This window comes from Natrix helvetica, assembly GCF_964273705.1.
Source record: "Natrix helvetica genome assembly, chromosome: 2".
Taxonomy (NCBI): Eukaryota; Metazoa; Chordata; class Lepidosauria; order Squamata; family Natricidae; genus Natrix; species Natrix helvetica.
The window spans coordinates 155,754,529-155,876,424 of NC_138552.1; the positions used below are offsets into that span (position 1 = coordinate 155,754,529).

General features: G+C 41.4%; 1 protein-coding gene across 1 annotated transcript; it reads right to left on the reverse strand.

Annotated features, from left to right (window-relative positions):
- Window positions 1-38,841: 38,841 nt before the first annotated feature.
- Window positions 38,842-121,536, reverse strand: TPO (thyroid peroxidase; the record flags this gene model as incomplete). Its single annotated transcript, XM_081943880.1, has 10 exons — window positions 38,842-39,046; window positions 40,600-40,837; window positions 43,704-43,874; window positions 45,834-46,092; window positions 63,058-63,570; window positions 68,976-69,182; window positions 71,402-71,531; window positions 86,340-86,472; window positions 89,431-89,588; window positions 121,496-121,536. The coding sequence occupies 10 exons, from the start codon at window positions 121,534-121,536 to the stop codon at window positions 38,842-38,844; spliced, it is 2,055 nt and encodes a 684-aa protein (XP_081800006.1).
- Window positions 121,537-121,896: the final 360 nt, after the last annotated feature.

Genomic DNA, 121,896 nt, shown 5'->3' on the forward strand with positions numbered 1-121,896 from the left:
GTCAGGTGCTTGAAAGTAAAACTGATAATCTCCCAAGAAACTATGCATATGTCTGAAAGGCTGAACAAGATATATTTTCAGGTTTTTTTTCCTCCCTTCCTTCCACACTCGGTCCCCTGGGGGGTCTCTTAGCTGTGCTGTTTGGGACACGCTTGACTTGCTCTCTCTCCAAAATGGAGGAGATCCCACGACAGGTGCTTTGCTAAATAGACTTAAGAAAATCAGGTTTTTCTACAAAAAGGGTCTTTTCTTAAATAAATCTACTTACCCCCACATGAGAACCAGCCACAAAAATAAATTATACTCCTTAGTTACACTCCTAGCCTGATTGTTTCTCTCTTCAGTTATTATTCCACAGAACAAATCTATCTGCCATCCAACATACAATTCAGTTCAACGTGGTCCCTTTGTTCTGTTCTGGGAACACAAATAACATTAAAAAACACCTTATATTCCATTTTCTATTTTATGATGAGACTTATTTTTGCCATAAGAATCCAAACAATGACTGAAAGAAAAGAGATTAGTTAGTTTTAATGCAAATTGGCTTACTCTGGGTTTTTCTTTCTTTCTTGTGGACTTGATTGAATTTTGAATTTGTCAAATAGATTCTCCTTGCTGTAACGGGAAATTTATCAGGTTGCAAATTACTTCTTAAAGGCTGGATTCTTTCATAAGCCACCCAAAGCCATTTATACAATATTTTATAATCTAGTCAGAGCAGTTAAATTGCTAAATAAATCAATAAACAGCATATTTGATTGAGTAAGATTACAAGAAAAAAAACCTTTAGGTTCTTATGCTGCCTCAGTTGTTATAGCCCAGAAATGTTTGCTTAAAAACAGTCTTAGGTTATATTTTTAATTGGACAGAGCAGGTATATACAGCATTGCACTGTAAAAAAAATTAGGATACAGAAGGCTAATAATATATTTAGAGTCAAGCCAAAGCTTAATAAATGTCCCTAATAGTGAATTAGACTGTAGGTTGGTTAGGCTCCTAGTTTATTCAGATTTCATTCTCTGTCTCTATTTTTTTAAATGTAGACTAATTGATACCTGCTTCCCCATCAGACTTCATGTACAATATCTCATGAAAAGTTTATTTTTTTGTGTAGCATGTACATTATATGATGTCGTTGCATGCATGTTTCCTAAAATCCATCTTTGGGATGCACCTCTCCCTAATGTATAGTTTTGCAAGCATTTTTCCTTAATGTGGTGAGATGAATGTGGTGAGGACTTACCTTGGCACTTTTGTGATAAATGGTGACCAATATGTGCAAAGTTCACACAGTGCATATTTTGACGTCTAAGTGATTTTAGTTTATTTATCATCCCCGGAAGTATACAGGTGATAAATTTGCATCACTATGCAATCCAAACTATTTCTCTCATATTGCTACTTCCCAATTTAGTATAACTGAAACGGACCCCTTTTCATGATATCTGCAAGCAACCCAAAATAGGTTTTAAAGTAGTTGGGGGAGATATAGGTTGACCATCTGTCCAGAACTGGCATTCATAACCAAATAAGTGCTTTAGTTAATTGAGTAAGAAAATAAGAAAAGAAACCTCATTCCATCTTTCCTAGAGCTTCAGAAAAAACAGCCCTTATTAAATAAGCACCAGCAGGAAAACTCATAACAATATGCTTTCAAATATATAAGAAGGCAAGGGGGGGGGGGAAGTTAGCTGGTGAAATAGATAAAAGCTGAATGCTCCAGGACCACAAATAAAAAATTATTTGGCTCCAGTGTTCTTGCTTATTTATAGCAAGCACACTGCCTTCATCAAAATGGGCAGTTTGAATTTATCTGAGATTAGCTTCACACTCTACAAATTCATAAGCCACTAAAATATCTCTGGGGATACAAAGTTAGTTCTCATCGTGTGACATTGGGTAGACTTTAAGATTAGTTGCTCTCCCTTTCTCGTTCCTTCCATCCTTCCTTAGACAGAAAGCACAATTGTTAGTTCAAAATGATTAATTGCAAGAACCTGAGGTGTTAATAAATTTGTATTGCCTCATGGGACGTTAGCATTTTATCATGGAAAGAATACAGAGAGTATCTTTTTGCTATTCTTTTTGAAAGTGTACCACAGTATGAAGTAGTAAATGCGAGGAGAAACCAATTGTAACACGGTGAGGCCTTGCCTCTTTTTGGAGTTACAGGACATAGAACAGGAAATGCTGAGACATACATATACATCTTGGGTGTATTGTGAAACCAAATCTGTCACAAGAGGAAAAAAGACAAAATCAATGATCCTTCTGTTACTTGACAGTTTTGCTTTTTGTTTTAAACTCTGCATCCAGATGAGTGACTCCTCAGTCCAACTCACCTTGCAGGGTTTGTGGGAAAATGAGGAGGAAGTTTTGTTAGATACATTCACTGCCTTGAGTTCTTTGTAAAAATAATAAAGGCACGACGTAAATAAAGTAAATAAATTAAAATTTATTAATGAGAATGATGTTGATAGATAATTTCTATCTTTCAGTTAGACTTATATACAAGTTCACAATGCTTTACAGCCTTCTCTAAGCGGTTTACAGAGTCAGCATATTGCCCCCAACAATTTTGGGTCCTCATTTTACCAACCTCGGAAGGATGGAAGACTGAGTCAACCTTGAACCTTGTGAGATTTGAACAGCCAAATTGCAGGCAGCCGGCAGGCAGCAGAAGCTTGCAGTACTGCACTCTAACCATTGCACCATCATGGCTTTAGTTCTGAATAACACACCCCATGGACAGTTTGGAGGCCTCCTGCACTCACTTGAGCTTCTTCTAAAAAAAAACAAACCCAGGAAGGTACTGTGGCCAGAGGTCTTTCCCCAGATTCATCCAATGTAAACTATTTCCTGGAACAGCACTCCCTTCATATGGTCACTTATCATTTAGTCCCCTTGTGTGCGGGCCTTTGCAGTATGTGTAGGTGGCGTGTCCTTGAAGACCAATTGGCAATTACAGTTATAACTATATATCTCAGCACACCAGTGTAACAGGCTTCATTACCAGTAAGATCCCAGTTGCAGTGTAAGGTTGTGACTGATAAAGCCGTTCAGGCATGTGCAAAACTGTCATTCTCCCACTGTTTCTGCTTGTCCAGAACATTTTGCTCTGACAAAATGGACACACTTCTATCTTTACAGCAGCGACATCTGATGTGATCTAGGCTGTGTGACTTCTCTGTTGTGGCAATAGCATCCATTATGGAGGTTTGAGTTATCCTGACCCTGCCATCCTTTAAAGAGGCATGAATAGAATAGAATAACAGAGTTGGAAGGGACCGTGGAAGTCTTCTAGTCCAATTCCCTGCTTAGGCAGGAAACCCTATAGAATAGAATAGCAGAGTTAGAAGGGATCTTAGAGGTCTTCTAGTTCAACCCCCTGCTTAGGCAGGAAATCCTACACTATTTCACACAAATGGTTATGCAATCACTTCTTAAAAACATCCAGTGTTGTGGAATTCACAACTTCTAGAGGCAAGTTGTTCCACTGATTAATTGTTCTAACTGTCAGAAATTTCTCCTCAGTTCTAAGTTGCTTCTCTCCTTGATTAGTTTCCACCCATTGCTTCTTGTCCTGCCTCCTGGTGCTTTGGAGAATAGCTTGACTCCTCTTCTTTGTGGCAACCCCTGAAATATTGGAACACTGCTATCATATCTCCCCTAGTCCTTCTTTTCATTAGACATACCCAGTTTCTGCAACCATTTTTCATATGTTTTAGCCTCCAGTCCCCTAATCATCTTTGTTGCTCTTCTCTGCACTCTTTCTAGAGTCTCCACATCTTTTTTACATCATGGTGACCAAAATTTGGTGCAGTATTTCAAGTGTGGCCTTACCAAGGCATTATAAAGTGGTATTAATGCTTCACGTGATCTTGATTCTATCTATGAAGACCTGTACTTTCCCCCCAAGTAATAGGCTAGGGAACTCTACATTGCTGTTGGGAATTTTAGCAACAGACATGTTTGTTAATCTCTGGAGTGGTGTTTGCATTGTATTGATCTTTATTTTGTGTACCATTCAGAAATGCTACCAGTTAGGTAACCTGGAACTTTGATTTAATAAAGAATTATTTCTTTTCATTTGAGGAGCAACACCAACTAATGAAATATAAGTATAACGGCAACAAAGCCCTTAACCAGAGTATCCCTGTCTGAATAGCCTAACATTTCACACACCCACACACACACACACAAAATAATTTAAGGCTGCTGCTCACATTATTTGCCTCTTCGGCCTAAACTAAGCATGTTGCTAACCAGGAAATTCATGCTTATGCATCGGGTTATGTGCATGTATATTTGCATGTTTTTAAAAAAGTAAAATATGGTTCAGGGCCATCATCAAACACATGGTTGAACACTTTGCTCCACCATGGTTCCAACCCAAGAGCTATGTGCTCTTGGCGTATCCACTAGATTCCAGATGGTTGAATGATTATATTATTAAGCTGTGATATAAGTGTTGTCAAATAAGCAGCTGAAGATAATTAGTGGCAATGTTAGCAGGATATATAAGCATATGGGCAATGTTGCAGAGTTGACAAAAATGCTACATATAGCCGAGGACAGTGATATGACCTGGAAAGGAATGCTACAAATAAATATAAATATATCCGTGGAATAGGGCATCTGCTCTGTTGGTAGCAACCTTGGTAGGAAGTGTATAATCTGGAACAGCATGTGTTGTGTCCGCAGCACCATGGCAACTGCGGGATGTCAATCAACACCAGCGGTTTACCAGGATTGGCTAAGACACGCAGGTGTTGTCAGTCAGAGTTGGCTGTGTTTTGATTGGTTGCCAGTTTGACAGCTCCACTATAAATAGCTGTCAAACCAGAGTTGCTTGTTCTGTTCTGTCATTAGTTGCTGTTTGAATTAAACATGTGTGTTACTGCGTAGTTCGCCTCAGTCATTATTCCTTCAGCTGAGTACAGAATAGCATATACATTAGATGAAGTATGCTTGTATGTCAAAGTAACACAGGTACAGATGCAATAGAAAACCACTGCACTATATTTTCCCAGGAACATCCTCAATGGCTGAAAATGCCTATATAATATCTATGGAGATTCTCAGTCATCCAGGTCATGGTTGTCCCAAAAGTGCTTTTTCAAGAGGCAACTGGTCTTTCTGTTTTTTTAAATAGACATTGTGCTTCTCATCCAAGAAGAGCTGAAGAAGCTTCTTGGATGAAAAGCGAAATGTCTTCAAAGCAAAACCAGTAAGTCCAGTAGCCTCTTGAAAAAGCACCGTTGGGACTGCCTATCTAATGGTTCTCAGTCCTGGTGGACTTAGACAAGCAGAGGTTGCGAAGAACATCAAAAGAATAATTGTCAACCTGTAGTATGAGATACTACAGATTAGGAGGAGAAAGAAGGGATGGGGAAGAAGAAGATGAAGATGGAGGAGAGGAGCAGATCTAATAATGATGCAAGTGCAGAAGCCATGTTTAGACATACCAGGTTGCTTAGAGTAAACAAGAAAATAGAGCATACTAGCATACTATAGATTTACAATGACTAGCTTTAACCCGAGAAATGAAATATACTAAACTATATGGAATCTTTTAAGAAAATGATTCTCTTTACCAGATACAGTTCTTTGTTGTAAACCACAAGCACTATAATGGAATGAAACTGATATAAGCTATTAGTTCCCTTAATCTTTAAACACTCACTTAGCTACACTGAGTGCATTAAACTCTAATGACTTTGCAATTCTTTTGCTTTTTGTTCTGACATTTCTATCTCTGTTGAAACTTCCTGCAGGAAGAGAGATAATGGAAGATCTCTTGGCACTTTGAAAGGCAATTTTCTTAACAGGAGATGTACATCTAAATTTGGTTTATGACAGTGATAGATTAAAACACAACATTATTGAGTGTGGTGTCATAATTGCCATTTCAAAATAAATGAAGAAAGATTATTGTTGTTATGGAATCCTTTGTTGAACTAAGGGTACAGAGGTTTGGCATGCATAATGTATCGCTGGATCATTTATTTATTCTGTTGTTTTGATTCAAGTCACCTTTTTGCTTTCTATTACCGAGCTCAGGCTGATAATTCCACAATACTTTGCAACAATTCACATGCAAAGTAAACTGCAGGAAGGACTAGGATGATCCTTGAGGAAAAAGTAAACAGAGGCTACTGTTAATTTCTCATTTAAATTTGGCTTCAATAAACAGCATACCAAAACACCTTGCATTACTCTGCTGAACCCTTAACTGTAATGTTTATAATAACTTGGCCAATCAATTAGTTAGTGAAGCAATAGCAATAGCATTTAGACTTATAGAGCATTTTACACTGCTGTACAGCCCTTTCTAAGCAGTTTTAAAGCATATAGCCCCCAACAATCTGGGCCCTCATTTTACCCACCTCAGAAGGATGGAAGGCTGAATCAACCTTGAACCTAGTGGGATTTGAACTGCCAAATTGCAGATAGGTATCTGGCAGGCAGCATATGTACTGCACTCTAACCGCTGAACCACTGAGGCTCTTAGATCTACTGGGTTTCCCTGAAAATAAGACAGGGTCTTATTTTCTTTTGACCCCTGAAATAAGCGCTTGGCCTTATTTTCAGGGAGGTCTTATTATTTTTGAGGGGCAGGAGACGGCGAAAATGGTCACTTCATGGCTGCTGCAATGTTTCAATATTTTCAGGTGAGGTCTTATTATTTTTGAGGTGCAGGAGGCGGCAACCATGGTCGCCTCATGGTTGCTTTGCATTGCAATATTTTTGGGGAGGGCTTATTTTAGCACATGCGCTCAAAAGCCCAATTCGGATTATTATCTGGGGAGGTCTTATTTTGGGGGAAACAGGGTAGTACAACCTTTTGCAAAGCAAACCCAAAATATGTAGTGGCAATTCTATGTGTTTGTCATAAATTTCATGGCTTTGGTCAAAGCAAGTTGATAGCGTGAACCAAAATGATCATTTTCTTCCTCTTTCAACTTCCATTCCTGATATGGCTCCGAATTGTTTTGTGATAAGATTTTACTCAATTGCTCTTTTACCTCAGATAATAGAATGCACTCATGAAACACCCTGGGCATGATTAATCATTTTTAATCTGGAAATGAGATGACATCTTCTATTTTGGGAAATGATTCCTTAGACCATTTTGGGGGGGAAAGGTTTAGTCCTGAAATTTAAGCCCATTTATATTAATATTCTAGCACGTCTTTCTGGAAATACCACCTGTTAGGAAGTGGGAACGTGCTAATATTTTCATACCCTGCATCTGTCTGGACATGAAATTAGGAACATGAAGTGGATTTGTGGTGTGATCCATTTTTTGGATCTCTCAAACATTTTTTATACTTGAGTGCCATTCTTCTGGTACAATTCACATGCACAAACCAACAATATCCCATAAAGTGGAACATAACATGCATCGGCAAGATGAGACAGCTACTTAAAGTATACCACAACCTGATCACCTATAAGACAGTGGGAAACAGCAGGTGGTTAGGTAAGAGAACATCTGTGTAAGGCTGAAGTATAATCCACATGTTTGAAAAAAGAAACAGGAGGTGAGTGTTTTGGGTGAAATCACATTGCCTACTTCATAGAAGGAGGCAATCAGTGGTGGTATTCAGCTGGTTCAGACTGGTTCAGGTGAAATGGTAGCCGAAATTTTGAGTAACTTGGAGAATTGGCAAATACCACCTCTGGCTGGCCCCGTCCTCCTGTCCCCGTTGTTCCTTTTCCTATATTCCCTTGTCTTTTTTAGCTCAGCTGATTTGTGCGGCAGAGTGGATTGCTCAGCTCAGCTCACCAGCACTGACATTGAGGGCGGTCTTTGAGTGCTGTGCATGCACACATGGGCGCACAAAGTACACTCTCATAGAACCGGTAAGAAGAGATTTGGAATTCCACCACTGGAGGCAATGTGAAGAAGGTTTGTATATCAAATACACTGAAGATATCAGTGTCTGCCTGGTATGGCAATATTTTGTTTTTCTATCATTTTTTCTTTACTGGAAACACACACACGAAGTTGAAATAGGTGTATCCTGTACTTTTGACTGAAAAGTCAGGAGACATTAACAAAACCTGCTAGTACATATAAGGTAGTCCTTGGCTTACAACAGTTCATTTAGTGATCATTACAGTGGCTCTGAAAAAAGTGACCGATCACCATCTTCCACACTTAACATTGCAGCATTCCCATGATCCCGTGATCAATATTCCGATTCTTGGCAACTGATTCATATTAATGAAGATTATGGGGTCCCAGGGTCAAATGATCAACTTTTGTGATCCTCTGACAAGCAAAGTCAATGGGAAATACAGATTCACTTAACAATCGGGTTACTAACTTAAAAACTGCAATGATTCACTTAACAACGGTGACAAGAAAGGTTGTAAAATGGGCCAGAACTCACTTAACAAATGTCTCACTTAGCAACTCAAATCTGGGGCTCAATTGCGGGCATAAATCAAGTAGTACCTCTATTTGATTTCTTAATTCTGGGGGTTTTGACCTTTTTTGCAGATTCCTCTCACTTTGAATATATTCATATATATGAGTTTCTTTATATTCTCATACTCCCAAATATGAGGCTGGACTCCAGCATAAGTCCAAAAATTTGGAAGACAAAACCTCTGATCTTGGTGACCAACCCAGATTGGATCCTGCAACATTGTCCCGGGGTATGTATATTCTCCTTAATTCTTAATGATGATATTGTTTTGGCCCACCAGGGGCCAGTGGATCTGGCAGCAGATTTGGATAGTAAGGAGGTTGGGGAGGAAGAGGGGCCAGTCCTGGAGTTTGGGGAAGGCTCTAATGAAGGCTCTGTGTCAGAGTCAGAGATGGGGCCAGGGTCGTCTGACAGATATCAGCTGCCTTCAGAGTCAGACATCAGTGGGGCAGAAGAACAGCTGGAGCCTGTTCCCAGTGTGCGCATGCACAGAGTTGCCAGATGAAGCTAAGGAACAAGAGGCAACTTGGGAGTAAAGCCACAGGTGGACAGTGAATGGCCCCTCCCATAGGAAATAAAGAGGGGCAAAAGTGGAGGGGCGTTTGCAGAAGACAATTAGTTCAATTCATTACAGTGTCCCTGACTTCTTACCAAATATTGTCCACTACAGAGTGGCGTTTGGAAGATATCGGCCTGGTAGCTCTCTAAGCCTGATAAAGGTCTGTAATTGTGAAATCTCTTGAAAGACTGTTGGCCGGAATTCACTTTAAACTAAATAAAAGGGGTCTTATCTGGACAAGGAGTCGGCTTCATGCTTTTGGCAAGCCTAGGAGAGAACAGATGTAGCCCAGCCATGCTGGCTCAGGAATTCTGGGAGTTGAAGTTCCCACCTCTGATATAACCAATGATGCCTATCCTCCCCTGATGAGGACCTTCCAGAGGTATCGGGGCTTCATGCTGGCTAGGAATTTGGGCAATCTCTGATCCACATCTGGGCGCCAGAACGAGTTAATCCCAAAGAAGCATTGCTTATCTTCATCAGAGGTTTGTCTGTCTAGTGGAGCAACACAATGAACCTCAGACAGGCAGAATGCTTAGCAGAAGACATCAAAGCGATGTATTTTGCAGGGCCACAGAAAGATATTTAAATTTGATGGGAATGGAGCAGATGCAAGGTTAAAAGCATTCCCTGCTCCAATTGTCATGTTTGCGCAAAACCCACATCCCAATGTCCCAGCCAGCAACGCTGTGTGTGACAGCTCTTTTCACCTTTAGGTGTGTGAGCTGTCTGAAGTGACTAAAGACATCAAAATCAATTTAGTGCAACGGTATTTAACAAATGTCCCTTTTCTCCTCCAAAGAAAGTGTTTTTCCCAGAAGCATAATATATAGAGATTTCCTCTTTCCAGGCCCATTTAGCAGAATAACAGAGTTGGAAGGGATCTTGGAAGTTTTCTATTCCAACCCCTTATTCAAGAAGGAGACCTTATGCTATTGCAAACAAATGTTGTCCAATCCAAGGGTGTCAAACTCAATTTCATTGAGGGCTGCATCAGGGTTGTGTTTGACCTCAGGGGGGGCTGGGGGCGCACGGCCAGGGTGGCATGGCCAGTTTGACATCACTCATGCTGGGGGCACCTTTGGTGGCCAAGTGCTAAGGCAGGACTTCCCTCAGACCATCCCTCACTCTCATTATAATCTCCCTCCCTCCCTTCTTCCTTTTCTTCTTTTTCTTTTCCTCTTCATTCTCCTTTCTTCTTCCTTCCCCTCTTTCTTTATTTTTCCTTCATTGCTCTCTTCCCATCTTCCCATCTCTTTCTTTGTCTTTCCTCTTCCCCTTCCTCTTTCCTATACCTTCTTGCATGCTCAAATGCAAAAGGGGAAACATTTCTCCTTTTGTTTTGTTTTTAGTTTGTTTTGCTAGCCCTCTGCCAGCTACGATGGAGCTCAGGAGGCCCACGGGCAGCCCCCTGAGCTCTTTTTTCAGCCACAATGGCCTCCTGCAACCCTTGGCCAGCAGAAACTGCACACAGCCTCCTAATCTCTGTTTTCATTGGCAGAGGCACCACTGGCCGGTCCTTTGCTGTTCCCAGGATGACCCCATAGGCCAGATCTAAGCACCCTGTGGACTGGATCTGGTCCACAGGCCTTCAGTTCCACACCCCAGCGAGTCTGTTCTTATAAACATCCTGTGATGCAGCACCCACAATTTCTGGAGTAAATTTGTTCCACTGATTAATTGTTCCAATTGTCAGGAAATTCTTTCTTAGTTCTAAGTTGCTTCTCTCCTTGATTAGTTTCCACCTGTTGCTTCTTGTCCTGCCTTCAGGTGCTTTGGAGAAAAGTGTGTTCCTCCACCCTTCTTTGTGACAGCCCTTTCGATATTGGCACAAGCTAGTGTTTGTGAACTTTGATTAAGTGTATCCTTATTCATCAAGATTTAAGCAAGATGGGAAATGTGCTCCAAATGCCGCTTAAATAAGCTTTAGCTCGATTTGTCAGATGAATAGTGGTACCCAAGAGAGTCTAGCAGGGTTGTAACTTTAAGCCTCTTCCTGAGAAGGTTCTGCTTGTGGAATACTTGATTTTTCTTCTTGCTAGGCTGCCGCTGAGCTTTAAAATCAGAACGTCCAGCATTGTCCACCCAAAATCAAGCCCGCAGCTTGTGGATGACAAGACAATTTCTGAACAGCAACAAGAGAGAGGTGCTTGTGCTGGTTAAGAAACAACTTGTTGAGCCTTCCTAGAATGAAAGCCTGAGCATGTCTGTAATTGGATGAAGTCTTTGCAATAACTTTGGAAAATGCCACTGGAAAGGTGCCGCACAGTTAGAAATTCACCTAAAGGGAACAAAAATACCACATTTTTCACTTTGCCACTTTGTCAATAAAACCTGGACACAATGTCACATTAAGAGCCTCAAAACTCCATTTTCCCTTATATCTTTGTGTGTGTGTGTGTGTGTGTGTGTGTGTGTGTGTGTGTTTCCTGGATGTTTTGTTATTTTATCATCTTCCAAAGAAATGTTTATTTGGAAACTTTGTTTGACGCAGTGCTTGCCCTGCCCACCCACACTCAAAGCTGCAAGCAATATTCTTGTTGCAACAGTTTATTAAAGACGAAAAACGGTGCGTGAAGTTTTCCTCCACTGGGCCACCTTGCCTCCGCGATCCATGCAGATGAAATGGAGCTGGAGGTCTGTATTGTTCTGAACGGAAACGGAGGGATCGAATATGTTCGGCTCCAGCTGCTTATAGATAATTTAAGCCAGGCTCTGCATCCATTTTTAGCACAGTCCTGTGGTTCTGAATGACTTTCACAGAGGCTGCATCAAAAGAGAGAGCTGAATGCAGCATTTGTAGAATGAGATAAGAACAGTAATTACAGGCAAAAACAGAATAAGTTGGTTTTACTTAAAGCACACACACACACACACACACACATTTTACTCCTTAGCAGCTTTTACACTTACACACTTCTCTCTCTCTCTCTCTCTCTCTCTCTCTCTTTTGTACTACTGTACTTGTACCGTAGGATATCAGTAGTCCTGTAACCCCTTCCCACTGGAACGAAAATAAGATGATTAACTTGACAGTTTACTGCACAGAGGGTAGTTCTCAACTTGCAAACATTTGTTTAATGACTGTTTGACCCTTTTTCACATGACAGTTGCAACATCCCACTGGGCAACTGGCATGTATTTATGCCAGTTGCGGGGACGTGATCACCATTTGTAACCTTCCCAGCTGGCTTCCAACAAGCGAAGTCAATGGGGAAAGCCAGATCCACTTAATGACCGTCACATGATTTAAAAAAAACCTCAAAGAAGTAGTGGAAGATTGGAAGATGTGGAGGGACCTGGCCTCTAAATTTGAAAGAATTGGACACAACTGAAAGGATAATGTTATCCTATCAGAGAGTGATGACTATTTTCACCCATGCTTCAAGAATGTGGTTATACCTTATTATATATCCCCCTTAAAGTATAAGGACTCACATGCTGATTTTCCAACTTGAAGGTCACAAATTCTTACGTTGCCGGGCTCTTTCAGATCAACATTTTGCTGGGCAAAATGTGTCTAGGACAACATTTGAATAATGAAGCACCCCAGGTAGTTACTATAGATGTCATTCATCAAGGCCCTGTTTCCGGCTGCAACGGCCTCCTGTAGCTCTCTGCCAGCAAAAACGGAGTTCGGGGAGGCCACGTGCGGCCTTTTTGTGTTCTGTTTTTGCTGGCAGAGGCACTGTGGGCTTGTTCTTCGTTGTTTTCAGGGCGGCCCCCTGGGCCAGATCTAAGCCCGCAGGCTTTGTGTTTGACACCCCTGCTGTTCTAGATCTTAACTATGATCGGCACCATCCTTTACCACTCACTAATTTAGTACTGTAGTTAAATAATATTTGAAGGTTCTCAGTGTTATATTGATTACATCAGTATTAATAAAGGAATCTAGTCCCAAATCCAGCCTTAGCTATAGAAGTCACTGATGACTTTGGACAGTCCTTCTTTCTGCACCCAACCTCTTCTGCAGGGTTTTTTTGTGGAAAAATGGAAGCAAGCACAACACATTTGCTGCCTTGAAGCCACTGGAGGAAAAGGCAGGATATAAATCTTACAAATAAATACATCTAAGTAGATTCATCTGATTACTGTCATTAAGGCATGGTCAGGAGTGGTTCCGGCAGTAACTACTGCTGGTTCACTCGTGTGTGTGCCATATGTGCATGCGTGCTTAATGTGTGCTGTGCGTGCATGCACAGTACAATTAAAATTGTTCCGTGCATGTACAGAACTAAAAAACAAGATGGTGGCACCTATGGTGCCACCCAGAGGACCAGTTCGGGGGCGTGGCAGGCCTGGTTCACTGCTGGTTCCAGTCCGAACCAGTAGGAACCCACCACCAGGGACAGGTATGACAATCGGGGAACTTGGGTGTGATTGGATTCAAGAAGATGTATGACAATGATGCCTTCTCAAGGAAGGCCTGCATAGGTTTTTCTCAGACTCTGCTCCCTTACGCAAGTGGAAGATTTGTAATGAATGTCACTTAGAAGAGAAAATGAGCTGGAGTCAAGTCTGTCTCGAGATGGTTACATTGCTGGCAGTGTCACTGTTCTTTGTAAAACATGAAACCGATCTGAAGAGAGGAGAGGAGAGCCTAAAGCACACTTGAGAATTCACAAGATCACCGTGTCAAATTTCATTTGCTGAATGCTCTCCAGATTGTGGACTTAACATTCAATCTCTTCTTTTCCATTGGAAATGAGGCAGCAATTGCAGACTTTAGATTGCCAAGCCTGACAACCTCTTAGAGTGATAGTTAAGGATTGTTTCTGAGAAACCTTTAGATACTTCAGCACTGCAAAATTAAGGCAAGTTAAAATTAGGAAAGTTGAGCTTTGTTGTTGTTAGTTGCGAAGTTGTGTCCTACCCATTGCGACCCCATGGACAACATTCCTCCAGGCCTTCCTGTCCTTTACCATACCCTGGAGTTCATTTAAGCTCATGCCTACTGCTTCGATGACTCCATCCAGCCACCTCATTCTCTGTTTTCCCCTCCTTCTTTTGCCCTCAACCTTTCTCAGCATGAGGCTCTTCTCCAGTGAGTCCTTCCTTCTCATTAGGTGGCCAAAGTATTTGAGTTTCATCTTCAAGATCTGGACTTCAAAGTTGAGCTCCAATGAGGAAAGTTGATCACTGATATATACATATACATACATACACACATACATACATACACACACATGTATGTATGTATGTATGTATGTATGTATGTATGTATGTATATGTATTTGTGTTACAACCTCTGGTATGCCCAAATATGGGAGGGAGCTCACTACTCCCTCTTTCTGTCCTTCAGCTCATTACAGAGGACCATCCAGGCAGAAAACCATATTTTTATTTTTAATGTTGCCTTTTTATATTTGTGTTGTATTTGTGCTGATAAATAAATGGTTGTAACACAAATACATACCTATTTCCCTGGCCTAGCTGATAAGGAAGAGATCCTGTGGCTTAGTGGCAATTACATCGGCCTAATATGCAATACAGCCCTGGTTCGATTCCCAGTAAGGGTATGGCTAGCTGATGAGAGCTAATTAGTTTGAAATAGATCTATAATAGTCTCCCTTTATTTATTTATTTATCAGCACAAATACAACACAAATATAAAAAGGCAACATTAAAAATAAAAATATGGTTTTCTGCCTGGATGGTCCTCTGTAATGAGCCAAAGGACAGAAAGAGGGAGTAGTGAGCTCCCTCCCATATTTGGCCATACCAGGGGTTGTAACACAAATACATACCTATTTCCCTGGCCTAGCTGATAAGGAAGAGAGCCTGTGGCTTAGTGGCAATTACATTGGCCTAATATGCAATACAGCCCTGGTTCGATTCCCAGTATGGCTAGCTGATGAGAGCTAAATAGCTTGAAATAGATCTATACTAGTCTCCCTTTATTTATTTATCAGCACAAATACAACACACACACACACACATAATATAATTGATCAGTTATAATGAGGCAAAGATAGGCACTATCTCATGTAATTTTTTTGTTTAACAGGACACGTCCATTGTCCAGATCTATAGTAAAGCAAGATTTTGGATCTGACCTAAGACTAACACAGTATTTGGCATATACAGATAGTCCTTGACTTACAACATTCTGTTTAGGGACCATTCAAAGTTATAATGGCACTGAAAATAGTGATTTATGACTGTTTTTCATACTTATGACCGTTGCAGCATCCCCATGGTCATGTGATCAAAATTCAGATGCTTGGCCACTGACTCATATCTATGACGGTTGCAGTGTCCTGGGGACATGTGATCCCATTTTGTGAACTTCTGACAAGCAAAGTCAATGGGGAAGCCAAATTCACTTCACCATGTCACTAACATTAAGGTGACCAACCGTCCTCCTTTAGGGAGGACAGTCCTTCTTTTGTAAGTTCTGTCCTCCCTCGAAAAGTGTCCTCCTACATGTCCTCCTTTTCGATACTTGAAGACTAATCTGTTGCGCGTTATGTGACGTATTTGTATTTGACATGACAATTCGTCAAGACTCGGTATAGTGCGGTATAAGACGCGATTATGAGAGGCATGCGCTCCGCACAGGAGACCTTAAGAGAGAGAGCGCTGCGTGCAAGTGGCTTTGTTTACTTCTTACCGAAACACAACACGGCACGTCGGCAATTGAATGACTCATGGTAATTATTTCTTTCTCAGTGAATATTCAATTATACAGAGGTAAGTACAATTCACGTTTTATTAAACAGTTTTTAATGGTGTTTTTTTTACTTCATCGCAAGTATATTGAACAGATATTGAATCTTGTGTTGAATTTTTATCTAAAGAAATGCTAGACATTAAAATAGACGACAATTGTCTCTTTGAAGAAATTAGAAGACTGAATGTATATTTAATTTCTGAAAAATTAATACAATGGGAAAATCAACATGTTGAAATTGATAAAAGATGGGTGGATATTTTCAGCCATTTCAAAAATGAACATATTCCATGTGAACATTTATTTATACTTGTTCAATTTACGTTGTGCTGCCCTGGAACTAATGCAGCAGTTGAAAGAGTTTTTTTCAATTGGCAATGATTTTTCGACAAGTGAGAAATCGAGATTGAATGTTGATACTCTAGCTGCAGCACTTGCCGTAAAATTCAATATGAAGGATATTTCTTGTTCAGATATTTCCAATATATTGTTAGAAGATGATACATTGACAAAAAATATTAATTCAATGGAAAAGTACTCATTTAAATAATAATTAACAGGCATGTAAGCATAATTACAATATAAAATGTTGCAAATATTTTTATTATGCATATATCACATTTTAGTGTATTATTGTTGCAATGAATAAAATATTTCTTTTATTTACGATATATTTTTTTCCAATTTATTTGTCCTCCTTTTCATTGTAAAAAAGTTGGTCACCTTACTAACATAACTGCAGTGATTCACTTAACAACTGTAACAAGAAAGGTCATAAAATGGGGCAAAATTCACTTAACAAATGCTTAGCAACATAAATGTTGGGCTCAATTGTGGTCGTAAGTCAAGGACTATCTGTACTTTTGGACAGAAGATTAATCAACCGTTTTGGGAAGAAGTGAAATTAATGAATAAGTTACCTTTAGAGGCTCCTTAGAATCTCTACTATCTGCATTTCAATATTTTGGAAGGGTCATTAGACTGTTGGCTTCTTCTATGTAGGACAGGGGTGTCCAAACTTGGGAACTTTAAGACTTGTGGACTTCAACTCCCAGAATTCCCCAGCTTCTTGACTATACTTCTTGACTATAAACATGCTGGCTGGGGAATTCTGGGAGTTGAAGTCCACAAGTCTTAAAGTTCCCAAGTTTGGACACCCCTGATGTAGGATCAGCTAAAGTGTTCAAAGAAATAAAAATGCTCAACAATTCTATAATTTAACCATAATAACTTAATAACAATTTGTATGGAATTTAACAGCGAGTAATAATATATTCACTACGTCCTAAGGATAGGTAGACATGTTGATATAAAGCCTTTGTGAGAACTAACACATTTTGGAAGGTATTAGTGTAGATCTTTTTTTTAAAAAAAATATTTATGAAAAATAAGCTTCATGTAAACATTTCTTGTCGGCCTTAATCTTGTGCACTCAGCACTACTTTATTTATGAAGAGAATTATTTAAGCCTTGAAGATTTGATTTTAATATTATTAACTCTGTGCATCAAAATGAATGAACCGAAAATATTAAAAATAGTTAGTTTTGCCTGGATTATGCTCATGGATTTATTTTCATCATTCTCTCCTAAAGACCAAGTACCTGTACCATAAATTTAAATCTGAAATGACTTCAACTGATTAAATCCTTCCTAATGTTCACAGTCTTAATCTTAACTATGGGAATTTAGTCTACTGTAGACCAGACCAACATGTCTCATAGCTGAAATAAACTCATCCTAGTCACAACCCCCACGCACATATCTAACATGCTGTACTGAAAATATTTATATTATTTTGAGCAATTCGTACATGCATGTTTATAGTCAAGAAGTTCATGAAGTATAAATGTTAAAGGTCAGCTTATAAGCAATACAGACTAAAAGACGTCAGATTGTGATAGACAGAAAAGGAGAAAAGTGAGAGAAGCTATGATGAATGGTAAGAAATCCCTCAGAAAACAGACTCCCTTGCTATATACAGGTAGTCCTCATTTAGTGACCACCAATGGGACCAGCAAGTAACTAAGCAGAGCGAAAGTGAAAATCACATTATCATCACTATGCTTATGATTTTATTTCAACTTTCCTTGCTTTATTGTATCAGAAGATATGACCCCAAATAGCTAGGGGAATCCCAATGGAGGGGAAGAGCAGGGGAGGGCTTCAAAAATTTTAGCAAGGTATTCTCTGCCTGGTTGCTGGGTGGGTGGGGCCATGGTGGGCGTGGCCAAGTTGGCCTCCTGCACCATGGTGGGGGGGGGGCGTTTTTGCCCTCCTGGGCTCCAGAGTCTTTTGTTGAGCCTCCAGGAGGGTGAAAATAAAAATTGTCAAAGAGAGAATTGATGTTTGTGTTTATATTCCTTGGAGAGGAAGGGATTACAAGAGAGTAAGCAGGCACACAACAGGAAAAGGTGCTATTGTCTGTTTACTAGTCTGCTGCAGGCTGTGAGCCAGGAGTTGCTTAGGAGAAAACAAAAGCCTGTAGTGTGACACTCATTAGGGTTTTGTCAATGTCAGGCATCAGTGCCAACTGGCCAGAGAGTTCTAATCAACTAATTAAGGTCACGGAACTGAGCTTATTAACTTGCAGTTAGCGCTTTTTAGGGATGAGCTGCAGTGGGAAGAATAGCAGCCAGGAAGAGATCACTTGTTTAGGCAATGTCTCTGCTTAATTAGGTATTCGGAGGAGGGGGAGGAAAAGATGAGTCTGGGCAGGACACCATAGACTAAATTACTGTAATAGAGAACATGTGATTGAGGGGTGTTCTGCAAAAGTTGGAAAAGTGAGCATTAGTTATAAAGTTACTTTTTAAATATCAGTTATTAATTGTTGCCTTAGGTAGTCTTTAAATGAAATCTTCCTGTATTTGCAACCTGCAGAACAGGCATGTCCAACCCAACATGCCTGTTCTACAACCCACAAGCTGGAGAGCTAGGAATGAGGTCCCACAAGATCAATAAAAGCATAAGAAAACAAAGTTGATTATTTATGCACATTAACTCTATTATATATTTTATTTGAGGCCCAATTCCTTTTTGTTCAATATGGCCCAGCGAAAAGATTGGCAGTCATGCGGTAGAACATTATCCTAGATTGTTTTAAAATTCTTTTTGCAGCTAGAGTTGTCAGATCATGAAAATTTGTACACATACTTTGCAAACACACTTTCACTTTCTCCAGTCCTTTCAGCATTTCTGCATGCTGGCTTATCAGTTGCCATCTGCATTGTTGCAATTATTTATAGAATAATATGTTAAATACCAGAGGTGGAAAGGGCTTTAAAAAAAAAAATCTGGTCTTCTTGTTTTAGCTTCCAGGTACCAAATCCTGTTCCACCTATTTTAGCCTCTCATTGGTGACCAATAACAAGGACTATGCAAAGCCATTTTCTACCCTTATAACAGTTGCCTGTTTTGTCATCTGGATAGCTTTGACAAAGAATTTTAAAAAATTGAATCCGGGCTAATTCAATTGCACTTAAGTAAAAAAATTAATAATAAATAATCTTTCTATTGGGCAATGAGGATTTTTTATTGATTACTTTGGGCACAATCAATGAAGTAGTTTCATTAGTTTTTATCACTTATCATCAACTAAGTCTTCATCTATATGGGATGGATAAGGGAGTATATGCAGGACATAAATATGGTCTTTTGTGAAGTAATGTCAATGGTGGAAATTCATTCCAAATGATGAGATGCAATGAATTATGCTTAATAATTATGCTCAAAATGAATTATGCCTGCTTCCCATAGTGGCCAAACACACGCCTTAACAAGCATGGCTTAAAAGCCATACTGTTATTCCTACTAGAAAAGAATGTTGCAGGATCCAATCTGGGTCAGTCACTCAGACCAGAGGTTTTTTTGACTGAACTTTTGGACTCATGCTGGGATTCATCTTCAGGGAACTTCAGAGAAGTTCCAGCAAGAATCTGAAAGCTCAGAAAACTAAACCTCTGGTCCCAATGATTGACCCGCACTGGATCCTGCAACATTATGCTTGGGACACATACATTACAATAGAATGGAGTGGAGTGGAGTGGAGTGGAGTGGAGTGGAGTGGAGTGGAGTGGAGTAGAGTAGAGTAGAGTAGAGTAGAGTAGAGTAGAGTAGAGTAGAATAGAGTAGAGTAAAGTAGAGTAAAGTAGAGTAGGGTAGGGTAGGATAGGATAGGATAGGATACTTTATTGCCACTTTAAATGTACACTAATCAGCATATATTAAAATGAAAAATCATTACATTCAGTTCTCAAAAGTTAACCTTTCATCTTCATTTGAGAAAAGAATAGGTACAGTTGGGAAATTAGGATAGGAAAAACCTCCTTTGTGTCTGTACCATTTTCACTTAGTGGTTAACTGCAATGCCCAAGGATAGTTAAAATTAGCATTATAGGAAGCTCTAAACCTTTCAGCTGTACAGGGGAAATAATTACAACATTACAGAATATGGTCCTCCAGTCCTTTGATACTAATATTCAAAAAGCTTATTGTCATAGTAGCCACCTTTAAGTACTTGGTTTAGTGAGAGGAAAGCTTCCTTCTCTCTCCCTTTAATAATCACACCCACCTACCCACCCACACACCCAGTAATTTATTGTTTTAGACACTCTTTCTCCTTGGAGTTCTAAAACACTTCTTGCAAAAAAAGGTTCTTTTGTAGACTGACTTAAATATTTAGAATAAATGAATTTAACTTCAATTACCATTAACTTGGTGGAAATCAGAGAATGCCACAAACTAAAGATGCTGAAACCGATTTACTTCAATGAAATATTTTTTTGGGGATCACATGTCTATAGAAAAATGCAAAGCCTTTCTGACCCTGGGACCCACTTGTCTCTATCCTTAAGGTGTTAATAAAGGTCAGCAGAAGGTAAGGCTTTCAGGAGGAACATTTGATTCTGATTGGGTACATCCTTTTGGAGAGGAAAAAATGGCTACACCAAAAAAGACATTTAAATACATACATAAACACAACAGCAGGGATTAAGTTTGACTGGAGTCAAACCTTTGTGGGACTGTCTGAAAATCCTCCTGACATGGTACCCCGAGATGTTTTTATCTCCTGTAACTGGAGTTTGGCTGTTTATCAGTGCAACATTCAAATTATTTTCATTGTCTTCTGGGTGGCTGTTCAGTGAGAACGACGCCAAAATAAACATTTTTATTTTATTAATTTTGTCAAGCATGTATAAGATAACAGATATAAGTATAAACATGATTATGAATACAGGAAATGGATACGAATAAGTGGGGACAGTAGGCACATTAGTGCGCTTATGCACGTCCCCTTACAGACCTCTTAGGAAAGGGGTGAGGTCAACAGTAGGCAGTCTAAGGTTGAAGTTATGGGGGTTTGGGGATGAAACCACAGAGTCAGATAGTGCATTCCAGGCATTGACCACTCTGTTGCTGAAGTTGTATTTTCTGCAATCGAGTTTGGAGTTTAATAGCATTTACACTGAAGTCCTTTATTAAAGTACTAGTCCTCCTGAAGTCAATATGACAAATTGGTTTAATATAGTAAGCCCTTTCTATGACCCACACTCTCCTTTGGACTGAAACTCCACTTTACAGTTGTGCCTGTAAACCCTTTAGAAAGATGGTTAGCTTGTTAAAGACAGTGCTTTTCTTGGAAATAGTTCCAAAAAAGTTAGGCAGTTATATTATTGTGCTCTATCTTAGACTAAAAACCCCAATGTGTTATATCCTTTCCAGTCTGCTTAAATTTATCAAAGAGCAGATTTGGACACTGTCATCTGAGGAGTTGCTTGAGTTATTAGCATTTTAAGAAATAATGGGATAGATACAGGTAGTCCTCGACTTAACACCACAATTGAGCTCAAAGTTTCTGTTACTAAGTGACTAAAAGATGTATTAAGTGACTTTTGCTCCACTTTATGACATGTCTTGCCACAGTTGTTAAGTGAATCATTATAGTTGTTAAGTTAGTGACATCGTTGTTAAATGAATCCCAGCTTCCTCATTGACTTTGCTTGTCAGAATGTTGCAAAAGGTGATCACATGACCCCGGGACACTGCAACCATCATAAATATGTTGTCAAGCATCTGAATTTTGATCACATGACTATGGAGATGCTGCAATGGTTGTAAGTGTGAAAAAAAGTCATGTCACGTTTTTCAGTGTTGTTATAACCATCACTAAATGACCTGTTAGAAATCAAGGACTACCTGTATTTAGTTTAGACCAGGGGTGTCAAACTGGCGGCCTTTGGGCCGAATGCGTCACATGCTGGTCACGCCCGCTCCCGGTTTAGCAAAGGGGAAAAAGTCACAATATGTCACATGACGACAACATGATGCCGCCAGTTTGACACCCGTGCTTTAGAGGATCCTCATGCTGAAATGTAACCTACATACTTGTGAATATTCCTGGAATACAGCCAGTGCAATCTATAGTTGACATGCACACACACACACACATATGTACAATTTTATAGATATGTGTTTTTCTTCCAAAAGTGAGCATGTTCATTTCTTTTCAATACGCAACATACTAATCAATAAATACAAATATGGCTCAATTCAATGTATATATATACACTAGAGAAGGGTTGGACCAAGATCTTTTAATCCAATTACCAAGTCTGCTGTGCTGACTTATAACATATTCTAGCTCCAATTTATACATTCGTATGATTCTAATAGTCACAGACACACATTATGACAAAAGATGGCACCAGAGGGACAAAAATGTTGTTGTGGAAAGGAAAGGAAAACAGGCTGTCTTTCCGACTATGTCAACATTTGTTTTTCATGGAATAAAACCAAAGATTTGATATTATCTTAACCCTTAATCAACCCATATGCTCAGAACAGCTCAAACAGCAGGACAGAATGCGGAAGAAACACTTTGGAAAACTGCTTATTTTTAAATATATTTTTATTATTTTTACATTTAAAACAATGCAGTACCGCAGAGTTGAAGTGACCATATGTTCACATTATACACAATTAGTCTCAACCATTAACTATTAGCCTACTTAGTGCATTATCTATCCTTCTGTCCAATCACAATATATACAGTTTGTTCCAGTCTTGTCACCTTGTCTTATACCAATCATAAAATCTGTTCCAGACTTCAAAATATTCTGATTCCCCTTTATTTTTAAGTTCAAGAGTGAGCCTATCTGCTTCCGCACAGGCCAACACTTTTCTGATTATATCTAGCTCTGATGGTCTATTTTCTTTTTTTCCAATATTGCACAAAGGTTATACACGCCGCAGTTAGTACATGTATAATTAGATAGAATACATTTTTCTTAAACCCCTCTGGTATTATGCCTAGGAGAAAAAATTCTGATTTAAACAAGATTTGGTCTCCCACCATTTGTTCTAACCATCATTGAATCATTTTCCAATAACTTTTGGCCTCATTACATGTCCATCACATATGATAAAAAGTGCCTGGTGTTTTTTTACACTTCCAACAATTTGGGGCCAGATTTTTAAACATTTTGGAGATCCATGCTGGGGGGAGATGCCATCTGTAGAACATCTTATAAAGATTTTCTTTATACGCCATGGCCAATGTTAGTTTCCAATTAAGTACCCAAAGTTTTTCCCACTTAGCCAATTCCACATTATAACCAAAAATTTTCGCCCAGGCGACCATATTTTCTTTGACATGTTCTTCCCCGAGTTTATATTCCAATAAAAATCTATACATCACTTTGATCAACTTGTTTTCTGTCTCTATCAAAAGTTTATCTAACACTGTGTTTAGCAATACCTTCCTCCTTCCTGTCCTGTAGAAACCTTGATTGTATCTGTAAATAAGACCACCATTCTACTTGTACCCCTTGTGATGCCAATTCTAATCTAGTTTTAATCTCCCCCTGGCTTTGGAAAACAGTTGATGTTCAAGCATACTTTTTTCTTTTATCCTTGCTCTGTTTCTCTCCACTTTTGTCTTGGCGGAAGATTTCTATTTCCTTTGAGATAACACATGAATGGAATATTGTGAAGTATTAGCCCATCTGTCACAAAATAGTTTAAAGTCCTGCACAGTATTAAAGGCACACATACCTATGAGCACGTAACCTCTTCAGGTATAAACACTATTGAGATAAATATGATTAAGTGGACAAGAAAGAGAGAGAGACAGAGAGAGAGAGGGAGAAAGAGAGAGAGAGAGAGAGAGAGAGAAAGAGAGAGAGAGAGAGAGAGAGAGAGAGAGAGAGAGAGAGAGAGAGAGAGAGAGAGAGAGACGGAGAAGGAGTGGGAGGGAGAGGGAGCGGGAGAGAGAGTTCAGCTGAAGAGCCAATATAGTTGCCTTGAGTTTCTTAGAAGAATGGGACACATGTGTGAACAATAAAATATAAGAGATCATGTTAAAAGTTGGCTGAAGATGATATGAGTGCTCATTGTGTATATTACTAGTTCCCTTATAAGTTGTAATGCTACTTCACCAAAAAAACTGGAGTTGCCATAAAAAGATATATACAACCTTTTATTTTTATCCTGTTTACAAAGTTTTATATTATTCAGCTTATTTTGCAAGTTCATAAGACAAGGGCAGAGGACCTTGATTGCCCATCTACAATAGTGCCCTAAATAAAGTTACCTATGGTAGCATTTTAGGGTTTATTGATACATATCTTTATTGTCTACACTAAATACAATTCAGTGCATGAATTTCATGCATGAACTATTATGCTATCAGCCTTCACTTGCCAATAACCTTCTGCTATGCATAGTTTACTGACTTCTGAAGTTTTCAGATTGGACATTTCCGAAGTTCCATCTAAACATGCCAGTGATTCAATCTGCAATCCCTCCTCCTATAAATTACATGTTTTATGAGCAATAACCCCCCTCTTAGAAAAGTGAATCTGACATTTTGCCATGTAGAGAATCTAGAATTTGCTCTACTGCAAATCACCGGCTGAGGCCAGATAGCAGATAATAATCACCTTCTCCTAGGGTACGCTACATTTACACATAACTAGCTAGAATTGGTTTCTTATCTTGAGCTTTTATAAATAAGCAGCATGTTGATTGGTGCAGCTCATTTGCTTCTGGTTTACTCCTTTCTGTGCAAAAGCTAAAATAATCTAGACATGAAGTCTGTACAATGGTTCAGATTTAAATAGGTGGTTCAAATGTGGTAAAAAAAATGCATTTAAGAAAATACATTACCCCACCCACAACTTGACTCATATGGCAGTTGTGTGATCCTTGGGAAAAAGTTGTAGATGGGAGCAATTTTTGCAGGCACTGTTTGACCTTTGAACCTTACTAGAAATAAAGAGCGTGAAATCTAAACCCTTATCCTTAAAGATTGCTCCCAAATATATTTGGATTCATAAACAACAATAAATGGGGTTGTATTTGCTTGTTTGGGAGCAATGAACCAGGAACCTGGCATCACATAAACTTTTTTTCCATTTCTGGTTTGTTTTACTCCTACATATACAGACTGAGCTGTTTGTACCAGGAAACCATGATAAACAAACAATCCTAAATTATTATGCAGGGAGAAAGCAAAACCTTTGCAGAATTATGTGTAGCAGTGCTATATTTCTCCCAGTAAAAAGCTCCCCATTAGTCTGGTTGTTGTGCATATTAGGCATTGATCCCCCTTTAATTTTACTTTATGGATTAGAAGTACTGTGACTGTTTGTCATGTCTAGTTGGTTCTAAAATGGTAGCACTTTAGAGTATATAAGGATAAATAGCTGTTGATTGATTGAAACAGAAACATTTAATGAAACACCAACAAATGTATAGCTTGTGGAAAAAATATAAATGAGTCCTAAGGAAGATGGTGTGGTATAACCATTGATTAACAAAGTTTTATTGAGAATTGCACTCATTCATGACTCACAAATAACATACCTGAAGTGAAAATGTCTCTGCAAAAGTGGATAAGAGCAAACACCAAGGAACCAATGAGTAGATAGGCTTCTTGGAACCTCTCTTGATAAGAAGAGAATTGGAGATCACCCACATACAAAAACCTAAGAAAGTGACTTCCCGCTCTCATCATGACTAGAATAAACAATTTTACTATCTCTCCAGCTCTTCTTAATTAACAAAACTCTTCACCTTGTAACTCGACTTTAACTATACATGTATGTGTGCAATAAGCAACATCTTTTTCAATGCAGGTGTCAACAAAAAGTCCAAACAGAGTCCTAATCACATTCATTAACAGATGCAATATTAACCATTACATATCTCAACTCTTAAATATAAGCAAATCTCTGTTTCACTGGAACTAGAAAGTAAAGTGGTTGAATTTTTAAAATTTAAAAGGGAAATACAAATGATGAACCAAGACAATGACCTAGGTAACTTTTTGCTCTTGAATTTGCAAAAGACGCTTATTAAAGCCTCAAAGAACTGGTGGGAATGGGACAAAGAAGAAATGAAAACAACAACATTTGAATGTACTAAAGACTAAGAATATTAGAAGTAAGAGAATGAATATAACACTGATTTATTTGATTCAAGTTAAAACAAGATATGTTGTTACTTCTGGCAACTCTTTATTGACTTTCTGCTGACATGAAAACTAAAGACTTACGGTTTTGTTTATAGAGATGAGAAGAGATGGGATGTGGGAAGAAGAGATAACTGTTGATAACCTCAGAGAGAATCATTTTTTTAATACTGTGATGAATGTTGGAAGTTACTTTTTTATGTATTTCTTTTCTTTTTATTATATTTTCCCTCTTTTTTTCTTTTCCTTTTTACTCCTTTCTAGTCCCTTTTCTTTCTTGAAGTTTAATTTATATTAAATGTTACTATTTTGAATAATATTACAGTAATTAAAAACAGTATTGGGTTCCTGCAAGTTTACTTAAACATTTATTTTAAAAAGAGAAATTTTACACTGAACTTTATATTGAAAAGTCCCTGGATATTGGCTATAATGTACTGGAGATTAGTTTGCTTCTTGCATTCCACATTTTTTTCATGGTCTGTTCTGCTGTTTTGGTGTTCCTAATTTGTTTCTATCATAATGTTGTTTCACTGCGTGATTAGATTATTTTCATGGCATACAGTTTATGCTTTTAAAATACTTTTAGTTGTTAAAGGAACCTTTACTCTTCAGAAAACTCATAGTTATCTGTTCTACACCTTTAAATTATATCAAGAGATAGGATAAATCTATCAAGTAAGATGTGTCTTTGTAGTGCAGACCTTGGAATCGACAAATTTAGTTTACATTTCCATTCACTAAATATATATATTAGGTGGCTTTGAACTGGCCTTCAACTAACTTTCTCATAGACATTTATTTTTTTCTCTGATAGACCTTAAGTTTAGAAAACAATTGTCACTCAACTTTCTATAATCATAAAATACAAAATGTTAAAAACAGTGAAAGTAAGCATTTGTAACTTGTGTGAAATTTCCAAGGACTTTTGTAGTGAAAAAGCTGTGGAGCCATCTTACCTTTACACATTTTGCCATCTTCTGGACCTAAATGCTCATGCATTTAGCCGAAGAGTGACATGAGAGATTGGCTTGGTTGTCACATCCATTAATATCTGCAGTAAAATGTAACAATGTCATTATAAAAAAGAAGTTGAAGTCTTGAAATTTTACCCCAAAATGCCTTGAAGAAGTCCCACCAGAAGGAGTGAGAGCAGTTGAATAGCAACAAGGGCAAGCTTTTCTTTGGCATGTTGCAGAACTATGGAGAAGCAACTACCAGAATTCTTTAATATCGTAGTGGGAATTCTGGAAAGGCGACCCTAACATGTGGAGAAAGCCTTCTGTGGTTTGTAGTAGGGCTCTATAGCCAGCAGTTCCTCTCACCCCTTATGTAATAGTTTCCCCCTAGAGCAGCAATGGCGAACCTTTTTTGGCTCGCGTGCCATAAGTGGGGGGAGTGCAGGGGGATCGTGTACAGGTGTGCCGTACCCATAATGCAATGCACTACCCCCCCCCAGTGTGCATGCGCACACTACAGGTGCTCCCCCCCCATTTTTACATGCTTTTTTCACCCTTCCCAGGCTCCAGAGGCTTTATAGGAGCCTGGGGAGGGCGAAAACAGTCTCCCCCAGGGACCATCCAGAGGCTTCCCTGACGCCTTTGGTGACTTCTGGTTTGCTCGGAGGGTTGTTTTGAGCGCTTCGAAGGCATCAGGGAAGCTCATGAAGCCTCCGGAGGGCCTCTGCGGGGGACGGGGGAGGCTCTTTTCGCCCTCCTCAGGCTCCTATAAAGCCTCTGGAGCCTGGAGAGGGTGACAAATGGCTTCAAAAAAAGGGTGAACTTAGCTGGGCAGCGCGCACATGCGCGTGGACAGCTGACAGGGCAGCGCCTCGCGTGCCCTGACAAATGGCTCCGCGTGCCACCTGTGGCACCCGTGCCATAGGTTCGCCATCACTGCCCTAGAGGCCAGACTTGGACATCTTTTCACAAAATAATTACAACAAAGACTCAATATTTTTTGTTGTATTCTGAGCCATCCAGGATTGTTTGGAGATAGGTAATGCCCAACTGAATACCTAAAATAAATTAAATATTGATTGACATTGGTATGGGAATTATTTACTCCTATCTTCCCCATGAACTTTCCTTTAATTGATTTTTTTCCAATTGCTATTTACTTTTCTTTTATTGTAGGTTGGTTTTGTATTTTATTGCAATGAACTGCCATGAGTCAACCAGTAAATGCCTTTGCCAAGTCAGTAAGAATGGAAAGAACCACTGCTTTTTAGTTGTGTTTTTTTCCTCTAAACTATCAGTAGTGATTCTGGATAAAAATCAAAAGGCCACTTTGCTAATCTGAACAGGTTTAAATCAGTTGGGCCATCTTACTTATAGTTTTTTTTAATGACCCTGTAATCCTTTACTTCTGTGTGGGGTCGGGGTGATTGAATGGAGCTGAGTGTTTACTGGCCAGAGGCCCTTCCTGATGCCTATGTGGAGTTCACAGTAGATATTTTCTCTTTGTGCCTTGATAAACATCTGTCGCTGCCTATGATTGAACTCTCAATCTTCTGAGTGGGAAGCGAGTGTCTTCACCTGTAGGTCACTGTGCTGTTCAACTCATAGTTGATAGGCTCTAAATTACGGATTTAGAAATGCAGATGGTGAAGATCATCTGGAGACTCAGATTATTGGCTGAAGTCAATTTTAGGATGGAGAAGCAGGAATTTTGTGGTTGAGACTGGGAGGTTGGATAGACAGCTGGTGGCTTACAAGAGCAGGAAGCTATACTGTGGTAAAGCTTCACTGAAGATTTCAAGAAGAAGCCACATCAGTTTAGGGTCTTAGTTTTAGATGTCCTATTTTTCTTCAGCATGTCCATATTGTTAATGTTAATTCTGTTTGTGTTATAGGAATCATTCTGCAGACGCTTTATTTTGGTGAACATTTTTGTAATCAAGATAGTATTTCCTATTTTGGGGGGACCCATCTGGGAAATTTCTTAAATGATATGCAGGAAGTTTCAAAGGGGTCCAAGCCTCTTCCTCCCCTCCTCCCTTTCCTCCTTCGAAAAGGAAGTGGTAGAGTAGCTATATTGTTTGTCCTGCAACCTTTCCTTAAGCTTAAGGTTCATCCACATCCAACTGAGATTGATTTCTATTCTGTCCAAAAAAATAACAATGAATTTATGAAATGGAATGGACTTTTCAAAGCAACTAAAGCTTGTGAACTTTTACCTCAGAAGGAGGATTACATTAGACGTTGTGGAGCTTCAGATTTTCAGGACGATTTATTTCAGTTTGGCCAATTCTGGCCCTGGTGTATCTAGTGGCTTATTTGGTATTGAATATTATTCCCTTACATACATATCTTTCTATGTGATTTCTGAATATGAGGGGGGAAAGAGAATATATCCACAGAACAACATTCCAGGACAATGTAACAGAGAAGGGATTGATGGTTTCTCTGAGCTTCCTGTAATTTCAGCGAATATCTGCTCAACTGTTGTTTATTTCTTGATTTGCTTTTTCATCTGCCTGATTGTGTATGGAAGATGGAGAATAGGCTGTGCAGGGAAGAAGTCAAGGCTTCCTACTGTATAAATTAAACTATGATCTTTACTGACAGTCTTTGATGGTTGTTTTTCTTCTTATTTTGTCAAGTCCCATTATGCTGCTTCATTTTCATACAGGAGACACACTGCAGCTTATTTTGGACGTAAACAATGTCTCGGAGTATAAATTACAGATTTATGCAACTTTCCCATTCAGTTTGTTGTCAGAATATTACTCTGCTGAGAGGCAGGGAGAATGATATTATAACACTATTAATGCTTCTGTATTTTGCCTGGCATATTGGTAGATATAATTTAGGGGGATATATACAATGTGAATAAAAGAGAAAGTCGCATCCCCCCCCCCCGATCATCTAAATCCGTAAGCAAACAGATCAAGACACAACAATATCCCATGTGTCACAAATTACATAATGAGGTACTGTATGTGATGCCATTTGCTCCCATTCCTGTCGCGTTATCTGAATCACTTTCTCCTCTCAGAAATGTTGATAAGGCAGCTTAATAGAGAATCTATCGGCTCATGCATGCAAATGAATTCAACATCTATCAAGGTATCTTCCTGAAAGCTGTGGCTTATTAAAGAATAATGCAAAGCTCTGTGGACAAATAAACATGCACAGGACTTTTGCCAAGTAGAGGATAAGGCACCTGGCTAGAAACCAGGAGACTGTGAGTTCTAATCCCGCTGTAGGCAGAAAAGCCAGCTGCCTGATTTTGGGATAGTTCCACTCTCTCACCCAACCTCACAGGGTTTTTGTTGTGGGAAAAATAAAAGGGGGAAGGAGCATTAAGTGTGTTTTCTGCTAGAGTTATTTCTAAAATTAATAAAGGTGGGAGAAAATTAATTTTAAAAAATAAAATTAAATCAAGTATTGAGGAACAAGTATGGTCTGCACTAATAATCTCAGAAGAATATTAGACCAGCACCTCTGGCTTTCTTAAGGAATGGATTGACTTAGCATTATGCAAATTCAAGTCCAACTCCTCCATCTTTGTTATGACCAAAAATCATAACAGAATAAGGTCACAATAATGAACTTGATCCAAACCATCCATGGGATTCTTTCCTCCCTTTAAGGATGGGTAATCCCCACCCCCACCCCATGCATTCAAGGGAATCCTTCTCTCCAACAGAAATCATTCAGACTACATCTTGGCCAGGAAAGCCAGCCTGTAACTGTGTTTTCTGTTATTTTGAGTATGTCTGCTAATTATTTCAAGAAATTTGCCTCTGATTCGACTAGCAGAAGTTAATTTATTGCTTTGGTGTAAACTGCAGATCGTCTGTCTGTCTGTCTCTGTCTCTGTCTCTGTCTCTCTCTGTCTCTGTCTGTCTGTCTGTCTGTCTGTCTGTCTGTCTCTCTCTCTCTGTCTCTCTCTCTCTCTCTCCCTACCCACCCACCCACCCACCCACCCACCCATCATCTAGCTATTTAATCTACCTATCTATTTAATCTATCATCTATCTATCCATTCATTCAAGATATGGGGATCATAAATCTCACCCACTCTGTATTCAAACACCCCACAGCATTTTGTGAGAGATTGATCTTTGAGGAATTGTGATCTTATCAGGTAAATGCCTTGTTCCAGCCAAGTGTAATTGTTTGGGTATTTGACCATCTAAAGCTAATAGGAAAATTCTGTTTGTATTTTTCATACAATGAATTTTAAAAATGTAAGATAGATGCTCTTGTTGTCATCTCCAAAGAAATCTGGCCATCTGCTTTCAAGCTACTGGGCCAAAAACAGTTGCGATGGTAATTCGTTGCAATTTCTGATTCGTTGTACTGGCAACCAGATATTTAGACTGGATTTGGCACTTTTGTCCCCCTCCAGGACCTGGGATAGGCAAATGTGGATGTTTGATGGTCTTAATAATTATTATTGATAGTATTGTCATTTATTATTTTGCCCACCATTTCTTTTCTTTAGGAAGATGGTTAGTGGTAACAGGTCTTACCTGGAAGCTGGATCAAGGTGGGAAGGAAGCTGGGCCTACAGAGATGATCATGGGGTTGAGACTTTTCTTCCACCCACCCAACTGAGCTCCACAACCAGTCTCTGGGTTTCCAGTTTTTCCTCACTTGCTTGAAATCCTTTGACGACACAAACCTTCTATAATTCCATTATTTTATGACTGCAATAGTCTGTAAAATGCTTTAGCTCTTCTTACGAAATGCTAGAGAACTCTGTTTTTAAAAGATAGTTGTTTTTATAAATGCATAGGGTTTGTTTTTAAAGTTTTAGGTAAGTAAAAAAGATCCCCCTCCACTGTACATCATTCAGTACAGAAAGTAACTGCAGAAATAAGCTGACATGGATCCAATCTGGCAATTATCTTTAAGATTATTAATGAGAAATTGGTGGACAAATCTACAAGATTGGAATTCTCCCTCCTTCCAAGGAAACAGCTGAATAAAGTGATCCTTCCCAGCATCACTCTTCCCTGTGGTACCTATGTGTTTGGAATCTACATTAAGTATTGACACATTTCTGAATCTATCTGTAAGTGATGCTCTCTTTCTAATTTAGGGCAAGTGAAGTTTCATTATAATAATGGTGGGGCATATAAAGGCAAATGGACTGTAGTGATATAATCACTTGGGTGAAGCAGGTTGTGGACAAATCCAGCAATTCTACACCTCCTCCCTTTCATATAGCTTCCAATGACAGAACTGTAGCTTTACAATGGGACACTCTTTGTGGACGTTTCTGTGAATGGAATATTTTCCCAATCCCATCTCAGTGAGCATCACAGTGCAACTGTCTACATTAATTAAAAAATGGCATCGTACATATAGACCCAGAGGTGAAAAAAATGTGGCCTGGTGACTGAGACTTATGGAAATTCCACTTTCCAATCACTAGCAATCTTTCACAATTTATTGGTTTTAGGTCATGTTCTGACCTGGGCTTCCCCAGCAACACGAAACTGAGTCCTTGTCCCGATAAACCCCCTTTTTTAAATTTAATTACAGTGAATTCCTCATCAGCAAAGTCCCGGCCTACAGTCTTTCAAGATAGTTCACAATTACCAACCTTTATCAGGCTGATATCTTTCAGACACCGCAATACTTGGCAAGAATGCAGGAATGAACTAATTGTCTCCTGCAAACACCCCTCGCCTTTCGCTCCTCTTTTATTCCCTCTGGGAGGGGCCATTCACCGTCCACCTGTGCCTTTACTCCCAAGTCGACCCTTGTTCCTTAGCTGTTCCCTTCGTCTGGCAACTCTGCGCATGCGCACACTGGGAACAGGCTCCAGCTGTTCCTCTGCCTCACTGATGTCTGACACCAAAGGCAGCTGATAACTGTCTCACGGCCCTGGCCCCATCTCTGCCTCTGATGCAGAACCATCATCAGAGCCTTCCCCAGGACTGGCCCAAATTCCTCCCCAACCTCCTCACTGTCCGAATCTGCTGCCAGCTTTCTGCCACAACAACTCAATTGCTTATTTTAAGCCATATCACTAAACTGCAATGTTAAAATGGAGCTTCTCCATGAACAGCCAGTTTGAGTGAGAACACACCAGCCAGTAGGCATATTTAGAGGAAAAATAGTTTCTGTTAATTCCACCCAAAGAACTTTATAAACCATTCTTTATTCAAACTAAAAACAAAGATAGATACATATTTATAACACACTTTTACAACCATTGCAGCATCCCCATGGTCACATGATCAAAAGTTGGACTGGTCCGTATTTATAATGGCTTCAGTATCCTGAGGTCATTGATCACCTTTTGTGAACTTCTGACCAGCTAAGTCTATGAGGAAGCCAAATTCACTTAGCAACCATGTTATTATCTTAACAACTGCACAGATTCACTTAACAATGGTGGCAGGAGTGATGGTAAAAGGGGGCAAGAGTCCCTTAACAACTGTCTCACTTAGTATCTCTTAGCAACAGAAATTTTGGGCTCCATTGTGGTAGTGAGTTAAGGACTATCTACAATTAAATCTGCCAAAGATTTCTTAAAACTAAATTATATGCTCTCAAACAGACTTCATATGAATCTTATTGCAACCTTTGATTCACATTTGTATTTATTTGTATAGTTTCTCACACTTTTTTGCATCTTTTCATTAACTTTCCTTTACATATGTTCTTATGTTTTGCTTTTGTTCATATAATTTTAAAAATAAAAATATGTACCCTGTTTCCCTGAAAATAAGACCTCCCCAGATAATAAGCCCAATCGGGCTTTTGAGCACATGCGCTAAAATAAGACCTCACCTGAAAATATTGCAACATTGCAGCAGCCATGAAGTGACCATTTTTGCCGTCTCCTGCACCGCAAAAATAATAAGACCTCCCTGAAAATAAGACCAAGCGCTTATTTCGGGGGTCAAAAGAAAATAAGGCCTTTCCTTATTTTTGGGGAAACACAGTAAATAAAAACAAAAGGAATAACATTTAGTAGGGCTATGTTGAAATATTTAATTGTGATGAAAATATCAGGTTTAAAAAAGAGAAGCATCTTGATAGACTGGCAGTTCTGAATTCCATTTCCCTTTGGTGCAGGATATTTTTTTTTGTCTAAGTAGCTTATATCTTTGTTGGCAGGAGTGGGTCACTGAAGATTTTCCAGCTTTTAAGCAATGGATGAAGTCCTCATGTTCCTCTTTGACTGGAGAACCAGGTTGCAATTCTTAAAGTACAAACAGAACATGAGGTGAAAACCAGGCACATGAATGCCCATGGATCAACTTTGGTTGATGGTGATGGCTTTAAATACTGGAATAGAAGCCTTATTCTCCACTCCACTAAATTACTATTCTTATAGACTTTAAGGGGCATTTAACTCATGACGTCAGTTGTGAAAGCCAGATTTTTTGTATAACAGTGCATGCAGTTACATACAAATACATCTTTTGCCAAATTCATACCTTCATATTTTATAAAACCCATAGAGATTTTATTGCACTAACATTATGAAATTCTGCAACAAATGAGAAAAATTAAATGCACAATAATTATTGCAAGTAAACTTAGGAACAGCCTTGTAATATCTTTGTTTTTTCTTTTGCCTTGATGTAATAATTTTCAAGGGTGCCTATTAATCAGCTTATTTGGCTGTTGAAGGAACAATTAATAAATATTTTGTATTGTTTATTCAGGCAACACTGTTTCCATGAATCATAAGCAGCTTTGTGCAGTGGTGGTATTCAGGTGGTTTGGACTGGTTCGGGTGAACCGGTAGTGGCGACCTGTAGGTGGGGCCACCCCATCCACCTGCCCTGGCACTAGGCTGTCCTATTTAGCCAAGTTTATAAGCCATACACATGCATGCAAGCTGCACGCATGAGCAAAGCGTATGCGTGGAAGGCTGCACGCATGTGTGGAAGGTGTGCACTCACATTTTTGGTGCGCGGCGATTTAGTGGTAAAATTAGGTGAAGCCCACCTCTGACTTTGTGGTGGAAAGGAATCAGAGGGGGGTTGCTCCCACTTTGGCCTGGATCAGACAAACCGGTAGTAGCGGTGGCAGGAGGCATGTACAGAAGCATCGTGCCCACGTGTGCTTGAGTGAATCGGTAGCAAAAAATATGGAAACCTACCACTGAACGGAATACAGCCTGCATCACAAACTCTGTTCCTTACATACTTGCTAGTGACAGCAAAACTCACATCCTAAAGGACAGAACTTGCATTGCAGTGTCATAATGCCTGTTTACTTATTTTAGCACCATCATGGTTAGGAACAGAAACCTAGGATAGCCTTTTACAGCAATATATTTGCTGAATACACATATACTGTATAGTACCAAAAACAAAACAATATAGTGAGTTTAAAAGGACTTATTGCAACCTAATAATAATTTCTTTATTGCATATATAACAGGGATTATATATGTATATATATACACACACAGAGACACTGTTGTGGATTACTGTAGTAGCCTTTGTGTTTCCAAAGCTGGGGAAGAAATATTTTTTCTGTTTCCTAATGGTAGATGTAAGTTGACACCACTAACACGTAATCATGACTTAATACATTCAATCTAGCAGTCTTGACCTAACGCCAGCTTTGATGTCTGGAACATTAAATGTGATTTCTTGACTTTCATACTTTCCTCTTAGCTTTTTCACCACTTTTGGTAACCTCCTATGTCAAAGAGAATTCTGGAGAACCTGAAAATTTGCATATATATATGCAAATTTCCGTTCCCATTTTAAGCCCACATTTTGAGCCCACGCTTGAAGATGGCAGGTGAGATCCTGCCGAAACATTGCAAAGACAATCTCAACCTTACACGGGAAAAGACCCGAATACAGCAAAACCAGCATATATATATATATTCCATATATGTGTGTGTTTGTGTTACAGGTTCGAATCCCAGTAAGGGTATGGCTAGCTGATGAGAGCTAAATAGCTCGAAATGGATCTATACTAGTCTCCCTTTATTTTATCAGCACAAATACAACATATATATGTATATAATTTTATTTTGCCACAATTAATGTATTATTAATTGGTGGCACTGTGGTTAAGAATGCAGTATTGCAGGCAAACTCTGCCCACAGTTTGGAATTCAATTCTGACTGGCTCACGTTTGACTCAAGCCTTCCATCCTTCTGAGATTGGTAAAATGAGGACCCGATTGTTAGGGGCAATAGGTTGAGAGAGTGCTGTAAAGCACTATTAAGCAATATGTAAGTCCAAGTGCTGTTGCTATTATGTATCTTTATTTCTTTCCCCTTAATCAATGTCAAACTGACCAACAGCTAGTAATTATTTTGTTATTTACCCACTGCCTAATAAATATAACATCTGATTTTATCTCCCAATGAATCTCCCATCATGATATTTTTTTAAAACAATAGACAGCATTTTTCCAGGTTTAGTACACTTGTTATATATACCCCAAAATACTCTTCCCCATAAGTTTGGGCATTTCTTTTGCAATATGTGTTTTTGTACAGTTTGTATTTTCTTAAACTGTTGAAATACTGTTTTTCTTAATTGCCTCATTCAGTGCTCGCATAATGATACATGATTTTACTTTATGAACGTCTTTTATGCAGACAACTTCTAAAACTGTTCTAAAGAAAGCATTCTTTTTAGTTGTTATTCTAACCATGTAATGTCTAAACTTGGTGCTCACCATTGTCATTTAAATTTGCCTATATTTTTACAAGGAAAAAAAAGCATACAAATATATTATCTTCTAGCTTTATCCTTATAAGCTATTTGCTGCTTTGCATCTTATACCAGAGAATGGATAAGGTCTTTTTTTCTGAGCAAGGCCATAAGGAACTACATTTTTTCCATAAAAGATCTTACAACCTCCAGATAAGGAAATTTATATTTGTTAATATTATTAAGAAATCAACTTTTTATTCACCTTGAACCCTAAAGGTATGTCCGTCGTGCCAGAGTATGTCTCTCAGAGAGATTACTTTGGTTAACACATTGGTAGAAGCAAAGTTTGTTTCATTTAAAGTGAGAACTCTGCTACTCTGCTTTGTAAACCATAGGTATGGCTTAACTTGTGTGAATCCAATTCTGATTTCTCAAATAAGCCATTATTAAACCAATTATGACCTACCATGACTTATAAACCAAACTCTGACTTATTTAGGAAGCCATATCATATTCTGTGTTGCAGCTGGAATAATAACTTCTGGAGGATTGTCATATATAGAGTGCTGTCTACTGCCATTTACCAACTGTCCAGAGTTCTGCATTTCAGATCCAGTAGTCTTTGTTTCTGCTGCAAAATCATGTATATTTAACAGATGCTGAGGATGTTCCAGTAGCAATAACACTTAGACTTATATACCACTTCACAGTGCTTTACAGCCCTCTCTAAGCAGTTTACAGTCAGCCTATTGCCCCCAACAATCTGACTCCTCATTTTACTGACCTCGGATGGATGGAAGGCTGAGTCAATCTTGAGTCTGGTAAGATTTGAACTGCCAAATTGCAGGCAGCCTGCAGTCAGCAGAAGTAGCCTGCAGTACTGCATTGTAACCCAGTGGTGGGACTCAATTTTTTTTTACTACTGGTTCTATCGGCATGGCTTGGTGGCTGTGGCTTGGTGGCTGTGGCAGGAGAAGGATACTATAAAATCTCCATTCCCTCCCCACTTCAGAGGAAGGATACTGCAAAATTCCCATTTCCTCCCGATCAGTTGGGATTCAGGAGGCAGAGAATAGATGGGGGTGGGGCCTGTCAGAGGTGGTATTTACTGGTTCTCGGAACTACTCAAAATTTCTGTTACTGGTTCTCCAGAAGTGGTCAAAACCTGCTGAATGCCTCCTCTGTTCTAACCACTGCACCACCACAGTTCCTGAAGCTGGTTGTCTGCATGAATATACATACAGTATGTTCTCCTTGCCAATATACTCAATCATTGAATTAATTGGATTTGATTCCATTGTATTGCCCCTGATTTCTTTAAATTTGGCAGGTATATAAATGCTGCATTGGCAAACTTTTGAGAGATTCAGCAACATAATTAAAAGGCAATTCTTGATTTTAATCTAATCCTGTTCCATGCCTATATGTGAAAGTAAGTTCAATTTGCTAGGTGTAATTTAGATTCTTAATAAGGAAAGCTTCACAAAAGGTTAATTCTGAGCCAGTAGCATTTGTAGGGTATCCACAGTGTCAGTGCGTGTACATTAAAAAGCGTGGCACTCTGATCAATAACACCACAGCTATTGACACTATTGTGAGCAATATTTCATGCATACTTTCATAATCCTTTCATGCAGTGGTGAAATTCAATTTTTTTTACTACAGGTTCTGTGGGCATGGCTTGGTGAGCATGATGTGGGTTGGTGGGCATGGCAGGGGAAGGATACTGCAAAATCTCCATTCCCACCCCACTGGGGCCAACCAAATTTGCAAGTTCTCCAAACTACTCAAAATTTCTGCTATTGGATCTCCAGAAACTGTCAGAACCAGCTGGATTTTGCCCCTCCTTTCATGCAATGCAAGAAGATCTACTTATAATTGGTGGCAGAAGAAATTAAGATATGTTGCTTCCAACCTTCAAAATATTCCATATTTTTTTTATTTGCAAATATCCCTAACTAAGGGGGCAATATTAAGGCAGCAATCCTGTCTTTTTTCACCTGGAACTATGCCCAGAAATGAAATAGAATGTATTTATTAATAAACACTCATAGATGAATCTATTATTAGTTTTCAAGTTACCTGGTCAAAGGACTTCATGCCAAGGTCCTAAATTAATGCTAGGTAGATTTTCACATGACACAAAATCTTCAGGAAATTTCCCAAGTAGAAAAGGGTCAGGGGTTGCTTCCGTCAAGCCTGTGTTATAACAAATAAGTCTGGATAAAGAATATTTTCCAAGCTCCTGCCTTTGAGCATCGGTAAAAATATTGATGTTCTCCCACCAAAATCTGCACGGAAGGAAGATCCCAATACAATTACAATCTATCAGTGTATATCCCGATTTCATAGAACTACATTTACTGATATTGAAATATGTATTAGGACATGGTTAGAAATGGATTAAAATTTGTGTAGAGAGTAGAGTATTACAAAATAGAATCTCATGAATGACTAAGGATTATACGTTGCATCAAAGGATATGGAATAAAAGTAATGTTATGGATTTAACGGTGTAGTAATAAGAATACAATTGAATGCAATTCTACATCACCATGTGGGGGAAATGCAACTTTGTTCAGGCACAAAAGACGCACAGCACTGAGCATGTCAGCGTTTGTCAAGTTTGCTCCAAAGATATTTTTCTACTGGAAACGATGTGCTTTCAGCGTGAACACCAAGAAGATGTTTGTACTATAATTGTTTGGCTTCCATCAAGAAACAATTCCCCAGTAAAGCAGGCTCCTGGTTCACATGGACAACATTACAGGTAGAATGGAACCTCAGGTCACGAACACTTCTGACCATGACCAAATCAGGTGCTGGCCAAAAAATCCCCAAAATGTTCGACTCTGGTTGTGAACACATGCTCAGGTGGCGATCAAACACAGCTGAGGTGATTTCCCCTGTCAGGCCATTTTTTATGTGCATGCAGTCAGTCTCACTTCCAGTCACAACCAAATTGGATTGTGATCAAAGTCCTGGATCAGATTACGGTCGTGACCGGAGGTTCCACTGTATATCTGTTTCTGACAGGCTTATCCACTGTAGATCTTTGCACCCCCCGCCCATCTTGTTCATGTCAGGGGTATCGTTTAAGGCACTTCCGGGTTGAAAAGATTAGCTAGTGACATCACCATTGCCTAGGGGCTGCCCATGGGGGCTCCTATCATGTCACCACCAAGGAGCTGGAGTGAATGATGGGAGCTCACCCCACCACACAGCAGCACTCGGGTCTTGAACGCAGACTTGCTTACCTCCAACCCATCGATCTTTGCACTGATATTTGAGTATCTGCAAAGAGATTCCTGGTGCTTATTGGCAGAGAATATTAGCTATGTAATGGGATATTGTGTCCTTGGGTTCTATTAGGTATCCTGAGTCCAATTCCTTAAGTCATGGAGGGTTTATTATTCCTCCTTGGCAGAAGCTGTAACTTCCAGTCGCTAACATAATTCATGATGGTGGTGTAATGATGATAGCAATGTGGTGATAGTAATAAGGAAGCAAGGAAGGAAGGGAAGGAGGGAGGAAGGAGGGAGGTGCGAGGAAGGAATGAAGGAGGAAGGAGGGGGAGGAAGTAGGGAAGGAAGGTAGAAGGGTGGGAGAGGGAGGGAAGGGGAGGAAGGAAGAGAGGCGGGAGGGAGGAAGCTAGGAGGGGAGGGAGGGACGAGGGAGAGAGGAGGAAGGGAGGAAGGAAGGAGGGAAGGAGGGGAAGGAAGGAAGGAAGGGCTTCACTGTGCTGAAGATCACCAAACCTATTGAGTCCAGTTATCTAAATGGCTCATCTTGTCTGTTCTGTAAAAGCAAGTATAATCCAATAGTGCAGGTACAATAAACTTACCTATCGCCATCTCTCAATGCTTTCATTTGCTTTCCAATGATACATGCAAACAAGGGACCTGTTCTGACATCAGGGTGAATATTTTCTACTATTCCCCCCAGCCAGACATCAATATTGTCGGGGCTTCTGTAGAGTTCCATAATTCTTTGGACAACGGTTTTATTCTCTATTGCTGTCATCAACTCCTGTTCGGTCCTTAGCCTTGGCAAGTCACAGAATTCTCGCCAGTCATTATAACCTGCAGATATTGCATAGACAATAAGATTCAAACACAGGTCTCTTTTCTAGATATACAAAAGTACTTTAACCATGTGAGCAGTGCATCAGTTCTAAAAGACATGAACCCCTGCCTCCATGAAACAATATTTTTTGTACCAAAAGCTTTCTGTCGAGTGAGAATCCTTGGGACTATATGGATACAACAGTGCCGTTTTCATGGCAATGCGATGCAAGTGATGTGGCCGTACCGTCATTCAATTTTCCTGTCAAGCCTACAGACTGATATATCCTCATGGCTCCCAATCCATGTGTAAACTGAGCTTAGAGCAACAGTGGACTTTTTCTAGTATTAAAAAAAAAAAACCTAGACAAAGTCATTGGCATAAAGAATGTATTTGTCATATTGGAATCCTATCTGCTTGTTCAAAAAATTACATTGGCTATGTGGCCCACCTATCCAATGTAATTTTAGGGCCAAGCATTGAGCAAGTTTGGATTGAAACTAGCCCAAGAATCAGAGAAAAAAAAAAGCTTTGAGAGGGGATTTGAGTTACAGCAGGTCTTGCCAGTTCAAATCCGCAACCCTATGCAAATGAAGCTGTGGGACAGTAAATATTTTGCCTAGTCTTCATCTTACATTGCACCAATACAACCTTCAGACTCCCTCTGATTCATCAGCATTGTGTATAGAGGCATTTTTTCTGCAAAATATGTTTGTGGAAATACTGACGGCTGTGGTGCAAAACTGTAACTGGATTTGTTAATAAGTCCCAGTCCAGCTTGGTCCTGCTTATCATAATGGCAAACCAATCACTAATTTGAGTTAGGGCTTTTCAGGAGTAAGGTGTCAAGCTCACTATTAACAGCTAATCTTCAGGGTCAGAGTATTACAGTAGCTATATTCTATTAATTAAAGCAGAAGAACTTGTATTGAGGTGAATTATATAAAACATTGGAAAGAGGATTGGAAATTGATGGTGACGGATTGAAAAACTAGAGCTCTGAAACCGTGAATGGAATGCTTCATCTGATATTAAAAGTTTTAGTTAAGTAGGAAAATGAATACTATATGAGAGAGAGAACTCTTCCAAGAGCAGATTAGGTCTGTATAGATTTTAGGACATAGTGTATTTTTTGGACTATAAAATGGACCAAGATTTTGAAGAGATAATTTTTTTTTAAAAAAAAGGTTTTTGCCCTCCTCGGCCCCCAGGAGCCCTCTGCAGGCCTCCCAAACCCTCTGCACAGCAAGTTTTTTTTGCAAAAAATGGAACATGCAGAGGGTGTGGGAGGCCTGCAGAGTGTTCCTGGGGGCCGAGGAGGGCAAAACACCCCCGTTTTGTGAAAAACGGGCCATTTTCACTCATTTTTGCCCTCCCCAGCCCCTAGGAGCACTCTGCAGGCCTCCCAAACCCTCTGCACAGCACGTTTTTTGTGAAAAATGGGGTGGGGTTTCAGGAGACCAAAAATGCTGTATTCACTGTATAAGATGCATCCAGATTTTCACCCTCTTTTTGGGGGGAAAAAGGTTCATCTTATACTTTGAAAAATACAGTTTGGTGCATTAGAACGTGTTGGAAAGGAAGAGTAGTACTTGTCTGCAGCTCTTTAAAGTAACCACACTTTTCATGTGTTCACACAGTTACTCTCTGCATCCACCAGGTAAGCTTTAAAGAGTTACAGTCACATGATATACTCGCATACCTTAATTTGGGGGGGGGGGGTGGAATTAAATTTGGAAAGTAAATACAGGTAGTCCTTGACCTACAACCACAATCAAACCCAACATTTCTGTTGTTCAGTGAGACATTTGTTAAGTGAGTTTTGCCCAAATTTATGACCTTTCCTGCCATAGGTGTTAAATGAAACATTGCAGTTGATAAGTTAGAAACCCAGTTGTTAAGTGAATCTGGTTTCCCCATTTGCTTGTCAAAAGGTTGCAAAAAGTGACCACATGACCCTGGGACACAGCAATGACCATAAATATGAACCACTTGATCCTGGGGATGCTACAAAGGTTGTAACTGTGAACAATGGTCATGAGTCACTTTTTTCAGTACCATTGTAACTTTGAATGGTCACTAAATGAACTGCTGTAAGTCGAGGACTACCTGTAATAGGAGTGAATAAAAATCATGCCTTGAAAATCTACTCCTGTGAACCTTGCTTACTCCTTCAATGTGCACAATATACATCATACTGCTAGAAACAATGGATGGAAACTAATGAAGAAGAGAAGCAATCTGGAATTAAAGAGAAACTTCCTAACAGAGAGGACAAATCACCAGTGGAACAGCTGGCCTCCAGAAATCATGGGTGCTCCATCACTGGATGTTTTAAAGAAGAGACTGGACAGTCACTTGTCTGTAATGGTATAGGTCTCCTGCTTGAGCAGGGGGGTGGACTAGAAGACCTCCAAGGTCCCTTCCAGCTCTATTCTGATTCTGGTGTAACTGCCTCAGCCAAGAACTGTAATCTTATGACGTCTTTGCAGCAGATCTATCAGTCACTCTACGGGGAAGTTGGATGGTAAACAAATGTTAAATCTTCCCCATTATGTCCTTTGATTATCTTCTTAATCAAAGAAGGCTGTTCCTCATGAACAGAGGCAGAGAAATGGTCATTTCTTGTACTTTTGGACCACGATTTCTCTGCTATCACTGGCTGCTGGTAGCAAGCATTGTAGCCCCACATACTTGATCCATCCCAAAGTTTGACCACTTCTGCGATAAAGCAAAACCATGAAACTCATTTTACCAACCCCCTCAGGAAAAGAATAGCTTTGAATGATCATAACCGATATTCAGGTCACAGAGGAAATACACATCCTGTTTCATTCTAATGTTGACATAGAACATATTTTTTTTAAAAGCACACCAATATACCTGGGAGCCCATGATCACGCCCCCGTTGTAAATCAAGGGATGATAAATCCAAGGAAGCATTGTTAGACAATACAAAGAGCTTCTTTGTTAATTCTTCATTCAGCAGTTGGTCCTGGACCTGAAGTTTTGCTGCAGTTGTTAGTGTTCCTCTTAGCAAGGGATCCAAACCACCTTCGACCACAAAAATAGGTAGCGTTTATAAGAAGCTAAGTTAGTGGGGATGAGAGCGTACATGTAAGATTTCATCAACTAGCCAAGAAAAATAACTTACCTGTCTTTACAACTATTTTTAAAAATATCATTAGGTCAGTTATACACATTTATGCATAATCTTTTTTTTATAAATTGTATGCTAAGCTCTTGATTTAACAGGATAAAGGGGGGAAAGGCTATGTGTTAAGACCAAAAGTTCACTCCATCCAAATGAATGTATAAAATGGCAATTGGGAATTTATGCCTGCGCAGAAGTGTGCAGTATATGGATAGACTTTGTCCCTTGCATTCAAAGTCTGCTAAGTTAAGTTCCATTAAGCTGAGAATGTAATAGAATAACAGAGTTGGGAGGGACCTTGGAGGTCTTCTAGTCCAACCCCCCCCTAGACAGGAAACCCTACACCACTTCAGACAAATGGTTATCCAACATCTTCTTAAAAACTTCCAGTGTTGGAGCATTCACAACTTCTGGAGGCAAGCTGTTCCACTGATTAATTGTTCTAACTGTCAGGAAATTTCTCCTCAGTTCTAAGTTGCTTCTCTCCTTGATTAGTTTACACCCATTGCTTCTGCCCTCATGTGCTTTGGAGAATAGCTTGACTCCCTCTTTGTAGCAGCCCCCGAGATATTGGAACATTGCTATCATGTCTCCCCTAGTCCTTCTTGTCATTAAAGTAGACATATCTAGTTCCTGCAATTGTTCTTCATATGTTTTAGTCTCCAGTCCCCTAATCATCTTTGTTGTTCTTCTCTGCACTCTTTCTAGAGTCTCCACATCTTTTTTACATCGTGGCGACCAGAACTGAATGCAGTATTCCAAGTGTGGCCTTACCAAGGCATTATAAAGTGGTATTAACACTTCACGTGATCTTGATTCTATCCCTCTGTTGATGCAGCCTAGAACTGCGTTGGCTTTTTTGGCAGCTGCTGCACACGTCTGGCTCCTATTTAAATGGTTGTCCATTAGGATTCCACGATCCCTCTCACAGTTAGTACTATTACTATATAAGGGATGGTGGAGGCACCTATCCCACAGCCTTATACCCAGTGATGGGATTCAGCCAGTTCGCACCACTTTGGGAGAACGGGTTGTTAACTTTCTGAGCAGTTTGGTGAACTGGTTGTTGGAAGAAATCATTAGGGCAGAGAACCGGTTGTTAAGTTATTTGAATCCCACCACTGTTTATGCCACCCTATATGAAGGGTCCTTGGTGCTCTCTGTTCTTGCAGACCTTTCATTACTAGCTAGCATCAACAGTGCTCACTAGTTACCTAGATTGAGTAATGAAACATCTGCAAGAAAACAAGCAAGCTCAGAGGGCATCAAGGACCCTTCATTTCAACTCTGAATTACAAACATTCTTCTTTATCGATCACTATATCTGCCTCTTCAGAAACAAGATATCCACAGTGAAGGCTTTCTGATGTTGCTGAGCTACTATCCACAAAACCTACACCATTACTGGTTGGGTTTGCTGGAAGACATCCAGCATCATCTGGAAGATTTTTTTTTTGTTTCCTATCCCTGCAATGTAAATTGGGATTTAGGTATTGATATCCTGTTTGTAAAAAAATTAGTCTAGACCTTTGGAATAAACAAAAAATTATTGAAATAAATCAGAAAGTATGAGCTTTGATTACATTTCATATACACCTCGCAGTATGTACACACATATCCTTATTCCACCCTGGATTGTAACCCATTTGACAAGCCAAATTTATTCAGAAAGCCAACATAAATGAAAAGGGTGCGTAATTAATTCTACCAGCTAGAAGCAGGAAACCAAAATGTGTCAGCTAATGATTCGGCAGTCAGAACAATGTTGGAATGAAAACAAAACCTTTTCTTTGAAAGGAAATTCAATTAGGAAGAATATTGTAGCGATATTAGTGGATGTAACTGCATGACAGAAGTACCTTCTTTAATGAGTCTCCAGGGAGTGAAAAAAGCCTCATGCAAATAAAGATTAGGAAGTGTTGGGTCTTCCTTATACCGTGGATCGAGCCTCTTCACCAGTGGATGAATTGCAGCGTGAGCAAAGCGAAAGGCTGCGGTCGAAAATATGTTGGTGACTGTGGGATTGATTGTGGGATCATAGCCTTGATATGGACCAATGTATTGTTCGAAAGCATCCAGACCAATGATCTTGGGAATGTAATCCCTCATGGTAATAATCTGAAGGAATAAATGAGAAGGAAAATAAGAAAACCCTGATAGTGTTTTAGGAAGGACAAACTATTATCAAGAAACGTTGGGCTGCTTTTACCCAACTCCCAACATTCCCCAAGAAAGTGACTCCTTGGACAATATCAGGCAGTAGAGATGATTTCATGGCAAGCAAGGCAGCTTTGAATTCCATTGGAAACTCTGGCTTTGAGCAACTGGCTTTCAAGTTTATGGCCACTCACCTGGTTTTTGATGAAAGGCTTCTTTCCTGAATGAAATTGTGGGCAGATTTTATGATAACGTGCTCACAAAATCCATCTGATAAGGCCGTTTACAATTATCCACAGAAAATTCATAGTCATCTAAAGCCTCATATTGGGTTATAGAAATTCTTTAGCACATGCTTTCATAATGCCACAGGTTTATTGATACGTACCAGGCCACCCCCCCAGATCTCATTGTGTGTGCTAGAAGTATGAAGAGACATCATTTTGGCTCAGCCTTTGAGAGAAATCAAGCACATTCTCTATGCAAGTATATGATGGCCTATCATGGTAATAAAGATTTGAGTGATTGATCTATGAAAGTTTCTCCTATGCTGTCAAGAAAACCTTGCATGCAGTCCTTAACTCACAACCATAACAGAACCTGCAATTGCAGTTGTAAGTCATTCCAGTCATTAAGCGGGTCATCACATTGCCACACCTGATTTTTACGACCAGGACGGATGTTTCTGTTGCACCAGCATGATGGTCCTATGATAATTCTGGCCCGGGAATGGGAAAACTCTTCAGATCTGCTACTTGTGTCTTTTCTTAATCCTTAGAAGGCATCAATCAAAGAAATGCTCCTGAACAACAAAGCAATCATGTGCTCCAAACGCTAAACCAATCATGTCCCGCTAAACACTCAATTTAGGAAGGCGTTTTTCAGTCCTGGAGCCAAGATCTAAGTCCATTGCTGATTAATCGAAGGGTTTTTCATTTCAGCAGCCTTAGCAAGGTGTTAATTCAGAATTAGAAACTCTGTAATCTATCTTCTGCCCATACCTGTTCTATTGATGGGGGAGAGATTAAGAAATCAATCTTGTTACAACAGTATACAATGCTGGCTCAGCAGAGGCCAAATTACCTTGCTGGAAGAGCCAACCTTTAAAAAAATTATATTATTGCTGCCTTTATATATTTCTCCTCTCTTCTCATTGCCCTGTGCGAACAGATCACTACAGTTGATAGGATCAACCACACAAGGCACAAAAAATATCCTACTTCCCAGTAGGACTTAGAATATTTCATCTTTGAAAGGCCCAGTAACAACAACTAGTATTTCTGTTTAACCTGTGCAATCTGGAGAAACAAGGACTTAATAACTTGTCAGGAAAACTCCAGTGGTTTTCTTTGTCAAACACAGACAGCTCATTATTGGACTAACCAACTGCTGCAATCCCTGATCAGTGTCCATGATGAAAAGGATTCGGAGTGGCTGCCGTGTAAAATATTTGGGGAATCTCAAGGTAACTAAGCTAATACATCCTTATGTATTTATGCATTTATTTAAAATAACCCTTCAAAGCATCTCCTGACAGGTTACACTTCTGAAAAAGAGAGTGTACTGTATTTAGAAAATAATCCCAGATGGCATGGTGGTGCAGTGGTCAAAATTCAGCAGGCTAATTTTGCTGACTGCCAACAGTTCGATTCTCACCAGCTCAAAGTTGACTCAGCCCTACATCCTTCCGAGGTCGGTAAAATGAGGACCCAGATTGTTGGGGGCAATATGCTGACTCGGCCTGTAAAGCACTGTGAAGCAATATATAAGTCTAGGTGCTATTGCTATTGTGAAGTGCCATTGCCATTAGCCAGGCCAACTGAAAGTCACGTAAGTCTGAGGCTTCCTTTTGCCCTTTTATCAAGCTTTTTAAAAATAAAAAGTTCAGAGAAGACATTTCTAGCTGGGCCTTGCTCTTGCAGCTAGTTTTGTCCCATTAGGGTTTCCACTCTCCGCTCTGCCATCTTTGAATGTGGCTCACATTGTTACACATTTGTAAACAACTCAGCGAGTTGCACTATGACATGGTATATAGCACTATGGGTTAGGGTTAGGGTTAGGATTAGGGTTAGGGTTAGGGTTGCACTATGACATGGTATATACATCTAAGTGCTATTGCTATAACGTCTCTATGAGACCTTCAGAATTGGAACAGCAAGTCTTTCAGCAAACAGGCCCATAAGCGTGATGTGGGTATCTCTTTAAATCAGGATGTTTTCAAAAATCCCATCTGGGCCAGACTGTTCAAACTGAGCTCAACTCTGCCTTACATTACTGCAAAAGAAAAAAAATAACAGCCAGTAGTCTTCATTCAGCCAGCCTTTCTGGCAAGGAATGGTTCGTATTGTACTTCAGAGACACCCAGTCTTATTCGAATAAATAAAAGCCTTTATTTTTGCAATACAAGGGTGACCTAAATTGACTGGAGCCCTCTGAAAGGAAAAGCAAAAAGGCAGAAGATATGGGAGGACTGCCGCAAGTGCTGAGCATCCGCTTCAGTGTGGCTGCCCTTGCAAATGCCTTGGAAAATGAAAAAGGTATTTGGAGAAGAGCAAATGGAAGGTTCTTTTGCCTTTTTCATTATATATGAATTAAATGAGAAACAGTGGAGCCAAGATTAGATCTTTAGCAGGCCGCCTTCCCAATGGAATGGGGAGAGAAGAGAAATGAGCATTTGAGTTTCTTGCAGAAATCACTAAATTGCAAAATGGCAGGATCAGGATAATGATCCAGCAAATGCCTAGATGCTATCTTCTACAGAATTCTACTGGGTATCGACTCTGGAACAAAAATGCTGGCAGGGTTTTTTATTTTAAAATTTTTGCACATGAGTTGGCTCATAAAAATGTCAATTTAAACATGCATTTGGGCCCTTCACTAAGCCACATGGTTGTTATGGCTAAATTCCTGTTCTATAATTTTGAATCCCTCAGGGAGACCTCATAGTTTATACTTGTTGCTTCAACTAGAAAAATTGGATATTCTAGATCAGGGGTCTCCAACCTTGGCAACTTTAAGACTTGTGGACTTCAACTCCCAGAGTTCTGGGCTCCCTGGTCTAGACCATCCATCACAACTAGGAAAAAGTATAAGATCTTCTTCTGCCTCAGTCTTATCAGTCTTATCCCTTCTAGACAGAGTAAAAGCAATATACTTGCCAAACATCTGTGGAGACCTTTACCTGAAGCTCTTGGCAGCTGCTGTGCTCTCTTATTAGCTTGAATGGCTACATGGTGAAGTTTTCCTCAATTAGAGGTCCAATCTTTTCTGACAGATACTTTTGGACAGAAAGAATAGCTTCTTCACTAGTCCTGAGTCAGAGTCCCTCAGTCAGCAACTATGGCCTTCTCCAATGAAGGAACTCCACCTTTAAGTCAACTCTCACAGCAAATCTAACCAGAATGACTAGGACAATTTTCTATCCCAAACAGACAGGAAAGAAACTTTGGGGCTCTTTAGTTGTTTCAGATGCTCACTTTGGTGTTAATCAGTTAGTAAATAGAAACAGCATATAGAAGAGGAAAAAAAACCCTGATAAATGAAATTGCGAATATATTGTGTTCTTACTGCCTTTTCAAGGTTGACCTGCCTCCTCCATTTCTTCCAAGTGTAGTTATGTCACTGCTATCTCTTCCCCTCCCCTCCCCTCCCCTCCCTTCCTCCTCCTCTCCTTGAAGTTATGATGATGCTGAAAATCAAGACTTATGGCTTGTTCTGGAAACTACAGGGATTGTAGCATCTTCGTGTAATGTGATTGCAATTTGGGCAACGGTTGCAACCTCCCATAGTCATAAGACCACAATTTGCAACCTTCATAGTTGAGTTCTGATAAGCAAAGAGAATGGAGAAGCCAGCAGGAAGTCACAAATCATGGTCATGTGATGGCATAATTAAGAGATGACTGCTCTAATTAGTAAGAGTTGCCAGTCCCTCTTGTAAGTGAGGACTACTTGCACTAAATCTATCAGAATCTGCTACCAAAGCACTGAGAATCAGCCAGCATATGTATGCCTTGAGTAAACAGTCATAACAAGAACAGGAGTGACTTCAGAAATAACCTTAAACTGCATGATACAATTTTTACCCTCTGCTTCTTAACTTTAGATTCTCCTAGTACAATGTCATTTCAACAGGATGGAAAGACGTGACCTTGAGAGACCTACATTCGTACTGTCTTTCTTCTTTAATTTCCCCAGTGATGTTATCTATGAATTCACTATGTTTTTATAATGAAGTATTCACAATGTTTTCCAAGCAGGGGGGAAAAATCATTTTCCTTACTCTGTCATCCCACAAAGCAGCTAAATCTGTTCTTGCAATTTGTATAAATATTCTGTATTATGATTCAAAAAAAGTTAGTATTTATTTCTCAGCTTCCCTCTTTGCGCTATTAGGATGCTATCCTTTCACTTACTTTCCTCCAAGTTGTAGGGGAATATAGTTGCAGGAGTTCAATAAGAAAGTGTCACATTCATAGTTGTTATTTTCAACTCTAGAAGCTGCTAGATGCTAGTTAAGTACCCATAGCACACTTATTATTTATTTATTTATTTTACTGTGCTTCTAGACCGCCCCCTCTCCCAAAAGGGACTCGGGGCGGTGTACAGTCCATGCAAAGAATATATCAAAATACAATAAATAGAAGAATTAAATATGTACAGTTAAATATGGAGGAGGTTAAAAATAGAATTAAAACAACTGTACAGTTAGCCAGTATATATAAATATAATTTTAAAACCCCTAACACACATACAAATTAAATTAAAAACAATACCCCTAAAATAACCAGTTAATAGTACGTTTACCAGGAGGAACAGATGTAATTATGCCAGGCCCGCTAATCGGAACAGGTGAGTCTTCAATTTTTGCCGGAAGGAGCGGAGGTCAGTAGTGGTTCTGATGTCGGGGGGGAGGTCATTCCAGAGGGTTGGGCCCATCACAGAGAAGGCCCTACTCCTTGGTGTCGCCCGCTGGCATTGCCTAGTGGACAGCACCAGGAGAAGCCCCGCCCTGTGTGAGCAAATTGGCCGCAGGGATGTATGTGGGAGGATGCGATCCCGCAAGTAACTAGGTCCTGTGCCATGGAGCGCTTTAAAGATGGTAATCAAGACCTTGAAACGTACCCGAAAAACCACAGGTAGCCAGTGCAGCTCACGCAGGAGAGGTGTTACGTGGGAGTACCTAGTACTCCCCATCACAGCCCGCGCGGCTGCGTTCTGAACTAACTGAAGTCTCCGGAAGCGTCCCAAGGGCAGCCCCATGTAGAGAGCATTGCATTAGTCCAGGCGGGACGTCACCAGCGCATGAGTGACCGTGCGTAGGGCATCCCGGTCCAGTAGGGGGCGCAATTGGCGCACCAGGCGAACCTGGTGGAACGCCCCCTTGCCACGGCTGCCCCATGGTCATGCATTGACAGCCGGGCATCAAGGAGGACGCCCAAATTGCGCGCACGTTCCACAGGGGGCAGTTGTTCGCCCCCTATGGCCAGCGATGGAATCAGCTGGCTGAACCGAGGTGCCGGTAGCCACAGCCACTCAGTCTTGGAGGGGTTGAGTTTGAGTCTGTTGTCCCCCATCCAGACCCCGACGGCTTCCAAACACCGGGACATCACTTCGACAGCCTCGTTGGGGTGGTTTGGGGTTGAAATGTACAGCTGAGTATCATCAGCGTACAGGTGGTACTCAACCCCAAAACCACGGATGATCTCGCCCAGCGGCTTCACATATGTGTTGAACAGGAGAGGCGAGAGGACAAGTGAGTGGCCTCAGGGTCGACCTCTGCCCCCCCGTCAACACACATTGCTTCCGGTCGGAGAGGTAGGAGCCGAACCACCGCAAAATGGTACCTCCGACTCCTATCCCCTCCAACCGGTGCAATAGGATACCATGGTCGATGGTATCAAAAGCCGCTGAGAGGTCTAATAGGACCAGGATAGAGGAACAACCTCTATCTCTGGCCCTCCAGAGATCATCAACCAACGCGACCAAGGCTGTCTCCGTGCTGTGCCCGGGTCGGAAGCCGGACTGGTGTGAGTCTAGATAATCGGATTCGTCAAGGTGTCGTGGAAACTGCTGCGCCACCACATTCTCAACAACCTTCGCTAGAAAGGGAAGGTTGGAGACTGGACGATAATTAGCTAGCTCCGATGGGTCAAGTGAAGGCCTCTTAAGTAAGGGCCTCACCACCGCCTCCTTCAAGGCGGTTGGTAAGGATCCCTCACCCAATGAGGCATTCACCAGGCCCAGAAGCCAGCCTCGGGTCACCTCCCAAGATGCCAGTACCAACCAGGAGGGACACGGGTCCATTGAACATGTGGTGGGTCGCAGCCGTCCACGCAACCTGTCCAAATCCTCGGGGGCAACAGAATCAAACTCCTCCCAGAATGGTCTCACAAGACTCACTGTTGGCGGCCCGTCCGGACAACTGAAGGGGGCCCACCCGCTCCGGATCTGAGCGACTTTGTCCTGCAGATATTCCCCAAACTCCTCTGCTCTGCCCTGCAAGGGCGCCCCCTGCGTCCTCTGTGATAAGAGGGAGCGGGTCACCCTAAACAGGGCGGCAGGGCGGTTATCCGCGGACGCAATAAGAGCGGCACAATATCTACGTTTGGCCGCTCTCAATGCCACAAGGTAGGTCCGTAAATAGGCTCTTACCTGTGTTCGATCAGATTCGGAGCGTGAGGACCTCCACCTGCTCTCTAGACGTGTCCTATGGCGCTTCATCACCCTCAACTCCTCGGTATACCAAGGAGCTCGGGTGGGTCGCTGCCGCAGGAGAGGTCGCAAAGGCGCAACCCGGCCTAAGGCCCCAGCCGCCGCCCTATTCCAGGCGGCCGCTAGGTCCTCCGACTGAGCGCGGGTCAGGGCTACAGGTAATGGCCCAAGCTCCGTCTGGAACCTATCCGGCTCCATCAGGTGCTTGGGGCGGTACCAGCTTGGACCGTCTGGTCCCGCCTCCTCGCGGTGGGGGGTAGCGCCAGGGAAGTCCAGCCGGAGACATGAGTGATCTGACCATGACAGGGGTGTAACAGCTATGTCCCCTATTCCCAGATCACTCGTCCACTGCTCAGATACAAAAACAAAGTCCAGTGTGTGGCCACCTTCGCATAACTTCAGTTATGGATCTATGATTTATGTTACCAACTCGATGTTGGTAGAGATGTAATAAGTGTCCCTGAAAATGACAAGAGTCTTTCTAAACTGTTTCTAATTTGCTAAAGATTGATCTCATTAACCTGCAATAACCAGATGATGAATAGTACTTTAACATTGGGCTTCTGGGGGGGAAAAATGGGTATACAAAAAAAAATGCAATTTCTTGGTCTTCTTGTTGCTTTGACTTGGGTGACTTGGCTTGGGTGATTTGGCTTTCCAAGCAGCCTCATCTCTAAGCAGTTTATAGCAAAAATAATGAAAGGGGCATGGGAGTAAAATCAAATACAACAATCAATTAAAAAGATTGGAAAGAGAAAAAGGAAAACCAAACTATTCCTCTGCCACATTCACACAGGGAAGGTTTAAAGAAGAAGTAGGTGTTTAACAGGCATCTGCAGGCAGAACAACTGGTTTCTCACAAGGGGAACCAAATTCCAGATAGCAGGGGCACAAGTAACTCTGAGATGGCCCCTATTGATTATGGCATTGCTGCAGAACTCACTCTGCTGAGGTTAATAATAACTGCCCAGGTCTGTAATTGGGCTGTCAGGTATCCTGATGTCAGTATTCATAAAGCAGCCAGTAGTGTTGGTTCAACACAGGTATAACAATGGAGGGTCCTTGGTGCTCTCGGACCTTGTTATCTTGCAGATATTTCATTATCCAAACTAGGTAACATCATTAGTGCTGGTAGGAAGCAGGGCTTGTTCTCTGTTTATATAAAGTGGCTTGCCCTGTCAGTGCTGGTGGGGATGGTCTTGGAAGTTCTTTAGTTGGGCTGTTTACTTTTAGCTTGTTTGGCACTTCCCTGATTGAGGCATTGTTTACTTCTTAATTTCTGTTTATCTGGATGCTGAGTGCTGATGGGCAGGTGTTTTGATCTTTTTTCCCCCTTTTTGGATGTTGGTTGTCTCTTTTAAAAGGTATGTAGATGTCGTTTATATCTATGTTCCTGTTGATGGCTTATTTGTCTGGGTGCCAGGCTTTTAGGAATTCCCTAGCATTTTTGGGCATGGCTTGATTTAGATCATCACAGTTTCCCAGTTGAAACTATGGTTAAGTTTCATAGGTTGTGAAATTAAGGAGATTTTCATGTCTTCTGACTGCTAGTTTTCCTTTGTTGGTCCAAGTATAACAAATGGCCAGATGGCCCACTCAATCTGGTTACCTAACTTTTTGTATTGCCTGCATTTTCCAATCCGAGAACAATAATAGCCTGACACAGAATGCATTCCAATAATTTAACTGTGAGGTTAGTAAGATGAGAACAAACATTTGATTTTCCCTGTCCAGGAAAGTATAAGATTGTTATTTATGTATTCATTCAATGTATATGGTTGCCCCTTGCCAAATGACTCTGGGCAGCTAGCAAGGATTTTAAAAAATCATAAGAATAGCAATAAAATAATAATAAAAGACACTGCATTATCAGCAATATACAACCTCAGGTATTTGCCACAATCTTATTACCTGGGTCAATTCCTGCAGGAAGAATCAGGTTTTCAGGACTTTTGTAAAGGCCAGTAGGGTTTTATCAATCAAAGTTAATAAAATATACTCTGAGACACAGTGGTTACCTGGGAAGAACCTAAAACTTTCTACTGCCTCTTTTTGGGATTGCTATCCCACTACAAAGTCTTTGTCTTGTTAAGATGGATGCCAAGGCCTACCTGGCTATACCTTTGTTTCAGGACATGAAGCTGCAAACCTGTCAATTCTGAAGCCAACAAAACAATTGACCTTACTACAGATCTAGGCTGTACCACTTCTAAACTTGATGTGGGGGATTCTGCTATGGAACTGGAGGCAAAGCCCTTCAGCATTTGAGAATGCTGGCAGCAATGGATGGAGAACGCCAGTAACTAAGCAAGGGACTGCTTGCAGAAGGGGGTCCTTCATAGGAATTGACTTTGCATGAAATCTTAGTGATTCCGTTTCAGTTCTGGGTGGGGAATAAAGGATGCTTGAATATTTCAGACCCTTTCAAGGGATGATCACACACAGACATATATTTATTATGGTTGTAGACCAGAAAGTCAGAGGAATGTCAACAACTTCTCTTGAAACTGTTTGGTGTGATTACTGCATGTTGTGCAATTGCAACAGCAATCAATTTCCCCTTGGAACTTGACTGCTTATTTGCTGGCTAAAGTTCTGACTCCCAAAATGATTCAGACACCACTACTGCCTAACCCTTTCCAAATGAAAAATTAAAGCCGGGTTAGGTGAAGAAAATGGACTTAATTCACAGCTTCTCAGGCAGGAGCAATCATACATAGATTTCCTGACTTGAGACAAACCTGCTTAATTTCTTCAAGACTCAAGTAAAAGGCTCACAATTTTGGGGTGGCCTCTTAGGGTACCTCCCCGCTTCCAGTTGAATTGTGCCAGGATTGCAGAGGTTTCACACTGAATTGCTTTGTTTCAGAACTGGATAAACACAGCCCTTGATTGCAAATGTGTGATGATGGGAGCCACATTCAAAGACAGCAGAGAGGGGGAGAGGAAAACCTACAGGCACAAAACTAGCTGCAAGAGCAAGAAATGTGTTCTCTGAACGTTTATTTTATTTTTAAAGAGCTTGGTAAATAGGGCAAAGGAAGCCTCAGACTTCTGTGACTCTCAGTTGGCCTGGCCGATGGCAATGGCACTTCACGAAAGCACATCAACGTATATACCACTTCATAGTGCTTTACAACCCTCTCTAAGTGGTTTACAGAGTCAACATATGGCCCACAATAATCTGGGTCCTGAGTCAGCTTCCGGTCCCCGAAGGCGATGGACGTTCGCGTCCGCTGCTCGTCTTCTCGGTGGGCTCCCTTTAAGCTTGGGGGGAGCACAGGGAGCCTTGGAGGGGCTCCCTGCCATAGGGCGGCTTTTTGGGGGGCCCTGGATCGGCGGCAGCAGCAGCAGGGGGGTGTCCAGCTTCACCCCAGGAGCCGGGGAGCATGGGGGGTGCGCAGTAGCGCACTTCGGCGAGCGGAGCCTGGAAGGAAACAACTAATCGGACGTTACAGCTGAAATGTGGTGAGGTGGGAAGCTTCCCTCAATCGACTTTTTAACTACTTAATCGATGAACAGCAGCCTTTCTTAAACTGTGCTTTCAACCTTTTGAAGTGTTAAGACTGGAGGGGGGGTTTCACCCCCCCTCGGAAAAGCGGCGATTGGAAAATCCCTCTCTCTCGGAAGAGAGAGAAAGTTAAAAGTTACTTTCTCTTTCTCTAAGCAATGGGAGGATGGTTTCTTGCTACAACTGCAAAGGAGGATTGCTGAGTTGATTCTTTTAAACTATTTTTTGGAAACTTTGGACATTGCTTTCTGATCTCCTGTGAAGGTGGAGCCAAGATGGCCAACTTCCTCCTTCTTCTTGCACTTATGAATGAAGTTTCCCTTTTGAAAGAATTTCTGGCTTTGTATTATATCACACCCTAGAGATCTCCAGGAGCCTCTCCTTGCACATATCCCCCTTGGATTTCGAACACTTGATTTATATCACCTGGCTTGGAGCTGTATAGAGACTAATGCTCTCCTCTGGACTTGTTTGCCTTATGACTTCTCCCAGTTGTGTCTTCCCACAGACGCCATTTCTTTGTGCAGACTTATAGCTATCTCTGAACTTAATATGGGTCCTAAAAAATTACCGCCTGGTAAGCCGTCTTCGGCCCCAACATCTTCTACGTCCAGCCTGGTCATCCAAAAGACACCACTGGCTTCATTTTTACAACCTAAAGCGACTGAAGAGAGCTCAAAGGAACTATCCGTTGAGCAAATGTTTCAAACTATTATAAAGGGACAGGATGAATTGAAAAAACAACTGGCAGATTTAACTGATGAGCTCAGAGAAATGCAACAACAAACAACACAAAATAAACAGAGAATAGGTGTGCTGGAGGAGGGTGCAACTGGGCTGAGGGAAGAGGTTAAGACAATCCAGAAGGGGAATGTAGAATTTGAAAATCATATGATAAAGGTGGAATTTGAGAGAATGTCATTTTTTCTTAGATTTCAAAACCTGCCAGAAACAGAGAATGAAGATATCAAGGAGATCATGACCACAATCTTAGCAGAATATATTAAAAGAGATAAACAACAGCTATGATGGGATATTGATTTGATCTATAGGATCAACTCAACATACGCTAGAACACACAACGTGCCAAGGGAAATACATGTTAAATTTCTTAGAAAGACCAAAAGAGATGAGCTCTTAGGAGCTCAAAGGGTGGGACCACTAAAATATAAAGACAAAGAAATAACCATTATTAAACAGATTCCAAAGAAAGTAAGAGATAAGAGGAAGAAATATTCCTCTTTAGCAAAGAAATTATATAATAATGGAATCTGGTTTAGATGGTTATTGCCAGAAGGAATGCTGATTTTCTGGGAGGGCAGTAGAATTAGAATCAACACAGTTGTGGAGGCGGAGGCCTTATTAAGAAACATAGTGCCCTCCTAGATGAAACAGGGGACAGTACACAAGATATGAAGGAGGGAGGGGCCCCAGCTCTGCCAGCAGACAGTGGGGAGGATGCAACACTCAGAAGACTCAGGTCACAAAAATGAGTTGAAACATTATTGCAATTGTTGTTATAATGTAATTCTTGGAAGTGATACAAAAGATGATTGAATATATTGATGATTGAATGTAAAAACAAAAAGCTGACAATGTTTATTCAAATTTTGATGTTTTCTTTTTCTTTTTTGTAAAAGTTGTGAGATTTGGGGGGACTTCTACCTTCTGCTTGATGTAGCTGTCAAAATTTTCTATACCTATTTACCCTTTTCCTCAAAACATTTGTAAAAACCAATAAAATTTTACAATAACAAAAATAATCTGGGTCCTCATTTTACTGATCTCAGAAGCTGAATCAACCTTGAGCCAGTCAGGATTGAACTCCTGACAGTGGAATGTAGAATTAGCCTGCAATACTCAATATTCAACCACTCCGCCACCATTGTTCTCACCAGGACAGAAGATAATTAAAGGAAGAAGACAACAGTTTCCCCACAGGCTGAATTGGGTTAGTTACTTTAAGATTCTGGCCAAAGCATGTATACGCCAACTGGATTAAATCGGTACCTTTGCAATGCATTACTTCCAAGCAGTGACGTGCAGTCAGGTGAGGCAAGTGAGGCAGAGCCTCATCTCTCATCATGAAAAGAAAAAAAAACATACGAAAGCTTGCTGTGAGGCTTTAGCAAGCTCAGCCTCTCAGGCGACAGCTGAGGCGAGGCTGAGCTAGCTGCTGATGACTCTGCTTAATTATTTTAAAAAGCCTCAAAAAAGCGCCTTCTACCTTCTCTCTCTCTCTCTCTCTGTGTCAAATGGCAAATCTGAGCAGCTGCTGCTGGGAGCCCGTCACACACGTTTGGGCAATGGGGGGGGGGTTCTCTTGCACGCCTTCAGAAAGCCCCTTTCTGAAGGCGTGCAAGAAAGCCCCCCCATTGCCTGAACATATGTGACGGGCTCCCAGCAGCGGCTGCTCGGATTTGCCATTTGCGAGAGAGAGAGAAAGAGAGAGAGAGAGAGAGAGAGAGAGAGAGAGAGAGAGAGAGAGAGAGAGAGAGAGAGAGGAGAGAGAGGGAGAGGTGTGTATCCCTCCTTCCTTCAGCCCAACACTCTTGCTGGCGCCAGTGAGAGTGTTGTGCTGAAGGAAGGAGGGATACTCTCTCTCTCTCTCTCTCTCTCTCTCTCAAAGTGGGCGAAAGAAATTGCTTTAGTCAGTGGGGTGTCGGGGGAGAGGAGAGAATGCCTGAGCTCTGCCACGGGCGAAAGAAAGTGCTTTCCCCTAGTGAGCTTTCCCCCGTGGTCCGGGCCAAGCTGCAAATGATCAATTGGCGGCTGCGGCTCAGATAGGGAGCTTCTTGGTGGGCTGGAAGGCAAAGGGAAAAAAAGTATTTTGCCATGCCGGGAAACATCATGGCAAAAGAAGCAGCTGGTGAGGTTGCCGGGAGAGAGCCCAGGAGGAAATGTGTGCGCAGAGGAGAGGAGAGGAATCTAAGGCGAAAACAGCACGTGGCTCTCCCCGACGAGCTTCCTCACCCCTCGCTGCTTTTCTCCGGTTGCTGCGTTTTGTTGGAAGATGCCCCCCCCCCCGTAAATCTGATTGTGATGACATCAGTGCCTCACCAGCCATAAACCTCACCGCACGTCACTGCTTCCAAGGAGTTCTCTCCTCTGTTCCTGTGGGCAGTAAATTAGCCTAATAGGATCCACGTGAGCAAATGCACAGAACAAGATTTACAGTAAGAAGCCTGCAAAAGTCTAAGACGTTTAATTTTTTTCTCAAGTTGGCGCCAAACCGCAAAAGGAGAGACAGGCAGGCTTTATGTTATAATTATCTGGCAGTAATTCCTTAATGTATCCCTGAAACTCTGACAGGACAAAATGGTTCTGCTCTCTTTGTGAATGGGCTAAATTAAATATGGTGGTGGGAAATATCAGGAAAGGGGATCTGCAAGTTCAGTTAGTCCTCAACTTACAACACTTCATTTAGTGACCGTTTGAAATTAAACTGGCACTAAAAAAATGACTTACAACCGCACTTGTGACCGGTGCAGCAGCTCCATGGTCACATGATCAAAATCAAGGCACCTGGCAATCGGTGTGCATTGACAATGGTTGCAGCATCCTGTGATCACCATTTACAGCTTTCCCAGCCAACTTCTGACAAGAAAAATCAATGGGGGAAGCCATATTCATTTAACGACTATGTAATTCATGTAACATCTGTAGTGATTTGCTTAACAGCCATGGCAAAAAAAGTTGTAAAATTGGGCACAATTCATTTGACAACTTAGTAGCAGAAATTTGGGTCCTAACCGTGGTCATAAGTTCATAAGAAGAGACTACCTGTGGCCTGATCCTCAGTGTGAAGATTCCTATAATCCCAGTGATATTTTTTAATATTATAACCACCATTTGGAATAGTTTCCTACAGCTTCTGTGTAGTATTCATCCTGGACATAAATTGTTTCAATGCCTACCCTCAAAACAACGCTATAGAGCACTACACACCAAGACAACTAGACACAAGAACAGTTTTTTCCCGAATGCCATCACTCTGCTAAACAAATAATTCCCTCACCACTGTCAACCTATTCACTAAGGCTGCATTACTATTATTATTATTATTATTATTATTATTATTATTATTATTATTATTATTATTATTATTATTATTATTATTCTCATCGTTCCTATCACCCATCTCCTCCCACTTATGACTTCAGGACTGTAACTTTGTTTCTTGTATCCTTATGATTTATATTGATATTGATTGTTTCCTGATTGCTTATTTGTACCCTATGACTATCATTAAGTGTTGTACCTTATGATTCTTGACGAATATATCTTGTCTTTTTATGTACACTGAGAGCATATGTACCAAAGACAAATTCCTTGTGTGTCCAATCACACTTTGCCAATAAAGAATTCTATTCTATTCTATTCTATTCTATTCTATTCTATTCTATTCTATTCTATTCTATTCTACTTAAAGTTGGTAGAACTACTATAATAAATGCTCAGTTTTCTGAGGGAAGCAAACTGATATCTTCCAGAACTTTTGATTTGTAACATAGCTTTCAAAAACCCCTTTAGTTCATATGTAAAACATATATTTCTTTATAACTCATATACTACTAGGGTGCTATAGAAAAATCCAGGACAGTACAAAATGATGTAAGCAGAATACAGTTTTAATCTGTAGCTGACTAAGCACATTACACAGGCAAATCAGAAACTTCAGAGGTAACCAGGATTGCAGATACCTGCATGCTAATAGTAGTAATTTAATTGTATTCTAACCCTGGCTGATACTCAATTAACCACATACAACAATGGAAGATGAGATGGGAAAACTGGCTAAGATTCAGCTCTGGACAAACTGTGGGATCTAAAAGATGAAGGTAAGAGGAAGAAAGTTTTGGTAAGATGCATGACCCCATCAAACCACGAATGAGTAGTTAGCTGTCTGGGAAATCAAAAGTGATCCACAAATTCCCACCATTGAAAGTGGAAAGGTGACATTCCTTGGTTGTAATTTTAATAAAGAGTCCGAACACTAAGCAAGCATGGATCTGTATTCTCAAATTTTGAGCTATTGAAAAGGGTGCCATCAGAAAAGAGCTGCCTCAAGAAGAGGATACAAGGGGCAAACTGACTGGGGAAGATCAGTTTTTATTTTCAACTTCAGTCTGTGGTTGGACCACCCATCTCAAAATGTCCGCAATAATAAACTTCTTAATAAAGAAGTCAAAATTTGTTCATCTCAACAAGGAAAGAACTGTTCAATCTGGGATTTGTCCGATGAAATCCAAAACTTATCTTAAATTCTTGAAAAGTCCTGAAGGACTTCTAAAATTTTATTATTTTCTCTGAAATCGGAGAAGGAATGAAGAAAGAAGGGCAAAAAAATGTCAAGAAAGGCTAGAAAGTAGAAGTGGTAATTAAGAACCAACCAATGAAGAGTAATATAAGGGGATTAAGCACCTGTTCGGCAGTTAATGAATGGAAGGAAGGAGAAAGGAAAATAATCAAAAATTGCTCAGACTTCGCAGAGAATCCAGTTTCACTTAGGAAATCTGAATGAATATTGAAATCTACAGTGATCACACAGGGAATGATCGGGGAAACACACATGATTCCTTCTGATAGCCTTGGGGAATGATAAAAACAGCTTGATATATTGAAATTCAAACAAAGATGACCTTGGTTGAGCAAGGCAAGGGAGAACACAAGCCCTCCCTTCAGTATCCAACTACACAGAATGAGTTAAAGCGAGTATAGGTTACTGCTGAAACACCTGTTAAGTGCTCTTGACTCTAAGGGAGAAAACAATATTTCAGATCAAAAATATATGACAATAAAGCACTTTGAGCAACAAATAAGTCTACTGAGTTCAATGGCAACTTACTTCGCATCAAGGCTGAATGCAGCTTATGTCTTCATAATTCTAATTCTACTTTTTCAAAAGTTTGATCTTAAATAAAGGTGACTGAAGCACAATGCAGCTTTGCTTGTGGCGGTGGGTGCTTACATTAAAAAAATGTAATGCAGGAAAAAGACATCTTGGAATTAAAGGAGGATTCTATTATTACCTTTTACCACTCTGCCTGTTATACTGGGCAGGTAGTCCTCGACTTACAACAGTTCATTTAGTGACCATTCAAAATTACAACGGCACTGAGGAAAGCAACTTATGACCGTTTTTCACACTTACAACCATTGCAGCATTCCCATGGTCACCTGATCAAAATTCAGATGCTTGGCAACTGGTTCATATTTATGACAGTTGCAGTATCCCAAGGTCATGAGATCAGCTTCTTTGACCTTTATTTATTTGTTTGTTTGTCAACAAGTACAAGGAAACAAGTATGAAAACACATGGAAAAATGGCACAAATAAATAGATATAAATAAGCAAAACATAGCCATCAACCCATAAAAAGAGTCCATATAAATGGGACAGGAGGACAGGGACGGTAGGCACGCTGGTGCGCTTATGCACGCCCCCTTCTGACAAGCAAAGTCAATAAGGGATCCAGATTCACTTAACTGCAGCGATCCACTTAACAACTGTGGCAAGGAAGGTTGCAAAATGGGGCAAAACTCTCTTAACCACTGTCTCGCTTAAAAACATAAATTTTGGGTCCCCATTAATCATAAGTTAGAGTAAATACCCTGGCAATCCACACAATTTCTCTCCATGAAATGGGCAGAAAGGAGAAATTGGGATCCGAAAGGAAGACATCGGCAAGCATTGACTGACCTGATGTAGGGCACCAATCATTTTGCGAGTCTCTTGATAGACCGTTTCGGAAGTCCAGTGAGGGTTCAGCTCCTTCAGGGCTTTGGCCAGGCGGTTGTGCTCTCGCAACCAGAGAGTGTGCAGAGCAGCCAAGGAAAGCACTTCACTGGACCTGGTATCTCCAGCCATGAAGCACTCAATCCTCTCTGCTTTGTCCTCCCTTGGGTCTTGGGTGCAAGGAGAAGGCACTTGGTCAACAAAAGGAAGATATTCGAGCCCTTTATCAGAATGCAGCAGGTTAATTCTAAGGAGGCCTTCTTCGCTGGTCAGATTCCTTAGCTTGCTTTCCGCAGCAGCTGTGCTGCCATAAACAGTAGAGGCATCCAGGAAGGAAGTAACTGTATTCATCTGTTGCCTTGGGTTTACCACCGATAGAGTTCCTAACGCTCCCTGATGACCAGTGGAGCATGAGGGCGTTGAACGATAAAAAGGGACGCAATCCATCCTTGTAGAGAGTGTATCATTGGAGAAGATCTGTGAATTAAATGAATTATTTTCATGAAAGAGCGTAGCCTTTTAAAAAATCACAGTGTGGATCAGATTTATTAAGTTATTTTAATTTAATTAATAAATTAAGTTAATTTATTAAATTAAAGGAGGTATAAAACCACACATATTAAGAGAAAGGTGTTTCCTACAGTAGGAAGACCTTCTTACAGTAGGCCTTCTCCAGTACAAATTTATAATCCTTGGTGCAACTTCGTTTTACAAATCACCTCCATTTTTAAACAGTGTTTTGTAGTAAGGCCCAGTGCATACACCAGGGATCAGCACGAGTGAAAGGCCTCTATTGAATAGCAATAGCATGTAGACTTATATACCGCTTCACAGGGCTTTTACAGCCCTCTCTAAGCGGTTTACAAAGTCAACATACTGCCCCCAACAATCTGGGCTCTCATTTAACCGATCTCAGAAGGCTGACCAACCGCACTCAATGTGTAGTTCTCAATGGAACTGCATCTACATGGAGGGAAGTATGCAGTGGAGTACCCCAAGGCTCTGTTTTAGGCCAAGTACTCTTCAACATCTTCATCAATGATTTGGATGAGGGAATAAATGGGGAACTCATCAAATTTGCAGATGACACCAAGCTGGCAGGAATAGCCAACACTCCAGAAGATAGGCTTAAGATACAGAAGGATCTTGACAAACTTGAACACTGGGCACTATCTAATAAAATGAAATTCAATGGTGAAAAGAGTAAGGTTCTACATTTAGGCAACAAAAATGGAATGCACAGGTACAGTATAGGTGATACCTTGCTCAGTAGTAGTAACTGTGAAAGGGATCTTGGAGTCCTAGTGGACAACCATTTAAATATGAGCCAGCAGTGTGCAGCAGCTGCCAAAAAAGCCAACACAGTTCTAGGCTGCATCAACAAAGGGATAGAATCAAGATCACGTGAAGTGTTAATACCACTTTATAATGCCTTGGTAAGGCCACACTTGGAATACTGCATTTAGTTCTGGTCGCCACGATGTAAAAAAGATGTGGAAACTCTAGAAAGAGTGCAGAGAAGAGCAACAAAGATGATTAGGGGACTGGAGACTAAAACATATGAAGAACGGTTGCAGGAACTGGGTATGTTTAGCTTAAGAGAAAGAAGGACTAGGGGAGACGTGATAGCATTGTTCCAATATCTCAGGGGTTGCCACAAAGAAGAGGGTGTCAAACTATTCTCCAAAGCACCTGAGGGTAGAACAAGAAGCAATGGGTGTAAACTAATCAAGGAGAGAAGCAACTTAGAACTGAAGAGAAATTTCCTGACAGTTAGAACAATTAATCAGTGGAACAGCTTGCCTCCAGAAGTTGTGAATGCCCCAACACTGGAAGTCTTTAAGAAGATGTTGGATAGCTATTTGTCTGAAACGGTATAGTATTTCCTGCCTAGGCAGGGGGTTGGACTAGAAGACCTCCAAGGTCCCTTCCAACTCTACTATTGTATTGTATTGTTGGAAGGATGAGTCAACCTTGAGCCTGAATGGACAGTGTCAGGCCTGCAAGCCATTTTTTTTTCTTTTTGGGACTTCAGGGCTGCTACCCTTTATATTATTCTACTATGCATTTTCTATTGTGGGAATATGGGAGAGGAGATTATACAGAGTTGGGTGATATGTAGCCATAACAAAATTCTTTCTAGGAAGCCAAGGTCATCCTTTGTCTCTGCATCTGGCCGGAACTGGATGGATGGAAGCTGCCAGCGTGGCAGTGGAAGATTGGACCATGTAATGGACTTGTGGTTGTAAGGGCAGAATCTTGAACTTTCAACTGAGTGGAAAAACCTGGAAGCTTTTAGATTCGGGTTTTCCCAGATGTGCCAACATGGCTCCCTTAATAAATTGGAACTTTGGGGAATCTTTTGCCTTGGACTCTGATTTACTTTTGGATGCTATTTGGAACCCTGACAATAGGGACCTTTTCTAACTTGGCATAAGGAATAGCAATCACAGTTCAATCTTTTGCCTAAGATCTGATCTAGGGTCTTTTTCTAGCAGTGGCAAAATAGTTCAGAGAAAGCACTTCCCCATACCCATTGGTGAATCTATCTGTAGACCTGTAGAATGTCACATTCCTTATTAGCGGTTCAAAAAAAAAATCATTGGTTTCTTTTCATAGTGGTGCAGTGGCTTAGAGATGGAGCTCTCACCTCACAATCAGAAGGCTGTGAGTTCGATCCTAGGTAGCGGCAGATATTTCTCTCTCTGGGCATAATGAGTAATTATCTGCTGCGAACTCTGCATTGTGCAACAGGAAGGGCATCCGGCCAGTAAACATTCAGCTCCATTCAGTTGCCCTGACTCTACCCCCAATGTAAGGGATTACGGCAGGGGTGTCCAAACTTGGGAACTTTAAGACTTGTGGACTTCAACTCCCAGAATTCCCCAGCCAGCCATGCTGGCTGGGAAATTCTGGGAGTTGAAGTCCACAAGTCTTAAAGTTCTCAAGTTTGGACACTCCTGGATTACAGGGTCATTAAAAGCCAAAAAAAAAAGTTTCTTTTAATATTCAGCATACAACACACAGAGATATTTATACTTGTTTTGTTTATGAATTGGGGGAATAATATCTGAGCTGAGCTGCAAAATTCTAGCTGCAGAAAACTCAGATCTTTTGCTGACATCCAGGGATTGTCCAGTTATTTGCAGCACACATTTGGGTAACTGTAGTTTAAGGTGCAGGTTTAAAAAAAATATATGCAAAAATATTGGTGGTGGTGGGGACTTATACATCTAAATAAATAAATCAGGAACAGGGGACATAAAAGGAGAGGATTGAACGCTTTCCTTTGATCTGTGGTCTTACAGAAAATTTCTCCAAATGTCAGCTGCTTTGTTGGCTTTATTTCTCTTTCCAGAGGGGAATCACACTTACAGATTTTCAAGTGAGAAGCCTTTTGTGGCAGAGCAAGTTGTCATACGCCACAACTGGGAATGTCTTTTCTGTCGTGTTATGCATGAACAAGTTGAATTTCTTTTTTCTTTTTTACTCCTTTGTGTAGTTAGTGGAGTTATGCAGAAAGGAAGGAGAAACAAGCACTTCCCGATCTCTCTGCAGGAGAAACCATTCTGTATGGAGAGGGAATTCTTATACAGCAGTCCTCGACTTACAACACTTCATTTAGTGACCATTTGACGTTACTGAAAAAAGTGACCCATCTTTCACACTGACAACCATTGCAGCATCCCTGTGGTCATGTGATCAAAATTCAGCCGCTTGGCAACTGTCTCATATTTATGACGGTTGCAGTGCCTTGGGGTCAGGGGTGTGATCGGATTATGCAACCTTCTCATAAGCAAAATCAATGGGGAAGCCAGATTTACTTCACTGGTATTAACTTAAACAACTGCAGCGATTCAATTAGCAACTATGGCAAGAAAGGTGATAAAATAGGGCAAAACTCACTTAACACATGTTTCACTTAGCAACACAAATTTTAGACTCAGTTGTGGTCGTAAGCAGAGGAGTACCTGTATTTGGCATCTTTGGAATATAAATTAAAATGCAGGAATTATGCATTATTCAGAAGCCTTTCCCAATTTCCCTTTTTTGTCACTGTGGAAATCAATTGGCCAACTCAGCAATGGTTGAATCCCCCAACCAAGTTATTGTACTTTCCCATTTTCAGTTACTTCGTGGGAGGAAGGTGTCACAAAGAAGTGTTGATTAAGATACATATAACATTGCCATTCTTGTATATTACCTTTGTTCTGATTATTAATATCAGTAAAGTTACAGGAGAGAAATATGCTGACAATTCAAAGAAAGCAATGTAGATTGCCCTATTTTGGTGGAGCTGAAAATATTCAGCTAAATACTTTTACACATTTGAAACTACCCTTAATATTATGTCATGAGATTTTTTTAATCATTGTGGCATCGAAATTAGTGGTGTTGCACAACGGTTTTTACACTGGAACATCTTAATTTTTTTCATTTGGGGAAATACAGTGGGGCTGCCATGTAAGTATGGAATTCTGTCTTAATTCCACTGTATGTTAAATGCTAACAGAAGAATTCTTCTACTAATGATTTCAGGGTGCTTGTTCATAGGATGTTTGATCCTTAGTTATTAGGAGAAAATATTTCTAGCTATTTAACTATATTTATCACAAGGGCAATTTAAATAAAATATAATTACCATGCTGTCTTTAGAAAAATTAATTACTGTCAGGACATCAAATAGCTCCTAGCTATTAAAATCTATCTCAGAATTATAATTATCACACTCAAGAGGATTCTTCTGTTTTGAGGGAAGAAATTCATTCTTCTGAGGCACTTTTCTCATTCTTAATCTTCAAAGAAATGATATATTAAATGGAGATTGATAGAAAACCAAAATTTAGAGACCAATTGCATAAGAGGTGAGGAACTCACCTGCGCCTTCATTTATATTTATTTATTAATTATGTATTATATTTTCACTTTCCCCACCCCACCCATTGTAGTCGTATTCCCACCCAAGTAGTATTCTTGACCATTGGGTTGATTAGACTGGCAAAAAGCTTGGAATCTGTATTAGCATTTGAATTTGGAATATTTTTATTTCAATGTTGCATACTTTTAAGCTGTATATGTGTTTATGTTTAGGGTGCAGTAAAGATGAACACAATTTACTTCACAGTAAACCAAAATATGACGTTGTTTAACTTTGACTCAGCATGTTACTACTTTATGGCTTAGTTTATTCTGTGAACCCAGCCAACTATGTCTTGTTTAACAAGCCATGGTTAATCAAATTAAAATATTTGAATACAGCCCAAAGGGTTGTAATGGCTTGTCAGTTTGACAAGACATAAAAGAATGGAACAAATTGCTATAAAATACCTATTATGTCTCCTATGGATGTTATGGAATAAATGAATATACCCCTCAATTATCTAGTACAAAGTCAAGATATCTAACCAAATAACCAAGTCCTGTCTTTGTCCTTCGTAGGGTAACATCTGTTTCCACTAGATTAAAAGAAAATGGAGATATCTGGGATGGATTTCTTGAATGTAAAACATATCCTCAAACCCAGAGGGACAATTTTCATTACAGCTGGGCTGGATTTTCATTATGGCTGGTAGGTCCCTGAAGAAGGATTGATATTTCCTCAAAGGACTGCCTCATTTTTAATAACCATGCTGCACAGGACGGCGAGACTTCTGAATATGCTCACCACTGGAATTTCATGCGTCAAATACATTTGCTTGCACTGATAGGCCTCAAAGGACGCCACTCAAAGCCCTTCAAGTGTGAAGTAGTTTAAGTACATACAGGCACAGATAAGTAAAATATGCAATGACAGATGATTTGGTCACATCCAGGGGGACCTCTGTGAATGGGACTCTTTTAAAAAGAGTATTTAAAAGTAAATAAAATTTATTAAACTGTACCTGTATTGGGAAGCATGGATTTTGGTTTGCACAGGTCATTTGGCAGTTGATGGCTCCCTGGAAGGAAGGTCGGTTTTCACTTTGGGGAGTAAAGGCAAGGTCATGGTCGATATACTGGCCCCACACAGTGATCAGATCAGAATATAACTCATCTTCAGTGACAGCCTCGTTAGACGCCTCAATAATTTTTCTCGTCACTTCACGTACCTGGAAGACAATGAGTTAACAAGTCACCATGTACCTGGAAGACAATGAATTAACAAGTCGCCATGTTACATAGTATTTTTTTCCTAATGTTATCCCAGCCCTGAAAAAGCCCCCAACTTCAAATTGTTGACTTATTTCTCTATGTTTTGACAGACTGGTGCTTATATGCAATTGTAGAAGTTGAACATCACAGAAGGTTGAATTACATATTTATCAGCACGTTATTCATCCTTTTGGAAAATAAGAAACTTGTGACTAATATCTTGAGGGAGACTCACATAACTTGATTATTTGATAACTATTAATTGTGCTCCTATACATGGCTACTCAGGTGTGACTTCCATTTAGTTCAATGAGACTTATATTCAGATACAATTACACTCTAAGAGGTCTTACATAGCATCCTCAATCATATAATTGATTGATTCGGTCCATCAAAAAAAGAAGATGGGAAAGAAACAGAAAAAAACACAGCTTCTGAGGGGAAGGATTGCTTTCTAGCATCTGGATGACAGCCTAGAAGCAGTCAGGCAACCAGATATTTGTCTTTCAGATGGTATTCATGCAGGTCCAGAGTCTCTTTCCCAGGCAGAAATACAGAAGTTGTCTTGCCTGTGATGCAGTGAAAGATTTTCCCGCTATGTATAAGAGGTTGCTAATGATTAAGATACTGGGCTTGTCGACCGGAAGGTCAACGACTCAAGAGCCAAAAACTGCACAAACACGGTGAGCTCCTGTTCCAGCCCCAAATCTTGTCAACCTAGCAGTTTCATATCATGCAAATGTAAGTAGATAAATAGGTACCACCAGTGGGAAGATAACAGCATTCCGTGCACCTCACATATAGTCATGCTGGTCATGTGACCACAAAAACATCTTCAGACAATGCTGGCTTCCTTGGCTAAAAAACAAAGATGAACACTGCCCCCTACAGTCAAACATGACTGGACAGGAGAAACCTTTATCCTTTCAGTTTGCAGGCTCTAGCAGTGCAATGAGACAAATACTGTGTTTTATTTGTTTTAGTATTGGTGCTGATTTTATACAGTATATACAGACCTCCTTTCTACAACTTATGCATGCAATGTGTGGAAGTAGCAGTGTTCACAGATTTGAGGGGAGCAACTCTTATTCTAATATGTTCAAAAAGGTCTAAAATCGAATACATCTATCCAGTCCCTAATCATATCTCCCTTTTTACATTCATTAGAAACAAGGCCTTAATTTCCACATATCTAATGTTCATGAATGAATAATTCCATAGCAACATTTTTCCAATCAATGGGATCTTGGCTGGAAAAGAAAGGAAGCACTATCCAGAATCTTTTCATTGTGAGCTTCCTAACCCTTACCCCATGCAGCCCATCTTCTATCATTCAAAGGCAAAGAATCTGTGTCTCTCCAGATATTGATGAGGGCAACACCTTAGCAGGATGGGAAAATATGAGGACTGCTAGGAATTTTAATTCACCAACATATAGAAGGCTGAAACTCATCCCTATAATCCTATAATCTACGGATTAGGAGACAGTACACAAAGTTGCCCCGAGCATAGGGCTCATCGATCTGAAAGAATCAACTTGTCTTTCCAAATCCCAAACAATGTCAGGGTTTTCACTCTGCAAGTGGACATGAAGAGAGTGACAAAAATGAAAGATGTACAATGGCACTTTGGTACTCAACGGCGGTGAAACTCATTGGATTTGGTACTCAATGCATTTTGACATGAACATTTTGTCCCAGTACTCATCATTTGTTTGGTACTCGATGCACAAATTGGAAATGTCGGCTGCCTTGTGTCGGCTGCCTTGTGACTCACTACATTATATCTTATGATAAAATGTGTTTGGTGCTCATCATTTTTGGTATTCATCATACCTCCAGAAACCAATTAATGCTGAGTATCAAGGTACCACTGTAGTACCTAAACTCTGTTTCTTGAAATTTTTATGTTGGTATATGGTACATATCATCCTCATGAAGACTTTTCTGATCTTTATTATCTTTGGAACTGCTTTGTCTCTTTTATGCTGAGTTTGATTACTGTTAATAGCTACTATTTGATTATGTTTGTTGGATTGAATGTTGTTGGATTATAGAAAGTTACTTCTTAATGTGCTTCCTTATTTTTTTTTCTTGCCTGAAAGCTTATGTTTCAGCACAGTATAGATGACTTCTACGCAACTTTATTTTGAAAAATGATTTCGTCCTCTACTGACCGAAGGCAATGGAAATCCATTATGTAAGAAACCAAGATTCCATCCTCTGGGCTGACTTAGTTCATCTTCATAAACCGGAGGAAGCCATCTAGCTAGAGCAGTGTTGGAAGCTCCCCAAGTAGGATGTTCCCTATGTAATTAAAATAATTAAATTAAAATAATTTATATCAGATTGGTGGCCATACCTCCAATTACAATCAAGATACAAAAAAGACATAAAAGAATATGGAATATATACAGAACTACAACAAATAGACAAAATCTTAATTGGCCCAGAAAACAAATTTATAACAAAAATGTATAAATATTTGCTAGAAATAAATTTAGAAGAAGAAATAGTTAAAGGCTGTATGATAGCATGGGCCAAAATTTTTGGTTATAATATAGATCTAGCGGATTGGGAAAAAATCTGGAATACAAATTATAAATTAACGAGATCAGCAACACTGAAAGAAAATATATACAAAATGTTTTATCGTTGGCACCTACCACCAACAAGATTGGCAAAAATGTACCCAACACTGAAACCGACCTGTTGGAAATGTAAAAAAGAACAAGGGACCTATTATCACATGTGGTGGACCTGCCCGGAATCGCAAAAATATTGGAAAAGAATCTGGAAGTGGGCACAAGAAATTATGGGGGAACAAATAAAGTATAAACCCGAAACCTTCTTACTGGGAATAATTAAAGGGAACTATACAAAAAAAATTAAATATCTACTAACACATATATTAACCACAGCTAGAATAGCTTTTGCCCAATGCTGGAAGCAAAATAATATACCGCCGGACGAATTAGTGATAAAAAAAGCCTTGGATTGTGCAGAGATGGACAAACTAACCCTAAAATTAAAGGACAAAGAAGAATCGGAATACTACGAAATTTGGAATAAATGGTATGAATGGTTGGAAAATAAGAAAAATAATTAAGCCGAAAACAATATACATAAATAAACATAGAACTGTATATAAAAGTAGGTAAATATGTAAAAGATTATTAAAATGTATAGATAAGATGACATAATGATGTAATAAATGGTAAAGAGAGGAAAACATATACAGATATGACGATGTAACATTGTACAAACTGTTGATATAAAGATTGTAATATGTGATGAAAAGACAAAAATAATAAAAAAATATTATAAAAAAATAAAATAATTTATATCATTACAATCATTCATTGTAACAGTCTATTCTATGCGTAATTTCCTTTCTATTCTTACAAGCAGTCCTCAGTTAATGACAGCAATTGGAATTTCCATTACTAAAGTGTGAAGTGATGTCATGGGACTTCATCACTGAGTAGTGACAATCTCAGCAGTTCTCTTTGCCAATGTTAAATGAGAATCATTTACAAGGTCCCCACTGTAATTTCCTATCAGGTTTCAGCAAGCAAAACCAATGGGAAATCTGGTGAGAAGTCATGAGTCCTGTAGGCTTTCAAGCACGCTGGTGGGCAGGTAAGTGTTTGCTTTGGGAGATTCTACAGCCTAGAGTGAGTGCAGTTAGTGGCTGATGTTGACTGGAGCAAGCCAATGAAGTTGCACAAGGTGTTCTGCAGCCTTGCAAGAGACTCCAATCCTTGCATAGCAAGTAGCTGCCTTGTGAAGAGCCAGGCTGGGCATGCCTCATCAGCAGTGGGAGGAAGAAGATGGATCAGTCCCTGGGGCAACAGAAGCAGTAGAGCACAGGGCAGATTGGAGAAAGTTGAAGCTCACCCCGTGACTGTCAATGTGGGCAGCTTGACGAGCACCCACATTTTGATCATGTGATCCCCAGAAGAACTGCAGCAGCAGGCATACTGTAAGTACCACTCATTCAGTTCTGTGGTAACTTAGGACACTGAACAAATGATTGTTAAGCAGGATCCATCTGAACTTATTGTTTTATTATAGCCAAGCAAATCTACTTATGCCTGTACATCTTGCAAGTGGGACAGAAAAAAGTCAGAACATTGGATAAAATGACCAGAATGGAATGCTTTATTTTAAGGGAAAACAAAGCTGATTATAGCCACATGTATCTTGGACATCCCAAAACAGATGTTGATACACCCAAAGTGACAGTAAATGGAAGGAAGGAGCAATGTGCCCTCACCTGGATAGGAGTCCTAAAGCACAGTTGCATATAATTTGAATCAGGAGGAATCAAAGAAAAAGCCGGCATGATTGCCCATAAAATTTAATGAAGAGTTGAAAACACACACAGAGAGAAAAAAAAGGAAAGAAGGTCAGGCCACAAAGGGCAAAGAGACAAGTAATCCTGAACTGAAGAACATGAGGAAAATGAGAGCAAAGAATGTGCCGACATTAGAAAAAAAAAGATGCGAATAAAAACAAAAGGGGCTTCTTTAGATATCTTCAAATGAAATTCCGAAGAAAAAGAAGGCAATAAAATGCTAGCAGGTAAGTGGTGAAGTAGGGGCAGATTTACTCAAGATATTAAGTGGATCATTCTTCTTTAGCAAAGAATTATGTGTTCTTACGGAAGTTTTGAAAAGCAGGTGAAAGGCAGAGTTAAGGCTTGAGAGTGATAAGAAACATGGGTCAAAAAAGTATCAAATTCATACTTTAAGATTAGATTTTTTTTGAGAGAGAGATATGATTAGATAGATAGGTAAATAGATAGATAGATAGATAGATAGATAGATAGATAGATAGATAGATAGATAGATAGATATGGATGGATGGATGGATGGATGGATGGATAGATATATAGATAGATAGACAGACAGAGATAGATAGGTGATAGATGATAGATAGATAGATAGATAGATAGATAGATAGATAGATAGATAGATAGATAGATAGATAGATAAATCGATCAATTGATCCTGAGGAACTGAAATGTCAGATGACTGGAAGAAAGCCAATGCTGCTCTCTTTTCAAAATGGGGAACAAGGAAGTAAACTAGAGGCTAGTCAGTTTGACTTTCATCGCTAGAGGGATTCTAGAACAAATCATGAAGAGAAGCAGATTATGTCTAATCATCCCATTCTTAAAAATGATAGATTTGCAAAGAGACAATCTTTCCAGACTCATCTTCACTCTTTTTTTTAAAGGTAACTGCTTTATTAGATTATAGAAATGATCTAGATATAGTACAGCTTGATTTTGGCAAAGCATTTGTAAGTCTCTTGCCACAATGATCAGTAGATTCATTAAAGTAAAAACTGATTGGCATCAAAATTAAGTGGACGTATGGGTGGCCTGAAAACTGCATTCAAAGAGTCCCTTATCAAATGGGAGAGAGGTAGAAAAGTGGGATGCTCCAAGAATTAGCCCTTTATTTCAGGGGTCCCCAATCCCGGGTCTGTAGACCAGTACTGGGCTGCAGCATGCGATCAACTGGGCCATGGAAACAAGTAAAGTCCCATCTGTGGGATCAGGCAGCACATGAAACCACACCCCCGTGGGTCCATGGAAAATCCTTTCTCCACAGGATCAGTCCCTGGTGCCCAAAAGGTTGGGGGCCACTGCTCTATTCTTAATATTGTATTAATTCTTCAGAAATGGCTTGTAAAGGATACCCCAATGGGTAGGATGACTAATACCACTGAAAACAGAAACAATGTTCAAGACAGAATGAAGTTCTATTCCAAGTAACACAATGCATTTTAAGAAAGATTTCTGCAAAGTTCTTTACAGGTAGTCCTCGACTTATGATCACAATTGAGACCAGAATTTCCATTGCTAAGCAAGGCAGTTGTTAAGTGAGTTGAGCATGATTTTTTAAAACTTTTTTTTGTTCTGGTTGTTAAGCAAATCACTGCATCTGTTAAGTGAACCATGCCATTGTTTGCTTGTCATCTGGGAACATTGCAAATGGTGATTACATGCAACCATTATAAATACATGCTGGTCAGAGGTGGGTTGCTGTCAGTTCAGCCCAGATTGGCCGAACCGGTAGTAGCGGCGGCAGGAGGCTCTGCCAACCTGTCTAGACGCTTTTGCGCATAAAAAAATTAGCAACCCACCTCTGAGGCTGGTTGCCCTGTGTTAGATCTGGGCAACGAGAGACAGACTGCGGACACGTAGTGACTTAACAGCTCTTTATTAGTAGTAGTAATGATCCAGCTTGCTCTGTGGTCGGAGGGTTCCCCTTTTATAGGGATCGGGTACGCCCCTCGACCAATCAGAACGATACCTGTTTCCCGCTGTAGCAGCGGACCAGAGGGGAGACTTACTACGATATATGCTAATATCTAACACCCCTCCCCTCCTAGATGGAACGTTGCGGTAGGTAACATAGTCTTTTAGGTATGTGGGTGTTTGTCTTGCTCGGGAGGAGCGTCGTAGTTCGGGCTGGTTAGAAGTGGTTGCAGGATAGGGTGCTTTTCCTGTTTCACGTTCGGGAGGTTTTGTGCCTTCGTTGCTAAGGCGTTCTGGAGTCTGCTCGGTTGCGTTGTCTGGGGTTTGCTCTGCTTCGTGCGTGTTTTCTTGTTCCAAGCTTGGTTCGCAGGTGTCGTAGTTTTCTATGATGGGGCTCTCGCGTGGTTGACTTTCTGTAGGCAGGGAAATCTCATCTTCGTTTCGAAGGTCTGAGTGTGCTAGGCGACCCCGAAGTTGATCGATGTGCCTTTTCCAGTTCCGCCCATCTTCTAGTTCCAGCAAATACGATCGTGGACCCGTGATGCCAATGACCTTTGCCGGCATCCACAATGTTCCCCCTGCATAGTTGTGGGCGTATACTGAATCCCCTATGCTGAAAGACCGAATTTTACTTGTGGAGTCTGGGGGAGCTGTGGCAGAGTAATTTGGGTGAAGACGGTCCAGGTGAGACCGTAGACGGCGGCCCATGAGTAGTTCAGCAGGACTCCTACCCGTCGTTGCGCTTGGGGTAATATGCTGAATTAGGAGGTAATGGTCAATGCGTGTTTGCCAATCACCTGGACCCATCCTAGCAAGGGCCTCTTTTGCGAATCGCACCATTCTCTCCGCCTGTCCGTTTGATGCCGGATGGAATGGCGCGACGAGGGCATGCCGAATTCCCTGACCTGCTAAAAACGTTTCGAAATGCATGGCCGTGAATTGGGGCCCGTTATCGGAGACTAGGAGGTCGGGCAGGCCATGAGTGGCGAAAAGTCGCCGTAGAACCTTAATGACTGCCTCTGCCGTGGTTGAAGTCATTAGGACTACATCTAGCCATTTTGAGTATGCATCCACAACTATAAGGAAAGTCTGACCTTGGAATGGCCCTGCGAAGTCGATGTGTATTCGCGACCAGGGTGCTTTAGGTTTCTCCCATTCTGTGGCGGGTGCTTCCGGGGGTGCTGGTCTCGATTCCTGGCATGGGTCGCACGTGGCCACCCACTCCTCTATTTCTTTGTCCATGTTTGGCCACCAAACGTAACTTCTTGCTAACGCCTTCATTCTAACAATCCCCGGATGACCCACATGTAAAGCCTCTAATACATTCCTACGTAAAACATACGGAATAACAACTCGATCCCCCCACAATAAACAACCTTGTAACACTGAGAGTTCGTCCCGTTTTGACCAAAACATTTTGAATTCCGGGCCCACGTTTCCTTTCGGCCACCCCCTCCAAACCCAAGTTTGAACTTGCTTTATTACATTGTCTTTAGAGGAGAATCTTGCAACATCGTATGAAGAAACCGGTCCAGAGTCCAAACAGTCAATGAGCAATACCGGTACTTCTGGAGTGGGGTCTGGCAGAATGTCAGGTAATGGGCAACGGCTGAGTGCGTCTGCGTGTCCGAGAGTGGAGCCCGGTCGATGAATCAATTTGTATGAATACGCAGCCAGGAAAACAGTCCACCTGGTCATGCGTGGAGAAAGGGAGATCGGGGTGGGGCGGTTTCCCGCCAAAAGTCCCAACAACGGTTTGTGATCTGTAATTAGTTCAAAATCGCGGCCGTAGAGGTATTCGTGGAAACGCTTTACTCCAGCTACAGCAGCCAGCGCTTCCCTGTCCATTTGGCTGTAATTCCTTTCAGCCGATGAAAGAGTTCTGGAGTAGAAGGCGATGGGTGCTTCTTTTCCGTCGGGCATCCTGTGGCTGAGGACTGCTCCAACTCCGAAGGGTGATGCGTCACAGGTCAATACCAGCGGTAGGGTCTGGCTGTATTGAACAAGCAGTGAGTCAGTGGTGAGCAGGCGCTTTACCCCGGCGAAAGCTGCAGCTTCGGATCGTCCCCATTTCCATGGTGCGTTCCTCTGGAGTAGACGGTGTAGTGGCTCAGCAACGGTCGCCTTCTGCCTCAGAAAAACGCTGTAGAAGTTAAGTGATCCGAGGAAGGCCTGCAACTCGGTCTGATTTCGTGGTGTGGGGGCGTCCTGGATCGCCTTAATTTTCTTTGAAGTGGGGTGTATTCCCTGACCATCGATTCTATAACCCAGGAATTCTACGCTAGGCACGTTAATTTGGCATTTTTCCTTTTTAAGGCGGAGACCCTTTTCTCTGATTCTGGCCAAAACAGTTCTGACTCTTTTATTTAATTGCTCCTCGTTTGCAGCGGACACCAAGATGTCGTCAAAATAGGGGACGACTCCCGGTATCCCTTGCAAAAGTCGTTCCATGACGCTCTGGAACAATCCTGGGGCAATGCTCACGCCGAATTGTAGCCGGTTGCATTTGAATGCTCCTCTATGCGTCACTATAGTTTGGGCCTCCGCTGTGGCGCTATCAACTGGCAGTTGCTGGTAAGCTTGTGCCATGTCTAACTTAGCAAATACCTTTCCTGGCCCCAACGAGTGCAATAAGTGCTGTACTACAGGCACAGGATATGCGCTCTGTTGTAGCGCGACATTAATTGTGCATTTATAGTCGGCGCAGATGCGGACTGATCCGTCTGGTTTGACTGGGGTCACGATGGGTGTTTCCCAACGCGCGTGATCCACCGGCTCAAGGATTCCTTGCTCCACTAACTTATCTATTTCCTTATCTATTTTTGGGCGGAGTGCAAAAGGCACTCGTCTCGGTTTAAGTCGGATTGGCGCCACTTTGGGGTCTAAATTGAATGATATTGGTTTACCCACATACTTACCAAGACCGGGGCTGAACACGTCCTCGAACTCCTTAAAAATCTGATCAGCGCTGCTGTTTCTCACGGCGTTGATTCCGGTGACTTCTAACCCCAGGGCTTCAAACCAATCAAGCCCCAGAAGGTTCTGTAATGGTGCGCTGGCGATGGTCATGGGCAGCTGGGCTTCGATGTCCTTGAAACGGATGTGGAATGTGCCTTGGCCCATGATGGGGACTCGGTTCCCCTGGTAGTCTCGCAGTAGGACGTCTGGAGCGCGGAGTTGGCTCTTTCTGAGGCTAGGGATAGCCTGTTTTATGGATGCCCATGAAATAATCGTCAGGGTCGATCCTGTGTCAACTTCTAGCTCGCAGGGTGAGCCCTCCAAGAGGACTGTGACTCTCAGCCTTTTTGGTCGCTTAGGGCGGACCTGATGTATTGTGGTGAGATACGTTCGCAACTCCTCTCTCTGGGTCAACTCTATCTCATCGTCTACATCCTGAAAATACTCTCGTTGAGCGTCTTGATAGAACGCTCTTTCAGCTCTTTGTGTGTATTCTCTCTGGGGATACGCTCGCTCAGCTCTTTGGGAATTTTCTCTCTGGGTATACACTTGTGGATTTCTCTCTGGGCGCCCTTTCTGATTCCGCCAAACCCCTGGGTTGGGCTTCTGTTGGCGGTACATGGGTGGCTGCCATGAGGCAGGGACTCCGCTCCGGCACACTCGTGCGATGTGCCCAAGTTTGTTGCAGTGCGAACAAACAACGTTCCTGAACCTACAAGTAGACCTGGGGTGGTTCCCTCCGCAACTTGCGCAGGGCGGCAAGCGGGATCCGGGTCTCCCCCCAGGCCTCATGTGACTGCTCCGCATCATGTGACTGTCCTCGAACTCGGGATTCTCGTAGTCGGGGCTTGTGTCCTCGTAGTGTACTCTGGTTTGCCTCGGTGCTGGCTGGTTTACGTTGGCCCCTCGTTGTATGGTCACCGATGATTTCTCTGCTGACTCTGACGCTCTTGCTTCGTTCAGCGCTATCTGTAGGGTTAAATTCGGGTTTGCCAACAGCTTCTTTTGTAGAGAAATGTCTCTTAACCCACAGATGAGCTGCACTAAGATGTGCTCGTCCAGATCCCTGAACTCGCAGTGAGTTGCTGCTTTTCGTAGGGCTGCAACATATTGATTGATGGATTCTCCCGCCTTCTGGTTCCTCGTGTTGAATTCCTTGCGGCAGACATGGCGGGAAGGTTTTGGCGCGTAATGAGTTTGCAGGGCCTGTTGCAACGCCGTCCACGATACTGCCTGTATTGGAGTAGGCGCGGTGAGGTCTCTGGCCGTATTGAAGACTTCCTTTCCACAGTAGCCGAGGAAGATGTTTTTCTTCCTCGCGTCGGTGATCCCCGTGTATTCGTTCGCTTCGAGGAAACACTCGAAACGAATCATGAAGGCTTCCCATTCGTCGTTTGCTGGGTCGAAAGGAGAGGGGAGCATGCATCGCCATCTTCTCTGTTTGAATTTGCCGCGCTGCGGTGATCTGAGATGGCTGCCGGAATTTCTGCCAAATTCCTGGGCTGGATCAAAATCCAGAGATTCTGGAGGTAGCGTTCTTCGTCTCTCTGCCTCTCGATCCCACCTTCGTCGCCAATGTTAGATCTGGGCAACGAGAGACAGACTGCGGACACATAGTGACTTAACAGCTCAACAGTAGTAGTAATGATCCAGCTTGCTCTGTGGTCGGAGGGTTCCCCTTTTATAGGGATCGGGTACGCCCCTCGACCAATCAGAACGATACCTGTTTCTCGCTGTAGCAGCGGACCAGAGGGGAGACTTACTACGATATATGCTAATATCTAACACCCTGGGTCCAAATTTTGATCTCATACCACGGAGAAAAGATTATTGGGACAGCTATGATAACCCTCTTTAAGTACCTGAAATGGAGTCCCATATCAGGACCTGTTTCAGAATGCGGAAACACAGAAGAATTGATTTCAATTACAGGAAGGCAGACTGCCATTCAGCTTTAGAAGAAGAAGAAAAAAAACCTTCCCACAATAAGAATAGTAGAACCAATTATTCAGAGCGGTGGTGGCATCCCTTCACTGGATGTATTGAAGTGGCAGCTAGACTGCCAATTGTCTGAGATATTTTAAGCTGGGGTCCTGCAAAGAGCAGGTGACTGATGTGGCTTCAAAATGGTCCCTATCGCCATCATGATTCTCTGTCCTGTTCTTTCCCTTCATGTTCATCTGCTTCTCTTGATTATTCTCATCATAGCCATTATTGAGAGTGACTGTGGAGGATGACAAGAAAGAATCAAGAAGAATACTAGGCACGAACAATTCACATGTAACAGAGGAGTTCATTACTGCCTCCCTGCCTGCCTCCCTGCCTGCCTGCCTGCCTATCTATATCTATCTATCTATCTATCTATCTATCTATCTATCTATCTATCTATCTATCTATCTATCTATCATCTATCTATCTATCTATCTATCATCTATCAATCTATCATCATCTAATTTATCTCATAAACTATCTCATAAATGGCAACACAATCCAGGCTAAAAAAATCACAGTAGGAAAAGATTCCAAATATTCAAACTCACCCCACTTTAATGTACTCTCTAACAAAAGGGGGGGCGACATAGTGGGTCAGTGGCTAAGACGCTGAGCTTATCGATCAGAAAGATTGGCGGTTTGTTGGTTCGAATCCCTAGTGCCACATAACGGAGTGAGCTCCCGTTACTTGTCCCAGTTTCTGCCAACCTAGCAGTTCAAAAGCATGTAAAAATGCAAGTAGAAAAATAGGGACCACCTTTGATGGGAGGGTAGCAGTGTTCTGTGTGCCTTCGGCGTTTAGTCATGCCGGCCACATGACCATGGAGACGTCTTTGGACAGCGCTGGCTCTTCGGCTTTGAAACGGAGATGAGCACTGGCCCCTAGAGTCAGGAATGAGTAGCACATACTGTATGTGCGAGGGGAACCTTTACCTTTACCTTTAACAAAAGAGGACTGGGGATATTGATAGTAGTTTCCAACTTTCAATACTTTATTGTGAAACCTTGTATTAAACATCTCATCAAAATCTATGTAATCCGTACATCTTGATCATATCCTGCTTTGGGAGGGCTTTTCAATTATGTTTTATTTTCCTGTAGGAACTTCAGATGAGACCATGAAGGAGCACTGAAGTTTGCCATGCAGGCAGAGCTGAAGGGGATGGGGGGGGTGCAGAGGAAATGGGGCCATGATTTCAGAATACAGAGACTCAGATAGATTAATCTGGGTCTCCAAAAAAGTAACAGGATTTAATAAAAAGAATAACAGTTGGAAAGCAAACAAGTCCTAGTACTCATTTTAAAAGCATTATCTATAGTCTGAATCTCCAAGAGAGGAAATTGGGGAGAAAAAAGCAAATCTGAAGACTGTTATTCATACAAGGATATTTTTTTTCTGAGTGGACACTCAGTAGAGAACAATTATTTTATTAATACTTGATTGATCTTCAGTATACCAAAGGGCTCAATTTGCAAAGCAGCATGAGATAGTAATACATTTAATTAACTGTGATAATTCACACTTGAAGGTTGACATATGCCTTAATAAAGCATTCAGATTAGTTACAGTTGATTTGTCTTTATTGAAATGGCATAAAGATCAGCATATAGTGCTATTTCACTCAATTAAAAATAATGATATGTTAATTTAACAGCTTAGCCAATTATTTTCTTCTTGATTGCTTTAATATTTTAGCAGACAACTGACTGTTTCTGGGAGAAGAAGCTTTCCAATAGATTTCTGGGGAAGAAGAAGTGTGTAAATATTTTTGTAAAAAAAATGATGATAGATCACTTGAAAGCACTGTGGGCCAAATAGTTCTGCTACTGTGCATAAAAGTCCTGTATTCATTTAAAATCTCTCAAGTGAAGGCAGTAAAAATCAGTGATACAGCCCACAATCTGCCAAGTGGCGATCTGTGCATAAAAGACCCTTTGTTCATAAACACCAAATAAATTTGTACCTGAACATAAATATGATTTATATACTAAATTTCTCCATAAGATTGTATAATGCAGCTACAGTAAACTGACAACCTACAAATAGTCCAGAGATTAAATAAAGCTGTATCTACGCAGGGAGATGCATGCTTTCTGGATCTGCAAAATGCCCATTATTTCACTGCCAAGGCTTCACTTAACTTAACTTAACTTAACTTTATTCAATTTCTAGACCGCCCCCCTCTCAAAAGAGACTCGGGGCGGTGTACAGTCATATTAAAATAATTGAACAACAAATATACATGGTATAAATACAAAATCAATAAATTAAATATAGGACTGGAGGAGGTAGTAATGATTCACTGTACAATTTAGTTAAGTTAGATTAAAATTCTAAAAATTATAAAAACATTTACCTAAAAACTATCCCCAATAAAATATCCGCCAGGAGGTAAGAGTAGAACTATAAGTGGGCCAGGCCGGCTAATCGGAACAGTTGAGTCTTAAGTTTTTGTTGGAAGGAGCGGAAGTCGGTAGTAGTTCTAATATCGGGGGGGAGGTCATTCCAGAGGGTTGGGCCCATCACAGAGAAGGCTCTACTCCTAGGTGCCGCCCGTTGGCATTGCTTGGTGGATGGCACCCGGAGGAGTCCCTCCCTGTGAGAGCGAATTGGTCGCAGGGATGTATGTGGTAGGATGCTATCCCGCAGGTAGCTAGGTCCTGTGCCATGGAGCGCTTTGAAGATGGTAATCAACACCTTGAAAAGCACCCAAAAAAACCACAGGCAGCCAGTGCAGCTCGCGCAGGAGAGGTGTTATGTGGGAGTACCTGGTACTCCCCATGATGGCCCGCGCGGCCGCATTCTGAACTAGCTGTAGTCTTCGGGTACATCCCAAGGGGAGCCCCATGTAGAGAGCGTTGCAGTAGTCCAGGCGAGACGTCACCAGCGCATGAGTGACTGTGCGTAAGGCATCCCGGTCCAATAGGGGGCGCAATTGGCGCACCAGGCGAACCTGGTGGAACGCCCCCCTTGCCACGGCTGCCACATGGTCATCCATCGACAGCCGGGCATCTAGGAGGACGCCCAAATTGCGTGCCCGTTCCACGGGGGGCAATTGTTCACCCCCTATGGCCAGTGATGGAATCAACTGGTTGAACCGAGGTGCCGGTAACCACAGCCACTCGGTCTTGGAGGGGTTAAGCTTGAGTCTGTTGTCCCCCATCCAGACCCGGACGGCTTCCAAACACCGGGACATCATTTCGACAGCCTCGTTGGGGTGGTTTGGGGTGGAGATGTACAGCTGAGTGTCATCAGCGTACAGATGGTATCCAACCCCAAAGCCACGGATGATCTCACCCAGTGGCTTCACATATGTGTTGAACAGAAGGGGCGAGAGGACCGACCCCTGCGGCACCCCACAAGTGAGTGACCTCAGGGTCGACCTCTGCCCCCCTGCCAACACACATTGCATCCGGTCGGAGAGGTAGGAGCCGAACCACCGCAAAACGGTGCCCCCAACTCCCATCCCCTCCAGCCGGCGTAATAGGATACCATGGTCGATGGTATCAAAAGCTGCTGACAGATCTAATAGGACCAGGATAGAGGAACAACCCCTATCTCTGGCCCTCCAGAGATCATCAACCAACGCGACCAAGGCCGTCTCCGTGCTGTGACCGGGTCGGAAACCGGACTGGCGCGGGTCTAGATAATCGGTTTCTTCCAGGTGTCGCGGAAACTGCTGTGCCACCACATTCTCTACAACCTTCGCTAAAAAGGGAAGGTTGGAGACAGGACGATAATTAGCTAGTTCCATCGGGTCCAGGGAAGGCCTCTTGAGTAAGGGCCTCACCACCGCCTCTTTGAAGGCGGCCGGTAGGGACCCTTCACCCATTGAGGCGTTCACTAGGCCCAGGAGCCAGCCTCGTGTCACCTCCCAGGATGCCAGTACCAGCCAGGAGGGGCACGGGTCCAATAAACATGTAGTGGGTCGCAGCGGTCCACGCAACCTGTCCAAATCCTCGGGGGCAACAGAATCAAACTCCTCCCAGAATGGTCTCTCAAGACTCGCTGCTGACGACTCCCCTGGTCCACTGAAGGGGGCCCATCCACTCCGGATCTGAGCGATTTTATCCTGCAGATATTCTCCAAACTCCTCTCCTCTGCCCTGTAAAGGCGCTTCCCGCGGCCTCTGTAATAAGAGGGAGCAGGTTACCCGAAACAGGGCAGCAGGGCGGTTATCGGCGGACGCAATAAGAGCGGCGCAATGTCTACGTTTCACCGCTCTTAATGCCACAAGGTAAGACCGTGAATAGGTTCTTACCTGTGTTCGATCAGATTCGGAGCGCGAGGACCTCCACCTGCTCTCTAGGCGTCTCCTATGGCGTTTCATCACCCTCAGGTCCTCGGTGAACCAAGGAGCCAGGGTGGTTCATTGCCGTAGGAGAGGCTGCAAAGGCGCAACCCGGTCCAAGGCCCCGGCAGCCGCCCTATTCCAGGCGGTCACTAGGTCCTCCGACCGAGAGCGGGTCAGGTCTACAGGAAGTGGCCCAAGCTCCGTCTGGAATCTATCCGGTTCCATCAGGAGCCTGGGGCGGTACCAGCTTGGGCAGTCTGGTTCCGCCTCCCTGCAGTGGGGGGTAGCGCCAGGGAAGTCGAGCCGGAGAGATGAGTGATCTGACCATGACAGGGGGGTAATAACTACATCCCCTATTCCCAGATCACTCGTCCACTGTTCAGATACAAAAACAAGGTCCAGCATGTGACCACCCTCATGTGTGGGGCCCTGAAATAATTGGGTCAGGTCCATGGCTGTCATGGAAGCCATGAACTCCCGAGCCACCGTGGATGCTTCCCCCATCGACGGCAGGTTGAAATCCCCATAACCATAAGTTTGGGGGTCTCAACTGCCGTCTCTGAGATCAGCTCGAGGAGCTCGGGCAGGGCTGCTGATGCATAGCGAGGAGCCAAGTATACTATCAGCAGACCCCACTGTCTCCCTGGGCCCCATTTCACACCAAGGGACTCACACCCGGATATCTGAGGTACAGTGAACTCTCTTGGCTCCAGATCCTCCCGTATAACTACCGCCACCCCACCACCCTTACCCAGGGCCCGGGGCTGATGGAATGCATGGAAACCCGGTGGGCACATCTCCATGAGGGGTAAGCCACCCTCGTGGCCCAGCCAGGTCTCCGTTATCCCTGCAAGGTCCAGCTCCCCCTCTGAGATCAACTCATTAATGAGGGGGGCCTTGTTGGTCACGGACCTTGCATTGCAAAGCATCAGCCTCAGGCCCTGGCTCTGTAGTTCCTGGCCACCTAGGCTGCGGGGGTTGGTACAGACGACCGGGCGTGTCCAACAGCCACGGTCTCCCAACCGACTACGAGATCTTCTGCCCTCGCACCCACCCCTCCCTACGACTGTTGTAATAGGGCAACCCTCTGTTGAAGTGTCATTCTCCCTCCCCCCCCTACTACACTCACTTCCCTCCTGGACTCACCTGTTCGCCTGGCACTGGTCCCTCTCCTGGCCTGATTAACCCCCCCCCCCACCCTGGAGCCCCCTAAAAAGGATAAAAAACATTTCATTAAAAACCCCCTAAGTTTGCACTTCCTCCACCTCTCTGGGTTCAACTTTTACAAGAAAGCAAATCTATGTTTGCACATTGTCAAATGAACCAAACCTCAACAGTTGCAGAGAAAAAGCAAAGCAATGTAAACCCTGATCCAGTTTGTACATCATAACTAAACCATAATTTAATATTCTGCATCCAAACGGGAATGAGCCTGGGAAATGCCAATGTCCACTGTCCATTTCTCTTTGACTTCAGCAAATTCCTCATTTATCGCTATGCTAAACTCTGAAGTGAGATTTAAAATAAACACTAATTTAGTAGAGTAGAATTTAGGTACTTTAAATTAGAAATGTAGATGTGGATACTAAGATTTACCTGTTGTTGCAGGCTCCAGTAATGCTTCTGTACTTGTTGGTTGCAGAGTTGTTTTGACACTTAGATGGTAGCATTTCAGGCATACATCCAGATATATTGGAAACCACAAGGAAAACTTCACTAGATAACTGATCTGGAATTTTTTTTAAAAAGTGTCACAATTCTTTTCATCAATAATATTTTAAGAATAGCAAACACTATCGCAGAGTATGATAGATTGGTTTAAGGATTTAATTTCAAAGACATGGTCCTACAAGGTCTATATGACTTAAAAAACAACTCAAGGCAGGTGCAGTAGGCAGTTTGGATATTTTGAAAACAACCAGTCTATTCCAAGCCACAAGCAAAGCTATGAACTAGTGCCTTCATCTTTATTCTTCTAAAATAGCCAACTTTTCAAAATTTGAGTGCTTGGCTTGAACAGTAGGACAGTTCCAAATAATGCAGACATTGTTAACTTCATGAAAAGACTGATAACACCTCACAAACTGAGATTTTTGCCATATCTTCCGGCTACTCTGAGCTGCTGTTTAGGCTTAAGAGAGTGTTGGCTCTTTCCTAGTTTCCCTTCAAATAATCTGTGATAGGAGCTCTGGAAAGGAAACAATGTCCACAAAGTGTCTCCATCTGAACTGGATATTACAGATTGTTTCTTCTGTAGAGATAAATTAGACAATCTGTCCTCATCTGCATATCTGTGTATCCATTTAGAATTCTGATTAATATAAGTACAATCCAAAGAACCAAACCCAATGATGAGCACTTGCTATGAGAGAAAATTCTTTTTTATGGACTGAACATTGCCAGTAGTGGTTGATGATCAGGATCCACATCCCTTTTGTTCAAGTATTTGTTGAATTGCTTAACTCCGCAAACCAAACACAGCTGTTTCCTGTCTGCTTGTGCATAGTTCTTATGTACAGCTGTAAGACAGCATTATGGGAAAGCAGTCTCTCATGACACATGAGATAACGATGGCTGAGTTAGTTGTGAGGAATCGCATGCTGGCTTCACTGATTAATGTGGGCTATAAGGTGGAAAGCATCAGATAGGATGCCACCATTTTCTTTCCTTCTCTGAAAGCTTCTCATGAAGCTCTTGATAACAAAAAAAAAAGATTCCTGATTCTTGTGAAGAGAAGACTTTTATAAACAGATTCATGAAAGGGAAAATAGATTAGGTACAGAAATCTAGATACTTTTGCTTTTAGATCCCAATGTATCTCTGAGTTGATGATACTGGGTGGGGACCAGAGGTGGGTTGCTCTCGATTTGGCCGAACTGGTAATGGAGGTGTGGGGGGCTCCACCCACCCACCCACCCAGATGCGAGTGAACTGGTAGTAAACCGGTTAGCAACCCACCACTGGTGGAACAGTATTTATCTGGTTTCCTGATAAGGAAAAACATGCAAGAGTTCCAAATATGTTGTGGGAAGATCATAACATCTCTTCTCAATGTTTCTCCACCACCATGTCAACACAGTTCTAATAATGTATTCAAGGACTGATACATTAGTTTGATAGCCGAATTGTCAAGAATTGGTCCCAATAATTAATGCATACGAAAAAGAATTATGGCTGTGACATATTTTGGGTCCTTCACAAGTATGTGGTTTTTCGCTGCACACTCCTGTAGGCCTTGTGCATCAATGGTATAACTTCCATTTGTTATACTAGCTTTAAAGATTTTGTGTTTGTTGTGTGATGCTCAAATACCATGTTCTACTAGTCTCAGCAAAGCTGCCTTGAGATTATGAAGATTCGCCTTGCAATTTTCTCCAATAATTGTGATGTCATCAAAATAGCCTTAGAAGCTTGGACAGCTTTAAAATACTTGGTCTATTGCTTTCTGCAAAAGTATTGATGCTGTTGCTACCCTTAAATCAAATGTTGCAGATCTATTGCCATTTCTGCATAGATTTCATGAGAAATATATAAAAACTTCATCCATTTCTATCTGTAAAAAAACCTGTTTTAGGTCTATTTTATGAAATATTGTTCCCCAATGTGATTAGCAAAGATATCCTCAATTCTTATTGTTTCACTAGTCATAATGATTTAATGTAACTTTAAAATATTGTCAGATCTGACATATGCTCTGCTTAGCTTTGGAAACCACAGATGTAGAAACATAATAAACTTTTCAAGGGATTCCTTCAAACTTTCGTCGGATTCACTTCAGTTACCATTTTCCTGCAGGTGCCTCTGTTTCCTCTTTGATGTCCTTAAGTGGGCCAATGCTATTTTTGAACACAGTAGTCTTTGTGACAGAAAGTATAGTAGGCTATGCAGTCTATTGATGGGGTCTTAAGAATCACAATCTATACAGGTGGGCCAAGGGAAATGAGCAGCCATACAAGATCACAGCTCTGCTTGATTAACCTCTAACAATGTAACCCAATACTGAATGCCAGTGCATAACAAGTTAGGGTCAGGGGAGTCTTTCCCTCTCCTTGCTTGGCCATAATTGTATGTACACATCAAGAGATTAGTCCTTTCCGACAAAGCTAACACATTCCTAGCCTGTTGACTCACTATATAGGGAGCTGATGGTTTGAACTATGCAAATGAATAATATAAGCACAAAAAGCTTAAATGCCAATTGCTAATTTGCATGAACGTCCCTTGGCATTTAGAGAAATAAAGAAAAATAAGTTTTAAAAACTCAAATTCTTGTTACTTTCCGAAACGTCCATATAGAAACTGAGCAACCCCTTTGTTTCTAATTAAACTATATGCAACCAACGACAGCAACTATTTAAATATCCTGAAAAAGAAATTACATTCATCATCATATATAGGATTCATGTGTCCTTGTTATTTGGCAAACTTGATTCCCCCCGTCCCCGAAACACAAATAGAGTTTTATAAGAGGTTTCCCCCCCCTCTTTCATTTTCTATTTTAAAAAAAAATTCAAACATTTAAAGTGTTTAGCTGGGACTTCAAGCTCTGCTATGAATTTAAGTCTGACCTAAGGCAATGGTTTTTTTTTAAAATAAAAATAAAAGTGCTGCTTTAATCTAAGAGACACAACCCTCTCAAGCAACCACAGGGTTCCATTCCCAGTATTATCCTTATGTATTTATTCACCGTTTGGAGGCAGCATGCGTTTATGCTTCTGATGTTTTCCTTTCAAGTCTTGCGTGGAAGTTTCCATTTTTTCAGCTGTTTGAGATAAAACCTCCGTCTGTTCTTCTGGGTGGTTAGGAAATGGTGCATAAGCCACTGTTTGACTTCTTTGGTGAAGACTACAACATATATTTTTTTAAAAAAATGAATAGCATTTTAATCACACTGGGTTTAGATGCGCACTAGATGTTCCACTAATATCTACCTGCTTATTATTTACTGAAATTTGATTTTCTTTTCTCTTCTGTCTATGAGTTTTGGCATCACTTTCAAAAACTTTTCCAGGATGGAAAAGTTGAAATGATCGAGATTACTACAAGTGGAAATTTTTTTATGAAGGTAGATTGAAGCATTTGGCACGAAATGGGAGAGAGTTGAAAATGCACAGGCACACATCCATCTGAATCAGAGCCTATTCTGTACTAAAAGAAAACTCTTACAAAATGTGGTGCAAAATTTTTCTATTTCATTCATCACTTCTAACGTTGATGATTGTAGAATAATTCACAATGCTCACTGACCTTCTGAAATATCATCTGCTTCTTTGGGGCACATAAATTGATTTTTCCACTTCTTTGAGTGCCATATGGCTCTTTTGTATCCTCATCGGGATACAAAGCAACAACAGTAACAGCAACAACAATCAGCTGACAGGATGAGATATAAAGAGACATTGTCTGCAGAAGCAGTTGCAGAATAATCTGTTTTTTAGAAGTTTAGTTCTGCTTTTGTCTCATAAGTACATTATTTAGTACTTGTATGAGACGGGGAGGTGGGGTGGGAATCTGAACAAGCTTTCACCAACCTATAAAGGGACAAATTTTGTGTGCAGTATATTTTATCAACTCTGATCGAAGCCATGTTTTCAGTTACTATGAGAACAAATTACTTGATGTGTCACATGGCTAACACCCAGCTGCTCTTCTATTATTATTTTTCTTTAAATTAGACAAAAAAACACAATGATTTGATCTAGTTTGGGACCTTCATTTTACTTCAAAAATTTACTTCTACATAAGAATTTTTAAATAATTATGAGAAGGAAGGAGAATTATAAAAAACAACAACCTTGTGGATAATATGCATTTAAAAAAGAAATATCTGGGACATGGTTGGAAGTATTTTATTCCATCCCCTGATACACGGAAGTTTCAATCCAAATTCAACCACGGAGGTTTTGGGTTATAAAAAAAATAGTGGAATGCTACATTGTAGTAAATGGGTAGTTCTCAACTTACAACAAGGGAACTTTCGTAGGAGTGTTTTTCACAGTTACGACTTTTTACAGCATCCGCACAGCCTAGTGATCAAAATTCAGACGCTTGGCAACTGGTTCATATTTATGACCATTGCTCTATCCCCAGGTCATGCGATCATGTTGTGCGACCTTCTCACAAACAAAGTCAATGGGAGAGCCAGATTTACTAAACATCTGGATTTCTAATTTATCAATTGCAGTGATTCATTTAACAACAGTGGGAAGAAAGGTCGTAAAATGAGCCAAAACCCATTTAACAAATGTCTCACTTAACAGCAGAAATTTGGAGCTCGGTTATGGTCATAAGTGGAAGACCACCTGTGTTGTGTACAAAATACACAATTTCATTTCCGGTGCAAGCAATGGCGTTTAATCAGCATCATTTGTTTGGTCAAATAAAATAGATCGCTCCAGCCACTCTAAAGGAAGGAAAATTAGCTTTTTCTCACTTTCCTCTACAGCTCCTTGTGTTGTCTAGCAGGATTTATACAATGTACTTAATCAGGTCTGTTGAAGATCAAGCAATTGCACTAATTAATTCATTAAATTTATACGGCTGCCCATCTCACTTGCAGATGACTGCATACAGTTAACACAAAAATCATACTCTTCGACCATTAAATGCAGTTAAAAATTAAAAGCTACAATAAAAATACAATAAAAAGATAGAGGAGAGTTCACTCTACCTATATACAGTATAACCATTTAATTGACTCCATCAATCCTTGGGAACCTCAAGTCTGATGGCACATCCAATTGTTGAGTGCCTTCTAGAAAGCTGGAAGATTGGGGAAATTTCACCTGGAGGGAGGGAATTATGTTCCAGAGGATAGATGCCATAGTAGAAAAGACTCTGTTTCTGGATCCTACCTAACAATGCTCCTTAGCCAACAGCACCTGTCCATTCTGTTGGATCTGATGGAATGGCCAGATGCAATCAGGGAGAGAAATAATGTGGGCTCTGTGCCATGGAGGGCTTTAAAGATCATCACCAGCACCTTGAATTGGAGCTGGAAACAACCGGACAGCCAATGTAGTTTGTGAAGCAGAGATGTAACATGTGCAGTTGTTGAAACACGCATAACTGCCTATGTTGCTGCATTTTGAAGCTTCCAGATAATCATCAAGGGGAGCTCAAAGTAAAGCATATTACCATAATCCATTTGGAAGGTTACTAGGGCATGATTAATTGAGAGTAGGGCTTCCCAACCCAAGGATGGAGGCAAGGGATATACATCATGAAATTGGGCAAAGACCCTCCTGACCCCAATTACTATTGTTTAGTCCATTGAGTCATGTTCAACTCTTCACAACCCATGGACCATAGCAAGCCAATCCCCCCTCCTGATCCTCTACTGTCTCCCTGAGCTTGCCCAAATTCATGTTCATTGCATTGATGACATTATCTAACCATTTTGACTCAGCCTTCCATCCTTTCAAGGTGGGTAAAACGAGGACTCAGATTGCTGGGAGAAATATGATGACTCTGTAAACTGCTTAGAGAGGGCGGTAGAACATGTGAAGCGATATATAAATGTAAGTGCTAAGTGCTATTGTTACCTTCTCCTCTGAGGTTCACTTCTCTTTTTGCTTTCATGCTTCCCCAACATCAGGGTCTTTGACCAGGAGTCCTCTCTTCTCATTAGGTGGCCAAAGTATTTCAGCTTCAGTTTCAGTATCTGTCCTTCCAAACAACAGTCAGGCTTGATTTCCTTTTTAAGAATTGACTGATTTGATCTCCTTGCAGTCCAAGTGACTCTCAATTGCCACTTGTTGTTTGAATCATCAGCAAAGAGACTGCTGATAGGCTACACTGTTGCCCAGGTCATCCAGTCCCTGGCCTTCAACCGGCCCTTGACCACGGGAGCCCAGGGCCTGGTGATCTACCACCTATCTACCCATCTTATCTTACAGGCCATACACAAAGAAGCAACAGGCTGGATTTGGTCCAAGTATTCAAAGGCTAATACTTCTCTATTTTCTCTGGCAGAGTTTTAGAGAATTCAATTATTTCTGTATCGAAGTGAAAGCAGAGTCATTTCTGAATTAAGATGAACGTGCCCATTGATATTGGCAGCCTTTGTAATGATTTCAGCAAATAAATACCATGTGCCATTCACAGACGCAGCATTGTGTTTGGGTTTTTAAAATGTAATTAATGAAATAGCTATGCTACAAAGTAAATCCATTTGGCCAACAGGGTCCTCTTTCAAGTTCAAATAAAATGAAATCAATTTTTGTTCACTTGGCTGAAGTACTTTCAAGTCTTAGCTCATAAAAATCAGGCAACGTAACCCTGAGATCCTGTGTATAGAATTATTAAGAGTTTTTCAGGCTGTAACTAAATCAGAAACTGCCTCTTCAATTCAAGAGTCCTTTTTCACTCTCAAGGGTAGCATTGAAACGTACTGGCATTGCGCTGCTGCAGTCTTTCAAAGAGAAATCTAAACATTTGAGTTTTCACAGGGTTGAGAATGCTGTTGCTTTGTGATGATCCAATTTAAAATAATACATCTCCTTTCTTTTCTTTCTTTCCTCCCCTGGAACACTTGGCATTCTCATAATACATTCCTGAGACGTCAAATAAAAAAATTCTCAACCTGGACAATACATATATTAATTAAAGAACAAGTGTCTTCCAAAATCCCAGATTTTCCTCCACTGCCAGTTTCAAAAATTGCCTTTTCAAGTTACCTAACTGATATTTTATGGAAAATATGATTATTTAAAATAATTAGGCTATGGAAAGGAAACAGATTTGAAAGATCACTGAGTTGCATGAAAGCTCGTAGTTACATTTCTAGACAATGATGTATATGCTACCAAAGAAGATACAAATATAAATGTTTGGACTTAAGAGTCCATATGATTTTTTAATCCAGTTTCTATGGAGGCTAAAACCAAAAACCACAATGTTCAGAGTCACCATTTTATTCCTCATATTTTTGATAGTTCTTTTGAATTGTTAAAAGGTATTAGAATGCCACTGAGTTGGGCTGGGCCTCTATGTTGTCTATACCACATGGACAATATCTACCCCAGGACCAATCCATACTTAACAGACTAGTAGAGTTGGAAGGGATCTTGGAGGTCTTCAAGTCCAATTCCCTGCTCAGTCAGGAGACCCTGCCTAGACTATATCAGACAAACGATTGTCCAATCTTTTCCTAAAAATCTCCAGTGATGGCACACCTACAACTTCTGGAGGCAAGTCCTTCCACTGATTAATCATTGTGTCAGGACATTTCTCCTTAGTTCCAGGTAAGTTTTCTCCTTGATTACTTTCCATCCACTGCTTTTTGTCCTGTCTTCAGGTACTTTGGAGAATAGGTTGAACCCTTAGATATTGGAGGACTATTATCATGTCACCGCTAGTCCTTCTTTTAATTAAACTAGATATACCCAATTCCTGCAACCATACATCATATCTTTAGCCTCAAGTGCTCTTGTCATCTTTCTTGCTGTTCTCTGCACACTTTCTTAGAGTCTCAATGTCTTTGTATATATCCTGTCCACCCATCTTATCTCTTGACTTTGCTAAGTCTAACCAAGCCCAGTTGCTTTCTTCAATCATCTTATATTGCATGGACAAAGTCACCAGAGTATCCTGTCTTTATTTGTCTAGGACTCATTGACTGGTTCTATTTGTAGCATATACTATTCATAACAATAGTCCCCAAATCCCCATTTCAAAAGCATCTAACTTCTTTTCTGATTTTCTTTTATGTAGTCAATTTTTTACCATTAGAAAACCATTGCCTTGTCTAGCATTGTCATAGAAATATTCTTACCTTTTTTTTTGATTTGGCAGATTCCACCTTCCCACTGCCTGTCCCTATCTACTTCTAATCCCCTTTACCGCCTTCACATCTATGTTATCAATGTTTGCTAAGCATGCTGGTTGACGTGACCTTTGAATCCTCTCCCTCCCAACACATCCCCTGCTATCTTTCATTTTCCATCTTTTACTCAAAATGATTTTACTTCAGGTAACAAGGTGACATCCCCTTTATAGTTCAATTTGTTGGCATATTAATTTCCAGTTTTGGTTCTGGTTGCTGTCCCTTCCAGTCCTGCCAACTTTATATTTGCTGTGCAAGTTAAACAGGGGTGAGAACAAGGGCTATACTGTATTCCGTCTCTAGTCTTCATACTCTTTTCTCTTGGCTTCTGAAAGTGTTTCTCAAAAGAAAATACAAGCATCCTAGTACACCTGTTACTTGTAATAATATATTTCATGTTCACAGTCAAAAGCCATGCTTATAGTCAATAGAGCAAATATTTTTTTTCCCTAACTGTTCCAAAGGGGGAAAAATAATTGCAGACTGCAGGAAACATTAGCACTACTCAGGTGATCCTGAGGACACAGATAAACCTCCAAGTGCTTCAACAACCCTCTAAAAGGGTGCAAATAACCAGCTGTCTGCTAGGAATATAAATCCTTCCAGTCCCCACTATCCTGTCAGAGCTGAAGAAGCTTCTTGGATGAGAAGTGAAATGTCTTCAAAGGAAAAAAAAACCCAAGAGAGTCCAGTTGCCTCCTGAAAAAGTACCTTTGGGACAACCATGACTGGGTGACCAAGAATCTCTACAGAATTATTTTCCTAAATTCTCTTCTTTCCTTTTGCTTAGCTACCTATGTGATTTCATCTGCCTTTTTTGATTCCATTCCATTCCATTTAGCGTTTCTCTCTCTCTGTACGGTTTCTACTCACAAATTGTTACTTAAGTAAGGAATTAGTGCAAAAGCCTGGTAAATCGGCACCTTCTTTGGTATAGGATCTATCCCCCAATTGCCTGCTGCCTCTGGACCGCATAGACTTGTTCCTGTGGACATAGAATCATTTGCAGATTAACTGCTTCTTCCGCAGCTTTAAATAGCTCAGTTGGGTATTTTGATTGCCTCTGGTGCCTTTCTACTTGACAGCCGGATTATTGCTTCTTATGTGTAACTTTTTAGTGGAATTGGTTCTTGAATACATTCTCTGTATTCAGATGTTTCTGTCACTCCAGAATTCTGTTTGTGAAGGGTTTCAATATAACATTTCCTTCTTCTTTTAACCTCGTTTGCCTCTCTATTTTCTAGTAGACCTTCTCTATGATTATTCTTGAATATATTAGCAATAAATGTTCTTAGGAGCTTTTTAAGAATAGTATCATTTTGCTCTTTTTCTATTGTTTTCTTCTATGTGTTAGAATTCTTGAAACAGAGATCTTTCTTTGTTGCTTGTTGCTGTTTGTTGTCATTATTTGCCTTTCTTGATTTCCAAATTTTTCAATTTTTTTTGTCTTTGCTTGACTGGTTAGCATATTCTGAAAGTCATCGGATTCTTTCCTCTATAACAGTTTGAGAATTTTTCTTCCATTTCAGTTTTTATAGAGTTTCCTTTCTCTTCACTGGACTCTTTTGGTTTTGTTTCATATAAGTTAAGTGTTCTGAATCAGCTTGGGCTATATCTGAGTCACACAAATTCATAAAACAATTTAATGGCAGAAAACGGTTCGATTTTTGCAACCCTGAAATGGCATCCCAACCATGTGTCATCCACATGAAATCATAAAAATAAAGGTAAATGGTTTTCCTGTCCAGAGCCTGGGGGTCATCTCTGTTTCTTGTCTGAGGGAGCCAGCATTGTCCGAAGACAATTCCCATGGTCACGTGGTCAGCATGGTTATATGCTGAGGCGCATGGAATGCTGTTACCTCCCCACCAAAGTGGTGCCTATTTATCTACTTGCATTTGCATGCTTCAGAACTGTTAGGTGGGCAGGAGCTGGGACAAGTAACAGGAGCTCACTCCATTGTACAGAGCTCAGGTTTTGAACCTGCACTGTCAGTTTCCATCTGACAAGCTCAGCATCTTTAACTGCTGAGCCATCATGCCCTCCCGGCCCCTGGTGAAATTGTGCCAACATAACTTTTTTTTCCACACTCAGCTCCTGGAAATCCTATAATTACTAAACTGCACTTCTTCATCTTCTGTTTCAAATATCAAATATTGACTTCATTGTTATCAACCGCATAACATTCCAATGTAAAAGGTGTGTTTTCAATGCTTGAAGCTGATGTTTATCAAACATTTGTCTTCACAACACTCTATTAACATAACAGCATATCCTGCATCACTGCATTTATTCAATCAAAATATTCTTATAATTCAGGCTGCTCATTTCTTCAACATTAGTATTTCAATCACATAGCAGAACACGATGTAATTCCCTGATGTTGATTTAACACTTTTTTTTGCAATTTGCCATAGAATTCCTTGATTTCTTCTATCCTTATGTCTATAGTAAATGCATAACTTTTATAATGTAGATGTTACTGGATTTCCACTGATTCTAATAATTATGATCTTATCATTTATTGTGCTATAACCGAGCACATACTTCATAATGTCCTTTTTGAGTATGATAGCCACTCCATTCCTTTACATGATTACATAGATCGAATGTAATCATCTGATTAAAGTGATTCCGGCCACTTAACTTCATTTCTTCCTAAAAGATTTATTTTAGTATGCTTCACTTCACTTCAAAAATCTCAAGTTTTCATCAGTCTTTGCTTCCCATCTTATGTATTCCAACTTTTCTTCCTGTGAAGCATTCCAGAGAAAGAAGCAATTTTTTTTAAGTGCCTTGGATAAATTGAGTCTGCTGAATGGTAGATCTGCGAGGACTCCTTCTTTCCATACTGGTATCATCAGTGACCAGAATGTTGTCAGTTTATCATGTGATTCTCTCAGATCGTCTCATGAAAAGCAAATGTTCTACCCTAATAATTAGAGGGATGTTTTTCAACCAAGGTATTGTATCATCCAGCAACCAAATGGTCAAGTGCGAAAGATCGGGTCCACATGCTTGTTGATCAATTCTAATTAAACTGATTTATGGCTTAAAAAGCCTATGTGCAGGAATCTTCTCAACTAATGGTTATTAGTTGCTTGGAGTTGGATAAGAGTCAATGGAATTTAAGGGTGGTTGGACTTAGTTTGCTTGTGGCTACATAGAGATTCTATGCTGATCCCTCTTTTAACTCCGCTCCTACGTTCTGCATCTTCTTCCTTTACATAAACATAATAGTTCAGCCATAGCAAGGCTATATTTTGGCAACAATCAGATGGGGTTTGCCCATATGTTCTTCTAGCTTTGCTTTTATATTTTCCATTTGCTGTCATCTTTACAGCAGAGTACCCTTACCTTCTTCATTCCCTTTCAACATCGCTGGCAGAAGCGACCCTTCCAGGATCTTCAACTACTTCCAACATCACAATGAGAGTCACTGAAGCTGCTAAACCATCCCACCATGTCAAGTTTGCCATCCCCTAAGCTAAGTTGAAGAAGACAGCTTTCTTCTACAGTACATTTTTTACAAATTGTACCATTCAAGAATGTTTTGATTTAAAAAAAAAAAACACTGATGGTGTTAATATTTATTTATTTATTTATTTATTTATTTATTTATTTATTTATTTCCTTCCTTCTTTCCTTCCTTCTTTCCTTCCTTCCTTCCTTCCTTCCTTTCTTTCTTCCTTTCTTTCGTTGCTCCTCTTTCCCATGTGATAGCTCTCACTTCCATTTGTGTTACATTATCACATGCACAAGTGTTAATTATTAAGTTGTCCATTTTTTATCTTCCTTGTGTTTTCTGTGATCTCCACTAAATCTTTGATCACTTTTGCAACTCTAATAGTGCTGTGCATTGGAATACACAGAAGGAATTCAGATCAGTTATTAAACTGTTTTTTTTAATTATTTAAAGCAGATGTATATGATATAACCCCAGTGATTCATGTGGCTCTATGGCTCTAAGAGATCCATTAAGCCTCTACAGGTATCACACAATATTTATCCTCAAAACTCCTTCTCAAATCTCAGAAATTTGAAAAGGGAAAATATTTCATTCCCAGCTCCCTCCAGGGACATCACTTAAATTCAACTTAGGAGTGGAGAGGTCAACACAATCTCAAACATTTGTCTCTGCTTTCTTTCCACTCAGCACACTAAAGTAATGGCCTTATTCTACTAGTGGTAGGACCAACCTTGCAACTATGCAGATGTGATGGAATAAATGATTCCTTTCAGTTCTAAATTGCCAAGATATTTTACCTGTTTCTTCTTCCTTTTGGTTCCTCTTCTGCTCCAGGTGTTTCTTCCTTCCTAATTCCATTTTGTTTTATTTTTCTTATCCCTAGAAAAATACATTTGACTCTGCAATTATATACCTTTTGTAAAAAATAATAGTAAAAAATAGCTCAATATACCGTCAACATGGTAGAAAGGATGGCACTATACTACTATTCATTGTGTGGGGTTTTCAGCAAAAAGTTTGCTCCTGAGTACTGTTTCAGGAACTATCCTTTTGTGTTAATCACTAAATTCCAATTTGTTAAGAATTAGATGCACTTCAATGCTTCTGAATAAACCTCCTTTAGATTTGTGCTGTGTACTTTTCCTGATACCTACAAAGAAATCAATCTTTATATCTTGTTCAGTATAGTTGTTACAGGAAAGTGTCTCTAATCAGTCACTGTGATTTATGTATCAAATGATAAACTGGAATAGACAGGGCACAAGAAGAAATCTAGACTTAAAAATACTGTCATTCACACAACCCTAAGCCTTTTAGAATAACTTATTCCACACTAAATGCTGGGTTAGTCAAAAACCCATGATGGATGCCATTGAAGGATTGGTCTTATACTATAAGCTTTTTTAAAAGATGAAATCAATTAAACAATAAATAAAACAGTACAGGTGTCCCTTAGCACAAATCATTAATTGGTTCCAGGAGGTGGATCGAATGCTAAAAAGGATGTGTCCCAAACAAACCACAGGGCTTACCACATGACTCTTTGTTTCAACTGGGAATAATTTTCTGTCTGTCCCTTTTCCTATGTCAGTGACCTTCCCAGCATAGCTGACTTCATTCATTCTCCACTACCATTCCCTCTTCCAATTGCAGCACATTGAGTACTAAACAAAATACAAGTACTTGGAAAACATGTTCTCATCAAAATATGTCAAGCACCAACTTCAATGGGTTTTGAAACAATCAAGTACCGAGGTACCACTATACGAGATATAGCTATTAAGAACAAGATATTATTATTTTGAAAAAAAGTAGGTTCTAAATTTGGATTGATATATTTTTCCTAAAGTAGGAAATAATTTACTATATATAAAAAAACTCTCAACAATGCAAACTAAATTATTTGTCCTGAAAAAGATCTAAGCATCCCTTCACCATAATATTCATTTTCTCTGATTTGTGAACTATATTGGAAAACTTATTCATCATTATCTTCTTCTTTTCACTTACTTAATAAGTCATTTCTGCCGTTCTGGACAAAAGCAACGAAAACAACCATGCTGGGAATTGTTAGTAAAATTATGAAGAAAATGAATACTTTCATCTGAAAAATAGTGAAAACATTTCAAGGAACAGATGTTAAAATTACAATTTAGAAAAAGACCCATGAAAATTCTTTGTTAATAGTGTATAATATATTATTCCCTTTCAGTCTCACTAATCAAGCTAAATCTCCTTTTTGGCTTAAAGTGTTAGTGATGGGAGGGAGTTAGGTGAAGAAGCAACTCCAGTAACTAATGATTTTTTTAAAAAAATGCTATGTTTAAAACAAGATGCCTCTTCATTTCATAAAAACCTTTTTTTAAAAAATTGAATTATTACCTAATCAAATTTTATATGCCTTGAAATTACTTAAATCACTTCAAATTAAACTCCACACAAGATACTGATAGTAGAAGCCCTCTATCAAAGTCAGTGAATCTGTTCTAGACTAGAGCAAACTTATAAGATGCTGTGATGGTAAATAAAAATAAAATTATTTTTTATTTACCATCACAGTATCTCATAGTTTATTGCTATACATCAATCACATTTTTAACCACGCTCTTCTGAGGTAAAATTAAAGGCTGGTTTGCAAGTGTCAATCATTATTTTCTGAATGTCGCATCAAAGCATGACCTAAATGTGTAAATAAGATCGCCAGAGGTACGGTGGCATTGGCACCATTTCCAAATTATTGACTTTGATGCTTTTCAGTGGAAATGACATTCAGCTACAAATTCTAAGCTGTCAGGAGTATATTACCAACCCCAAGCATTTCCTTTTATTACTGTAGTCAACGGCTATATAAATATAAAGCTTATATTGCCACTGAATTGTTAATTATAAACCCAGGCATGCCAAGGCACATAATTCCTACACAAATTTGTGCCAGAAGCAGTTGGACACCTGAGTTGCTGGCCGTTCCCATTATACTTTGCAAGCTAACATAATTACTTTCATTCCCCTTCTCCCCCCCAGAAATTAAAAGAGAGTACTTTACGATCTCACCTTTTTTCTCTCCATGGAGGTGCTCCTCTACAGCTCTGAGACTCCTGGGCTCAGAAGTTCTTCTAAAACAGCCCACTGAAGTGCTTTTCAAGACTCTGGGTTTTAGTAGAAATGTGTTCTCTGCATGAATGCACATTCGAAAACCCTGCTGATGACCTAAATTCATTTTGACCTATGCTAAATAAATAAATAACCCAAATGTGCTTCACTGATAAAATGCAGCACTTTCTCAAAAGTTTACACTTCATTTCCTGTCCTCATGTCATTCCAACTTGATTTGGTTCCAAAATTCTGAAATTATGTAAAATGTCAGGTATGGATCAATACTAATTCTCCAGCTATCTGATACACCAATTTCCTGTATTGCATAAAAGAGTCTCTTTAACACTAAAGGACTCATGGTAATTGTACCCATGAAGATTATCGCCATTCTATTTTATGCCACATTCATTTTCTTTGGTTAAAACGTGGATTTGGGAAGATACAAAGGAACACTATAGTAGATGTGGTGCATAATATTTATTCTGTTTACTACCATATTTCCCCCCAAATAAGACAGGGTCTTATTTTCTTTTGACCCCCGAAATAAGTACTTGGCCTTATTTTCTGGGAGGTCTTATTATTTTTGAGGTGCAGGAGGCGGCGAGCGTGGTCACCTCATGGCTGCTGCTGTGTTGCAATATCTTCAGGGGGTGCTTATTTTCAGGAGAGGGTTTATTTTAGCGCAGGTGCTCAAAAGCCAGATTGGGCTTATTATCCAGGGAGGTCTTATATTTGGAGAAACAGTGTAGTACTTTGAACAAATGGAAAATTATGACAAAGAGAAAACTTTCTCTGTAGGAAAAATAGTAGTGCTCCCCACCCCTTCTTGTATATAATATATATGCTAATATAATCATTTTTATATGTGGCTTGCAAAAATCCTATCTTGACATACCTGATACCCAATACTAAGATGTCTCATTTGCAATGCCCTTCAGAGACCATAGTCCACTATATAGAGAGCAACACCTTAGAATATATACCCTTAATAAATATATATTGTTGACGTTTATACTTTAAAAATTCACAAGACACTTTAAGTGAGGTTTGTATAGATAGGAATTACCCAGGTTATTCAAAAGTGAAAAAAGGAACTTCCTAGGACTGGTGTTTATATTCCAAATATAGTCTGCTTTCCCCCATCACTCATAAGCTGCGGTGGCACAATGCTTAGAGGGCAGTACTGTAGACTATTTCTGCTGCCTACCGGCTGCCTGCAATTTGGCAATTCGAATCTCACCAGGCTGAAGGTTGACTCAGCCTTCCATCCTTCCGAGGTGGGTAAAATGAGGACCCAGATTATTGGGGGGCAATATGCTGACTCTGTAAACTGCTTAGAGCAGCGATGGCGAACCTTTTTTGGCTCATGTGCCACAAGTGGGGGGAGCGCAGGGGGGTCGTGTGCAGGCGTGCCGCACCCATAATGCAATGCGCGACCCCAGTGACTTCCGGTTTGCTCGGAGGGTCATTTTAAGCGTTCCAAAGGCTTCAGGGAAGCCTCCGGATGGTCCCTGAAGCCTCCGGAGGGCCTCCGGGGGGGCGGGGAGGCTCTTTTAGCCCTCCCCAGGCTCCTATAAAGCCTCTGGACTTGGGGAGGGCGAAAAATGGCTTTAAAAAAGGGTGAACTCAGCTGGCCAGCACACGCATGCGCACTGGCCAACTGACAGGGCAGCGCCTCGCGTGCCCTGACAAATGGCTCCACGTGCCACCTGTGGCACACGTGCCATACGTTCGCCATCACTGGCTTAGAGAGTAAAGCACTATAAATCAGTATATATAATGATGCTTATTGCTATTGTTACTGTACACACATATGTATTAACAATACATTGAATATTTGTTTAGACGTTTAATGTCCACTCAACTGACATAATTCAACAATATATATTTATTGCTTAAAATGGCATTCAAAGCAAAAAATTACTTAAGGGCAAATAAGAACAAGCCATAGTAAAATAATAAAATAAAAAATCAGCACGGATTCAGCAAAAGTAATTCCAGTCTCACCAAACCTCTACATTTTTTTGATCTTGACTTAGGGGTAAGCAGTGAGCTGACTGAGTTTGTAGATGGTTATTTAGGATTATGAAAACCAAAATTAATTGTGAAAATTAATCCCATTTCATAAACGAAGGCCTTTAAAGTCACACAGTTAAAGATGCCAGTCGTCCTTGGAAGGGATGTTATCACTAATTTCTTACACCAAGAAATGATCTTCTTACCTTTAATATGAGTGGTGTTTGGGAATATTTGGGAATCTTCTTTCCAGTATTAATAATAATAATAATAATAATTTTATTTGATTAGCCACAACCCTCTCCCGAAGGACTCGGGGCGGCGTACAATCAAAGCAAATAAAATACAGATAAAGACAACATACATACATAAAAAACAAAGACATATACATGTGCATGGACGAGGTAGACTAATAAGTGAAGACAATTAAAAACACAATTTAAAATCCCATTAAATAAAATTACCAAATTAAAAAACCCGTCAGGAGCGTTATGAAGTTATGGTTGAGCCAGGCCAGCTATTTGGAATAGGTGGGTCTTGAGCTTTATACGGAAGGAGCGGAGGTCAGTGGTGGTCCTAATATCCGGAGGGAGGTCATTCCACAGGGCTGGGCCCGCCACAGAGAAGGCTCTGCTCCTAGGCGCCGCCCCTCGGCACTGTCTGGTGGACGGCACCTGGAGAAGTCCCTCTCTGTGCGAGCGGATGGGTCGTAGGGATGTATGGGGCAGAATACTATCCCGCAGGTAACTAGGTCCTGAGCCATGGGCTACCATGGTATTGTTTTTCCTACCAGGCCTCTTATGTTTACACCAGGAATCTAATTTTGTAAATTATCTAATTTAGACGTGCATCTCTCCCAATAGATTTGCATTAGAAACAGAGGAGGGTAAGAAAGAAAAATCGACAGATGTAATTACGAAACGATCCTGAGCCATGCCTTTTTTTAGCAATAAGATTTCACCAGTGAAGGCTGATTTCTCTTTCTCTGCTAATGACCCAATTTAGTGTGAAACTGTGTTTTTGCTTTTAATAACCAAGTCAGTTTTCTCTGCTCCTTGTGCTTTAATTGACAAACATTGATTCAAAAAGCACAAACTCCTGCCGTTCTTTGTTTAGTGGAGAGTGGCAGACTGATGAACGGTCCTGAAACAGAGATTCACAGCAACATGGCATAGATTTTTCCCCCTTTCAAAACTGAAAACCTACTTATACTTCAGAAGGCAGGTATCAATATAATTTTTGTTCATTCTTCCAACATGATAATAACATTCTTTTTTTTTTTAACAAAATTTTTTATTGGTTTTTCAACATTTATAGGGAAAAGGGTAAATGGACAGGTATACAAATTATGGCAGTTGCAAAGTGTGACAGGCACCCCTCTCTCCATACTCATAGTATACATTTATATATAATGCATTGGTATATAATTGATTACAATCAGCATATTAGTTCTATTACTAAATTCAATCAGATTAGACATTACAGTATAAAATCCAGATATAATTCCATTATCACTTTCGGTCAGTTTATAATAATATGATTTTCTTGTTTATTTTTGTGATCTGAGTCTTCTTGCTATTGCCCCATCTCCCTCCACTGGCAGAGCTCTGGCCCCTCCCGTGTCCTGCGTGTCCGCTGTAGTGTCTCGTGTTTTTTCTAGGAGTGTTCTGTTTTTTTCCATAAAGGCCTGCGCCTCTATGGGTGAATTGATTCTAATTCTTGTCTCCTCCCAGAATATCAGCATACCTTCAGGCATCAACCATCTAAACCACACCCCTTTCTGGTATAATTTATTCGCTAATTGCGAATAATTCTTCCTTTTTTCTCTAATCTTCTTAGGGATCTGCTTCAGAATGGTTATCTCCATATCATGGTATGTCAATGCTTGCCCCCTTTGTACACCCAGAATTTCATCTCTTGTGCTTTTTCTAAGAAATTTAATGTGAACCTCCCTGGGTACATTGTGAGTTCTAGCATAAGCTGAGTTCACTCTATAAACCAGGTCTATATCCCACCCCATCTGTTGTTTTTCTTTGTGTGTGTAGTCAGCCAGGATGTTTATCATGATGTCCCTTATGTTTTCCCCATCTTCTTCTATAACATTTTGAAATCTAAGGTAATAGAACATTCTCTCAAATTCTATTTTCATCTGTTGGATGTCAAGATCTTTGTTCCCTTTCTGCACAGCTTCTACCCCCCCCCCTCACCTCCTCCACCCCCCCTTCCACAAGATTCAGTCTTTGTGAGTTCTTATATATTTGGGCTTGATTTTCTTTAATTTCATCTTTCATTTCCCTTAGCTGTTTCTTGATTTCCTCCTGGCCCTGTAAAATTTGTTGAAGCATTTGTTGAAAGTCCATCTCTGTAGTCTTATGTTGCATCAGTTCTGTTATCTTTGACTGTGTGGCTGGACTGGATGTTGCGGATGTTGGAGCAGAAGTGGCAAAGCCAGGTTTTCCAGGAGGGGGTCTTTTGGATGCCATCCTTTATAACGTTAGAAGTTCAGTCCAAATATGAAATAAACAGTTAGAAAAGAAGGGTAGCCAGGTGAATCCGGGAGCAGAAGAACCAGGCAGAAGAGAATCTCTCCAATAAGTCTGGCAATAGATAGAAAATTTCCCCTAGAAGGTTTAAAAAATACCAATCCACAAGAGATTCCTCTGGGAGACACGGAGACAAAGACCGGAAGCCTGAATTTTAAAGGTGGAGTCAGGTTTCACAGTTCATAAAGACAACGGAAGTGTGCCATCTTGCCCTGCCAGTTTTGGGCACAAAGGCATAACAAAGTTTTAAAAAGTCCTCAAATCATTGTAATATGTAGGATTAAATTGAAAAGAAAATCATCTCAGCCTGAGTGAGGCTTCATTCGTTGGCTCTCCCCCCTCCTCCTTCCCCGGGGGCTGAGAGCAAAATTGTTCCTCTTGTCCAAGGGGGGGAGGGGAAACCCCCCTCCCTCCAGCCGCACCTCCAAAATGCTCCGAAAGTTATTTTAAAGTTTTAAAAAGCTGAGTAATTCTTCATGCAGAATAAGGGATGAAGAGAGAAGCAACCTCACCGCACTGCAGCTGCTTCCTTCAATTGTTGCATTCTCCAGTCGGCTTATAGCGAGGCGCGAGGCGCAGGAACGCGAAGCGCCCTCCGAGCTTGCTCCCCGGTGCCTTGGGCGCGCGAGAGACCTCCCGCCGGCTGCCGCCGCTGCAGGAGTCCTCCGCGATGCCGCCCCTCCGGCAGGACCCCTCTGCGGGGTGTCCTGTGCCCCCCAAGGAGTGGGGAAGCCCACCGGGGAGCCGGAGCGGGCAAAGAGCTGCCTGTCGCCGGCGCCGCCGGAACCGGAACTCATGATAATAACATTCTTGTTTATACTTTAAAAGTGGAGAATTGAGGCTGGGGAATAAAGTACTTATCTGGGATTTTCATATTGGAATCATTCGAGATAAGAGAAATTTGATTTTTAGGTGGTGTTCTAGCCTCAGTACCTCTCACCCCAGGGAGAGCTAAATTATCAATTCACTCCCTGTAAAATTTGGAAAAGATAAAAAGTAAGAAAAAATATGGGAGGGTTATTACAGATGAGACTGCTTTCCCCTATTTTTGGTGAAATCTAATTCTTTGTCATCAGAGCTGCTATGGTCAACTGAATTCAGAGAGGACAATTCCCCTTTTCTTTGTTGAAGTTTGCAGTCCCTAGAATGCTTAATTGAAAGTCTGCCCGAAAGGTTTTAGGGCATCCATCCCTATTGCTAAAAGAACCACTTCTGCTTGTCAGTTTACAGGGCTTCAAAATTCTGTAAAGACATGGGAAAAACCAATTCAAATGCATATTAAGCATATCACTCATTGGATGACAAGCCCTTGGCTAGAAGGCTACTTATCACAATCATTGCAATCATAAGCAATCATTGATTGCTTCTGGCTATTGTCTTGGAAAAGTCATCCAACCTCATTCCATCCAGCAGCCTCGTTATTCATTACCAGACCTCCTCTGTTGATAATATGGTAGGGAGATTTGAATAATAGAAGATCAGAAGAACAGAGTTGGAAGGTATTCTAGTTCAACCCACTGCTTAAGCAGGAGACCATATACCATTTCAGAGAAATTGTTGCCCAATCTTTTTAAAAAAAAACTTCATTGTTGGAGCACCCCCCAACTTCTGGAGGCAAGTTGTTTCTCTGATTAATTGTTCTAGTTTTCAGGAAATTTCTCCTTAGTTCCAGGTTGTGTCAGGGTTCCAAGTAGCACCCCCAACGAAAGAAGATTCTGAGGCTTGAAGTTCCTCAAAGTTCCATTTTATTAGAGATGTTGTATTGACACATCTGGGAAAACTTAAATCTGAAAGTTTCCAGGTTTTCCCCACCCAAATGAAAGTCCTTGCCCAGCACTCACATGTCCATCACATGGCCCAATCAGGCACCATCCCAACTGTAGATGCCTCCTAGTCATGCCCTTTCAGGTGCAGTGCATGATGTCCTTGACTCTCTGAGAAAGGAATGTTATTTTGACTATATATCTCCCATGCTCCATATAATCCCCTCTCCCAATTTCCCACAGTATTAAATTCGGCAGGCCAGAAGGCCCAATGAAAAAGATGGCTTCCAGGCCTGACAAGTTGGTTCCCTCTTTGATTAGTTTCCATCCAATGCTTCTTATCCTGCCTTCAGGTATTTTGGAAAATAGGTTGACCCTCCTTCTTTGGTGAAGCCCCTTAGATATTGGGACACTGCTATTGTATCACTTCGAGTCCTTCTTTTCCTTAAATTAGACATGGCCAATTTCTGCAACCGTTCTTCATATGTTATCTTGAAATTCTAAAACTAGGTGATACTTGGATGGTGTGAGACTGAACTGAAGGTGCCATTCCTAAAGATGAAGCAGGCCCATAAGGGTGGATAAAGGGATCCTTGCTGCTCTCTGAGCTTGATTGTTTTCTAGCAGATGTTTCATTACTCAAACTAGCTAACATCATCAATGGTAATGGATAAAACCAGGAATCTTGTCTAAAAGATTCTTTGAGGAGATAAATATGAAGGAACTAAATCATCAAGGAAACAAAGGAGAAATGCCAGGTGAATCAAACAAAAGATATTGAGCAATGGAAAGCACCCCCCCATCCCTTCAACAACTACCAGACTTGTAAAGCAACAAGGCAAAAGAAGTCACCAGACTTGAGAATCAACAAAGCAAAGCAAGCAAGGACTTTGAGTGATAAAAGGGGTCCTGAAGTCCACCAACTCTTTGAATCATCTTTGGATCCAGACTTGGTGGCATCGATTCTTCTGGCAAGTGCCTGCCAGCCTTGAGAAAGACATGGATAAGTGTGGATGAATGTTTGTATGTGTGTGTGTTTGCATATGAGAAAGCAAATGTACACTGCAATTAGTGAAATTTTGATGTTATTTTAATTTCACTGGGTCTCTATGAATTTTAAAGTAGGGGTCCCCAACCCTCCAGCTGTGGACTACTACCAGGCCACAGCCTGTTTGGAACTGGGCCACACAAGCAGTGTGCGAGCATGCATGCACAGCTCCACTTGCATGAGAGGCAGAAACTCACACTGACATTTCAGCTACATTTGCGCGAGCGGCAGGTGCTCACCCTCTCACAAATGAAGTTGCACACACTCAAGCGCATGCCTGCCACTCACACAGAACCACTCCCTCTCACCCCTACCAGTCCACCAAGCCAGAAAGGTTGGCGACTGCTGTTCTAAAGAACTGGTTGTGCTTCCGTGTTTGGTTGAAAGTGATTCGAGTGAGGCTATTAACCAGGAGGTGTAAGTGAGTGACCTAAGCTAAACTTATGCATGTAAGAATGAAAGACCATTAGGGAATCCCAGGGTTGCAGCCCAGACTTAGGGATTGGGGTAGGGGAAATCCTGGAAAACAACCAGGACCAACAGCCTAGACCTGATGTTATTAGGTGCTGATTTTACTCAGAGGAGACCTACTTTTGTTCATTCCTGGACACTGCTTGAAGTCCAGCTCCCTTCTCTTCTGGGCAACCTTCAACTTCTCTAATATTAGTGGGGAGGGGGTGCCAGTACAAGAAGAGGGTGGTGGTGGTCAGGTCTCTCCAAGGAAGAATGTGCTCTGACCTAGGTTTCCCAAAAGCACGAAGCTGACTCCTAATCCCGATAAAATCCCTTTTATTTAGTTTAAAGTGAATTCCTCTCCAGCAAAATCCAGCCAACAATCTTTCAAGAGATTTCACAACTACAGACGTTTATCAGGCTTGGAGAATTGCCAGGCTGATATCTTCCAAACGCCACTCTGTAACAGAAAAGACTTGGCAAGAAGTCAGGAACAGATCTTCACCCTAATGAATTGAACTAATTGTCTCCTGCAAACTCCCCCCCCCCTTTTGCTCTTCTTAATTCCCTATGGGATGGGCCATTCACCATCCACCTGTGGCTTTACTCCTGAGTCGACCCTTGTTCCTTAGCTATTCCCTTCTCCTGGCAGCTCTGCGCATGCACACACTGGGAACAGGCTCCAGCTGGTCCTGTGCCCCACTGCTATCCGACTCCGAAGGCAGCTGGTAACTGTCAGAGGGCCCTGGCGCCATCTCTGCCTCTGATGCAGAGCCGTCATCAGAGCCTTCCCCAGACTCCAGGACTGGCCCAAGTTCCTCCCCAACCGCCTCACTATCTGACTCTGCTGCCAGCTCTGCTGGTCGCTGGCGGGCCACAACACGATGGATGGATGGAAGATCTATAATAATAATAATAATAATAATAATAAATTTGGATTTATTAGCCGCTCCCTTTCCAAGTAGGACTCGGGGCGGCGTACAATGGAGCATATAACATAAAATACATAACAACACCAAACGTACATACATACACAACACATATACATATACACGGAGGAGGAAACAAATTACATCAATAGACAGTTAAAAATCTACTTTAAAATACCCCAATTGTAAAAACCCAATAAAATTAATATTTAAGAACAATTTAAAAAACAGTTTGGAGGAATGGGAAAATTACGATTGCGATTGAGCCAGGCCGGATAATTGAAAGAGGTGGGTCTTCAGCTGTACACGGAAGGAGCGGAGATCGGAAGTAATCCTGATGTCACGGGGGAGGTCATTCCATAGGGCTGGGCCCATCACAGAGAAGGCTCTGCTCCTGGGTGTCGCCCCCCGACACTGTTTGGCGGACGGCACCCGGAGAAGTCCCTCTCTGTGTGAGCGAATTGGTCGTAGGGATGTGTGGGGCAGGATGCGATCCTGCATATAACTAGGCCCTGTGCCATGGAGCGCTTTAAAGATCATAATCAAAACCTTGAAACGCACTCGGTAGACCACAGGCAGCCAGTGCAGCTCGCGCAGGAGAGGTGTTACAGGGGAGTATCTGGTCCTCCCCATAATCACCCGCGCGGCCGCGTTCTGGACCAACTGTAGTCTCCGAGTGCATCTCAAGGGAAGCCCCATGTAGAGAGCATTGCAGTAATCCAGGCGAGACGTCACTAGCGCATGGGTGACTGTGCGTAGGGCATCCCGGTCCAATAAGGGGCGCAATTGGCGCATCAGGCGAACCTGATGGAACGCCCCCCTTGCCACGGCTGTTACATGGTTATCCATGGACAGCCGGGTATCCAGGAGGACGCCCAAATTGCGCACCTGTTCCATGGGGGCTAGTTGGACGCCCCCGATGGCCAGAGATGGAAGCACCTGGTTGAACCGGGAGGCCGGAAGCCACAGCCACTCCGTCTTGGAAGGGTTGAGTTTTAGTCGGTTGCCATCCATCCAGACCCGTACGGCCTCCAGGCACCGGGACATCATTTCGACGGCCTCATTGGGGTGGTTCGGAGTGGAAATGTATAGCTGAGTATCATCAGCATACAGATGATATCCCACTCCAAAACCACGGATGATCTCGCCCAGCGGTTTCATATATGTGTTGAACAGGAGGGGCGAGAGCACCGATCCCTGTGGCACTCCACATGTGAGTGGCCTCCGGGTCGAACTCTGCTCCCCTGTCAACACACGTTGCGTCCGACCAGAGAGGTAGGAGCCAAACCACCGTAAAACGGTGCCTCTGACTCCCAGCCCCTCTAGCCGGTGCAACAGGATACCATGGTCGATGGTATCGAACGCCGCCGAGAGATCTAATAGGACCAGGATAGAGGAACAACCCCTATCTCTGGCCCTCCAGAGATCATCGACCAATGCGACCAAGGCCGTCTCCGTGCTGTGCCCGGGTCGGAAGCCGGACTGGCGCGGGTCTAGATAATCATTTTCCTCCAGGTGACGTGGGAACTGCTGTGCTACCACACTCTCTACAACCTTCGCTAAAAAAGGAAGGTTGGAGACTGGACGATAATTGACTAGGTCCGTTGGGTCCAGGGAAGGCTTCTTGAGCAGGGGCCTCACCACCGCCTCTTTCAAGGCGGCCGGTAGAGACCCCTCACCCAACGAGGCGTTCACCAGGCCCAGGAGCCAGTCGCGCGTAACCTCCCAGGATGCCAGTACAAGCCAGGAGGGACACGGGTCCAATAAACATGTGGTGGGTCGCAGACGTCCACGCAACCTGTCCAAATCCTCGATGGCAACCGAGTCAAACTCCTCCCAAAGCGGTCCCTCAAGACTCGCAACGGGCGTCTCTACTGGACCACTGAAAGGGGTCCATCCCATCCGGATTTGAGCGACTTTGTCCTGTAGATAATTCCCAAACTCCTCTGCTCTGCCCTGTAGAGGGGCTTCCCGTGGTCTCTCAAACAAGAGGGAACGGGTCACCCGAAACAGGGCGGCAGGGCGGTTATCTGCAGACGCAATAAGAGCGGCGCAATGTTGACGTTTGGCCGCTCTTAGTGCCACAAGGTACGTCTTCAAATAGGCTCGTGCCTGTGCTCGGTCAAATTCGGAACGGGAGGATCTCCAACGACTCTCTAGGCGTCTCTTGTGGCGTTTCATCACCCTTAGCTCCTCGGTAAACCAAGGTGCCAGGGTGGTTCTTCGCCGCAGGAGAGGCCGCAAAGGCGCCACCCGGTCTAGGGCCCCGGTAGCCGCACTATTCCATGCGACTACCAGGTCCTCTACTCGGGGGCGGGTCAGGTCCACAGGAGGTGGCCCAAGTTCCGTCTGGAACCTATCCGGTTCCATCAGGCGCTTGGGGCGGAACCATCTAATACCTTCCAGTTCCGCCTCCTCGCGGCGGGGGGTAGCACCAGGGAAGTCCAGCCGAAGAAGTGAGTGATCCGACCATGACAGGGGAATAGTGTCTAGATCCCCTATTCCCAGATCACTCGTCCACTGGCCAGAGACAAAAACAAGGTCCAGGGTGTGGCCTCCCTCATGAGTAGGGCCCTGAATTAACTGGGTCAGGTCCATGGCTGTCATGGAAGCCATGAACTCCCGAACCCCCTCAGACGCTTCTCCCATCGACGGCATCTACCTGGAAGAGGGAGGCATCATTTAGTTCAGAGACTCAAAGCAGGTTTCCAGCAGCTGGTTTGGCAGCTCGGAGGTCTCAGCTGTTTTTTGCTGCTCCTTGAGCTTTTTATAAGATGTGCTGGATTCCTTCGTGTTTAATTTAGTGTATTTATGTCATAAATTTCTCTCTTGCCTCCAAGGGGCTCAAAGCTCTGTATTTGGTCCTTTGTCCTCTATCCTCACAACTCTGCGTGGCTCATATTTAGCCGGGGACATTACAGCAGAATCTATTCCTCATTCTAAATGCATTCAGTGGGAGTGCCAGCTTCTTGTCTGGCTTTTTCTATACTTTTGTATAGTTTTTCTTTTTTCAGTGAAAGAGCTATTGGAAAACTGCATTTCATGTCATTTGCAATTTTTCCTTATATATGTATTTTTACATGCACTGCTATTCCTGATAAATGGAGTTTTGTTCACAGCTTTCCCCAAGGACTGTAGTTTTATACCAGTACTGCTAAGAGTATATAATTCTTTTTCTTTTTTAATGGAAAGCAACCCAATATATTTTGTTTGGAAGCAGCTTTTCCAAATTTGTACGCTCTATGTAGATTACTTTCCATTGTATATACAGTACTTGGCAAAAACCTTTGAATAGAGAAGAAATAATGATACTGTTTGGAGTGGCTCCCATTTCACTTTCCCTGCATCTGAGGCAGCTTTATTTTATGTCCACTTCTATCACGCTGTGGCAATGCTGGGGATGGAAAGCGCTGCCAGGTTGGTGGGTTGGCTGAGGTTTGCTTGGTGTGAATGGTAGACTGCTGGGATCAGTGCAAAAGGGCCATTTTAAAAGAAAAAAACCTCAAAACACAGATAGTCAGGGACTTCTTGAGGGATGAGTAAAAAGTCTAAGGAAGGAAGGAAGGAGGAGGAGGAAGGATATTCAACTGGGACTGTTAGAATACTCATGACTGGGAGAGACATGGTAACAAGGTCAGCCAATGAATAGGCATAGCAACTAAGTCAGTCAATGGGAGCTTAAACAGATCTGAGTCTGTGCTGAGAATTGAAACTGAAACTACTCTGTTTGCTCTGAACTATAAACTATAAACTCCTCTCTGCTGTACAGCTGCCTGTGTTTGCTTGTAACTACTACTACGTTGAAAGAATCTACTATTGGTATTGTACATTTATTCATCTGTTGTTATGTATATAAAGAAGTTAATGAATCCAGCTGAATCAGTTACAATGGCATATGGAAATACAGTGACTTATGACTATTTTTCACACAACTGTTACAGCATCCCCATGGTCACATGATCAAAATTCGGACCCTTGGCAACTGGATCATATTTATGATGGTTGCAGTGTCCTTTTGAAACCTACTGAAGAGCAAAGTCAATGGGGAATCTGGATTCATTTCCTAATCATGTTATTAACTTAACAACTACAGTGATTTACTTAACAACTGTGGCCAGAAAAGTCATAAAATGGGGCACAACTCACTTAACGACTCTCTCAAAAACATAAATTTTGGGCTCAATTGTGGTCGTAAGTCGAGGACTACCTGTATATTGAGATAAAATCAAACAAATAGCAAAATACTAATAGAAAAACAGTACTTTTCTTGTGTTGCTTATCCAAAACGAAACTGAGCTGTTATTTAAAAATCCACTTTGAATCTCATCTGGAAAGCAATTTAATTCCCAAAATACCTCCCAAAACTTCACTGCCTTCAGGTTATAAGTTCTGCATCAATGAGATATTTTAAAAAGAGAGAAGAAATTATTCATCATGAAGTCTTAGCCGTGCCCACTTCAATGTGCAAAAACAATATCTAGAATTTTTATCCAGATGGGGGCTCCCCAAACTGTTTGTCCTTTATCTACTTCAAGTGTAGAGTTTATTTTCTGAAAATTAACTGGGGAAAGGCCAAAGCGCTAGCTCTGAGTGTATCTCACCTCAAAGAGAAACTTCCAAGATGTAGGCAGACATTCTAGGAATGGACAAATCGGCCACATACAATTGCACGATTTCTTGTTTCTTCAGGCCTCACTTCCCTCCTTCCCATTACACATTAGTAACGCTCTATTTAAAGCTGAATTCCATTGCTATCACACACAATTTCCCTAATCTTCAACTTTTGTGATTTATTTTTCATGCTGCCCTGCAGTTTCCTTGCTTATTTGTGCCATGCCCACAGTTTTGTGAAGATCAGTTAGAGTTGTGGGGATGGTGATCTCGATTCCCCTCACTGTGTGTGTGTGTGTGTGTGTGTGTGTGTGTGAAATTTCCTTGGGATTGCAAAAAGCAACAGGACCATAGATTAAGGAATCCTTTTTATCTTTTAAAACCCTTGACCTCCCACCTTTCTACTCACTTGGGATCTGATTCCTGCCTTTTTACTGTTGGACTACAGCTCTCTGCCTGTCCTACTGTTGTGGCCTGACAGAGCTGGCAGCAGATTCAGACAGTGAGGAGTTTGGGGAGGAACATGGACCAGTCCTGGAGTCTGGGGAAGGCTCTGATGAGGGCTCTGTGCTGGAGGCAGAGATGGAGCCAGGGCCATCTGACAGTTATCAGCTGCCTTCGTAGTCAGACATCAGTGGAGCAGAAGAACATCTGGAGCCTGTTCCCAGTGTGCACATGTGCAGAGCTGTCAGGAGAAGGGAACAGCTAAGGAACAAGGGGCAACTTGGGAGTAAAGCCACAGGTGGATGGTGAATGGCCCCTCCCATAGGGAATAAAAGAGGACTGAAAGGGGAGGGGTGTTTGCAGGGGACAATTAGTTCATTCCAACTTTCTTGCCAAGTATTGCGGCGTCTGAAAAATATCAGCCTGGCCACTCTCCAAGCCTGGTAAAGGTTGGTAATTGTGAACTATCTGGAAAGATTGTGGGCCGGAATTTTGCTGGAGATGAATTCACTGTAAATTAAATAAAAGGGGTTTATTGGGACAAGGACTCAGCTTCATGCTTCTGGGGAAGCCTAGATCAGAACATCTACAAAGCCAGGGACAGAGCTTGAATGACAGAAATTGTGCCCTGCTGTGTGAGATGTCCATCGGCCTCTGGATTTCAGATCCAACTTTTAAGGATGGAGCATCAAGAACATTCAAAGCATTTCAGTTTCTGGACCATGCGTTGGTGCTAGTCTAATCTTGGATTTCATCCTGGGCATCCGTTTCTTTCTCTTTGCTGCTTCTGCTCGGTGCAGTTTTGCAGTCTGTTGCATATTAAGGGGCATTTTGAGCAAAAACAGGGCTCAGACAGAGGAGCCAACAGGCAGAACAATTATCACAATGGTGGGTAGAGTGGAGAAGAGTGGATTAGACACAGATAATAGAAATACGCACCCCATTTATAAATGGAAGCTTCAATCACCTTTTTTTTATTGCCCATTTCGGTTCAAATTAAAGTGTGCCCTTGGCAATGGATATGCTTCCTCGCTCTCAGAGCCTTTTCATCTGTTCGGCATGATTTTTAATGCCACTCACTCAGCCTCAAAGATTCCTCCTCAACTACGCTGCAGTTTATACTTCTAGATACATTTCATTTTTCATTTTTCTGGCAAAGTTACTTTGCTTTTCCAGTTTTCATTCTGATGAAAGCCCTCATCCAGATTTTTTTAAAAGAATTGATTAGTCCCTTATTTTATAATTGGAAATGAGGGGAGGTCTCCTTTAGATTTAGCTTTGGTCAATGCTTGTGGCCCCCACATCCTTTTATGAGAGGAAGAAAATATGTTGACAGGGCATTTATAATAGTTCACAGAATGTTCTTCTCCTCGTGCTGAGCCTATGTGTGAATCAGCCATTAGATATTATATTGGGGGGGGGATGTAGTACCACCAACGGTGTCTGCATATCAGCAGAACAAACTTATTTAATTGCTCCCTTCCCCATGAATAAATATGCACAAATTAACCTCCGGAGGATAGGAAAGCACATCTTATCATATAAGAAAAAATCATTGTGTGTTACTCTACATGGCACCCTCAAATGCAGGGGGGAAAATGGAGAAGGGAAATCACTGGGAGCTGCGTAACTAGAAAATCACTATTTATGTGCCCCCTCCCCCAAGGCACACTCTCCATAAGACATTGCCACACCTGCTATGGCAATTTTGGTATATAAAATATAGAAAACTCGGGGAAGCCAAAAGGAAGGCGCTCAAGGAAGTCAACATGGGAACTCCATCTGCTGACAACCATTCTCAGCAGATATTGGGAATCACAAAAAAACACTCCCCTATGGGAGAAAGAATGGCAGCACCTAGGAGTGGAGAAGTGGTGATATTCACTTACTTTCCCTACCAGTTTGCAATGTGCGTGGCTTCCATGCTTTGATCGCACATGCGGCTTGCACACATGCACATGGCTTGAAAATGTGCCTAAATAGGACAGCATAGAGCCAGAATGGGTGGGCAGCCCCACCAGCTCCAACTGTGATTTCCACTACTGGTTTGGGTGAACTGGTTCAAACCATCTGAATACCACCTCTGGAGTAGAGTGAAAAGAGGAATCACTTTAGAATCCTTACATTGCCATAACCAAATTAAGTCCAACCTCTCTGTAGTGCCAATGACCCTTAGCTAACTCTAAGGTGCTGACCATTGGTTGAGAAGATTCCTATGTATAGGCCAGTGATGGCAAACCTTTTTAGCACTGAGTGCCGAAAAAGGAGTGTGCACTCATCTGGGATGCCACCTGGAATAGGAGCTGCCCAGGGGGCATGCACACAACGAAAAATAAACTTCTGGTTTCTGGAGTGCACATACACGCCAGCCAGCTAGTCTTCCAATTACTGGTGGGCATGCATGCGTGACAGTCAGCTGGCTGGCACGCATGTTCACACTGGAAAATTGAAGTCCAGCTCCTCCAGTGTCCGGCACTGCCACATGTACGAAGGTCAGCTGATTGTCACATGTGTATGCATGCCAGAAACCCAAAAGAGGAACGGGCGATGCCACACATGCCAAGTGACATGGTTCCACGTGCCACTTTGGGCACACGTGCCATAGTTCGCCATCATGGGCATAGGCTATAACAATAAATCAATTTAATTGAACTTTCACATTGAACCTGATTTTTTTGGGCCTGACACCCCGACCCCATATTAAAAGGAGGCTGTATCGTGTCCTTATGTGGTATATGACTCATGTATTTATACAAGAGTTTGGAAATAGAAGACTCCAGTTGCACATGGGCTCGTCGACATTGTTATGTGGTCTTCAAGACTCATTGATCACAGTTGCTGCAAATTAATGGCAGATTTTCCTGGGGTTTGGAAATGAAAAAGAACAATCACAAACTCTAATGAAAACTTTTGCTTAGGTTCAAGAGTTTAAAAAAAAACTTGCTTAATCACTTTCCTTCGCCCCCTCCAAAAAATAAATAAAGCTAGTGCCATCATTTTGCGTTCTTCCCTTACCTATTGAGTAACCCCAAATATGTCAAGTGCAGTCTCCAACCATCAAACAGCTGGTGTAATGAACACACTTGATTGATGTAGAATGACTTGAGAGAAAGAAATATTTGCTGGCTTGGATTCAGGATTGTCTTATGCAAGCAGAAAAGCAGAGCCAGAGAGTCTCTTTCGTTCTGCCTCAGCTTCTTCTGCCCTGTCTGATGCCACTCAAGAAGGTGGGTTTTGGAGAGGCAAAGGAATTGGAGTGGAAAATGTTGAGAGAGGTCCTAGCTGCGTGGGGTGCAATTCGATAAGAGGACAGGAAACCTAATTCACATCAGGATTCTCTGTCTTGATCTTTAGAAAATGATCCATCTCGTGTCATTTGAAGAAGCGATCATGTGCATGGTCTCAAATTTAATGTAAATAATTATTTTGTTTAATGTTGGCTAATAGTTGACTAACATTGGGAACTGCACAATGGCATCTCTCCTCTCTTTTTCTCTTTCCAGCTAAATGTGAATCAGATTTTATAGAAGGGCTTTCATTGTGCTATACACAATGATGTGTGGTTCAGAGTAGGGGTATCCAACCTTGGCGACTTTAGGACTTGTGGACTTCAACTCCTAGAATTCTGGGAATTGAAGTCCACAAGTCTTGAAGTTGCCAAGGTTGGATGCCCCTGTTTTAGAGAGAAGAAAAGGTCAGTTGTAGGATACAGTCTCAGCTCTTTGATGGCCAATAAAATACTATTGGCAGCTGCACTTCAGCTTTTGGGAATTCTCTAAGAAATCCCAGTAGCCACACTGCCTTTTGCAACTATCCCAATGAACACATGAAAGCATCGGACACCATGTTTTTGAAGAACCAACATGTATGGGGTAGGAAGAGATTTCAATTTTGCCTGATTCAGTTTGTCCAAAGAGAACATTAAACCTTAAGATGTATTAAGTTTATGATGGGATGGCAGTATAGGACAGAAAGACTTGTCATATTGGGAATTCAACTACTGTGTCCATCATTCATCTTCTTAGGGTTCATAAGGTTTCCGGAGCATCATATCTTCTTAGACGAAATGTTTCTGAAAAGCGTCTTCTCCATTGAGATTCTCTTTCCCTTGCTTTTATTCCCAAAGTCTACTGGTAAATCAAGTGACCTCTAACTTTCAACTGAGGACCCCAGTTTTGCCCCATTATTGACAGCTTGGCTCTCAGGCAGAGTGTATAGGCTCAAAAGTTACTGTCGCTTAGCTTTCATCTAAAAAGCTTGTTTCCCTTTAACTACCTCCCTCCCCCCTCTCTCTTACACACACTTTTGCAGGGATTCTGTGCTTCACCCACCCAACACTTTGTTTTCTTTAATTATGACAGGAGATGAAGCCATGCAGTGAATCACCTTTTCTTTTCCACTTCAACAAATTTGTTCATCACATCTGCCTCCTGTTCAGCTCATCTTTCCATTGTGCAGCCAAATAACAGAATTTGCCCTTTAAGAAATTTACCTTTTTCTTTATGCTAGGAGCTTCTGTGGGAGGATATTTATTCAAAGTTTGTTTCTCAAATAAAGGAACTGAGGACACTGTCTAGCATATAATGTTATCTCTGGGGAAATTAACTGGAACGTGTCTGCAGGCATCCTTTGGGGTTTACTGTAGATCAGGTATCTATCCATGCCTACTTTTCTGCTCTTCTGCTAATATGCTGTGGCTATGATCCAACCAGCACGTTTCTATATATCCAGAAGAGTAGACAGACCTACAGGAATGTTTGCCCAGGCTGTTGAGTTCTCTGTAGGCATTGTGCTGTTTCTATTTGAAAAAAAATAACAAAAGCCCACCTCCTTCAAAATCTCTAGTATATAATTATTAGTTCTTCTTGGCCAATTATCTGAAAATACACATTATTCTCTTCCCTTCCTTGGTCTTTTTTTTTTATAGACTAACTTCTGGGTTGAAAGAGGTACAATGATAATAAAAATGCTGACAATACATTTTATTGTTAGGGTTCCTTTGAAATGGATAACATTTCTTCCTTAAAGGAGTATTACTGCCATACCTCTTATTTCTCCCCTTTTCATTCAATAGCATTGACTGAAGCATAAAATCTCCTTTCCAGCAATGAAAGTGTGCCATAACCATTTGCTCTAATGAGCCTTGGTAGTGCATGGTTAGAATGCAGTAGCACTGCAGGCTACTTCTGCTAACTGCCGGCTGCCAGCAGTTCGATTCTGACCAGTTCAAGGTTGACTCAGCCTTCCATCCTTCTGAGATCAGTAAAATGAGGACCCAGATTGTTGGGGGCAATATGCTGACTCTGAAACTGCTTGGGGGGGGGGGGCTGTAAAGCACCATGATGCGGGATATGTGTAAGTGCTATTGCTATTGCTCTTCTGCAGTTATCTCTCTACATAGAGTGGCACCAACCCACTTACAATTCATCCTCCTCACCAGTACCACATTCTGGTCTCTACTCTTTCCCGATTAACTTTTTTCAGACTGAAACAAATCCCATCCCTGCTTCCTTTGAAAACAGCTACAAAAACCTCTTGTCCGAGAACTGAGAAGGGACAATCAGAAAACCTTCTCACAGGTTGCTTAAAATGTTTCTCTTGAAGGTAGTTCTTTTGGTTAAGTAGGACAGTAGTTAAAGAAACTCTAGAACAGTGATGGCTAACCATTTTTGGGCCGACTTCCCAAGCATGCCTGCACACGTGCGAATGTGCACACCTAACCCCAAAATGCAATGCGATAGCCCCCGAACATGCGTCCCCATGCATGTGTGCCCCTGCATATGTGCACCACCCCCTTGCCCATTTTGGGTTTCCAGGTTGGTTTTCCAGGCCCAAAACAGGACGCGGGGGAGGCGTGTGAGCCCCCCGTGCCCCATTTTGGCTTCCAGGTTGGTGCAGGAGGCCTTCCAGGCCCAAAATGGGCTTCAGGGGGGCACACACGTAAATGCATGAACCCCACAAATGTAATGAAAGCATCCCCGCATTCGCCCCAACCCCTGCACATGCACGGCAGAGACCCGAAGACCAGCTGGCCAGTGGGAGGTGCTTGCACATGCGCGGTGGATCTGGGTTAGGGTGACAACTGGTGTGCCCACAGAGAGATCTCTGTGTGCCAGCTGTGGCATGCATCATGGCTCTAGAACATTCCTTTCTTCTGAGACTGCAATGTTGTTGTCTTCTGCTGGTCTCCTATTTATGTGCCCTATCTGCTTTGGAGCACACCTATCCTGTTCCATTATTTCTCTCTTTAGCTCTAGGTGCATGATTTCAAAAACGTTGGCTTTGATTAGGGCCAACTAATACTGCTGTGAAATGGCGCTGCTCTTCTACAGAAGAAGGCTAGCTAGGATGCTGCCTTGCTGAGCATCAGCTGATTCAGGCTTGACCTTGTCAAGAACTTGATGAATCACTTTTGTTTCCAGCCTTGCTGACCGAGACCCTTGAACTGTAGATGCCAAAGTTGGAATCATGGACGTTCTCTACACAACGTATACATGGTACGCTCTGCTTGTTGTTTGGCTACAGCTTTCCCTGCTAGGCAGTAGGCAGACACTTACCAAGAACGATTCAACTTCTTTTCCCGATGATGTTCCCGCATGCTTGGCAAACCATCCTGCGCCCACTGCAATTTTGCCAAATTAATTGTACGATAATAGTATAATTTAGGATCTGTTAGGATTTGTACTTTACGCCATTGTTTGCCTTCAGCAGGATTTGGGTCTGTATTTTGTCATGAAAGATTAATCAGTTCCTCTAGAACAAGCATCGAATTGCCCTTATACAACAATCCTCCTTCTGTTCCCTCATCCATTGCTACAAGGAGCTGCGCTGAAGTGAACAATAAATGATGCAAGCCCTTCCAAATCAAATGGCAGTGTAATCCTTGAGGCCAGATTGGGTTTCCCCCCCCCCAAAAAAAGTTGCATACCTTGCTCTATGTGCTAAATGCAGACTCCAC